We start from the raw sequence: 144,179 nt of genomic DNA, 5'->3' as shown, positions 1-144,179 counted from the left end.
TTGTAATACACTTCGTCAATAATTCCAATTTTTTTTTACATATTTCTTAACACAGTTTTCATACATAATTCATTCGACTTATACTATCAAATTCATTATCAAATAAAATCAATTTTCATAAATTCATCAACATTATAATTAAATTATTTTTACAGAATAATTAGCACACTTTCATACAAATTTCATTTAATTTATTCTATCAAATTTATTCATAAAATCACATTAAATTTATAATTTCACAAAACAACAACCATATACAAAATAAACAAACAAACAAAAAAAACACTAAATTTTTTACATTTCACAACAGTAAACATAATATGATATCAACAGTTAACAAAATATGACTCCACCTTCAATTAATCGACAGTTTGATCATTGTATTTTCATTTCGCTATCATTCTAAAACAAACGTTAAACAATAATAAATACTAACCTGAAGGATCCCATCTTTCACCATGTTTGATTAAAACTGATACGTAGTTGTCCATCACAACAAAATCAGGAATTTTCAAAAATAAAAAAAACTTCAATTACTCGTGTTGACACCCCATTTTGGACCTCCACATTATAAATTAATCATCGAACTTCTTCAATTTCAAACGATAAAATAATTAGTTTTATATAATTTCAAATAAATAAATAAATATATATATATATATAAAATAGTTCGTAAATTATTTTAAATAGATTTGCTACTTTGTGAGTTTTAAATAATATATATCTTTTATTAATATTCAAAAATCGCCTCAGAAAGGATTTTAGTTCCACTCAAATATTTGGTTAATTAGTTTAGGAGTTTATATTTTAAATAATTTAGTTTAAAATTAAGAAGCTCATTAATTAATTTGTACTAATTCATCTTATTTAAATTTTGGCCGAATTCACCAATTAAATTCAAATCGGCTAAGTTTTTAACTTCAATTGATTCTAATTATATTTCCTTACCCATCTTAAACCCATTTGAGATCAAGTTTTGGGCTATTTTCTCAATAATTTTCGGCCCAATTCCATTCCCAACCCACTTCCTTTTTCCACAATACCATGCAGTACATAACCCAACATTACACACATACAACAAAACCAATTACCCCTGGCCCACCTATATTTCCAATTCAATACAACAATACTTAGTAGTACGGACAACAATACCCAAAACAGTATCCCTGGTGTCTTCCCCATTCCAGACGCAACAAATTTGATCCCAACGATTCCCGCACCATTTCCAGCCAAGAACTGTCCTTGCAGTTGCAGGATCACGCCACATGGCTCACCAAGGACGTTGGAATCGATCCAAGACGTCCATCTCTCATTTTCTCTTTCGGAATGAGGCAAATTTCAGAGAAAATGGTGTTTGTCCGAATTAGTGAAAGGTTTGAATTTTGAAATGGGTCTTGAATTCGATTTTCATCCTTTTTCCCCCCCAAAATATTTCGAACCCTAGTAGTCTCCTATATATATTCTTCTCTTATTCATTGTAAAAGAGGGATTTTTTGGAGTCGAAATTTTGAGCGAAAATATAGAAAGCAACTTGAGTGGAGGTAGTTCGATAATACTCTTAAGGGAGGAAATCAACTCGTTCAGGGTCTTTGCATTTCTTTTTCTCCTCGTTGTCGTTCACTACTCTGTCACGAGTCCCTTGGAACTCGAGGGAACTATTGGGATATTCTTGCCCATATTTCTTTGCAGCTGTTTGAGTCCCGAAGTTGATGGTAAAGTCGTGGTTCTCACTGCTCGTCTAGTCTCAAATCGCTGCCCGAAAAGAGGTAAACCCCTCTTCGCTTATTGTTTTAGCTCATAATTCCCTCTATGATTTCGTTCATGTTCTAAACAAGAATAATGTTGAAATTGAAATGTCAGAATGATAATTTTGACACTTATCTCTGCCTAATGAATGCTAAATCACTTCTTTAATGTAAAGTTAGTTGTCGATTAAATCTTTATTGGTTGTGTAACATTGTTGTCGGTTAAACCGGAATGTCATCTCTAGTTACATGCCTAGATTTCTTTCGATTCGTGTCTCTATGTTTCATCATGAGTTGACTTTCTTCTCGTTTAAGTTGAAATTTCAGATTATGGTGTGTTTCAAATTGTATTCGTTTGAATGTTGGTATTCATAGACAATAAGTAGAGCTTCATTTATATGATGTTGGTTCATAGGTTGATTATTATTCTTCATGTGTTTAGGGTATGATCCCCGGACTGTTTCTAAATCATTTGCCCTCTCCCCTAAAATTATAAGAAGGATGAATTAATGATAATAGCTAGTGTCTTATTTATAAGATTTAAATTTGATCTTTTATGGGCTGTTTTCAATTCGANGAATAATAAGTAATTTTACTAAATAACACATTTAAATCAAATTAAATTTCACTAAGCAAGTTTATATTAATAAGTTTCACAAATTCAAATTTATGTCAAATAAAAGTAATACAAACTTGTGTATAATAATTTTAACATAACAATGTTAAATCTTTTTAAAATCCACATCAAATAAACATAACAAAATTTTTGTAGCATTTGTTTGGTGATTTATGTTGTTGTCGTCCAATCTTTTTATCCAAAGTGACATAAGCTCTCTGCATCAGGCTGAAACAATGAAAACATTATATATAATTAGATAAACATATATTGATACACATATATCTTCGTACATCTTGATAAAAAAGTATTAAAATTCAATTCATTTCAAAAGCAAAGCATATAAAGCTTTGATTTTACAAATAATTATAAAATTATGGATGAAAGAAATTTACTTTAATGTTCTCTCATACACACTAATAAAGTGAATAACAACAACTTCATGATTATTTCTACATAAGTTTACTAGGTTTATATTTTCCAAAATCATATAATGATGCTCCATTCGATTTAACACGTTGGTTCAAGTATTTCTCACTTCTCTTGATTTATAAGTTAGACTTTCCTCTTTGACCTTAGTTTTTTCTTTCATTTACCAAAAAGTAATCATAACTTCAACAATTTATCGTATTGAATAAGAAAATACATAATTTTAAAGTTATATTGATATCGATCACAATCTAATATGAAAAAATGTCCTTTAATTTGTAATAGTCGATCCAATCAAGAATAAAATGATTACGTGATTCTTAACTAAACAAAAATAAAATTATGATTTACCATAAATCAATCAATGATTGGGTATAAACGACTTTACGATGTAGTGAGAATTCAAACAAAATCTGAAATATGTAAAAAAAAAACATTGATTCAATAAGTTTAACAACTTTCAAAATATAAAATGATCAAATAATAATATGAGTTTTAATTCTAGTATGAATCATCAAACTCACGTAACACAAAAGTACCTTTATATTCAAATAATGAATTATTTTTCCTCTATTCCACTTTGCAAAGCCTACAATGAAAATAATAATTAGCAAAACTACATATAAAAAAATGAAGTAAGGAAGAGTGAAAGACAAAAGGAGAGAGGAGAGGGGAGGGTGTGTGTTTTACGTGGGAATTAATGGGTTAAGGGGAAAAAGAAATGAGTTAAGGAGAAAGAAAAAAAAGGTATTTGTGTGTTGTTTACGTGGGATTTAGGAATGGGTAGGAGGGGGTGGTTATTTGATTATGTTTGAATGATTTTAGGGGGAATTATAGTCTTATGTTTTTTTTTTTTTTATAAATTTTGGAGGGAGATGTATTAAAATTTTGATTGAGTTGGATCTAAATGAAAGATAAAAGAATTTTGTCCATAAAACAAGCTTTTATTTTTAATTTTTAATGATAAGTAATAACTATTAATTAAAATGTTTCACCCTCAACTAGTATTATAAAATCTTAAATAAAGTTAAAATACAAATACAAATAAATATATATAAATATTATTATTGACTTAGCTTTAAAAGTTATAAAATTTAAATTTTTGTGTTATGAGACAACAAAAATCACTAAATAATATAAATTAAAGTATTACTATATAAGATAAATGTCTAAGTGAAATTGCATATACTAAGTAAAAAAACATTCGAAGAGTATCTTAATATATAAAAGAAATAGAGGATAAAAAAATTACAATCAAGTTAAAATAAAAGAAGGAGAAGGATGTCTCGTGTGTGTATATATATAATAAAATTAACTTTCAACATTAAATGTTATATATTATATAATTTGAAAAAAATACTATATATTATATTATATTATATAAATTAATTTCTAAAAGTAACTAATCTACTAAATTTTTGGGGCTCGATAATCCCAATAAATAATATTAAATTGTGGCAATTTTCTAACCTTCTTAATAAAACCACCATAAAAAGATTTATATTGTGGGGGTTATAATAAAATGCCACAAAATGAATTATTAGTGGGACTTTTAAAAACTCCCACAAGTTAACCGCCAAAAAATGAGCATTTTTTGGTAATCCGCAAAATTTTTAATCTACCCTTGCCCCGCCTCACATAACAACTCTTTTCATTTTCAACCCGACCCACCCCGCCCCGCATAGACCCGCCCTGCATGAATCCGCCCTTTATAATTTTTTTAATATTTTCTTTTTCTAGTTATGTTTGATACTAAAAATAAATTCATTTTTTCATTAAGTTGTATTAATTTAATAGGATAGTGACTTAAAATTTTGTTTTTTAGAGGTGGGAAACATGTAAGAAATTGTATTATTTTTTATTGAACCATTTTCATTTATTATCTTGAATATTTTAGTAACTTTAATGAAATTATCTTAATAAATAATGTTATATCACTCTTATAACATGTAAAAAGTTAAAAATTAAGTTTGAACCCACATAAAATCACATATACCCGCAACCCCCGCCCCACATTAATTTTTAAAAATCCCACTTCAACCCACCCCGCATCCGACCCCGCTCCACACAACCTTAAACCCACCCCGCTTCACATAGCCTTAAACCCACCCCGCCCCGCCCCATTGCTATCCCTAATCACAGGTTAAATTTGACCAATAAATAGTTGATAACTTACTTATCATCACAGGTTAAATTTGACCAATAAAAAAATCTTTATAGAATCCATGTACCGATGCACGTAACTTTAAATTTTTTTGTATATGGTAAAATGTATGGACATCAGATTTAAATATTAAAGGTATTAGAGAAATTTAATTGCTTTTTAATTAATTTGTCTTCAACACACAATCTTACATGCTTGTTTTTTTTTTTCGTGAATCAAACGTATGAAAATTCTTTTTGATAATTAGAGATATTGAGATTTGAACTTTGTTGTCTACTCTAATATCATATTAAATTGTGTGATTGTCTTATCTAAAAGTTAAATTATAAGAAAAAATTATTTTTTTTACTTAATTATTTTTTTAACGATATAAAAGTATCACGTCGATGTAACCAAACTCAACTTTTGCCAAAAGTAAACACAATTTGCCTGATAATGCCTAGTTTAGGTGTGTGTCGTTTTGGTTCTACCTCTTGTTCCCTTACGAACTAAGTTATAGACTATAGTTCTAGCTAAAAAGCAATGGGTAAATGACAAGTATTATAATCAAATCGTTTCTAATAATGTTGTTCGAATATTCTTTTATCACAATATGTTATAGAAAATATACCGTATAACATACAATTGATAATTGAATCTAAAATAAATCTTAACTGTTTATTATTGTGATTTGAAAATTATTGTTATAAAGGATGAATATTATAGGAGAGAATTGATTATGTATATCTCAATATTTTCTAAAGCACTATTCACGTTTCATTAGTTTCATATTAAATTATGGATGTTATTGTTACTGCCCAAAAACTATTGAAATTTTATAATCAAAATTTTGTTGCAGTGTTAAGTGACATAAAAAGTGATCTCACTCTTGCTAGAAAATAAATCAAAAAGAGCATTCATTTTTTATTTATTTTTCTCTTTTGATAAAGTCAGTTAAAAAGATGATATAACCTAGAAAATAACATACGTATTCGAAACAAATTATTTGATTTTCAAAATCAAACAAGAAAGATATTTTTCAAAGAAAATTTCTAGAAGTTTCAAGCGTGGACGCAAAGAAAGGTTAGAAAAATAAAAGAGACAGAATCCGAATTTAAAATTTAATATTAGGTTCTAAATTATCAATACAAAAGTAGAACAAAAAACTAAATACTTTAATTAAGACAACAGATTAGTTCAACCAAATCTATAGCTGACACCCTATCTCCTCTCCTTAAAAGTAGTACAACCTCTACTTCAATTAAGACTTATAAGACTTACTTTCATTTTTATTTTATTTCAAAATAAATAACTTTTTTTTCTTGAAACTCAAAATCATTCTAATTTAAAAATTTTGTTTTATCTTTAACGGTCACATAAATATCACAACATATTTAAGACTATAAATTTTAAAAATATTGTACCAATCATACAAATCTATAATATATTTAAAATTTGAAATTTTTTTATTTGATTTTCGAATTCGATGCATGATTAAATATTATATATTATATTCACACTAATTGGAACGTTAGGAGTGGATAAGAGACAAGGACATGTCACACGTTCATGTACATATGCTTATGCGACCTAAAAAGCAAACCACCCTCGTGACAATGAAATATTGCTTTCTTAGATTTTAGTATTTGACTATTTGTTTGCCCAATGTTTGTTGCCAAATTTGGTCGCTTAGTTGGTGGGATACGGATCATAATTTGATTATAAATGCTATTATTTAATTTTAAGATTATGTTATGAATGGAAAAATAATTAAATAAAATATTTTAATTTACAAAATATCTTTATATAATTCATCCCACCAATTAAACGACACCTTAAAACAAAGAGAGTGAGATATATATATATTATCACTAGTAGTGGTGAGAAGAATTTGTACAATTTGATTACTAATACACTAATAAACTAACATTATAATTAGGCCTCATTTGTATGGACTTAATGAAAATATTAATTTTCATTATTCAGATCTTATTATTAAGTTTGTTTGTTTTTTATCGTCTGAATCTTAATCATTCATATCTTAATGTTTCAACCAGTTAATAAGGTCAATAGATTTGAATGATTAACATATGTAACCAGTCACTATGTAACATCATTGATATACCAATTTAAATATTTCTACAAAAATGGTGATTCACTAATTCCATTTATTCACTATTACAGCATCGTCCACCATTCTCAACCACCACCATTGTTATTCTTCATTATCAATTATATCTCACCATCATCAATCATCATCTTCAGTCACAATCACCATTAATGTCAATCACTATATATAGTTAGTTGTCACTATCACTAGTCATAATTTAAAATCATCGATCATCACTAACCATCGTTATCACAATAATACAAACCAACATTAGTCACCACATTATATATCGACAACCGTCATCATTATTCATTACCATCATTAGCTATCACTGTCATTTACAACAATTCATCAACCGTCACCGCAATTACCACCATCACTACTAGCTATCGTCAATATCCCACCGATATTAGCCAACGTCATCCCAATCGACATCCACAACTAATGGCGTTCAACTACACATGTAAATTTAATGTGTAGATTATCATTTGCAATATATAAGCCGACGAAGAGTTGAAATCGATTCCTTAGGAAATTGATGAATATAATTTACCTTATAATGTGATTTATCTCACTAGAGATTCGTATATTGACACAATTTGAGCATGAAAGTATATTTGGGGGGGGGGGGGGGGGAGTAACAATTTGAACACAATTTCATAGCGCGATTAATTGATCACAGTAACTTCACAATCGCAAATTTTCAAATAGAATTTTATCACAAGTGATTGGAGAGTCTTAGAAGTGTGCTAGTATGCTGTAAAACGAATTCAATTGAGTCATTATCAACTATCTCTTTACACTCTACTGATCTTCACAAGCAATATTAAAGATTTAAAGTTAATTGGAGTTTGCAACCTCAAATTCTAATGAAAACATAAAGAGACAATTGAACCCAAATTAGTTCAACATATATTAAGCAATTAAACAACATCTAATTGTAGATTAGTCATTCATACATTGCACACCCCAAATAATAGGGAGTTTAGCTACTCCTAGTAAAAGATAACAGATTTATACCAAAATTCTCAGTTATAGTAGCTACTTAAATTGAAATCTCAAGATTTGAATCTTCAAAACCTTCAATCACATGAATGTTTTTTCTAATCTCCAAGTACAAACTTATTCCCCCAGTAGTAAAGATTTTGCAAAAAGTTGTCTTTCTCTCACTTAAAAAAGTCATTTATACGTTCAGAAAATTCTTTATAAATTGTCCTTTTAGTCAACTTGGCGAACTGAATCGGGCTCGCCGAAGAGTTTGGCGCCAAAATATATCGCCACTCGGGCTTCACGACTATGGTTTTTCCTTCAGCCGACTGTTACTTTTGGTGACATACTTAACCTTCGCCAATTCATTTTGCGATACACCGACTGCTACCTTATGTCACCCAATCAGGGGCGGACCCACGTGGGTTCACCCGAACTTCCTTAGCAAAAATTACACTGTATATATAGGGTAAATTTTTTATATTTCTGTAGATATATATAGATTTTGAATCCCCTTAATGACAAGGAGAAACTGATAGTGCAATGACAAGTCCCCCTGAAATTTAGCTTCACATCACCAGTTTGAATCCTTGTGTTAGCGTTTTGTTTTTTCCTTTTTTAGTTTCAGTTCCATTTTTCACGTTTTTCTTAGTTTTTTTTTAAAATTTTAAAAAACGTGCTAAAAGTGTGGTTTTAAACCCAAAAGAATTCAAGGGTCTCATTTCTAAAGGCTTATTTACACGTTTATACTTTTATTTTTCTAACCCCCTGAACCAAAATCCTGGGTCTGCCACTGTGCCCAATAGAGATAGACTTAGGGGTTATGAACTGTGACTTTCAACGATGATTTTTCCACTCGGCGATATGCCGGATCACCTAGGCGATGCCCAGTGTAGCTTTTGCCTACTTCTTCAAATCGTTCGGCTTCGCTTTTGACTTTTTTAATCTCCGTATCGTCCTTATTCTCTCATAACTGAATATAAACACAATTTGATCAGACTAAGATATAAATGAGCATTGCGGATATTACTTTTGGTGGATTAGAAGCCTTAAATGAGCTTAAAATCCCCGACTCGTTAACCATCATATAATGTTATTTAAATAATTTATTGATAGATATTACTCTGTCTATTTTAATTTGTGAGTTTTGACTTGACACGAAATTTAAGAAAGCTAAGTAAAAAAGACTTTAAAAATTTTGTGGTCTTAAATTAAAGAAATGTGAAATGTATCAAAATGTCCTCTAATCTTTTAATTTTAAACATATCACGTGGAAAATTGGAATAAAAAAGTTATTGAAAAAGGAAAGAGACATTCCTCTTTTAAGCGAACTAAAAAAAGGAAGTATGAAAAAAAAAATGGATGGAGTGTTAGGTTCATTTAGCATTTTTTCGATATTATATTTATTTTTTAATATTTTTTTTACACACCCAGGTGTTAAAAGGAACAAATAATTTTAGTTATATACTCCGTATTCAAATTTTAACATATCTTCTGAACAATTTAGATGGATATTCAAATTCAACTAACTAAAACCTCAAAGCACATCTTAACACCAAATATATATTTTGATTTAGACATTTTAATCTTATTAAAAATAAATGAGGCCGTAGTCACACTATTGATCTACTCTCTATATCTTAAATTAGCATTCATTTAACTTAAAATCTTATATTGTCTGTGTACCACTCTTAAATCTTGATTTAATTAAAATTTATGTTTTATATACCATTGTGCTAAAAATATAACACTATCAAATCACCCAAAGCACATTTATTGTTAAATAACTTTTTTTCACTATTAGATTCCTAATTATAAAACTAAGAATATATATATATATATAACTTATAATATTCTTAAAAAATAAAATAAATTACCTCTCACACCAAGTCAAAAATGAATCGATAGTACAAAAATTCTTAATAATTAATAATCCTCCATTGGATCTCGTTCCTACTCTATGGACCTTGGTTTTCTATATATCAATAAAAAATAAAATAAATAAGGTCACAACCTTGTCTTGCGTAACTTTATGCATTGCACGAGGTGTATTTCAAATTTTAAGACAACATATGCAAAGTACCTAGGGGCCAGGATAATCTGATACACTAAAATTCGCATTATATGCGGAATTAAAAAATATAAAATTATAAAAATCTACTGTATACAATTTATTTTGAAAATAGCTAAATAAAATATATTTTTTTTATAGAATTTTAATTATAAATAATCAATGATGGAATCATGATTTAGCTAAATGATCAGAAAATTTGGCCAGAATTTGATCAGAAAATTTAAAAGTGTATAATATTTTTTTATTTTAAAATAAATTAATTTTTTTTTTCATTTTTTAATTAAAANATTTATTGTTAAATAACTTTTTTTCACTATTAGATTCCTAATTATAAAACTAAGAATATATATATATATATAACTTATAATATTCTTAAAAAATAAAATAAATCCCCTCTCACACCAAGTCAAAAATGAATCGATAGTACAAAAATTCTTAATAATTAATAATCCTCCATAGGATCTCGTTCCTACTCTATGGACCTTGGTTTTCTATATATCAATAAAAAATAAAATAAATAAGGTCACAACCTTGTCTTGCGTAACTTTATGCATTGTACGAGGTGTATTTCAAATTTTAAGACAACATATGCAAGTACCTAGGGGCCAGGATAATCTGATACACTAAAACTCGCATTATATGCGGAATTAAAAAATATAAAACTATAAAAATCTATTGTATACAATTTATTTTGAAAATAGCTAAACAAAATATATTTTTTTATAGAATTTTAATTATAAATAATCAATGATGGAATCATGATTTAGCTAAATGATCAGAAAATTAAAAAGTGTATAATATTTTTTTATTTTAAAATAAACTAATCTTTTTTCCATTTTTTAATTAAAAGGTATTAAAGTTAAAAAAGTAAAAATGTTCAAAAAAGTAAAATAACATAGATAAAATACCATTCTATCCAAATTCCGGCCAAAAGGATTTTTCCTATAACTATTTGTTAAACTGATTTTGGGTTAATTCTATTTAGTTAATTCAATTTTTGGTTCATATGATCATTAATTAAATCGAAATGAATTCAATTCAAAATTTCAATTTGTTTAGACATTTTATATACAAAGGTGTTGTAATTAAAAGAGATTGAGAAAGTGGATCTCCCTGCTTTAAACCTTGTAGAGTGAAAGAAATTTTTCATGAATAATTTCCCGAATCATCTACATGGATTGTGGTGTAATGGTGAGACTGCTCCACCCCCGAATGAATCCTAAAATGTGTGATTTGAATTTAATTGAGGCTTTAATATAGATTCTGAACACCGAATGTAAAAACAAAAAAGAATAATCTCCTAAATCGATATAATATTCTCAGTAATGAGCCTACCACTTATGAAACTAGATTGATTTTCTTTTACACTAGCTTAGATAATAACACATTATTCTAAAAGCCATAATTTCAGAAATAATCTTGTTGGAAAAGTTAGTAGGATCTGCTTTAGGAATTAAAAACTATGTGAGTGTGAAATACTACTTTGTTAGCCTTTTGTGCACAAAAATAATCAACACAATTTTGATGAATATAATTTGAAGTTGTATTTAAAATTAGAAAAATATTAAAAATTTATTTTAATTTCACTATATATATTTTTCTAAATTTATCAGAAATTTTTTAATTCTATAAAATCGACTTTATTTAAATTATATTGATGTTTTCTGGGAAAGTACATTCAAATAATCAAATATTATTTATAAAAATTTCAAACAAACACAATTTCATCTCAACTAAAATGCCAAGTATGGCAAAACTTATTTGTAATAATATAATAATTCGAATATGATATCTAATCTATAACGTTGTGTAATTATCTATTTTGAGAAATGTGAACAAAGATATCTTGCTAAATTGGAACAAAGATGATGAAAATTTTTTCTTCTAAATTGTTTGGTGTGAACATAAAACTTCGACTAAATTTAAATTCACGTTGAAAAATCATATTTCAAAAAAAAAATAAAATCTTAATAAAAGACAACTTCATATTTAATAAGGCTTGAGTCCAAAACTTCTAATAAAAAATGATTTTTTAAAATAATTTCAGTACAACCGACCTTATTGATTAGGCATTATAATTACCCCAACCTAAATACATGTCATGATTCTAGCATGTTACAAGTTGTTTGAATACTAATCATTATTGTAATCTTTTTCAAATACCATAATCCAATTAAGGATCATTGTACCTTTTCCAGCGTATTTTCCATTTTCATACTTGAATTATTATTTTTAATGCTTTAACAAATTGGCCCACCACCCATGCGGAAAGAAAGAAAAAAATTACTAAAATAAATAAATAAAATCACATATGAAAAAAATTTGTTGAGGGTATGAATCTTTTCCAATTTAAGAGAAAAAATCTTACAAAAGAATTCTCATAACATAATTTTGTTCGTATATTTTAAGAATAAATAATTAGTATATTTCGAATATAAACAATACAATAATAACAATTAACAATATCTAAGGTAGTTTCACAAGTAGGGTCTGAACCCTAAAGATAATAAAATTTACACAAATTTTATTTTGACCTTAGCGAGATAGATATGTTATTTACAATAGATTCTAGGAATCAAAAAATTCGAAATATAATTTGGAATAATAAAATAATTTAATCATGTTTTTACATATTAATACTTCATCCATTTCAGTTTATTTGTTCTACTATAACTTGCAACAAAATTTACAAAAAAAAATAAGATTTTTGAATCTCATGATCTATAAATAAAGATATGAGAATCTCTCTCGTTACTCAGGATTTCTCTCAATTGATCCGATGCGTCATAGATAGAATGGAGTGGGCTATACGCCGACCCATGTTAAAAACTTTCTTCTCTTATGAGATTTCGATTGAATAAACAATGGTTATTTCAAACACCGTCTACTATCCCACCAATTGATTAGTGGGTTCATGCCGCACAGAAATCGAGACGTATCAAAATACCCTTTTTAATATCGTGATTTTAAATATGTCAGATAAAAAATTGAACGTATTCTTTTTAAAACTGATTAAAACGATTTGAAATGAAAAAAATAAATATGAAGTATAATATATATATTTTTTTTTAAAAATTGAATAATTATTTTTGACCACCTTAAATTTATGCAAAAAAACATTGGATTTAAAGATAAATAAATAGTGAGGGGAGTCCCTACTCCGTAGGTCCAAAATCTAGCTTAAAATTGAAAAAAAAAATCATTTGGTGGAAAGACAACTAGTAAACCGAATAAATAAATAAAAATAAATTGGTGAGAGGAATTTTCGATACATATCGGAAAAGCCATTTTTGCCGTTCAACTTGGTTGTGGCGGCGGAGGATACGGCGGAGTTGGTGGTGCTACTGGTGGTCACCGGGGAAAATAGTTTACCCACCTGGGTTTCGCCGGAAACATGGCAGGAACTATCCGTGTTTGATCTGATCTGATTGTACCCATTTTTTGAGCTTTTTCTCATCATATATCGTCTTTTTTGCTACGTATTTCTCAGGTTTGTTTCTTCTATTTTAGACCCTTTTTGGTTTTTTTTTTTCAGATTAAGAAGTTTTCATTTCTACCGGAATTTCTTGAACTTTGCTAGAAATTGTGCAAAATTTAATGTTTAGCCTTGTTTTCTTCCCAACCACCTTCAATTTATCTCAGATCCGAGCTCCATTTATGTTTTTTGCTTAATTTTGGAGCTGAAGGTTGATTTCTGATAAAGTTTTTTTAAAAAAAAATATTCTTGAGCTTTGCTAGAAATTGTGCAAAATCTATTTGACTTTCTGGAGAATGGGAATTTTAAGTTGTTGGTGTATTATGTTGCTCAATTTTCAAACTGGGAACAGTTGATTTCTAATAAAGTTTTGATTTTTTTTTACAATTCTTGAACTGTGCTAGAAATTGTGCAAATATTAATATGCCTTTCTGGTGATGGGTATTCTAAAGTTTGGATGTGTTGTTATTGCTTAAATTTTGAAATGGGAATGGTTGATTCCTAATAAAGTTTTCATTTTATACAAATGCCTTCTTGTATATCCTTTTTAATTATTTTTTTCATCTCTAATGTAATGATTTGGACTCAAATAGAGTGAAATGGTTGGGGTGGGTTTGGAGAGTTGGAGGTCTATTGTGTGTGCTTGGGGTAGAAGTTTTGATGGTATTAAGTATTTTTTGCTTAAGTTCTTTTCTTTTGAAGAGGTGGAATGAGGATAAGGGATTGTAGTTAGTATGCACGTAGTATCTTATTCTCCTAATTTTCACTAATTGCCTGGTATTTCATTTGTTCGGTTTATCTTGCTATTTTGGTGCCGGTATATTTTTCTTTAATCATGCTTTGATTACAATTGTTTTGAGTCGAGGGTTTATCAGAAACAACCTCTTTGCCCCACAAAGGTAGGGATAAGGTCTGTGTACATCCTTCCCTCCCTAAACCCCACTTGTGGGTATGTTGTTTGTTGTTGATGATTGATTGACAGAGGCTTAACTATGTAGTGTCAGATCTGCTTGTTGGAAACAGTGTATATAGACAAAAATGGAATATTCTTGAAAGTTATTTTTCATAGGCAGGAACTTGGATCTTTGAACTAGCCAAAGCTCTTTTTAGTTTCATTGTTTCAAATGCTTTTTTGATTCTTCTAAATTCTTTGCCATCCCAATGTAGGATAGGCTAGTTGATGTGATCAATAGAGATGTCGTTCAAGAGCATTGTCCGCGAGCTGAAAGAAATGAAAGATGGGATAGGGAGTATATCAAGGAGGGGGGAAGTGGAGGGAAGGCATTGGCGAAACAGAACCCGAACACATATAGCCCCTGATGTGGTTCCTTTTGATCCCAATCAACAAGGCCAATGGGCAAATATACCACCAGAACTGCTTTTAGATATTGTCCGCAGGGTTGAAGAGAGTGAGACATCATTTCCTGCTCGGACAGCGGTAGTCTTTTGTGCATCTGTTTGTAAGTCATGGAGGGAAGTTACAAAAGAGATTGTCAAGACTCCTGAAGAATGTGGTAGGCTTACATTCCCCATTTCACTAAAGCAGGTAGATTCCTTAATCTGTTCGGTTATTAGCTTGTCTTCTTGCCAATCACCAAAAAAGAAGAAACTGAGACCTCTTTTTCACTTTCTGTTTTGTACCAGCCGGGTCCCCGTGAATCCCCAATTCATTGCTTTATCAAACGGGACAGAGCTAATTCAGTTTATCGCCTCTACTTTGGTTTGACTCCATGTAAGTCACACTTTGCTTTTCTTCTTGACACTTGCATTGGTTCATCTTTTGACAGTTTTATTATAGTATGAAGATGTTTTTCCATGATTGTGTTTCGTTGGTATCAACTTCAAGATCTACCTTGTGTATTTAGTCGATGAATGAGTTCCGTCGTAAGTTTCTATAAATTCTTCTTTGATGGAAGACTTATATTTAGGTTGGCGGAAGACACCCTTCAAGTTATATACACTGGACCACACCAGAACTGCCCAACTTTTTATTGATTCTTACTATTGTGGTTTAGAAAGGGGAGCCTTGGCGTAACTGGTAAAGTTGTTGCCATGTGATTAGGAGGTCATGGATTCAAACTATAGAAACAGTCTCTTGCAAAAATGCAGGATAAGACTGCGTATAATAGACTCTTGTGGTCCCGCCCTTCCCAGGACCCCACACACAGCGGGAGCTTAGTCCACCAAGCTGCCTTTTTTTTTTTTTAGTGTTTTGGTTTAATCGTTTGTCACTGAAAAGTACAATCTGATATGCTACTTCATGACAGCTGAGGATGAGAGCGATAAACTATTGCTGGCCGCCAAAAGGATCAGAAGGGCAACGAGCACAGACTTTGTAATTTCCTTGGTTTCAGACGATTTTNCGATGAATGAGTTCCGTCGTAAGTTTCTATAAATTCTTCTTTGATGGAAGACTTATACTTAGGTTGGCGGAAGACACCCTTCAAGTTATATACACTGGACCACACCAGAACTGCCCAACTTTTTATTGATTCTTACTATTGTGGTTTAGAAAGGGGAGCCTTGGCGTAACTGGTAAAGTTGTTGCCATGTGATTAGGAGGTCATGGGTTCAAATTATGGAAATAGTCTCTTGCAAAAATGCAGGATAAGACTACATATAATAGACTCTTGTGGTCCCGCCCTTCCCAGGACCCCGCACACAGCGGGAGCTTAGTCCACCAAGCTGCCCCCTTTTTTTTTTTTTAGTGTTTTGGTTTAATCTTTTGTCACTGAAAAGTACAATCTGATATGCTACTTCATGACAGCCGAGGATGAGAGCGATAAACTATTGCTGGCTGCCAAAAGGATCAGAAGGGCAACAAGCACAGACTTTGTAATTTCCTTGGTTTCAGACGGATTTTCTCGAGCTAGCAGTACGTATGTTGGAAAACTGAGGCAAGTTCCCTCGAACTGCTAATTTTTCTATAGCTAAACTATCACCGTCTGTCGTAATGTCAAAATACGGAAAGCTTTTATTTCATTCCATTTTGTTTTAATAACTTTCTTACAATTTGACCAGATCTAACTTCCTTGGAACCAAATTCACTATATATGATAACCAACTTCCAAGTGATGCAGCTATTCAACATCGTGGTAGACTTAGTAGACGATTCAGTCCAAAGCAAGTATCTCCGACAGTATCTGCGTGCAACTACAGTATAGCCACCGTTTCCTATGAACTCAATGTTCTCCGTACACGGGGACCTAGGAGAATGCATTGCGCTATGCATTCCATCCCTTTCTCCTCTATCCAAGAGGGAGGCAGTGCTCCAACGCCTACATCATTCCCACAATATTTTGACGAGAAGTCATCTCCCGCGTTAGTCCCTAGAGCAAAGGAGCCATCTGTAAATAGCAGCTCGACAGTGTCAGTGCCTTCTCGAGAGCCACTTGTGCTAAAAAACAAAGCCCCTCGATGGCATGAACAATTGCAGTGCTGGTGCCTAAACTTTAAAGGCAGAGTCACAGTGGCGTCCGTTAAAAACTTTCAGCTTGTTGCAGCAGTTGATCCATCTCACAATATACCAGCTGCAGTACAAGAAACAACAATTTTGCAATTTGGAAAAATTGGAAAAGATATCTTCACCATGGATTACTGCTACCCCCTCTCCGCATTCCAAGCTTTTGCAATCTGCTTGAGCAGCTTCGACACGAAACCAGCCTGTGAATGATTTCTTGCTCAGATTGTAACTCATGATATTTTTCGTTTCGTCTCGGGTTGCTGCATGATGTTATGAATTGATGTGTATTCTCTCTGAGAAGTTCTAAATGCAAGGCAAGATTTATTGATGAGAATATCATTATGTGCAAGTATGTAAACTAACAGTAGCTGCTGCTAAGATAGAAGCAGCATCTGTTGTGTAAGTTCTATGATTTAATAAATACTTTTGCTGGAAGATAAAGGACCCATTTGGCCATAAAAATTATTCACTTTTTTGCTTTTCGGGTGACAATTTAATCGAAAAATCAACGTTTGATCGTGAAAATTTCAAATCCAACCTAAAATGAAAAACAACCTATAGTCTGATTTTCAACTCTTTTTTTCAGCTTTGAAGTTGTAATACAACTGGATATATTAAATGGATGTCTGGTTCTTGTAGGTGTTTGATCCTGTAATTTGGGTTTTAAATTTGAAGTTTCGATTTAAAATCAGTATTTGTCTATAATATTTAAACAAAAATCTCAATTTTAGTTAGAAATTTTTATTTCAAATGTTAAGTTCTACTAAATGGTAGGATTCTAATTTGATTTTAAGTTAGTGATTTCTTATAATATGACTCATACATAAATTTATATTTTTGTAAATTCTTTTCATAATTTTAAAATTTTCAAAGGCAACCCATGCTCAACACATACACATTGGAACCTTAACATTTTTAGCACAGGCTTAAAAAAAAGGAAAAAATTGTTTAAATACATAACTTATTTTATCATATTTTTAAAAATTTTCTACCAATAAAAAATTACAAAAATTTCTACTTTCTCCTATTTTTGGATACATCACTATTACGCGATGCATCGAGACGCAATATATCGGGATATATGCGTCTTGTATCAATAAAGGTAATGTATCGGAACGTTGAACGATGTACCGGGACATATATGTCTTGTATCAGCAAAGGTAATGTATCGGGATGCGATGCATAGGATGTTAAGTGATGTATTCAAAAATTGGGACGCGAGGTATTGGGATATTGTGTGATGTATCTGAAATTGGGATGCGATATAGCAGGACATTGAATGATGTATCCGAAATCCTTAAATTTTAAGAAATTTTTATAATTTGAAAAAGAGTAGAGATAAAATGTAATTAACTCTTAATACTAAGAAATTTGCGTAAAATATACAACAAAAAATAATCACGTCTAGTCATAACCTTTTGTAGCAATTGTTAGTGTATATTAAATGTTAAACAAGTATATAATTAAGGGAAAACTATACAAATTAGGTCCAACCCAAACTATTTACCTTAGTAGACCCTGACCCAAACTATTTACACTCATACCCCCTTCCCCCATTGAAGTACAATTACACTTGATCAGTAGGGGATTTTGAATTCAAAGTACCATCGAACCCACAAAATTGCTACAACAACTCCCCACTTTGAATATATTAATCTCCATTACCCGATATATGCTTTCTTCTTTCATTCTTTGTCATTTTAAAGCTAAGAATTACTAATATCGAAACTTTTTTTGAATTTTATGCATCAATAATCTATGTATTTGCGTTGTAAGCAACGTACAAAAACTCGTTGGTGGGGTCATGCTCCTATCACTAATTCTTTGTTGGATGATGATGTAGGTGAAGAAGGGATCCAATGTGGGATCCTCCATGTTTTAAGTTGATTGGGGATGATTTACAGACTGGTGATGTTGGTAGTTTGATACCACTAGAGTATATATATACTTTGATCAAATCAAACATCAATTTAACTAGTTTTCATTGAATCACTATCTTTTCCTTCTTGATACCATTAATGTATATGTATATATACTCTGGTGGTATCAAATAGTGTTTTTAGTGAAGCACTATTTTTTTCTTTGATACCACCATTAATGTATATACATACTCTGATGGTATCAAACATTAGTTTAGCTAGTTTTCACTGAATCACTATCCTTTTCTCCTTGATACCATCAAAGTATATATATACTCTAATGGTATTAAGTAGTGTTTTCTATGAAGCACTGCTTTTTCTTCTTTGATACCAACAAAAGTAATTAAATATATACTCTGATGAAATCAAGCATCAATATAGTTAGTTTTCACTGAATCACTACATTTTCTTCCTTGATACCATCAGAGTATATATATACCTTGGTGGTATCAAACAATAACTAGCTAGTAGTGTTTGCACAGAATATAATGTTGTTGCACTGCTTTGATTAGTGTTTGTTTGTCAATGTAGATCTGTTGAACTTCAATCAATTATTGCTTGTTTTTGTCTATAATGATATTTTAACAGTCTACGTTCTCATGCTCAATTCAAATACACTTTGACACCCATATTATCCATAATTTTCAATGGTACAAATCCTTCAGAAAGTTAGTGGTGATTATATGAGTTTGGCAAAATTTATCTGGCTTTGACTTGAATCTTTTATTTATCTTAAAATTTTATTTGATATATATAAAATAAAATATTGTTACTATAATGGCAATCGATAATTACTGTTGACAATGATAGTGACAAAATATTACATTCACATGAATTTTAAAGTGAACTTAATGATGTTAAAGTTTTGTACAAGATCTAAATGATTTGTATCCATCAAGAGTTACGAAGTTTTTACAAAAAGAAAAAAGAAAAAAAAAAGAGTGAAATATATTTAATAAATTAAGATTTGAATAATTCGAATTTACATATTTATTAAGTGTAAATAAATAACACCCGTGTTCTATCAATTAAGTGTAAATAAATAACACCCACCTCAAACCTCTCCTTTGTTCTCTTTCCCTTACAGTTGCCTTGTCTATCATTGTTAACCTCCATTTAGAAAAATTAGAGATTTTAACATATATTATGAATGAATTTATCATTTTTATTTCTCTTTATGCCTTCTTTCTTATTTACATTTAAATTAATGGTGTTTTCTTAAAAGATTCATTTTTTTTATTTTGATTTCAATTTTTTTCGTTCGATTTGTGAGGAAGATGGGGTGTGTGTGGGGAGAGGTGAAGAGGGAGAGAGTAAATATTTGAATAATGATCTCCATTTTTTAAGGCAAAATAGATATAGATGGTCTCCATTTTTTCCGACAAAGAAAACAACATAATAATCTCCATTTTAACCTACAAAGAACTGGTGATCTCCATCTTTTTTCCTGGAAAAAAGAAGACGGAAGTAGACAATAATTAGATGATTTTTTTTTTAAAAAGGAAACTTGTGGGGAAAAAATGGTGATGGATTGTATTGAAGAAGTGGTTGCAGTTAGGGGTGTACAAAACCAAATCGAAAATCGAATCAAACCGCAAATCGAGAAAAAAAACCCGACTAGTGGTTGGTTTGACTTGGTTTGGTATTGGAAAAAAACCCGACTATATTTGGGTTGGGTTGGTTTTAACTAAAAATAACCAACCCGAGACCAAACCAACCCGACATTATATATATAATTTTAAAATTTTATTTTATACATAAAAATATTTACTTTGATATAATTTTTAAATATTTCTTATACTTTTTCATAGTTTTTTTCTTTTAATATATTATTGTTTCAAGTTTGAAACTTAGAATTCTAAATTGTTCAATAAAGATTATAGTCCACAGATATTGGTAATTATAATAAAGCTTAAATTAAAATTAAATTAATACTAAAGCAAAAAAAACAATCAATTAAACACTAAGAATGACAATAATATTGAATATTTGTTCTATGGTTTTACATTGGTTTATTCAAATACATAATCTAATTTTTAATTTCCTTTAATATTTAGTCATGTAACTAATACTTATTAAACTTATTTTAGCATGATTTAGTACTTTAAAATTATGATCATTTTCATTATGACTTGTTAATTTGCAATATTTGTTTTACGCGATTTCATTATAATTATTTTTTGTTGGATATTTTAGTATCATTACTCATATAATATTTTGTGTTATTTTCTTAAGAAACACCTTAGATAGTTGTATTTTGGTAGGACTAAAGAAATATTTGAAGTACAAGTAAATTATATGTTTGTATGAATACTTTTTCGGAAAAAACCCGAAAATTTGAAAAAACCCAAAGTTGAAAATCCCGAGTTTTATTGGTTTGGTTTATAGATTTAAAAATCTGACACATGATTTGGTTTGATAGTTGAAAAATCCGAACCAACTCGGCCATGTACAACCCTAGTTGCAGTAATGTGTGGTTTTGAAAGAGAGAAAGAAGGAAAATATTGTTATTATAAACATATTATATTATAAATAAATAAATAAATACATATTCATGAAATTTATAGAAAAAAAGTATTTTTGGTGGTTGTGTAATGATAGTTAATGGTGATTATATGAGTTTGGCAAAATTTATCTGGCTTTTTATTTGATATATATAAAATAAAATATTGTTAGTGTAATGACAGTCGATAATTACTGTTGACAAACATAGTGACAAAATATTACATTCACACGAATTTTAAAGTGAACTTAATGATGTTAAAATTTTGTACAAGATTTAAATGATTTGTATCCATCAAGGGTTTCTAAGTTTTTACAAAAATAAAAAAGACAAAAAAGAGTGAATATATTTTAAAAATTGATATTTGAATTATTCGAATTTACATATTTATTATGTGTAAATAAATAGCACCTATGTTCATCTATCAGTTGAGTACATAAAGAAATTAAACATGGATCTAAAGTAAAACGTAGAGCTCTAATTAAGAATAAAAAAATATATTATTTCAACGTGTCACAATTAGATTAGTTAAGCATTTTGTTGCACCATTTAATCTTAGAGAGAAAATAACAATAATGGTATGTTATGGTTAGCTTAGGTTTAAAATAGTTTCTTGAATATATATTTTTTAAAGTGATTTTAAGTTTTAAATTTGTTAAAAATAGCACTATTGATCTCCTCAAATATTCAATAAACTATAATTCTTAAATTTAATGAGAACTATGAAAGAAAAATAATTAACAAGATATATTAGAAAAAGATTCGTCAAATTTCAAAAATTACCCCAGGCACAAAAAATATATCAAAATATAAAAATTGCACTTGAAGAAGTTGCACCCTTCACCAAAAATAGATAATAAATAAAATAGAGTTTAAAAACGACACGTCCAACTATGAGATTTCTTCAACTTTTTATTGTTTTTAATAAAATTTTGAGTATATACTAGATTCATTAATATGAAACATTTTTCGATATTGGAAGAAGATTCATACAATCAAAATTTAACTAATTTGAGATTGAGACAATTGATTAACTAAACTTCCTTTCAAATAATAGGGATGACGACGAAGTAGAGAGTAGTGGAAAAGGAGATGAAGATTGATAATCTGACCTCCACCTGTCTCTCTCTTTTGTTTTTGGCTTTACGCATTTGTATGCAAAATTTATTGGCTTGGCGTTGAAGGGAGAAGCGTCCCCTACTAGAAGTTTCTCTATTTTCATAATTTGAATGACAAATTTATATTTAAGAATAGAGAGATTTTGTCTGTTCCATTGTGTTCCTTAGTGGTACATCTCAGACCTAACTCTAATATAGGTCATTAACACTAGCTAGTATGTGATTGTAAAGAGGACCCTGGGCCTTGTTGTTTAAGTCACCTAAAAGCCTAGTGGTATAGATCACAATAGCAATAATTTGTGAATGATTGGTACTAGACTTCAAGACAACTTGTTGGTTAGTCAAATGTGCAGCACTGAAGTTCTACAGGCCCTATCATAAAGGTCCAGTTGCTTATTACTATCGTCAGACCTCTCTATAATAGTTGTATTCTATAATACTAAACATTTTATTATAATAATTAGGCATGATACATAAACGTGGCCCTAGCTGACACCTCCTTTCTCCAACTTTGAATGTGTATAAGTAGACATTTAAACTATTATAAAGTTGAATAAGTAGACACACATATCCTATATGATATACAAATCATGTGAGATGCACGTGTCCTATATGGGAAATCGCGTGAGATAAACCATGTAGAATACACATGTTTACTTGTTCAACTTTATGATAGTTTAACAACCTATTTGTATCAGTTGCAATCAAGTTAAAAGGGCACATTTATATATTATATACTTAATAATTAAGTAGTATGTAAGATGGATTGTTCATGTTATATTATATTATTAAGTTTTCCTTTTATAATCAAATTTCATTATAGCATTTAAAAAATTAATGAGGACACATACCCACTACCAATCAATTGCCACTACCTTTCCTTATCTTGCCCTATTAATCTGTTTTCTTCCCCCTACACTGCTTAAAGGTTCCTAACTAAAGTTCGTTATGTTGTGTCCCACCTTGTCTTGGTGCTTTTATGGAGTCTTTATTGCTTATTATATCATTCTTGACTCCTTCCCCCATGTTCTCTTTGTAAGTTTGTTGGAAGTTTAAGATAATGGGCGTTAAAAATGAGTCCAACTATAGGTAAATTTGTCCATAACCTGTCCCGAAGGGTTCATGAAAATTTAAATTGAGTTCAATCTCAATCAATTTTAAGAGAATTTTCAATTGAGCCCAATTTAATCTCCAATTTCAATTCGTTTTAAGGCTCTTTATTTGCATTGATGTAATGTATATTCGTATATTGAAGGTATGAATTACTATCTATTTTATATCTTTTAGGATTTATCTATCCATTAGTAACTTCTTTTTTTAATTTCTCTTGAGTTGAAATTTAAGTTGTGTTTATTAAACTTAAATAACAATATATTAAAATTATTGAGATTAAGCGGGTCAAATTGAGCGGGTTAAGACTCAACCCGTTTTAAAGCCCATTTAAGCCCAAAATAAACTTGAGTGGGTCAGGACCCAACCCAATTTAATATCTCCAATTTCAACCCAACCCTCCCATTTGACGTACACCCCTAGTTTAAGATGATTCTAAGGGCGTGTTGAGAAGGTGATGTGACATCTCTTTATGGCCTCCATTTCAATTTTTCTTTTTTTTGTGGTTTTGTTGAGATTTTCTTTATTTAAATTAATTATATTATTGTAAAGGTAAATCACTTAATTATTACAAATTAATATTTTTTTAATGAAGAAACACTTGCAACTAAGACTCTTCACGTGCCAAATTATAAAAACTTTATAGCCAACAATAGTGCTTTATCTTTTTTCTCGAATTTAAATATATTTTCTCCTTTAATTTATTTAATACAATTAATTAACCCCACGTAGCTTATCAATTAATACAATTGATATGCTATATATTTATATCTTCTTTACCTATGTTTTCCCATCATATTTGCTTATATATTTTTATACCATCATAACTCATAACTCATCTACTTAATTTCCCCTATTAATAATTTATAATTCTCATAATTTTCAACTTTTCATAGTCATAACCATTAAATATTTAATGTAAAAGTTAAGACACCTTATGGTATTCCTTCATTTTTTCCCTATATAAATTCAATTTTTTATTTCTTAAGATTCAATTCAAAGTTATCATTTATTTTCACTATTATATTATTTCATGCTTTTGTTTGACTTGAATAACAAGAAGAAAATTCTTGAATAGTGAGTTTTGTGAAGTGGATATCGACAAGAGCTCACAATTATGTATTGATTTCATTTTCCTTCTATTTTTTTATGATTAAAGTTGTAATGATATATGTATTTTATTTTTTCTTTCTTTCCGTTTTTATGTGTTACTATGATGCCTCTTAAGTTTAATTTATATAGATTTATGATTGTTGTAAGTCTATAATTTCTTTTGATTCAAATAAGTATTTTAAAATGGAGTAGATCCTGAAGAAATATTACTTTCTTATGAATTTATCTCAATTATGATTGGAATTCGACTATAAGTACTAACCATGTTTAAATTTATAATTAATTTCCTTTTGCTCAAATCAGTAACTTAATTATGTTTTAAAGTTTGCTAACTACTAATCAAGTTTTAAAATTTATAACTGATTGTGTAAAAATAAATTTTAATGATTGAAATATATTTTTCATTTGATATTTATTATGTTCAAGTTCTTCGAACTATCAAGAATTATGGCGTGACATGAAAATTGATAAATATAAAGTAACGGGAGGGAGGGAGAGTGAGGTAATTCTAAAGAAATTATATGTGCACAACAAATATTATTTATTTTTATTTAGAATTGAGACATAAATGCGTAGGAGTTTTCACGGCTAAATCATTATTCTTTATTTGATGGTAATTATTACTCATTTTATATTAAAAGTATATTAATTGTCATTAACAAACTCAAAAACCTTATCCATTCTTTAATTTTCTTTTTACTTTGACAAATAGTATATTTATGTGATTTATTTTTAATTTTTTTTATACATTGTAAGAATAAATATTGTGTTCTTTCACTTTAAAAAAATAATAAATACATCACATGTAATTTTCTTACTTTTTTCTTTGTGGAATCAAATTGTATGTGTGTGCACATTTATAGAAAGATATTATTATTTTATTTTATATATTTTTTTTATGGAAGGAGAAATTCTTGAAAAATATTCACAAAATCCCAACTTAGATTTATATATATTAAATATAATATTAGCTATAGATAAATAAATTATCATATTTATAAACACCTCTTTCATATAATAATAATATTTAATAAATTATCTATTTTATATGATCGTGCGAAGCGCGGATGAATTCACTAGTTTGTATATAATCTAGATAGCTATATGATGGTGGGGTAGGAGTAGGGGTGGTGAGAATGGAGGCTAGGGGGAGAGCAAAAGATAAAGTATGTCGAAGGGTGGGGAGAATATAATAAATGTGAAATACTAGTTGTGAAACTTTTTTTCCCTACTTTCGCGAGAAAGTCATTTTTCTCATTTTTAAGGAACTTATTTTCGTAGAGAAAATGTTTACTAACAATTTTAACTGAGTGAACATGAGAAAATTGAAAAATATTTTGTGAATTTTTTTTCTTATTGTTACACTGGAAAGGGTTAAAATAGATTACATTCTTTTTAAAATAATGTTGATTTAAGTTTGTCACGAGAAGACACCCTATACCCTTGTTTCTCCAAATTATTAGCTCTTCATCATGCTTGTTGTTAGGACCGAAATAAGCAGGTGTAATGCGGAAGCTAGCAAAGCAAACCTCGAAAGACCACAAGTAAGAAGACAAATGAGAAACACACCAAAAGAGACAGATTTAACGTGGTTCGGTCAATCGACCTACGTCCACAAAGGAGATGAGCAATCCACTATAAATATGAGAGTACAAAATATAGAGAGAAACAACCTCAACCAATTCACTCGGAATACAAGGAGGTACACAAAATTCTCCTCCATAACCGCAACTCTCAAAACCCTAGGACTACATTGTGAATGCTAATTAAGTTAGAAGGAACAAGCCTATATTTATAGAGTCCTAAACCTTTCCTACAAGAAAAGGACTAATAAAATATTAAAACCTTTTCCTAAAAGAAAAACCTATTTATGATAAGAAATCAGGGCAAATAAACCCCAACACTTGTGTCATTTGTTCGAAAGTTGACTCATTGATTCGCCTCTTTCCAGATATGTTTAATAGAAACTTCATTAGTATTCAACAAAAATCTACCGTCTTCAATAATAGCCCTAAAAGGATGGTGTTGTATGTCCTCAATCTTAATTAATCAACTTTTTTTTTTTATCAAAGGGATTCCATATATATATATATATATATACTAAAAGTTTAGTTCAAGAGAGTATTGGACAATGATGACATGGTTAGAAGCTCTTCTGTTGGAGAGAAAACAAGCTTGGCTTGGTTCGATGACAAGTAGAAAATCAATTTCCTCTTATTGCACTATTAGTATATTTTTATCAAAGCATTTTAAATGATCAACACAAAGTTCAAAAAAGATAACAAAATCAATTTGTTATTACATCCAAATAAACAGTCCCAACTTTGGTTATACATGTGAACATATTCTTATATGCCCAATAAATGTACTAAAAGATGTGAAGAAAAATTGTACTTTAATAGCTAATTACTTCAAAAGAATTGTGGACTAGGCCATATATATAATTGCAATTTGCCATTCCTGCGCCTGCAAAAATCATTAACAAAATAATGTCAGAAAAAAATATGTTTCTTTTTTACATCAATTTAATTAGTCAAAACCAAAACCAACCTTCATTAAATAATTTGGTCTTTCTTTTACTACTGAAACCGTACACCAAAAAGGCATTGTAGATCAGTTTCAAGATTTGGTAGCTGTTGTAATGCCTGCAAATGAAACAATTCCACAAAATATGGCAAATCTTAGAGAATATTTTAAGCAAGAATTAAAAATAGAAAATGTTTTTAATTATATTATGTCTTCACACATCACCCTTATATGTTGGCCTGATTTTTAAATTGTGTGTGACTATCTCATCCGAGAAAAAGCTCTGTAAATAAATAATTCTTAGTTCTAACTTAGCCCTACAAGCTAGCTAAAAAAGAAGGAAGATTGTCTAAGCCATATAAAGAGTCCTGAGATCTCGCCCCTATCGTTAGATGTGGGACATTTCTTTTAACACCCCCTCACGCCCATACTCTTTCTAGACTGGAGTGTGCACAATTATGTACCGGGAGTGTATTCACAACCCACAGATCGGATTCAATGGTTCTGACTTTGATACCAGTTTGAAGAAATGAATTCTCGACCTACCCCAAAAACTAGCTCAAAGGAAGAATGATTGTCCAAGTCATATAAGGAGTCCCGAGATTTGTCCCGATATGACATGGGACATGTCTTTCAACAAACACATTATTAATTACTTAATTATATTATGTTTCAAACACAGAACAAAGGATCAAAGAAATTACCAGAACATTTGAAGAATCAAGAAAAGCTTCTGGGAAAGACATCAAACAATTTTCTCTTCTTTGTGGTAACATTTGTGTAACACCAATATTACTGTTTCCCAAAAATGTTGGATTAGGTAACTCCTTGGCAAATAAATTATCTGTGTTCATATTGGAAGTGGCAAGTTTGATGGAAAGAAACTCCACTTGTTTTTGAAGAGATTGAACATAATTGATGATTTCATCAAGCATTCCTGCTTTGCCAATCGCTCTGTTACAACCTGGTACTAAATCTTGTAAACATTTCATCTTCTTGCTTATTTTCTCCCTTCTTGCCTACAAAAATTGATTGATAAGAACTAATTAGCATGTTGCTTTCCGAATTAGCTAGGGTAGGCATATAAATTCACAATAGTTATCACTACAACAACTTAAAATACATTTATAAAGGGAATTCTTGTGCACTAAACGTTCTATGTTCAACCAGGGTCGAGGGAAGGGCCACACCTCAAAGGGGTATAATGTAAGCAACCTATCTTGACAAAACATCGATAGTTGATTTCAAAGTTCGAACATGTAACATATAGGTCACATAAAAACAACTTTATTGTAATGTAACATCTTGCATTCACCCAGAGTTCGGGGAAGGGTAGCATCCCAAAGCAGTGTAATGTAGTCAGACTATCCTGATACATTTCACGGCTTGAAACTATGGCCCATAAGGAGATAATTTTACTGTTGTTTCAAGATTCCAAGAGTTTAAAACATAAATACATAGGTAGTCACAACCACAACAACATAACACTAAAAAAGGCATCTCGATGGATGAAACATTCCACATTCACCCAAGATTCAGGGAAGAATCGCACATCCAAAGGGTGTAATATAAGCATTCTATTCTAATAGCAAGTACTAGTGACTGATTTCACAGTTCAAACTCATAATCCACGACAACTCAAGTTACAATGATGTAACAAGATAGAAACTATCAATGTAGTAAGAGACTTACTCTCTCAGCTAAGCTGTGGCTATCAGTAGCTTGGCCGCGACGAGCCCTGACATGAATAAAATCAGTATTTTTAGCCTCTAAATTCTCCTTTGAATTCTTCCCTTTTTCACTTTTCACTATCATCTCTGTCTGTACTTCCCCTGCTTCTCCATCATGTCTTTTAACTTTACATTCATCTTCTTCATTAAGCTGAAAAATGAACAAACAACATAGAAAATTAGGGCTCAAATTGCTAAGGCAAAAATAAGTCCAGTGATTTCTTTTCATCTGTTTAATTTGGATTGATTTGTCTGATAGTAACTCAACTAATAATTATTATTTCACGAAGTTATAATTTATTTTTATTTCAACGAATAAAAAATAAAGATAAAAACTATTAGTTGAGTGATAATCTGATACATGTGTTATTGGAAGGTAAATATCATATACATATGTTGTTGGTAGATAAATACTAGTAATTCTTTCGTTTCAATTTATGTGATGTTCTTTTCTTTTCTTTTTTTTTAAGCCACTCCTACAAAGAATACTATGATCTATATGTATTATTTATTTTAGATCATAAGCTTCAAAAGTCTGTTTTTATTTTTTAAACTTTCGTATTCAGTCAAACATTATCACATAAATTGAGATGCAAGAAATATCTACTTAGGTGGCCTAATTAAGGTGCGTGCAAACTGGAAAATCTTAGTAACTTAGTTGATTGACTATCTAAACTTTTCGCCTTAGATAGTGAGGTTTGATCTATCCCATTGTAGGTGCACGAAAGCGAGCTCGGACACAATCATTAGTAGAATAAAAGTAGAAAACAACATTTACAAACCTCTGATTTTCTCTTCTTGCTTGTCCAATTCCGCTTTTCACTTCCAAAATCAATTTGTGTGTCAATCTTGATGGGAAAATTCTGAAATTGACTGAATTCCATTGTATGTTCACTCATTAAACTATTGAGTTGAGCAAGATTTTGATTTGGCAAAGAATTAGAAGTTTGTTGTTGTTGGCATTGGTACAAATGTTCAAAAATAGCTCTTTGTCTTTCAAGAATGCTCATTTTGAAAAATGTTGGAACTGATATTTTTTTGTCAAATCAGAGTTTATGGTACTGTACTTCTAATCAGTGGAAGAGATTTATATAGATAATAGATAAAGTATAAGTTACTGTTTGGATATGGATGAAGGCAGAAGCGGATTCAGAATTAAAACGTGATGAGTTCAACGGTTAAGATTTGATATAATCGAATCAAGTGTAGTCTCTCTGTTCTAAATTGGGTGGATGTTTTTTAGCAGGGGTGGATTTATAGGCAAAAATAAGGGGCACATGAATCTGTGGTTTTGTGTAATTTAAATTACTTTTAAAAATAGAAATATATTATTTTTTTCAAAATAATAGACAAAAAAATATATCACATAAATTAAGATAAAAAAAAGAGTAATATTTTTAAGATTATGTGTTCATAATTTACTCCATCTATGTTATCACATTTGGGGCATATAACTGGACATGAAACTAAAAAGAAACCGAATAATTTCACAAATATTCTTAAATTATGTGATCTTAAACATAATATGACATTTCAATAATTATAAGAACTTGTTATTGAAACTTAATTGAGAAATTGAAAATTAACAAAAAGTTTGTAAATAGTGAAATATGTCTTTTCTTTTTTAACAACAATAGTAAAAAGAAGAATAAAAATATTTTATAAAGAATACTATAAATAAAATAACATTTATATATATTTTTTATTTATATAAATTCATATTTTACATCAAATATATTGAATTCACTTATACCGACTTCTAACTTCTAGATAAAGGGACAGGGAGAGAGAGGGACAGATGGGGGCCCAAAAATCAAAGCATATCAAGAATGTGTTGATAAGCTATGGTAGGGTTCAATGAGTGGACATCCAACTCCTCACTTAGTTCAAAAGCCATTATTATAAATGATATAATTAATATGTTTTCTTTGTTCAATAATATTTGTTTATTATTAATTTACACACTTTTTAAAAAATTATAAATAAAATGATAATTTTATTATATTACCCTTTAAATGTAATAGATACGATGTCTTGAAAAATGTAATAAAAAAATAACTATAATTAATGATAAAAATAAATTAAAAACTAAGTGTAAAATTATTCATTGATTTCATAAATCAACCAAAACAAACAAGACAAGCAAAATAAATCAACAATACGAGACACCAAATTTACGTGAAAACATCTTCGAAGTGAAGAGTAAAAACCACAAGATTCAAGCTTCACTATAATCAACAAGAATTACAAATGTGTTCTCTAAAATTACCAACAAAAAAGTGTCAAATAATGAGCAACAACAACTACAAGATAGAAAGAGAAAAGAAAGGAATAAAATCACCAAATACGCAGCTACTATACACAAAAAAAAATGGAGCTAATCATCCACTAATTGACCAGGTTAAAATGGTGTTCATCTTGACGGGTTCAATTCTAGCTGCAACCTATTTAACATCACTAAAGAATTTTGTTGGAGAAATTTTTCCAGAAAGATTCTCTGTGATGAGACATAGATTTAAAGGAGGAGATTTTAGTGAGCAAGATGCAAGTTGTGAAGATTATGTGAAGAAGGTGGAACAATTTATTTTGTCAGAAATTCAGGCCAAGGGAGAGATTTGTTGGGTATTCGCCATGAGGTTCTTAATATAATTGGGTTTTCCTTTTTCTAAAAGGAAAACACAAAGTCTTCATATTTGGCTAGTTCTTTTCTTGTAGGAAAATATTTATGACTATAAATAGAGGTTCATTCCTTCTAACTTAGTAGCATTCACAATGTAGTCCTGGGAGCTTTGAGAGTTCCGTGTAAGGGGATAAACGGTGAGACACAAGTGATACGTTATCACTTGTGTAAACTTCTTTTTGACTCATGCAAATAAAAAAGCGCTCTTACGCTCTAGTTTGATCGGGGGGTCGCAACTAAGATCAGAGGGATAAACTTTCGCACTATTGGAAGAAATATTTTATGTTCAGGGTTTCTCACTTGGTTTTTACTTTCTTTTTTACGAAAACAAGAGTGATTTGTGTGAGATTAATTCTCTCGTTATCTTTTACTCTTATATTTATATAGTGAATTGATCATCTCCTCTTGTGGATGTAGGTCTGTTGACTGGACCACGCTAAATTTTTGTGTCTTTTGGTATATTTCTTGTTTATTTTCTTACTCATGATCTTTCAAGATTTTCTTTGTTAGCCTCCGCATGACATTTAATTATTTCCAATCCTAAAATACTAAAGATAGCATGACAAAACATTATGAAAAGAAAAAAAAGTATCTACACCCAAATAATACTATAGTCGATGTACTAGAAATCAAAGAACAAGAACTACGAGAATAACCGCATTGGGATATGATCAATGCATCTTCTCATCACATGTCTGAACCATCTCAGGCTCTTCCCTCATCTTATCCTCCACCGAGGACACTTTTACATTGACCCAAGTATCATCATTTCTAATCTTATCTCCCTTAGTAAATCCACACATCCATTTCAATATTCTCATTTTCACAACTTTCATCTTCTAAACATGAAAATTTTTAACACTTCACCACAAATAACATAAATGATCTATCAGTATTATATAAAAATTGCATTTGTTTCAACGTGACACTTACTTATCACACATGACTTTGTAAAGAGATTACCCTCATTTTGTCTCTGCAAGGATAAAGAATAAGACAACAATGCTTTGCGTCCTTTATAGCATGTTGTCACCATCACAAAGTAAACAAAAATTGAAAGGACTCTAATTTTCACATACAATGTCATGTATGTATGTATGTGTGTGAGAAAATATTTTCATATTCAAAATAACCATCACTAACTGTGTGACTTTATCGTCAAAAATTATCTCATGACGATAAATATTTTTCCATCTTTGATAAGAATTTTATATTCGAATCTTGATTATGAAACCGCTTTTGATAAGATACACTTTATCCTTAATGAAAATTTTTCAATATGAATTCTGACTAGTTAAAATTTTAAAATGCATATCGAATACAAGGTAAAAACTAAAAAATAAAGAAGTAAGTTTACATACTAATTAGAAAAAAAGACAAAGTGAAAGCAGGGGCGGAGCCACCTTATACCAAGGGGGTTCATCCGAACTCCCTTCAGCGGAAAATTACATTAATTATACATGGTTAAAATGTTTTTTATGTATATATAGTAGATGTCGAACCCCCTTCGGCTACTTCGTTTGTCTATTTTTACAGATTTTGAAACCCTTTATTGAAAATCCTGGCTCCGCCACTGAGTGAAAGGCAGCTAGAGACAAACTTAGCCAAACAGTTGTCTCCCGTTTGGTGACTGAGACAACTCGTATCGAGTAGTGCTAGTATGGAAAATCATAAATAGAAGTGAGATTAGAAAGAAAAAAAAAACTCTAGTAATTAGATTCAAGATAATAAAACATAGTAAGAATAATCTTTTTAAAACAAAAAGCTAAAAAGGAAAATAAGGCAAATAAATTTAAATGAAGAAAGTAATATATCGACCTAATGAATTGGGGAAGTATAATAATTCTGAAATCATTATTCAATATAGAATATAGTATAAAAATAATACTATAATTTTAGCACAATGATTTGAAATTACTAATTTTAAAAAGGACTAAAATATCTCTTAATTTTGTGATTCAGAATTGATATATCCCTCGATAAAAAGATAATGTAGATATACTCTCGTTATCTAATAAATAGAGCATATTTATCATTTTCGTTAACAAATTAATATTTACTGAATTAAAAAAAAAAATTGGTTTCTAATCCCAAATTGTCATGTAGCTTTCAAATTTACCTCACTTATTTTTTTTTAGCCCTCCAGACTCGACCCTGACTTTAAAAAAAGAAAAAAAAAGTGGATGTGGTAAAATTTTGTATAGTCACTTACATTTATAAATTAAAAAAATTAATTTTAACTTTTTAACGTAGATAAAAAGGAAAATGAGCTAACTTTTCCAAGTAACGGAGAGCGACAAAGACAAAGGTTTGTTATTTAATTCAATAAATATGAGTTTGTTAATGAAAATGATAAATATGTGTTACTTGTTAGACTACGATGATAAATATATTGTATTTGTTTCACATCGAGAATATATATATATATAACTTTTTAACAAATAAATAATACATCAAATGTTACCTCTCATAAAATTATCTAGAATTTATTTCAATGTTATAATCTCTTTATCTGCCAACAAAACAAGCCCTAAATAGGATAAACCAACTTCAGAATGATTGAGAATGAGAAACCATAAACAACATGGTTAAGATTTAAATTAAAGCACATTATTTGAATAGATTTTTATCCCCTTCATATGGGTGTGCCCCCCACTTACCCACCCACCCTACCACCCCACCTTTTTTTAGTTCATCATGGCTCCACCTTCTTTACCTAATTAATCATCAAATCAATCAGTAATTCAGTTGGTTGATTACCTGAATTTATATTTATTTGATGAGGGTTCAAATTTTCATTTATTAGCAAGTCCTTTTCATTTCTCCCTTTTAAAAAAGTAATCAACCTAGCACAATATCATTTCGCAAACCCCACATCATTATCCAAATACAACATATATATATATATATATATATATATATATATATACACTAAATTTTTACAGATATTTATATTTTGATTGAATCAGTAAAAAAAAAAAAATAGAAATATTTTCATATGAAAATGAAAATATGTTTTCTATAATGCGTTTTTCTAGTAAATTGATTCGATGAAAATGAGATGGAAATTTATGTTTTATAAAATAAATTTTCTATTAATTTGTGATGAGAAAACCATTATTTATAGCGGTGATAATACATTTGAATTAATTGATTAAAATTGTTTGATAATGTATTTTATTAAAGTATTTGTGAGTATTAAAATTGCTTTTACTAATAAGTATTATGTGTTTGGATTTAATTAAGTGTACATTGAAATTGATAATAGCTTAATAAGTAGTATATATGTTTAATCAGGCGGTCGAAATTAACTTATTTTGAAAAGTATTTCTTATCAAAAGTGTTTAGTAATTTCGTTTATAGTTTGTGTCTGGCCAATATTTTCAAAAATTGATTTTAAGTGAAAAATTACGAAAAAAGGAAGTTATTTACTAATTATAATTTTGCAATGCATACATGATTTTTTGTATACGGGTAATCTTGTCCTAAAAATGATCAAAAATGTTATTTTTTGGCAGAGCCGTCAAAAAGGGCCGGCCCATCCCCATTCGGCCCAAGCCTCACAGGCCAAGGAATTTGAAGGGCTAAGGCGGGCCGGCCCTTCATTTGGAAGGGCCTGAAAATGTTTAACCCAACCCAACCTTAGAAGGGCCGAGGGCTGGGGCGGGCTAGCCCTTCTTTTTTCATTTTTCATTTTTGTTCTTTTCAAACTTATAGTTCTACAACATCAAGAAAATGAGAAGATTTTCAAATCAAATATGACAAACAATGGTGTTGTTTCAATAACACTAGCAAAAAGTTTAGTGTAATTAGCATGTATCTTGCATACAAAATATGCGAGCGAAGAAAGACAGTGACAAGCAAGATGGGAGGGAGGCGAGGGCGCGAGATTTGTCGATATATCCTAGACACATGCAAATCTACTTGGATAGAGTGTATCTAGAACAAATTAACCTAATTTTGAGTCCATATATTCCGAGATATATGTAACTGGACGTTCCACAATATGGTAAGATTCATAATATTACAACATAGCGTGTATTTAAGTAATTATATTATATACTTGAGAGATTATTGTAAGTTACTTAAATAAATAGTTTTGGCCCATGGGCTGACCCCAGCCCGGCCCTAATCAAGCTTCAAAGGCCAAGAGCTTATATGAGTCGGGCTTATAAGCTCTAGTTTTAAATTGACTTGAAAAATCATATTCCAACCCTACCCCAATAGCGGGTTGGGTTGGGCCGGCCCCATAGACTAAGCCCGTTTTGACGGCTCTAATTTTTTATGAAACTATACTTATCCATCTTACGTCATTGTTTCCTAAAAACTTAATCAAACACCTTCATTTCCTAAAATAAATACTTTAAATAAATAAGTATTTTTTATCTTTTGAAAAACTTGGCTAAGTAAGTTAGTGGTAGACTGGTAGTTGACATATTTGTTAAACAAAGATTTTTTCATGTCAAAAAATTTACAATATTCTTAAAGCTATTTAGAACATATAAAGTAAAAATATTTTTTGATTAAAGGTTACCGATGCAATACTAATAATCAGTAGCTGATTCGAGAGGACGATCAGTCACATGGAACTAAGACAACACCCAACATACTTTTATTTGAGGTGGCAATAGTGCGAAAATTTCCACAATAAATTATACTTTGTCTCAATTAATATTATACGTTAATTTAAAATTGCTATAAGACCTCATAAATTAACTTCAAATTATTAATCCTCTCGGAATCCAAATAACTCCCTTGCATCATGTTCTTTGATTAGTGGAGAAAATCTAGAGTACTCCTATATCCACTCAACTCTTATACTATGATTTTTGAAGGGATAAAGAATAAGTCTCCAAGCAAGTCAACCAATTGAATTCATTCATGCACCTTATCCACTTAAGAGTAGTAAAATATCCCTCTATTCACTTTTTCTTGTCACACTTTGACACATAATTATTAAGAAAATTATCATTGATATAGATATTTTATCAAACTATTCTATATTAAATGATGTCTTGAAAAATGATTTGAAAAATAAATATTTAATGCTGAGGGTAAAACATAGAAAAAACTTATTGATTTTTCTTGATATGTCAAAAGTAACAAGTGAAAATAAAAATATATTTTAGAAATAAATGACCAGTAAAAATAAACGGAAGAAATATTATTCTTGTTTAAAGATCTGGGGTGTGGAAAAGTCCAAAAGAGGAGGAATAAACTTTTCTTTTTGGGTAATTGAAATAATTTTGATGTGATATGAATGTTGAGAGATGCAATGTTTCCAATATTATTATAATCAATGATGATGTTTTTTCTTCTCTCTTTCTAGTTGGAAAGCCAAAATTTAGAACAAAGACAATGAACTAATTATATGATATGTTTTCTTTCCAAAAATGGCTACTAGTTAGTTAGTGTGTCCCTTCGAAAAAAGGAAGTAAAACCTTTTTTTTTTTTGCTTTTGGAGGAAGTGAGTTGAATAGGTGGAAGCTTGTGAATAACTCACCATTTCAAACTTTATTTTCTTTCCTAAATCCATTTCCCATATTCCTAAGTCATTAAATTGTTTGTATATCGAAAATCGAAAGATGTCAAATAAACTAAGATAAAAGAAGTATTAGGTATATATGGGAAGGAGCAATAATGGAATCTTGAAGTAATTGCAAAATTATTTATATGTGACTTATAGTTCATGAATTTTTGATCAATCGCGTGGAATCAATCACTGATGCATGCTTCTAATAGGTTATCCATATCATGCCCAAAAACAGATCCTAATGGCCTGCCAGGTGTTATAATTTTGAATCTCTTGAATATCAAACTAGAGATTAGCTTAATGGTTTAGTGCATTCAAAATTCACTTTAATTTGAGGTTCGAAATTCAAACTTCGAGTACTATATTTTTATTTATCACTTAGCAATCATCAAGTGTTGTGTATTTTTACTTTTAATTTTAAAATTGTTCGATTTGGTGTAAAGAGGAGCTCAAAGTACTATATATATTCAATTGCATCACATGATTTCATCATGGAGTATAAATATATGTGAAGAATTTGTAAAATTTTAACAAAAAATAAATTTTGAATCCATAATTTTTTATATGTATATAATTGATTCAATGATAAAACTTAAATTTTGATTTTGATTTCACCTCTAACATATGTTCATATTAAATTCTCAAAGAGTAAATTAGGCCCTACATTAATTATTCCTATCTAATATATGAGTGGACACCAACAAAAAAGTTGAGAACAACAGAAGGGCAACCATACTTGGTTGTCCTACAAATTAAACCAGTATCCAAAAGTTTCATAAAATTATAATCCTATTTGATTATGATTTCTCAATAAATTATATATACATATCAAATGAGTTTTTTTTTTTTTAGACAATCTAAGATTTGAATTTAAATTATTGAGTTTTATCGAATCTATAGCTAAAATTACATCTTTGCCCTTGAAAGTTGGGACCTATTCTCATTGAGTAAAGGCTTTACCCACCGACATGAGTTGTGGTGCACTGGTGGGACTGCTCCATCCTTAACCAGATGTTTCAGATTTTAAGTCATGGGTATGAAGAAAATCATAATAGGAGTGTCACCCCGAATGAGTCATGTAGTGCGTGATCTAAATTTAGTCGGAGCTCCAATACAGGCTCCGGACACCAGATGAAAAAAAAGCATTTACACTACTGCTCCAAACAGCTATGTTTGGGCCATACACACAAATGATCCATTGCACCTGAAAATCAATCTGAATATTACAATCTTCAAGTAGGCCTAATTGATTGTGCAAGTTAGTGTTCCAAACTTACTTGCGTAGAAGAGATGGCAATAGGACGGGACGGGTTTAGAGTGGGGCAACACATGCAGGGCAGATTTTATGCAGGGCGGACTGAAACAAAATGAGTCGAATTATTATCTTAAAGTTTTGAGTTGAATGCTTAGATTCTTTCGACATTCCATGAGCTGGTTTTTCTCAAACGTCAAATCCCTAAACCGAAAGAATAAAAAAGGCTAAAAATATAAGTACTTTTTTTCTTTGAAAATTTTAAATATTTTCTCAAAGCCAAGAAGTTTGGTTGCATCTAATGATCTAAGTAAACAATTTAAATGTAACATATTTGGGTAATTAATAAAGTATACTAATCTAAGTTGAGGACCTATCAGAAACAACTTACTCCATATAGGTAGATGTAAAGTCTGCATACATCTTATTGTCCTAACACACCAGAAAGGATTGGACATGTATCACTCCCTTCAGCAAACCATTTCTGAATCCGAAATCTTTCATACGTTTGTCCAGACGCAATTACAACAGGACCATACATCAATCACAAATAAAGACAACAACAACGACATACCCAATATAATCCCACAAGTCTGATCTGGGTAGGCTGGTAGGGTATAATGAATGCAGCCTTACCCCTACTTTGGGAAGGTAAAGAGGTTTCCAATCGACCCTCAGCTCAAAAGACAAGCATGTAAGGTAAATACAATAGCAAAGAAGAGAATAGTAGCAACGACAAATAATACAATTACTGAAACAAAAGAAATAATTGGTAATACTACAGTTGAATAATAAGATAGTAATAATAGCAATACTAAAAAGGGAACTAGACAACACTATACCTACTAACCCTCTACCCTAATCTTCGACCTCCATATTTTCCTATCTACAATCATGTCCTCGGTAAATTGCATCTAAGACATGTCTTCCTTATGAGTTTGCTCTGTCACAATTGATTTTCCATGCTTATTAAGGAGCTTAAGAAATATCGATAAGATCCTCCTTTTCGTTGTCTCACCCTCACCAACTCTATCCATCATCTCTTTTATGGATCGTTTTTCAATTGAAAGAGCTTTTAGAGATGTGATATGAAGCTTCCACATAGCAACTTGAATTGCCTCAAAGGCATATTCTTCAGCTGAATCTGTTGTGTTGACATACCGATGAAGTAATTCCTTTATAACCTTCCCTGCCTCCTCTTCAGATGGGTCCACGCTGAATATCGCACCCCTTAGTTCAGCAATCAGTTGTAAAATCTGCAGCCAGTATTTTTCATTAAAGTGGAATGCCACCAAGAAAATACAATAGATATGGAGATTAGTTGAAAATAATGTGCAGCCAAATGAGCATTACGGACTTTGTCATTTAGTTGAAAATTCTACTAAGTAGCATGCACCACGGGCTTGTATATTCACTTATAGAACTGAAACACATCAAGAATTATGCAATCAAGACCACCAGAAATAGAAAATATGCATAGATGAACCTCTCATAGGAATGTTTTCTGACTGACCTCCGCAGCCAGCGATACTGGAACCATATTTTGCACCTGGTTTAAGCTTTGCTCAAACATGTTTCTTGATTTCTTACATCGTGAGAGTATAGTATCTCCTGTGAATGCCTGGAAACGCAATATAGATTGTTGCTTAGTGACTGAAGATAATAGAGTATCTTCATTGTATGTTTATAATGTTTAGAAGTGTTACATTGGTCATGCAAACACTTAATTGTATAAACCAATGAATTGTGTTAGAAATGCTATGATATGAATGTGCCTCTACCATCCTACCCGTCGCACATAGTCTTAGACTCCCTTCCTTGACTAGCCTAAGCTGCTGGCCTCCATGGAAACATAAACAAGATAGCATTAAGAAAAAACCCTTGTATATTGATGGAAATTCCACCAGCATGTTAAGTTCTGTACTAGTTCAACTGACTAAGTTTCGGAGGAATGGGGTCAATGTAGCATTACATAAGAGATATATTTAACAAAAAAAAGTGAAGTATAGCTTATTTGGGAGGCAAATTTAACAAAAAAAACTCAACAAATAACTAGTTGGTTTAGCTTGTTCCAGAATGCATACCAAGTATAGCTTACTAGATTCACTGCAGTGCTGATGCAGTGTCTTAGCTTTGTCAATTTCACTGTTCAACCGACAAAGTACCTCTGTTCCGGAGCATCCAGGACGGACTGCTTCAATTTCAGGAAGTAATATCGAAACTCTAGTTACAAACTGAATTAGTTCCATGCACATTAGATGATGCACCTGTCATCATCATAACCAACAGGAGATATTAAGTTGATTTGCAAAAGGAAAATATCAGTTTAAAGCTTAAAGCAAATGGCACCATAATATGGGATAAATGACAAGGAAATATTCAAGAATTGACTGATACATCAGTGCATTTAGAAAACTAACAATGTTCAACTAAAAAAATCCCAGCCAGCAGAATTTTCCCAAGAGGCAAAAACCTTTTGGTTTTAATAATTTTTCTGTTCCCTCATGGAATTCTAACTACCATATATTTTAATACCGTGGTGTCTGGGCCAGCTTGTGTGTTCCTCGACTAATACCCATGGGCACATGTTACCTCCCTCCGACACATGTATTGGGTGACTCTGTCCACCAACGTTTGGAGCGATGAAAAGTGTTGAAATAAAGATGCAGAAACGATGAACAAAAGCCACACTTTTGGGAGAAATTTCCTCTTCCTTTTCTATTGTTCAATATTCACAATATCACCTTCATTACAATAATTCCTTCTCTTTCCTAATTGAACTACAACTATTCAATTACCATAATTATTACAATCACATAACTACCATAATACAATTTATCATAATATTTATTACTTTACTCTCCTCCCCCCCCCCCCCCCCCCCCCCCCCNNNNCCCCCCCCCCCCCCCCCCACCAAGGTGGAGCATGAGGATCCATATGCCCAATTTGCCAAGTAGATGTTCATATTGCGACCTTCCGGATACCTTTGTAAAAATATCAACCAACTGATCATTCGTGGAACATAGATTGAAGATATACGATCGGCCAACGGCTCATCTCGGGCATAGTGACAATTCACTTCAATTTGGTTTCATGTCAGGGTGTTCGACTACAGAAGACATACATCTCATAAGGAGAATGATGGAGCAGTATAGGGAGAAAGGAAGAGGAGCTTACATATGATGTTCATTGACCTAGAAAAAACTTACGATAGACCCTGGAGTCTAAAGGCTTCAGGTTGAGCAGGACTAACACAATATACTTGGAGTGTAAGTTCAGTGATGTAACTCAGGTGTCATAACTCAAATGTGGAAGTGAGGATTAATGCACAAGTCATATCAAACAAAGGAAGTTTGAAGTATCTGGGGTCATAGTTCAAGGAAATGGGAAGATCAATGATGATGTTACATATCATATTGTAGCGTGGTAAATGAAATTGAAAATCGCATCCAGTGTCTTATGTGATAAGAATGTACCATTAAGACTTAAAGGCAAATTTTATAAATTTGTCGTCGGGCAAGTTAAGTTGTATAGGGGGGAGTGTTGGCAGGTCAAGAACTTGAATGTTCAAAAATTAGGAGTTAAGGGAATGAGGATGTTGAGATGGATGTGAAGAAATACTATGAGAGATAGGATCAGGAACGAAGTTATTCGGCATAAGGTGGGAGTGACTTTCGTGTTGGACAAGATGACGTAGGGAGGCTAGATGGTTCGGACATGTGAAAAAGAAGATGCACAACTGCTCCAGTGAGGAGGTGTGAAAAGTTGGCTATAGTGGGTCTTGGGTAGACGTATTAGACAGACACTCATGCAGTTTACTAAGATCATGACCCAATATAGGAAGAAATAGAGGTAAAAAAAAACTAGGATGGAAGCTAGTAGGTAGTTGAGCGTTATCGAGCTCTCTTATCAGTATTGTTATTATTACTATATTATTTGATTTGGTATTACTTGTTGTTTTCATTGCTTCATTTACCGTATTATGTTTCCCCTAGCAAGTTTTTTCGTTGCTTTTACTACTTTCATTTTCATATTCCCTTTTTCAAACTGCTTTGAGACGTGTTACTTAAGCTGAGGGTCTATCGAAAACAACCCTTCTATCGCTATGAGGTAGGGGTAAGATCTACGTACACTCTACCCTCATTAGACCTCATTTGTGGGATTATTTTGGGTATGTTGTTAAATCTGTAACATAAAGGACATCTTTTAGCCATGTTGAATCATTCAGCATAAGGGAACCCTCTTTGGTGGCAATCGAGTTGCTTCCGTCCAGAAGTCCAATCGGACACTTTGGAATGTCCCGTTGATCACATAATCCTTCCGGATTACCTGTTATATGATTGGTGGCCCTAGTGTCAATGATCCAGTATTTATTTTCAGGTCTACCATCCATCTTGTCATTTGTATTCAATCTTTTAGCTTTCAACATCTCGATCACAGTTTTCCACTCCTCAAGGCTCAGTTCTGGTGGTTCCATCGGGCCTATGTTCATCAATCTTGTGTTCGGTCCTCTCCCATCTTTGGTCACTACAGCATTGGCGCGATAATTGGTTCTTCCTCGTCCAACGCCCAGACCACCTTTCTGCTACTATGGTTGACCTCTTCCTCTGCAACCTATTCTCTCTTCACATTTTGGGTTGTTTGAACATTATTCCGGGTAACCCGTGAGTCCTTAGCATATTCTTGCTTCATGTCCGAGTTGCTTTTTCTTTCTTTTTTTTTGAGAAAGTTCTTGTTCGAGTTTCTTACAATGTGAACATACCACTTTATTGTTTCTCCCTCACCTTGGTTCCAGTAAGTGTAGCCGACTTGTAGTGCAAACGCCATTGTTCCACTCCGATCATCTTTTCCACAGGCGACACCCGCTCTTCCTGCACCATCTTTGAATAGACAGTAAAGAAGACTGGACCTCACTGTTCCATAGGTTGTTTCATCCAATCCCATCAGAAAAAATATACCCTTTTTCTTCTTCTCTTTCGATCTCTAGAATTGCTCCCAGATTGCCTCCATTGGGACTCAAACCTAAGACCTCATAGTTCTCAACCCACTTCATTGAACCCTAAGCCACACCCAAGGGGCCATTCTAACTAAGGAATCATTTGATGTAAGGTATAAGATATAATAATCATAGGACTAAAATGCAGGACTATTTTATCCTTTTTTGGTTGGAGGTCTTAGGCAGTCCTGAGATTGTTTATCCCACAATTTATACCTTAGTGATGAGATATATAACTTATCCCGGGATGACTTATTCCCAACCAAACAACCCCTACTATTAGGGGTCGTTTGGTTTGAATACAAATTATGTTTGAATTAGTTATGATATGAAAAATTATGTTGGAATAAGTTATGATGTGATTAGTTTTACTAAGATTATTTTTATTGGTTGTTTGGTTTGTCATATTGAAATAATATGCATGGCATAATTTCTAATAATAACTTGTTTGTTTGCAAAAACGCCCTATAAGAACAAGTTGTTTGTTTATAAAGGAGGGTTTAAGGGGTACTTTTGTTATTTCACATTTTTATCCTAGAATAAGTTATCTCGGAATTAGTATTCCACCCACAAGTAGGGATAACTTATCTCGAAATTATTTTTCTTTATCTATCACACCAAACGACCCCTTAAAGTAAGACTTCTCATTACCCTCATTTTTTTCTCAATTTCTCACTCTTTGGGAATGTAAATAAGGAACTAGAAAACAGAGAAAAAGAGAGGAGGAACTTAGAACTCATAATACCTTAATAGCATGATGAGATGGAGGTGTCTCACTTACTTCAGCAGCATCAATCCACATGATAATTTCTGGTAAAAAGAACACAAAACTTAGTGTCACATTTGACATAGTACTAAATATTATCAAGAAGATGCAAATACAAAGGACAAGAGACTAAGAATTTCAAGAATGCTTACCTAGAGGAGAAAATACAAAAACCCTTTTCTTCTTAGGATGAAAAACAAACTTCCAACACTAAGCCCAACTCCACAATTCAGAAACTCATAAAATTCCCAGAAAAAAATTCAAAACTTGGGGTTCAAATAGAGATTTCTTTACATAAAAAGATCCAATTTTTCTCCTTATTTTTCAAATATAAGTCATTTCAAGAGAAACCCACAATCAAGAAACACATTCATTTGCATTTTGCTTTATGAAAGTTAAAGCACTCAGCCTCAGCGTTTAAAGTGTACAAATTCAAGGCATATAAAGTGAACTTTTGGATGGGTCCTATTTATAAAGTAGTTATTTTGGTCATGTTTAAATTCAGCGAAAACCACTCATTTGATACTTTTACGGTAGTAGAATCAATCTAAAGTTGTATAAGTTGTATGTTCGATGAAATTCAATAGGTTTTTACCTCAAATTCAAGGGCGAATTAAATGTACCGTATTTTATGACAGGAAATTTTCAGGATTCAAAATATGAAGAAGTAATTTAATATAATGAAAAGAGATTAAATATCTATTATATATACATAAAAATAATTTTAATCATATATAAATAATATAATTTTTCACCAAAAACTCGACTTGGCTTTGACATTGATGGTACTGGGTTTGAATTTGTGATAAATTATTTATGCATATTGGATTAAATATCTTAATACAAATAAAATTGGGAGCAAAGTAATTAAATTATGTCATATTCGTAAGCAAAACTATAGCTTTGTCACTATTCCTGCCCTTTGGTATCAATAAAAGGAAGTTTTATTGCATGAGTTTAATAGCTCATCTATCATAAGATTAATAATTCATTTATTTTAATTTATTTGTCTTTTTTTTTTTAAATTTATCTAAAAAGAATAATATTTTTTGACAATTTTTTAATTGTAACCTTTTATTTTGACATGTTTAAAATTATGACAGCAAAACATATTTCTATATATTATACATGTTTTAGATTAACTTGTAAGATTTAAAATCTTTTTTTATTTTTTAAAATTTTATATTAAAATTAAACAAACAATCGGAGAAGTAATATAATTGACCATTAATACCAAAAGAAGGCGAATGGAAGAAAGAGCATAGACTTTTTTATTTGCAAGTGTCTTTTCTCTGTTTTTCTTACTCACAGTCACACGTACCTTCCCAAAGTTTATTTTTATATATATATAAAAAAAATAAAAACATCTCTAGCTAGTTTGAATAAAAATCTTCCTACCCCTACTTTGTCTTTCAGTCGTACGTTCCTAGAAAATTATTTTTAGATATATTGGAAAAGGCTCAAAACTATTCTAAATTATTCGAAATGGCTTAAATTTATCTTTAAATTATATTTTGACTCAAAATTACTCTTTCCGTCAAACTATTGAGTCATACATATTCTTCTAATTAACAGAAGTATGATAAGTGCCACTTGAAAACCTTGACCGCACTGACGATATGAATCGCGTATGTGGAGGTGAGAGATGTTTGGCGCTTATGTGGCATCCATGTGGCACTTAACACACTTCTATTAATTAGAAGGAAGGGTAGGTATGGCTCAATAGTTTGATAGGAAGGGTAATTTTGAGCCGGAATATAGTTTAAGGGTAAATTTAAGCTATTTCGGATAGTTTAGTGGTAGTTTTGAGCATTTTCCGTAGATATATTGATACGGAGAATTTTAATAGCTTGATTGATTCAGTAATTAATTGACATAATATATAGATATGTTTTTAACTTAGTTTTAGCTTGTATTAATGTCCTTAATTTTGAATGTATACAAATAGGTACTTAAATTTGTATAAATTTAAATAAGTAGATATATGTGTCATATCTGGCGTTATATGTGTATTAAGTCACATAGAACGTGTGTTTATTTGTTCAAATTTGTACAAGTTTTAGTATTTATGTGTATGTATTCAAAGCTAAAGGGCATAGATGTCAGCTGAGGTCAAGTTAAAAGACATGTTTATCTATTATGCCCAATTTTTACATTGTTGGCGAGGATTGGATTCTCACCTTGTAATGTCCTTTATGTTTTCCCTTTTTCGATATGATATAATTTTATGTGATGTAATTTCTTTTTGAATCTTTTTTTAAAAGGCATAATAGATAAACGTGTATTTTAACTTAGTTTCAGTTTGCATCTATTTCCTCTAACTTTGGATGTGCACAAATAGACACTTAAGTTTGTATAAAATTGAATAAGTAGACATGTGTCCTATATGACGTCCTATATGGTCAATATGTCTCCTACGTGGTATTCTAAGTGTATTATGACATACACGTGTGTGTCTACTTGTTTAATTTTATACAAATTTAAGTTCATACTTGTGCACATCTAAAGTGAGAGAGTATAAATGTCAATTAAGACCAAATTAAATAGTGTGTATTTATTATAAAGATCAAGTTACATGACATGTTTATATATAGGAGCCTTTATTTGTAATAATAAAATAAAATAAAAATATTTATTTTTAATATTAATAAAATAATTTATAGTTAAACGTATGTCTATGTCTTGTTTTAGGTCATATTTTTTAAAAAATAATATATATGTATATATATATCCGATGTTTCATGTTAATTGAAACGGAGGAAGCACTATATATTAATGAGAATCTTGATCTTTCATTCATATGTAGCTGATAAAACACACAAAAGGATGACTTAATTAGGAGTGTGTTTAAAATATTAGTTTAAAAATATTTATATGTAATCTAGCAAAATACTGTGCAGATAAATGAAAAGCAGGAATTGAGGGTTTTGAGAGTGGTAGTCGCACGGGTTGGGAAGGTCAAGGCATAGGGTTGGGTGGATGGGGACGAGACAATATTTTTCTTCTTCTATATTTTTTAAAAAGGAAAATAGGAAATGAGACTATAATGTGGAGAATCGAACTCTTACCAATAAAGTTTAAAATGTCATTTATAAACTTGTTTTTCCAACTTCTATCAGAAAAGTCATTTTATTCATTTTAAGAAACTTGTTTTTTCAGGAAAAATATTTGACCAATCAAACATGAAAAAAAGTTTAAAATATTTTATAAAAATATAAAATATACCCTAAATGTGTGCTATTTAAGAGAGAGAAAAAAAGGAAAGAATATCCTCTCTACCCTTTCTTTGTATTATTTGATGATAGAAAGGAACTCTAATTTGAATGAGAATCCTCCTACCCTTCCTTTGTCTTTCACTCATTTCCAACTTTGTTTTCTCAAACAATATATAGTTGACTTATTAATCCTCTACTTGACTAATTAAATACTTTTTCAATATACAGCTCCAAATTTGCAAAATAAAATTAATTTAAATTCTCATTTTATCGATTAATTAGAAGTTTTATAACATAAGAAGGTTATGGAATATCTAAGACCAAATTACAAATTTTCTATTCTTTTTTAATCTTCTTGCCTATTCAAACTTTGTCACTTAAATTGAAATAAGTGGAGCAAGTTATATTACTAATAATTACTTTATTTGTCCTTATTTATGTGACATTTTTTTATTTTTTAGTCGGATCAAAAGTGAATACTTATATATTTCTATATTTAATAGGGGAAATACGCAAATAAGCAAACATATGCTAGTTAATTAGCTAAGTTATAGTTTGAATTAATTACCACTCGCAACCTCTTTTTAGCTAACATATACTCTCCTCTCTTCCTCTCTCTCACACATCTCTCCTCCTTTATACATATACAAAATATGCATATACATACAATTATGTGACATATATACAAATACAATTCGCTTCTCTACACTCTCCTCCCTCTCTCGCTCGCTTCTCTCCTCCCTCTCTCTATCTCGCTCGCCAGATATATAAATACATACTTATACCAGTTACATATATACAATTATCTTACATATATAATTCGACAGATATACAAATACAATTCACCTCTCTCCACTCTCTGTCCTCTCTCACTCGCCTCTCTCCTCCCTCTCCCAATTTCGCTTGCATCTCTCCTCCCTTTAACATGTAGCTACGAATTGTAATTAGCAAACTATAGTTATGGAGCCTAGTTTGAAGTCATTTTTAGTGGCTATTTGTGAAATTTCCCTATTTAATACTCCTCCGTTTAAAAAAGAATGATCTAGCTTGACTTAGCACGTAGTTTAAGAAAATAAAGGAAACTTTTCAATCTCGTGGTCCTAAATTAAAGTTATGTTACATATACCAAAATTTCCTTTATTTTTGCAGTCTTAAACATGTCACGTATTGGAAAGTTGAAATTAAAGTGTTGCAAAAAAAAAGAAATGTTTCATTCTTTTTTAAATAGACTAAAAAAGAAAGGGAAAACTACACAAACTGGACCCATACAACAAAGTATTTATTCAAATTGGACTCAATCCAATATATTTACCCTGATTGGACGCATTGCTCAAACTATTTACCCGAGTTTTCCTTATTTTATTTACTGAATCATTGCTTCTTTGATACCATCGGAGTATATAATATATATTTTAATGGTATCTATATACTCTGATTGTATCAAGCAGTAATTGAGCAGTCTTTTTACTTAACCACTGTCTCTTCCTCCTTGATACCATTAGAGTATATATATATATACTCTAATGGTATCAAGGAGTAATTCAGTAGTATTTTCACTGAAGTCTTTCTCTGTGATACCATTAGAGTATATATATATTTTGGTGGTATCAGGCAATAAACGTGAACTAATAGTTAAAAATAGGGGGGTATGAAAGTAAGGAATAATCACTTGTAAATAGTTTTTATTTTTGGGGTACAAGTATTTTTTTCCCCAAAAAAAATAGGTCTTTCTTTTTTAAATAGATGGAGTAATAATTTAACTTTTAAACTTCTCATAGTACTTTATAGAATAACAAATATCTCTTTAATTTTATTTTAGAAATTTTTTAAAAAGTTTTGGCTTCATATTCTTGTACCATTTTCTTTTACTTAGATACATAACATTTTTTTGTGGGCCATATATTTAGAAGTTAGCCAGTTTTTAAAAAATTTAAGCAGTGATCAAGATAATTTGTTTAGATACAATTTGCTTTCAGTTTCTAAGTTGACTAAAGAATTACAATGTTACTTATTTTTTCCTGACTTTTGTGCTTTTCATGATCTCTTTATTGGTATTTAGTGACAGAGTCAGAAATTTGACAAAAGATATACAAATTTTCTTCTCAATTGCATTAAGCCTGTGCAAAATTCAGTATACACTCATTACAACTAATATTTAACCTCTACACACCACATAATTTTTCGATGAAGGGCGTGCACCAGACCACCCTTCACTAAGGTGGCTCCACTCATCTATACATGTTTATTTACAAGAAATCAGCACACTACAGAGAGTTTTGAGCATCTATTTTTTACTTTTAGCAACAGAACCTTGTTTCGAAAATAACTTCCGGAGTAAGCCTGGTGCCTTTGAACTGGATTTTCGCTGAGTATAGTCGACGGTAGAGACTTTAGAAATGTCAACATCTGCAACTGAAGATTCTCCATTATTATTAAACAGGTTCAGTAACTTCAAAGCCATTGCCTTCCCATTGCTACTTCCGTTGGCATATATATTGGCGAGATCAGAAAAGACTCGTTCATCCGTGTGGATGACAAGCTTACAGTACTGAACGCATTGAGAGCACAAAGAGAGAAGGAGAGACACTGCATGCTCCTGATCCTCGAGACTATCACTGTCGAGTAGCTTCACAACTGAAGGAATGCATCCATCGGTCTCAGCTACGGAAGCTGTAGCAACTTCAGTGATACACAGATTTTTCAAAATAATAAGAGAGTCTCTTGCTAGAGCTGTATCTTCTAGAAAAGGGATCAACTTGGGAATGACATCTGAAAGTGTGATGAAGGAAACAATTCTGCTGTTTCCGGACAAGTTACATAATATTTTGATGGCTGGTTCGTGCAATTCCCTGTTCTGCAGGTCATCAAGCATCTTTAGAATGGGCGTCAGAGCACCCGAAGCCACAATTTTTTGTTGACAATATTGGTGGCAGGACGACACCTTCAATACAGAAAGGGCTTCTTTGGAAACCTCCGTTCCAAGAAATGATACCAGAAGTGCAAAAGTGTCGTCATTCAAATATGCCAAACTGCTCCTGATATGAAAGAACCCGTGTAGGATTAGTATGAGGAAACAAACACAACACTAAAAGAGCAAGAGAACCCAAAAACCAAACGAAACAGCAGACAAGTTGAGCTTGCATCATTAAACATTAAGCATGACTTTTTTCTTTGGGAGACGTTATGCTGGACTACTACTAAACATTCTAGTATCATATTCAAATTCTGAACCAGAATGCTTCTGAAAGGCCTTAACCAACTGGAACAAATTCATTTCACACTCTAGTAAGCTTTACCTTAAAAAGCGTAGAACCAATTTCACAAAAATTATAATACAAAGGGGGCGGGGTAAAGGTTTACCTGCATTTCTGCAGAACTGTTGATAATGATAGACATCCCAGTATTTGGGAATTTAGATCATTTAAATCATGTGCATCTTTCAGAAATCTAATCATAGCTGGAACAAAATCCTCGAATGACATCCAATTGCAAGCTTGATCATTATATTTGAAAATGTTACTAATTTTTCCGACCAAGATGCATTGTGACCCCCAAGAAAGTGAACTGAGCCTGGTTAAAGGATTCAGGTCCATATCTTGAAATTGAACTCTGTGAATACTGTCATTGCTTTCCTCTGAGATCGCATCGAAGTTGCTTAGTGTCTTAGCATAGGACACTCGACCAGCATCTGAAGATTCATGAGATAAATTGCTGAAGCTGGGAAGCAGTAGATTATTCATTGAGCTGCTCAAGCTAGCAATCGAATTAGAACGAGATTCCAACAAGTGAGCCCCTGAAGCCTCCATGCTGGGGTCGGGAACGCTAACTCCATGTGTTGCACTCCACCTTGATATTAGGTCCTTCATTGTGTGATTCGGGATCAAAGATAAGTTAGCCAATTTCCTTCTAGTTGTTGGACATGTATCATTACCTTCAGCAAACCATTTCAGAATCCGAAATCTTTCATATGTTCGGCCAGATGCAATTACAACAGGCTCATACATCAATCTCAAAGACAAAGGACATTTAAACTCATCCGGTGGTAGAGAGCTCCTCAGAATGTCCACTTCAGCATCATCAAGTTGACATCCCAAACGAGAGTTCGCTTCACATTGGTAAGAGTCTTCCTGCTGAAGAGAGCCATTCTCTGTTTGCTCTGTCACTATTGATTTTCCATGCTTATTAAGGAGCCTCAGAAATATTGATAAGATCCTCCTTTTTGATGTCTCACCCTCACCAACTCTATCCAGCAGTTTTTTTATGGATCCTTTCTCAATTGAAAGAGCTTTTAGAGATGTGATATGAAGCTTCCACATTGCAACTTGAATTGCCTCGAAGGCATGCTCTTCAGCTGAATCTGTTGTATTAACATATCGGCGAAGTAATTCCTTTAGAACCTTCCCTGCCTCCTCTTCAGATGGGTCCAAGCTGAATACCACACCCCTCAGTTTAGCGATCAGTTGTGAAATCTGCAGCCAGTTTTTTTCATTAAAGTGGATTGCCACAGGCCACCAAGAAAATGTAGTAGAAAAAAGAAAGGAAAAAAACACGGAAAAGACGATGAAACCTCATGGAGAAAAGAAAGCAAGAACATAGAGAAACAACATACATGGAAAAAAAAATACACTATGGATATGGAGAAATTAAATTCCATATAACATAATGCACAGCCAAATGAGCATTACGAACTTTGTCATTTAGTTGAAAAATCTACCAACTGGCATGCACCACAGGCTTGTATATACACTTATATAACTGAAACACATCAAGAATTATGCAATCAAGACCACAGGAATAGAAAATATGCATAGATGAACCTCTCAAGGGAATATTTTCTGACTGACCTCTGCAGCCAGCGATACTGGAACCTGATTTTGCACCTGGCTTAAGCTTTGCTTAAACAAGTTTCTTGATTTCTCACATCTTGAAAGTATAGAATCTCCTGTTAGCGCCTGAAAACACAATACAGATTGTTGTTCAGTGAATGAAGATAATAGACATAGAGTATCATCATAGTGCATTCATAATGTTTAGATGTACTATATTGGTATCATACATACACATAATTGCATAAACCGAAGAACTGTGTTAGAAGCAGGAATGACAATACTTTGAATGTGCCTCTAACATCCCACCCATCCCATATGGTTGTACACTCTTCCTTGGACTAGCCTAAGCTACTGGCCTCCAAGGAAACATAAACAAGATGACATCAAGAAAAAACCCGTGTATATTGATCTAGAATGGAAATTCCACCAGAATGTTAAGTTTTGTACCAGTTTACCTAACTAAATTTCTAAGAAATAGGGTCAATCTACCAATACCTGGGAGATATACTTTACAAAAACAGCCAAGATGAAATTAGTCGGCTGCACACAAAGTATAGCTTAGCTGGTAGATCTCCCATTATATTTGAGATATATTTAACAAAAACAGTTTAGTTAAATATTTGGAAGATAAATTTAACACAAACACTCAAACAAAACTGGTTGGCTTAGCTTGTTCCAGAATGCATACCAAGTATAGCTTACTAGATTCAGTGCAATGCTGACGCAGTGTCGTGGCTTTGTCAATTTCAATGTTCAAGCGGCAAAGTGCCTCTCTGCCGGAAGAGCATCCAGGACGGGCTGCTTCAATTGCAGGAAGTAATACTGAAACTCTAGTTATAAACTGAAATAGCTCCATGCACATTAGATGATGCACCTGTCGTCATCATAACCAGCAGAGATATTGACTTAATTTAGAAAAGGGAAATATAAGTTTAAGACTTACAGAAAACGGCACCGTGGTATGGGAGAAATGACAAGGAAATATCCATGAATTGGTCATTTGCATTTAGAAAACTAACAATATTTCAACGACAAAAACCCCTGCCAGCAGAATTTTCCAAAGAGGCAAGAATCTTTTGTTATAAATAATTTTTCAGTTCCCTTTATGGAATTCTAACTAGGACCATTTTTTTTTTACACTGTGGTGTCAGGGGACCTCCTATTCCTACCAGCACAGGTACTATGTAACTCTGTACACCAAGGTTTGGACAAATAGAGTAGTATTTTGCTGCCGGAAACTGAACCAGAGACCTTATGGTTCTCAACCCACTTCATTGACTCCTCGGCCACACCCTCGGGTGCCATTCTAACTAGGACTATTGAAATCTCCTAATACTGGGAAAAGCCTCTACCTTTAACTATGTAATTAACCAAGAACAGGGATTAATAACTACTTGTGCTAAGAAAAAGTCTGCTTTTAGAGTAAGCTCTCTCATTCCACTAACAGTATTAGGAGCAAAATTTAACCAATTTCTCACCCGTGGGGATGCAAAAATGGAACTAAAGCACAGAAAAAAAGAGAAGAGCTTAGCATCATATACCTTAATAGCACGATAAGACGATGGTGTCTCACTTACTTCAGCAGAATCACTCCACATGATAATTTCTGGTAAAATTGAGCAGAAAACTAAGTGTCAAATTTAACATAATACTATTTTTTTTATGATCAGTTAACATAGTAGTAATAAATACTATCAACAGCAAATGAATACAAAGTGAAAAAAGAGAAGTGATTGTCAGCTACAATCAAAAACAGAAGCCTTGAAATTACAATGATAGACAATTTTTTGGTAATAACAAAATCCTTCAACTGAATTTTTTTCTTTTTCCAATACTCTTCAAAGACAATCAGAACTGTTCATTTCTAAGAAATATAACCAAATCTTTATCCAATTACAAAGCTTTCCAGAGGTAGCAATTCCAAATATTGAAAGCAATGAATATAACAAAATGACCATCAAATTCAGAATTTTAAAAAAGTGAATATTTTCCATAGTTACCAAGAACTAAGCTGACAAAAATTTCAAGAATTCTCACCCCAGAGGAGAAAAATAAAGTACCCCTTCTCTGCTTAAGATGAAAAACAAACTTCAACACAGTTTATTCAACTCTTCAAAACTGAGCCAAACTCCACATTTGAGAACATGGGGTTAAAAGAGAGATTTCTCTACTTAAAAAGATTCAATTTTTTTGCTCACAGTTCAAATTTTATATAAGTCATTTCATCATTCACTTGGTGGGCATGAACAGAAACCCCAGAATCAAGAAACACATGGGCAAGAACAGAAACCCCACAAACAAGAAACACACGTATTTGCATTTTGCTATGTAACACATTCAGCTCAGCCTTTAATAAGCCTTCAAAGTACAAATCCAATTAAAAAAGACCAACACAAAATGCCAAAACTACACATATAACGACCTGTTCTGACATTGGTCCGTCAATGTGGTAACTTTATGGTCGTCGAAGACTTGAGACAAGAATATATAAGAAAAAAAATCTCACAATTTTTTAAAAAAAAGTTTCATATCTAAATTAATACGTCTCGCCTTTGAATTTTCATTTATGTGACTCTTTTTTTTTTGCTTGACATGTTTTTTATATATGGTTTCAATTTATATTTTCAGTTGGACTTGTTACATGTGTTAGTTATGTATTGCTATTTTTATCACAGTGAAATTATTTTCCATGTGGTAATTCCTGTGGCACTTCAAAAATAAAAGGAAGGAAAGAAAGAGGTGTAATACACACACCAACAAATATTATTTGAGGCGCGTTTTTCAAATTTATTAGCGATAATTTAAGAGTGTTTCTCATATTTTGAATAGCTTAGATATGAAACTTTTTTAAAAAATGAATCAGGTGTGTTTTTTACACTTCACTCTTATTTTTCTTTGAGCAAATGTATTGGAAAGAATATCTTCATCTATGACGATATAAAGGTAGGATACGCATACACTCTACTCTTTTTAGACTTCAATATTATATGGGCTTATTATCATTATTATTCTAATAAGGAAAAACTACGCGTATAAGCAAATATATACTAGTTAATTACTTAACATAGTTATAGTTTGTCTTAATTACAATTCACAACCTACTTTTAGCTATAATTACGCGGCTCAATTTTTTAGTTATGTATAATTCGCACATTTGTATAATTCCAAATTGTATAATATAATTTGTATAACTTTTGTATAATTCGAGATTTGTATAATATAATTTGTATAACTATTTACACTTCTGATGTTTGTAATTGTATAAAATCATTATTTCGAGTTTATACTAAAATAACTGAATTATATAAATGTACCCACGAATTATGCAAACTCGGCAGCTTAAACTGTAGCTACAGCCCGTAGATATGCAAACTATAGCTATGAGCATAATTAAGTTTATTATAGTGGCTATTTGCGAAAGTTCCTCTAATAATAATTCGAATTTTGAGAGTCAAATAATAAAAATTAATTATAATTTATTCATATGTCTTTTAAATATTTTAAATTTTGTTAAACTTTATAACTTATAATACCTTTCATGTATAAATTTTTTAAATTATATTAATTATTTTCAAAGTCTTAAAGACAAATACAATATTCAAATACTCCATCCCTTCATTTTACTTTTCTTTGTTTAACTTTACAAACTCATTAAAAAAAATTATTACCATACTATGCCTATTAATTGATGTTTTATTAGATTTTCAAGAATGGTTTGGAGAATATGACTAGTATTTAATGCTAAAGGTAAAATATGAGAAAAATAATTGTTTTCTCTTAATATGTCAAAAATAACAAATAAAAATGAAAATTTATTTTAGAAATAAATAACAATTTAAAAAAATTGAAAATAAGTGATTAAAATTTAAAAAAAATAAAAATTTAAAATTCAAACTACGTAATGAATATGACAGGAACAAAAGTAGCAGACTCTCTTGAATGTTTGGTCAACAACACTGTTGCTAGTGATTATATTTCCTTTTTGCATGGTTTAATATATTCGCATAAGAGGTGGTTAAATTTAAATTTGCATGATGTTTTTTTTTTATAAAGATAATTTTATATCTAAAATGTTCAAATAAACAATACTTATCATTTCAATATAATCTTTATTTGTTAATTTGTATAGTTGATATTTTTTACTTTTTTTACTTTATTATTTATTGTTATATAATTGACTAAAAAGAGAGCGCTATAAATTTTAAAGAACCTTATGCTATAACAAATTAACAAGTACCAATAAAAAATATTGACTAATCAGTATCTCTTTTTTAAAATGTGCTCCAAAACTCCACCAAATTTGAACTTGTGTCTCATGAATCTCGTAGACTCATTTATTAGGAAAGCACGCAGTTTCTAACAATTTTTATTTTTTATACTTAAGCTTCAAACTCAAATTTTTTAATTAAAAATAAAGAGATCATATTGACTGAATTACGACTTATATTAGTAGTATGTATATATTGATGTGATGTGTTTTTTTTTTGGGTTCAAAGATAGTGCTGTTGATAAACACAATGAGACTAATTGTGAGGGCCAAAAATAACAAACCCTTTTTTTGTGGAAAATTTTTTACAAGTATATTTCATCGATCCTTCTTTTATACTAGATATAGGACCCCATGCCAGCACGGGCCCAATATATATTATTTTTTTATTTTAATTTATGTCATATTATGGAATTTGAAAAGTTATTGAAATTTTTATATGATTTTAAAAATATTTTAAATTTTTAGCTATTGTGATTTGTATTACTTTTTTTTAACATAATTTTGAAAATAATATTTATTGCTCTGTTTGTTCTAATTTATGTGGCACACGCAGAATTTCAAATATTAACCATTTTTTATATGTCTCTTTAATATATTAAGTTTTTAATTATTGTATTTTATAGTACATTTTGAACCTAAATTTTTAATAATATATATGTTATTTGCCATGTGCCAATTTATGTGGCATTAATTGATAGATTTATTGGAGTCGAGAGATTTATTTTGTTAATTATTGTAATTTATAGTTTCTTTTTCGTCAATTTCAAACAATATATGTTGTTAATTGATAGAATACTTTTAATGTAATTTTTTTAAAAAAATATGTGTGACTCTCCATGTCCCAGTTTATGTGGCACATGTAAAGTTTTGACAATTAACCAAAATTTTAATACGTTTAAAAAAAAAAATTAAGTCGTTAAATTTTAAGTAATTTAAATTGTTGTATTATTTATTGCAATTTATAATGCTTTTAAAGTAGTTTAAATATTGTACTATTTATTATGATTTATAACACTTTTTTTTAAATTTATATCATATTATGGAATTTCAGAAGTTATTGAAATTTTTATATGATTTTAAAAATATTTTAAATTATTAGCTATTGTGATTTGTAGTACTTTTTTTTAACATAATTTTGAAAATAATATTTATTACTCTCTTTGTTCTAATTTATGTGGCAGATGCAGAATTTCAAATATTAACCCTTTTTTATATGTCTCTTTAATATATTAAGTTGTTAATTATTGTATTTTATAGTACATTTTGAACCTAATTTTTTAATAATATATGTTGTTTGCCATGTCCCAATTTATGTAGCATTAATTGATAGATTTGTTGGAGTCGAGAGATTTATTTTGTTAATTATTGTAATTTATAATTTGTTTTTCGTCAATTTCGTCTACTATTTTTTTTATTAATTATTGTAATTTATTGTTTCTTTTTCGTCAATTTCAAACAATATATGTTTATCATATAATCCATTTTATGTGGCACCAATAGAATTTAGAGAGTCAATTAAATTTTTTATATAAGTTTTAAATAATTAAGCTGTTAATTATTGTAATGTATAGTATTACTTATATTATTTTTAAATATATTTAAATATTATATGTTAGGTTTTTTATCCTAATTTATATGGCATTGATAGAATTTAAAGTGTCAAATAATTGTTAATTATTGTAATAGATAATATGGAGTATTTAAGTCATTTATAGTATAGTAATTAATATATAATATGTAGTATTTAAGTGTTATATTATGGAATTTGAGAAGTTATTGAAATTTTTATATGATTTTAAAAATATTTTAAATTCATAACTATATATTTCAATGTACAAGATTTTGATAAAATAAAATCTTTAAAGTTAAATTATAATGTTTTTGAAATTTAAATTATTAAAACATATATAATGATTTTATAGAAAAAATAATATCATATAAAATTAAATGAAAAGGATAATAAATTCAACTTTTACCATGATAAGGTTGAAAAATATTATTTAAGTGGAAGGAGGTGGGGCCCACTTATATATTTTATATAGTAAGTATTGGACATTTGTAATGATTTAATTGGAACAATGGTAGTAAATCCTAGACTCTTCTAATATATAGTAATATATAATAGTATGCTTTTAAAGTAGTTTAAATATTGTACTATTTATTATGATTTATAACACTTTTTTTAAAAATTTATGTCATATTATGGAATTTGAGAAGTTATTGAAATTTTTATATGATTTTAAAAATATTTTAAATTGTTAGCTATTGTGATTTGTAGTACTTTTTTTTAACATAATTTTGAAAGTAATATTTATTACTCTATTTGTTCTAATTTATGTGGCACATGCAGAATTTTAAATATTAACCCTTTTTTATGTCTCTTTAATATATTAAGTTGTTAATTATTGTATTTTTTAGTACATTTTGAACCTAATTTTTTAATACTATATGTTATTTGCCATGTCCCAATTTATGTGGCATTAATTGATAGATTTGTTGGAGTCGAGAGATTTATTTTGTTAATTATTGTAATTTATAGTTTCTTTTTCGTCAATTTCAAACAATATATGTTGTTAATTGATAGATTTTTTGGAGTGGACTATTTTTTTATTAATTATTGTAATTTATTGTTTCTTTTTCGTCAATTTCAAACAATATATGTTTATTATATAATCTATTTTATGTGGTACCAATAGAATTTAGAGAGTCAATTAAATTTTTTATATAAGTTTTAAATAATTAAGCTGTTAATTATTGTAATGTATAGTATTACTTATATTATTTTTAAATATATTTAAATATTATATGTTAGGTTTTTTATCCTAATTTATATGGCATTGATAGAATTTAAAGTGTCAAATAATTGTTAATTATTGTAATAGATAATATGGAGTATTTAAGTCATTTATAGTATAGTAATTAATAAATAATATGTAGTATTTAAGTGGAAGGTGGTGGGGCCCACTTATATAGTTTGATAAATATATTGGATATTAGTAGTGATTTATAGTATAGTAATTAATAATATATAATATGTAGTATTTAAGTGGAAGGTGGTGGGGCCCACTTATATATTTCATAAATATATTGGACATTAGTAGTGATCTTATTGGAACATTGATAGTCATTCCTAGACTCTTCTATAATATAGTAATATTTCTGTTAGGGAATGTTACTTGTGGGGAAAATAATAGTATACAAGTGGGAAGTATTTAATTAATTGAAAAGAATAATTTTTTACGAAGATTTAATCACGCCTTGTAATTTCATCTCTTATTTTCCCTTCTCTTGCTCTCAATTTTTTTTATGAAAAAACACAAAATCGATAAACATGATGCAACTATTAACGATTTAATATTCAAAATTTATTGTTTGTACTTATTTAATTTAGACTTTTTTTAACATTCATAATAGATTTTTTTTAACATATATATATATATATATATATATATATTACAGAGTTACGAACCTTTGAAGCAAATAATAAAGTAGCATTAATATTTTACGTTTTATGTGTAATTATGTGTTAATTTAAGTGTTGGTATTCCACCACCAAGACCTATGGACAATCTATATTCTATTTGTACTAATTTAAGTGTTGGTATACCACCAAGTCCAAATCACCAGATCACCCTAAAGGATAACAAATATTTGATATTTTAAAACGTTATTAAAATTCAAAGTTTCCGCGTTAAATAAATCTTATTCTCATGAGGAAGATTTCAAACCTCAAGTATCAACATCTTATATGGTCATTTTCTCTCCTTTTTTGACAAAGAAATAAGTCAATCAAGTAGAGCAAGTATTATATACTTCATTCATTCGTTTATTTTATTCGACATATTTTCATTTGACATAAAGTTTTTAAAAAAAATAATAATTATGTGATCGTAAATAAAAGATATGATAAATATATCAAATATTTTTTAACTTTGTGACTTTAAATATATCACGTGAAAACTGAAAAGAAAAATTATTTAGATGCAAAAAAATATTTTATTGAAATGGACTAAAAGAAATAGATCAAACAAAAACGAAGAAAGTATAATAAATTGACCAATCTCCTATTTTCCCCCCCTTTTTTTCCCTAGGTGAAGAAAAAACGATCTTTTAATTCTAATATTTGGTCTACTAAAGAATTGGCAAACAAAAGAAAATCTTGGTGGTAACTGCTTATTCCTTTATACATTGTATCATCATAATAGCTCATGTACCTGTTTAAACTAGTTCATGAAAGAGTTGGGTAATTTCTTTTTAAATAACATAGGTTTTAAATCAAGTTAAGGGTTTTTCATTATAATTATAGGGTGTTAGATTATGTTTTGATTATTTTCCGCATATCTTAATCGGTTTGGGGGTTGAAGGTTCTTCTATCTAGGTGTTTAGAGTAGGTGTCTGCACGATCCAGTGGGTTGGGTCGTGACATTTTCCTTCTTTTCTTTTAACAATAATTTTACCATGTAACTAGAGGCGGATCTAAGATTAGGAGTTTGGGGGTTCTAAATTTAGTATTCGAACCTACAACTCTAGCGTGGAAACTATTTCCACGACCCCTTCATTACCACTAAGCTATCAATCAGTATTGTTAGGGGTTCACGAGTTAATATACATATATTTATTTAATTTTCTAATATAAATACAGAAAATCTATGAAAAAGTCATTAAGTTTATCCGAACCTATGAACCCCCACCTAGCTCCGCGTTTGCATGTAACCTTATTTCTTCATAGTATTATATAAATTTACCCTTTAAATTATCGACATATGATATTATATAATGATGAAAATAATAAATTTTATTAAAATATTATATTTATCAAAGTAACACAAATAATATAATATAGTACACTATAAAACTATATATAACAAACAAACAACAGGTGTTTACCTTAACTACTTAGTCATTTTCTTTACTCATAAATTTGGTGGTGTTTAAAATATATCATGTCAATTCAATTCTAAAAAAAAACAAATCATGTCAATTCAACTTTGTTCATTGGTTGATTTTGGAATCTCTCAAGGTCAAAGTAATTTGATGTAATATATATATTATTTATTTTAAAAATTTAATTAACGTGAATTTATATCTCATGAGTCGTAGGACTCATTTTCTAGAAAATCATTTTCTAATAATTTTTGCTTTTCATATTCAAACTTCAAACTCCAAACTTTTAATTAAGAATGAAGAAATCATATTCACTCTGTTACGACTCTTATTAACATATTGATGTGATGTGTTTTTTGTTCAAGGATGTTGATATAATTAATGGGATGTTGATGAAGAAGACAATGAGACTAGTTATTGTGAGGGCCAAAAATAACAAGACTTTTTTTTTCGGAAAAAAATTACAAGTATATTTCATCGATCCTTCTTCTATATAGTATTTATATTTATTTTAGGGGATGTAACTCGTGGGGAAAAGAATAGTACACAAGTGGAAGTATATAACTAATTGAAAAGAATAATCTCACAAAAATTTAGTCACACATTGTAATTCTATCTCTTATTTTAGCTTCTCTGTTTCTCAATTTTTATGGAAAAAAACACAAAAACAATAAAATATAATATAATTTTTTTTTGTGAGATTATTCTTTTCTTTTCATCATACTTTGTAACTAATTCTAGGAGAAACGTTCAAACTTATTCATATTCTTTTATATTCTTTTCATCGATAAGAATTTATTAAATATATCCTAAATGAGAATTTATAACTTTAAAAATATATTAAGTTCAATGCTAAAAATCTAAAAGATTGAAACCATAAAATTTAAATTTGAAATTCGCTTCTACTCAAATTCTAAATGTATATTAAAAATGTCATTTAATGTGTATAAATATTTTTTCCATAATCTAATAAGCAAACAAAAAAAAAGTTGTGATTCAGAAAACCTAACAACAACGTACAATAAAATACCTAGTATAATTTCACGAGTGTGATTTGAAGAGGACAATGCATGCGTAGATCTTATCTTCCCACCATCATCACTACCTTAGAAGGCAAATAAGTTGTTTCTAATAGACCTCCGGCTAAAAATAAAATAAAATAATTGAAACGAAAAAGTAATGACAAAAAACTAATAGACATGAGAAATCATTCTTTCTTAAAAGAAATAATAACTAGAATAAAATAAGACTATAATTCGAGTATAAAAAACAATAAATAATAACAAATGGCAATACATTATAAGAGCAATGTTATAACTATCAGTATGAAATAATTATAAGCGAAACAACACTCAACTCCTTACTAAATTTCTACCTTAATTCATATTCTTAATAACTTTCTATTTAAGATCAAAAATAAAAAAAATAAAATTCTGAATCCACCTCAACTGTCTTCTTCCCGTCTCAGAGCATCACTTAAAAATAGTGGAATAAAGAAGATAAGCATATTATAATTTTCAGAGATCGATTCAATATTTAAACTATATGAATTTATATTTGAGATTCTAATTTCTATCATAGTTCATTTGATTTATTATATGTACTCAGAATTTATTAATTGTACTTATTTAATTTAGATTTTTTTTAAACATACATACAGATTACAGAGTTACGTACCTTTGAAGCAACTAATAAAGTAGCATTAATATTTACATTTTATAATTATGTGTTGATTTCACTATTTTGTATTCCACAACCAAGACGTATGTATGGACAATCTATATTCTATTTGTACGAAGACTTCATATTTTGAAATTAAACTTCATTAAAATTTGGTAATTTTAATGTAAATTATGTATATGTTGTTATGAGTTTACTTAATATATAAATAATTTATCAAAAATTAAATTTTAAAAAAATCATAAATTCGAATTTTCCACGTTAATTGAAGAATTACAGAGCAGAGGATTCAATCAAAGAAGAAGAACTTTTCTCTGTATTGAATGATAATCTGATACAATGCAAATAATGCCTACACTACTCTATTTATAGTGTATCTTAACTGTACAAGCTAGTTAGTCTAACGTAACTAGAGTTACCTTTAACTAACATTATAACAAACTTTTGTAACTAACATTTTGTAACTAACTTTACTGTTACATTGATCACAATGCGTAACTTTTGATTCTCATAGTCGTAACACCCCTTCTCAAGCTGATGGCTGAAAAATGTCTTTCATGCCCAGCTTGGACATAAGATGTAAGTGTGGAGCTTTCCATAAACCTTTTGTGAGCAGATCTGCCAGATGATCTTTTGTGGATACATGATGTGTCTGAATCATTTTTTAAGCAGTTTCTCTCTAACAAAATAACAATTAATATCAAAATGCTTAGTTCTCCCATGAAAGATAGGGTTGGTTGCAATCTGATTGCAGTCTTGCTGTCACAGAATAGATCAACTGGTTGCTTGATGGTTACTCCTAGTTCACTGTATAAGCCAATGAGCCAAGTAATTTCAGCTACTGCAGATCCCATACTCCTAAACTCAGCTTCTGCAGAACTTCTAGTAACTGTTTCTTGCTTCTTTGCCTTCCAAGATACAACAACATTTCCAAACTTCACTAAGTATCCAGTCACAAATCTTCTCATTTGTAAGCAAGTATCCCAATCAGAGTCACAGTAAGCAGTCAATTGATTAGAATCTTGTGAGGGCATAAACAAACCCAAGCCTGGAGCTGACTTGATGTATTTGACTACTCTAAGTGCAACTTCGAAACTTTTTAGGTGCATGCATATATTGACTTAGAATTTGTACTGCAAAGGAGATATCCACCCTAGTCATAGTTAGATACAACAGTCTCCCTACAAGCCTTTGATATCTACCAATATCTTCCAAAGGTTTGTCACTTGATGCAGTGTTTGCCTCTTGTACACGTGAGTCATATTCAATAAAGGTTAGTCTGAGGTTTGGATCCAGTGGAGTGTTGACTGGCTTGGCACTACTTAGACCCATTTCTGAGACAAGTTCCAAGGCATACTTGCGTTGGCTCATAATATAACCTTCTTTTGATCTGGCGAATTCAATTCCAAGGAAAAACTTCAAATCTCCTAGGTCTTTCATTTTGAATTTAAGTTTCAGATCATTCCTGGTCTTGTCAATCAGCTTCTTGCAGCTTCCAGTTATCAAAAGGTCATTAACTCTTTATTTTCACTTCTAGTAAATAGAGAATAGTCATATTGGCTTTGAACAAACCCCAGTTGAAGTAATGCCTCTGTTAGTTTAAGATTCCATTGCCTAGGTGCCTTCTTTAAACCATATAGTGACTTATGTAATTTGCAGACTTTACCAGACTCCCCCTGTCTGCAAAAGCTTGGAGGAACCACCATAAACACAGCCTCAAACAGGTCACCTTGGAGAAATGCATTATGGACATCCATTTGGAACACAAGCCAGTGTTTAGCAGAGACCACAGCTAGAACAGACCTCACAGTAACCATCTTAGCAACAGGGAGAAAGTTTCAGAATAATCCAAGTCTTCTTTCTGATTGAACCCTTTTGCAACAAGTCTAGCCTTGTATCTTTCAACAACACCAGATGCAAGATATTTCACCTTAAACACCCATTTACAACCAATTGAATGTTTATCAGGAGGAAGATCGGTGATAGACCATGTATGATTCTCTTCCAAGGTTTTGATCTCAGCCTGCATAGATGCGACCCACAAAGGATTGAGAGCAGCCTCATGGAAAGACTTAGGCTCAGGGATGTTGGAATATGCAGCTAAGGTTAAGCCATAAGGTGGAGACAGATGGTGATATCTGACATGATGGGATAAAGGGTAAAGACAAGTAGACTTAGGCTGAGTAGTAACATAGTCATGAAACCAAATTGGAGGTTTAGGATTTCTAGAGGATCTTCTGAAGGGAACAACTGCAGACATATCAGATGCAGAGGCAGGAGAAGAAAGAGAGTTAGATACTATAGAAGCTGGACAAGGAGAAGAAGGAGGAGTAACAATGGGAAGAACTGGAGTGGACTCAATAAAGGACTCTGTAAACTGAAAGTCAGGAAACAAATGAGGACATGAGGAAGTGGTTTGAGTAAAGGGAAATATGTCCTCTTTGAAAACTACATCTCTGGACACTAAGAACTCTTGAGTATGAAGAGAAAACAATTTGTACCCCTTTTGTAATGTAGAATACCCCAAGAACACAGTAGGGAAAACTCTTGGAGCAAACTTGTCAACCTTTCTGACTTCAGATGCAAAAGCAAGACACCCAAAGACTCGAAGATGATCAAGAGAAGGAGATTTAAGATAAAGCAACTCATAAGGTGTCTTGTTGTGTAAAACAAATGAAGGCAATCTGTTGATCAAATAGACACTAGTATGAGCACACTCACCCCAGAATTTAAGAGGCATGCTAGATTGAAACCTCAAGGCTCTAGCAATATCAAATATGTGCCTATGTTTCCTTTCAACAACCCCATTTTGTTGAGGGGTATATATGCACGAACTTTGGTGTAAAATACCTAGAGACTCCATGAGAGCAGTCATTTGGGAATTAAAAAATCACAGCCATTATCTGTCCTTAATATTTTGATTGAGGAAGAGAAAACATTCACAACCATAATAAGGAACTTTCTGAGTGCAATTATGACCTCAGATTTGGAGGGAAGCAATACTATCCAGGTATACCTTGAGTAGTCATCTACTAAGGTTAAAAAATACCTTTTATTATCATGAGTTGGAACTCTATAGGGACCCCATACATCAGTAGTAGAAGTAGCACTTAAAGAAAAAGATAGTCTTGATTGTTTAGCTAAGGGGCATACAGTACAAGGTGCATTAGTAGTAGGATGCAACTGTTGCAAAGAACCAAATTGTCTAAGAGTATTAAAAGGTATATGACCTAGGCGTTTATGCCATAATGATAGACTAATTCTAGATAAATGTAAAAAAGGTACATAACAAGACTTAGAAACTGCATTAGCTTGATCTTTAGGTGAACTCAATTCTGCTCCTTGAGAATGCAAATGACAGTCAGCAGTAATCACATATATGTCGTTCTCCAACTTGCCAATCCCCCTCACTTTCCCATTGGAAAGGTCTTGGAAAATACAGAAATTAGGATAGAACATAACACTGCATTTCAACTCCTTTGTTAGTCTAGGAACAGATAATATGTTGTATTGAAAAGCAGGAACATGAAGCACATTAGTGATCTCAGCCCCTCCTAAGATCTGAGATGAGCTAATATTACTAACTGGTGCAAGATTGCCACTAGGAAGATACACATTTCCTTCTTGAGACTCAGACAAGGTATTATAGTGATTGAGCATATGCAGACTATGAACCATATGTTTGGAAGCTCCTGAATCAACTATCTACTTGGAAGTAGGAAACAAACCTGATGTACCTAAGGTAGACACAAGAGCATCAGTGGTAGTCTTCCCATTTCCCTGATCTAGCAGTTGTAGGATCTGCATGTACTGCTGGTGGGAGAAATGAGGATGTTGTGGCAGTAAAGTTGCAGGAGGTTGAAACTGTTGATGCTGCAGGTTAGTCATAAATGCATGAGAGACACCAGTATTGCTAACACCTGATGGAGATCTGCCTGAGAGGCTACTAGGACCAGAACTAGTAGCGGCAAAACTAGATGTGCTAGTTGAACCAGGACTGATCTTCTTCTTACCTCTCCAGTCAGACGGATAACCATAAAGTTTGTAGCAGTGATCCCTTGTGTGACCTTTCCAATTACAGTAATCACAAAACAAGTGACTGTTAGATGGCTTCTTAGGTCTGGAAGTAGATCCGGTAGTACCAAGACCACTAGATCCCGATCCTCTGGAGCCTAAGTAGGTATGGTTACTGCTACTAAAGAAGGCTAGAGCCTCCTGTATAGATCCATGGTTAGAAGGCATCTCACAAACAGAATTTGCCTTACCAAGGATCATCTGACTCTCTTCTACAATCACTAGTGAGTAGGCTTTGTTCACACTGGGAACAAGATCCATCATAATAATTTGGCTGCTACATTGGTTATAAGACTCATTAAGACCTAGGAGAAACTGCATAAGCCTTAAATACTCAAAATGAATTGCATAAGTCTTTGAAACTGCACAGTCACACCCAGGACAGGGCATGAGAGAATCAAACTCCATCCAAAGCTCTTTAAGCCTGGAGAAATAGATGGAAACAAACAATATTCCTTGAGTGAGTATGGCAATCTTCTTATGTAGATAGAATATACACGATCCATCAACCTTATCAAACCTTTCCTTCAAATCATTCCAAACTTGCTGAGCACTATTAGCATAAACTATCCCATTGAGAAGTTCTCGACTAACAGAAATCATGATCCATGAAAGGACAATTGCATTGCATTTCTCCCATAGATTATGGAAGGAAGCTTGGAACTTATCTTTAGAACTAGATCCATCCACAAATCCTATTTTACCTTTGCCTAGCAGACCTATCTTCATAGACTTGCTCCACAAAGAATAGTTTTCAGATCCAGTTAATTGAGTAGAGACAAGTGAACTACCTGGAGTGTCACAAGCTTGAAGAAACAAAGGATGATGTGAATCAACTATAGCTTCTCTACCACCAGCTGAAGGAGTAAGAGTGTCAAGATTGGAGCCTTCACCTATCGTCATTGATGAAGATCTTCACTGAATCAGGAGCAACAAACAAAGTAAAAAAAATAGGATTGCTTCTAAGACAATGCAAACTCTGATGGAGAGCCTTTCGTGTGCACTGCAAGCAGAAGAGTTTAACAACCTAATTTGCGGAATACATCAAGAGAGCATCCATGGCTCTGATACCATAAAGAATTACAGAGCAGAGGATTCAATCAAAGAAGAAAAACTTTTCTCTGTATTGAATGATAATCTGATACAATGCAAATAATGTCTACACTACTCTATTTATAGTGTGTCTTAATTAATTGTACAAGCTAGTTAGTCTAACTTAACTAGAGTTACCTTTAACTAACATTATAGCAAACTTTTGTAACTAACATTTTGTAACTAACTTTACTGTTACATTGATCACCATGCGTAACTTTTGATTCTCATATTCATAACAAATCTTATTCTCATGAGGGAGATTCCAAACCTCAAGTATCATTATCTTATGGTCATTTAAAATATTTTTTATTCACGCGTACATTTCTAAGGTGGAAAAAAAAGTCTCTTAATACTACTCCTATCAAATTTTAGCATAATATTTGATAAATATTATTATATATATTAAATACAAATAAATAAATAAATCTTTTTTTTTTGAAAAAAAAAACATTTTCCTTACGCACCTCAATATCAACATCTTGTGGTCTTTCCTCTCCCTTCTTTTTTCAAGGAGGATAAGATAACATCATTGTTGTCAAAGCAATAAGTAAATCAACTATCACAAGATTATATTGATACTTTCTCAGTACCAAAATAAGTAGTATTATTTTAATTTTTTCATGTTTATTAAGAAAAATAATACAATAGAAAGTTATAGTTTATTGAGTTATTTCTTATTTAGATGTTTTTGGAGAATGAACACTATTAAAAAGAAGTATTTTTCAATAAGAGTATGATTAGAAACAACACTAATTATCATCTTGAACTTTTACAAGAATTGACCATGACTTATTTGGCTAAAGCTTATTTTTAATTTAAAAAAGAGTGTGTTTTTGAAGAGTGATAAGTTTAACCAAGTTTTCGGGTGAATAAGTGTTTTTAGAAGTAGCAGAAGTTGTTTTTCAGAAATTAAAAAAATAGTTTTTTTCTAAAAATACTTTTTTAATGAATATTTTTTTAAAAAATACACTTAAAATATTTATTAAAAGCTTGATTAAATACTAATTGTTGCTTAAAAGTGTTTTTATTTATATTAGGCAAACAAAAATTATTTTTTTTCCAAATATACTTTTTTTTTAAATGCATTTTTGAATATAAGTTAATTTTAGAAATTCGACCAATCAAACTGTTAATCATGAAAGAAAAGAAATGAAAAAAAAAGATAGGATATCTATCTGAAAGAGGCTCCTCTATATATATATATATTTTTTTTTATTTTTTTTTTGTTCACACTACATTCCCAAAGAAATGGTTATTGCTCGATGTCTTTTATTGATGTGCTATTTATTTTTGTTTGTTAGTATTAATCATGAAAGAAAAGAAATGGAAGAAAAAAGATAGGATATCTATCTGAAAGAGGCTCCTCTATATATATATATATTTATTTTTTTTGTTCACACTACATTTCCAAAGAAATGGTTATTGCTCGATGTCTTTTATTGATGTGCTATTTATTTTTGTTTGTTAGTATTAAGAAAAATGACATTTTAAAAAATATTTAAATAATAATAAATTTTCATGATGTTATTTTAGTGAGATTTTATTATAATTATTATAAGGAGCTAGATAAAGATAGTAGACTTGGCCAATATGTACGTACGAAATGACGACCTAATCAAATTTTTATTTTGCAAGAAATAAAATAGATTTCGAAACGTGGACAATATTAAGATGGAGGCTAAACATTAGATTAAATAATGATTTGGAATAAGTTTGATTCTGATGTCATGTTAAAAAAATGAGCATTATTTAATTCAATCTCTAAAACTAGCGTATGAGACGTGGAGATTTTTCAACTCGATAAAAGAATCCAAAATGTTTACGGGGAAAAACCTTATTTTGATTAATAGTTAAATTTGTAAAAAAGAGTTAAAGATAAGTTCTAAGGTCGATTCAAGTTCATTTTCTTTGTGATGAAAGATCAAGGTGATGAACAAATACACGAGTATAATCTATATATATTAAAAAGAAAAAAGAGTATACAAGTGAGCAAAAGGTTTAGAGTTTCTCCCATGAACTAGATTGAAAGCTCTTGTATTACCTTTTTGGATTTTCTTATACCTTCTATTCTTCTAAGAGGCTTTCTTATAGCCCATAAAAGTCAAATTGTCGCTTCAATGTGAAATGAATGCACATTCAGCACTGAAAAGATTATCTAGTAACACATGTACATGTCTACATAGTGATGGTTTGCCTGAAACTTAATTATTGGGGGCAGGCTGAAGCAAGACTCGAGATAATTGATTATTGATCTCTCTGAAAGTCATTATGAAGGTGTGTTTAATTGTAAGGTGACTTTTCCCAGGAAAGGTCCTATAGGAATCCTGATCTCGAGACAACTTTATATGGGCAAGTATTGAAGCGTCTCACATCGCATTGGGAATGATCCTTCCCAATCTCCCCGGGTTGTAAAAAACACTTTCTTATTCTTGATTTTACCATGTATCACGGTCTAATTTATTTGTTCCATTCTTAAGGCATGATTTTTACCCCATACACAAACTCCCTTCCCATAGCTCACATTGGACTCAACACAATCACTTCATTCTAGTTCTTTTAGATTATAAAATAATGCATCTCACCAAAGGCTATGGTGGAAATGATAAAATTTTTCTATCTTTAATCAGAGATTTCAAGTTTGAGCCTTGAATATAAAAAAATTATGTTAAAAAACAATTTTTTCTTTAATGAACCTTATAAAACACAAATTCATGCATATTACACGAAACTCCAATTGGATATTAAACATAGAACAGGAAGTAAAAAAAAATTAAATTATAATAAGTAATAATTTTAGTAGATAGTCTTTCTTAACCAATCTCCAGTTTTTCCTGGTACCAACAATAGCATATGTATATATATATATATATATATATATATATAGTATATTTCAACAAGTGAAGTATGAAAAAGTGAGATGTACGTCAACTTTATTCTACTTTGTGAGATAGAAATATTAATTGACAACGAATCAAAATATATTACTTAAAACTCATATTCCGAAGATATTTTTGTTTAAACTTATAGGCTTGTACTCTTGTCTTTTTATTAGATGCAAATCAAAATGAAACCCACAAATCAAAGATATCTAGAATAAATAATGACGCAATTGTAAAAAGTCAATTACTAGACTTCCTAACTTCTAAAGTGGGATTGGCAAAATTACAATTTAATGTCTTTAATTTGGACTATCAAATTTTACAAATATGTGCAAATTATATATATATATACACTACGATCATATTAGTAAACTAAATAACCTAATGATATATTTACATAAAATTTCCTGATTTATACCAAGTAATCATTTTCCATTTGGCTTTGCCTTCAGAAGTTAACCAAGTTTTAAAAAATTAAATCAATCATTAAGATATTTGTTTTAATTTTTAAACTCCAGTTTAAGTGCTTTGTTTAAAATTTCAACAGGGTCAACTTTTAAATAGAAGGCCATGAAGTGGTTATTTGTGTAAGAGTCAAGAGTACTATAGTCTCGTTAAGCCTGTATATCATACTTCTTGGGTCATTACATAAATTTATAAAAATAATAGGGTAATTTTTGCATATAGCCACTCAAAAATAATTTAATTATATTTAATAGCTATAGTTTGTTAATTACGATTCATAGCTACATGTTAGAGGGAGGAGAGAGACGAGCAAGAGAGGGGAGTGAGTGGAGATAGACGAATTATATTTGTCAAATAATTGTATATATGTAACTGGTATACATCTGGCGAGCGAGATTGGGAGAGGGAGGAGATATGTGAGCGAGAGACGACAGAGAGTGGAGAGAGACTAATTGTATTTGTATATCTTTCATATAATTATATATGTATATGCATAATTTGTATTTGTATATGTATAAAAGAGGAGAGAGGTGACGTAATTACAATTAAAATTAAGCTATGAGTCGTAATTAATTCAAACTATAGTTATATTAGCTAATTAACTAGTATATGTTTGCTTATCCGCATAATTTTCCCAAAATAATATTATTTCATGTTGCTATTTAATTTTTATTACATTTCAAAATTTTGTATAAAAATAACTTTTGATTTAAAATTTAGAGTTCAATTTTTGAAAAGAACGTGTATCAAAATTAAGGAGATTTAAGCGTGCTATTAATAAAATGAGCAGGGAAAAAGCGATTCAATCCTATGAGATAATTTAGGAAGATCATAGATAGGAGAAGTATGGAGTGATTAACTCGATTGATAAATATCATTTTCAAGACGATAAATTTTTAATATGATTAAAGTATTTAACATGTTTTATACAGTTAAATTAATTATTATAAAAAAAACTAAAATATACATAAAGGAATTTCAAATTCAAATCGAAAATGATTAGTACAAATATTTTATTAAAAATTGGGGGGATTCAATTAAAATATGATTAATTTCCATCTAAAAGACAATACTAATTTAATTTCTTTTTTATCTATTTTAAAATTTTATTGTTTTAACAGGAACCTTACCCACAAAAGAGAAAGTACCACTAACAGGTGACTCGACATACGTGGCAGAATCAGAGAACAACACGTTACACACACCATCCAAAATACTGCCACATGTCTCATTTAGCCCTTTTGAAAACCAACCGCCTCTTCTAATTTTTATTTTTTTTAAAAAAAAAAACCGCCCTTTTTATATCTTGCTTATTTCACTCCATTTCTTCATTACACAGTTGAGAAAAATTCCCCAAAATTTACTTTAATACTAACTAAAATTGTTTGAAATTACTAAGTATAGCTCTTTTTTTTGAGGATTCAGTTGTAGAAATGGAGAAGAGGAGAGTGTTGTTTGTACTATGGGTAGCGGGGATGATGATTATGTGTTCGTGTTGGATGGAGGAGGAAGCGGAGAATGCAAAGCGGAGAACGAATTTGGCTACCGGAGAGGTGAAAATTGAAGACGAAAAGGCTATGCATAGTGCTAAAGAGAAAGCAAATTCTTTGGGTGATTGGGCCTCTGCCAAATTCTCCCAGTAAGACAATCTCTCTGGTTTTTTATTTACTAGCTATAATATATACATGTCTAGCACGGATCACATATTTACTTTAATCTTTAGGTATCAACAAGATGCGAAAGAAGCAGCATCAGATGCTAAGGACACTAAAAGTTCTACCGCATACGGTAATGCGCTTCGCAGCATCTAAACATTTTGAAAGAGTAACTAATGATCAGTTTCGCTGGCAGGAACCGAAAGAGAGGCGGCTCAGAAGGTTAGTGGAATGGTAAACATGGCATCTGACGCGAAGAATGTTGCTTGCGAGAAGGCAAATCAAGCAATGGATGCAGCAGCTGAAATGGTTCATCGTGCCACAGAGAGAGGGAAACATAGTGCATTCAATGTATATGACTTTGCATCGGAGAAAGCAAGTATGACAACAACAAATCCAGTGAAATTTCTTACTTAGCTATGCTGTTCTTTGTAGTTGTATAATATTTTGTTGTGGACTTCCTGTTTGGCAGGTGATATCGATAATAAAGCGAAAGAGAGAGTTCATTATACTTATGACTCTGCCTCTGATGAGGCAGGCCGTGCAATGAACACGGCCTCTGACATGGCAGCCAATGCCAAAGAAGGAGCCAAACATAAAGCTTCCGAGGCCTATGATTTCGCTGCTAAGAAAGTGGATGATGGAATCAACACAGCTTCCCAAGTGGGCAGGGAAGTGAAGGATAAAGCTAGCCATGCCTATGGTTTTGCAGCAGGTCAAGCCATGGACAAGGTTTCAGACATGGTAGGTGAGGCCAAGGATCGCGCCAAAGACGCTTATAGATACACATCTGATAAGACGAATCAAGCAAAAGACATGGCTTCTAGTAGTGCAGCTAATGCAAAAGACACAGTGGAAGATAAAGCATCCGAGGCCAAGGATAGCGCCAACGATGCTTACAGCTACATATCCGATAAGTTGAATCAGGCCAAAGACATGGCATCTAGTAGTGCTGTTAATGCAAAAGACACGGTGGAAGGTAAAGTGTCGGATGCATACAACCAAACCATAACAATGACTACTGATAGAAGTACTATTGATGCAAAAGACTCGACTAGGGATGCGTTGGTCGAAGGGAAAGATAAAGTTGATGATAATTATGAAGATGCAAAATCGAAGGCTTATGAAACATATAAATCTGCAAAGGATACTATGAATGAGCAAGCCAAGGAAAAGTATGAAGATGCCAAAGAGAAGGCCTCAGATGCTGCTGGCAACCTTGGCCAAAAGATGAGAACTGCGAGTACAGAACTATGAGGAATCAGTAGTCACCTTTTACCTCTTCTGTTTTTTTTTTTCTGTATGTTCTTTGTTTATGATCAAACGTTATTTTTAGAAAACAGCTTAGCTAATCAAGAACTATATATGTGCTGTGTGCATTGTCTCTTTAACCACTAGGCCAAGCCCTGGCCAGATGCATTACCTTGATTTCTTCCCCTGCTTCTTTTTTACAACTTCATCAATGTACATTATACCTTTGCCTTCATAAACTTCAGGAGGTTTACAGCTCCTTACAGAAGCAGCAAATTGCTGTACCCTCTCCTCGTCAATCCCCACGCAGCATATGATATTTGGTTTGAAACAGAACACGCGAACTGCAGGTGGAACGGTCAGTTCAACCTCATGACTACAACCAAGCCTGAGGTATAAGAGACGGCCTTGAGATTCTGCTTTCGCCTTGTAACCAACCCCAACAATCTTGAGAAAGCGGAAAAAATTAGCTTCCATTGGTACTAAAGTTGTTATCGATCAGCTGAAATCTGAAATGAGATGTAATATGCAGAAAACTACATCAATAGAGTACAACGACTACTACAGCTCGTTTTCAAGCAAGTTGAGTTGTCGAGATAATCCTAATTGTCCATTTCACTCTATTTAAGCTCGTTATCGAAATCTAATAGAAATTGAGGAAACAGATTCCTATTTTCAGATTTTCTGCAAATCAATATGCGCCTCCAGTGAGGAAAAGGTACCTAATTCCTAAACATTCTCAAACGGAGAAGGCATCAACAGCTACAACGATCAGTGATATGGCCAATTATCTCTCACAGCAAATGCGAACCTCTAATAGATCAGCTCAATTAGACCGGCCATAAATGTTCCTGAGGCATTGGAAGGTTTACATTTGTGTTCTGAAAACTTGTTAAAGTCCGAAATACCATTCACCTCTTTCATCAGTAACACACCTAAGCGTGTGCCATAGTAATCCGATTCTTGTACTAGTGGGAGCCTGGAGGTAAGTACAATAACAAAATACGCACAAGCTCATCTAGACACCACTATTATCAAAAAAGCAAAACAATAAAGAGGCTTGCAGCAACCGCAACTATAAATTCAGCTAAATTTGGAATATTTGGAGCAAGTACCTATCTGTATGCATTTCCTCTTTAATAATTGGTAATCTTGGTAGAACAACAATATCTAATCACGCATGGTGTCTGGGAAGGGTAGGATGCACACAAATTTTATCTAGTGTCCTCCCTAAATAAAATTACTTTCGCTACCGATTCAGCCTTTACTGCTGCCTGTGCAGTTAGAGAGACTGTCTTCGATAAATCAGTTCAAAGACACACCTTATTCCTACCTTTGCAACCCTAGCTCAAAAGAGAAGTTATTCGAAACGGGGATTACAGGAATCAAATAAGAACCATATTCTTATGATAAATAGTTGTAATTTTTTTTTAGGGATAAGGTTCTGAAAAATATTCAATTTTGGTCGGATTTGCTGTTGTGATACTAAACTTTCATGAGAATCTATTACCTCTCTATACTATTTAATACGGTATTAAATAGTTTAGGGATGTAATAGTTGTGAAAGTTTAGTATCGCAACAACAAATTCGATCAAAGTTGAAGTATTTTTCAGACCATTATCCTTTTTTTTTTATAATAGAATCTTACATAAAATTGATTAATAGCAAATAATAATACATACATATTCCAAATAAAACGAACCCAAGGGGAAACTCACAATTTCGGATTTAGCCGCCGATGAAAAATGGAGAAAATGCCAAAGATAACAGTGAAGGGAGAGTGGAGTCAGTTTCCGCCGGAAATTTTGAATCTATCTGCTTGATTTTTGAAGGTTTGAGTTGAAATTAACAATTCGGAATTATCAGGACTCACATTAAAAGGTTGAATATCAAATTTAGAATTTGATTGAAAAATGCGTTGTTGAAATTTTGCACGGAAATTTATATTACGTGCCAAAATTATAAGAAGGCAGAAGTGTTTTAAAAGACAGGTGTGTGTGACGTGAGACGTTTTATATCGTATGAAATGAGACGTAAGATTCGAAATACAGATATGTAAGTCTTATGATTTTTATTTGAGAAAGTATTGACAATCAATAATGAAGAAAAAAAGTATTATAATTACTATTTGAGAAATATTACTACACCTATAATAAAAAATATGATTTAAAGCAAAACAGTTCAAAAAAAAAAAACGTCCGGAGCTTATATTTTTACTCCCAGGACTTATGTTTTTACGCTCGAATCTTATGCCTCAAATTCTAGGACTTGCGCCCTATGGAACTACGTCTTCAATTTGCATGCGTTTTTGGTACTCCCCACCCCGAGACTCATCTGAGACTCGCCCAAAAAAACGTTTTTGAAAACACTAGAAGGCGTAATACATAAATATACCTTTTAACTTTGCCTTACATTACATTTATGTCCTCCAATTTTGAATATGCATAAGTAAACACTTAAAGTTGTATAAAATTGAATAAATAGATACGCAGGTTCTACGTGACATTCTACATAGCAATTTGGGTCCTGCGTGGCATCCTATGTATATTATATTACGTATGACTCATATGTTTACTTGTTCAATTTTATTCAAATTTAAGTGTACTTGTAAACACTCAAAATTGAAGGACATAAATATAAAATGAGGTGAAGTTAAATGACATATCCATGTATTAGTTCTTGTTAAAATTTATGGCAAACTTCTAGAAATTGTCAAGATGTATGATAATCAAAATGATGAATTTTATCACTGAAAGGAATGATTAAGCTAGATTGGGTTCTAATGTTGAGGTTAAAAGTCCATATGGATCAATAAATTAATGCTGCTTTGATTAATTAGAAGACTCATTAGTTACGAATAAAATGACATCATTCCAATATAAGAGTGCATTTTTAATTAAAAGAAAGTGTTATGGGCAATTTTGATTCAATATACAAAGGAGGAGATTTCAGAATGATTTTCAATATGTTTAAGATATTTTAAACCTTTTCATATTTTTTTGTTTAAAATTATATGATTCAAAATTCGAAAGTATTCTTTATTTTTGTAAGAAAGAAAATTCAAATATACTATGGTACTTTAAAAAAAGGCTCATTTATCCGTTAAAAGTTTGATTCATCTATGCATTTTCATTTGAGAAAAGACTCATCCATACTATTGTTTATTAACTAGAAACACTTAAAATTTTGCAAAATTATTTTTTACACGTTGTCAATTATGATTCGGCTACGTCATTAATCAAATCATTTTAAAGGAAAAAAACTCAAATATGTCATTAAACTTTGAAAAAAGGTTCATCTATAGTCTATACCATCCGTTAAAAGTTTGACTCATCTGTGTCATTTTAGTTAACAAATAATGACATGGATAAGCCTTTTCTCATAAGAAAATGACATCAATGGGCGAAAATTTTAACGGATGACATAAATAAGTCTTATTTCAAAATTCAATGATGCATTTGAGCCATTTTGCCTTTTTTAAAATTTTATATCAAGTCAAAATAAAAAAATTAATTAAAACAAAAGTCTATTTAGAGGAGCTACTAGAGATGATACTGTAACACCTCGGTATTTGAAAGGGTTAAATTTAGAAAGAACTAATTTGGAAAGAGCCAAATCTGAAATTTTACAAGTTATGCTTAAGTTATGAGTTTTGTGTCAACTTCAAATGATCATAACTTTCGGTACATGATATGTTAGGTGGCCCATAAGATGTCAAATGAAAGGTCTTTGAATCATCTTTCCAACGCCACAGAATTTGCTAAGTTTCGAGTTCGAATGAGGGAGATATGCCCGTTTGAAGTTAGCATGTCCATTTAAGGAAAGTTACCCGAATTAGTGAGGGGTATTTTGGTCTTTTCCTTACCCTATCAGGTTTAAACGAATTTAGTAATATTTTTTGGGTCAAATCTGATTTGGGTCAGTTTTTATAATCCCAAATACGCTAGAGTTTTGAGAAGAGTTCAAGAAGAGGAAAAGAGGAGAAAAGAGGAAAGGTTTAAGGCGTTTGTCAAGATTCATGAGATTTGTCGAGGGATTTCACCAAATCGAGGTATGTAAGTTCATAGTGTTGGCTTTTTTCACCCACACGTCAAACATGATTTACATATTCAAATCCATCCATAAAGATTGAGTATATTTGAGTTCTTGATGAATTCTTGAAGTTTGTGATCTATTATTTAAGTATGAGGTTTCGTTGAGTTCTTGCGATGAGGATCTTGTGTTTGAGTATTGTTCTTGAGTAATTTAGAGTGAATTTTGTTGTAATTATGTTGGGTCTAAGAATCCATAAGAGTTTGAGGGAAATCGTTCGATTCTAAAGGAGTTAGATATGAATTTGAAGCAAGAAAATTCATCAAAGTCTGGGTAGGGGGTTGGGGAGCCACGACACTCAGTGCGCCCCAACTAGTGCTCTGTAGTTTGGGGCCTGGCACACCGCGCCACTCAGTGCGCCCCAACTACCTTCAGTAGTTCAAGGGCTGGACGCTACTCAGTGCGCTAGGGTCACCAAATCCCCTACCCTTCCGACCTTCTTTCTGTATGACTTCTCTCGAATCGTACCTATGTTTTCTACTTGATATCCACCCTCTAAACTACGTATAAACATCGAGAGATCATTCATAACATGAATCATAACCCTTGAATTCATAATTCAAATTCAAGATAGAGTTAAGAGTAAAGTCTTGAGAGTTCTTTCGAGTCTTTTTGAGAAGTCTTTTACAATTTTTTAAACTTGTTTTAAAGACTTGAGTACTTGAGTTGAGGAAGAGTAAAGTTGAGTTTCATTTTTTTCAAAATGAATATATGGAAACTAAATATTCCCAAGAGTAAATGTTTTTACATTTAAAATGAGGAGAAACACCGATTTTCAAAGGAGTTCATGAGGAGTTTTAAGTAACATCTCTTTTCAGAGAAATCTTTTGAGTAATAATCTCAAAGTTGAGGATGAGGAAATGTTTTTTAAAAAAACATATGAGCTAAGTTATATTTTGGGAGTAGTATTGAGCACTGATATGAGGGAGAGTTCAAACAACTCACAGCCCCATAAACCATGTATCCGACGAGGGTAGAAAGGGTCATACTTTTTAGACGACTCCTTATTGGTTTTTAATCATAGCTTAGTGGATCCACTTAGTTGAAGAGTTCTATACCCCGAGAAGGTATAGGACAGTTCTGGCAGCGTGGGCGAGACGTTGTATCATCACATAGCTCATAGTGATGGTTGTCAATTAGAGAATCTCCCAAATAGAGTTTATTTTGTATTTTTACATACAAATTGAGTTATATTGTATTTTTCAATACATTGAGTTGTTATCTACTATTTAAAACGATTTTCTTTATATCGCATTTTTGTTATTGCTTTTATATTGAAATGAGTTGGGATTGAGTTGAGACGAGGTAAGTTGTTTCTTCAGTTCCAGTTCAAGCTTATGTCATGTTTTAGATATCCCCTTACATGCTTGTACATTCCATGTACTGACGTCATTTGTCCTACATCTTTCATGATGCAGATACAGGTAACCATGATCATTAACCAGCGCTTCTTTGATCCAGTTGAGTTCCAGAGTTGTGTGGTGAGCCTCATTGCTTCCGGAGGATCCATTATTTATGTTTTATCATTTCAATTTTGTTATTAGGATGTTGTGGGTCTTGTCCTGACGCCCATCTCAGTTAGTAGAGGCTTCATAGATAGATAGACAATAGTTCTTGAGTTTTTTCATTTTCAGTTGTTAATGTTTTAAAGACTTGAGTTGCCTATTTCTGGCTTGTTGAATATTCTTATATATTTTGAGTTTAAGTATTTGAGACTTTTGAGTTAAAGCTTTCTTTTGAGTTCATTTATTGATGAGTAAGTCTTCCGCTGAGAGTTGAGCCAAGCGAAGAGTTCGCTCGGGGCGTGACAGATACAAACCTCTACTTAGATTAACTTATTATGAAGATAAATTTCGAGAGTAACTTTGCCTACAAAGTGTAGAAAACTAAGAAGCAAATATTTAATATATTTTATCCCTCCCAAAATTTAAATCTAGACCTTCAAAATTTGCACAAAGCAAGTGACCCATTATCACAGCTCACCAAACCTCATAGGTCACATATTAATTAATTTAAGAAGAGTTTGATTACCAAATTGAAATTAATTGTTTGTCATACTTATCTCTTAATTAGACTAAAAAAGGGGACTATGTGGGCATCTTATACTATATTAATCCACTATCTATATAATTTAATTAATGGATTATGATTATAAACAATTGGTGATTAAAATAAATACTAACTAAAGTTATCTTTACAAAAAGAAAATGTCAAAACTGATTCCTCATCTTTTTGGAGAAATAGATTTAAAATAATCTTTTAAAAATTATTTGATAAATTCAAATTCTCTAAGTTTGTCATAAAGTGATCATTTTCGATCTCTGTGTGATACTATCAAATTATGATTATTGAATTTAATCAAAACTGTAAAAATAAAAAATAAAATAATGGAAAATATATCATTTTTGTTCTCTTTTCAAAGTTATATGTAATTTTAGGTGTTAATTTTGTTAATTTTTATTTTGTCTGAGGTAATTTCTTATGATGTGATTACTGTGATTTTCACAAAATCTCTGTTCTTTTCTTTCATAATGCCAATTTAATGTAGCAATGAAACTCGATAAATATGTAAAAGAAACCAAATATGTTCACTTTTAACAAATTAAAAAAATAAAAACTATATAAATAGGAAGGAAATATTTTGAACCTACTACTATTGAATTCTCACATCGTTTGCGGATAAAAAAATAATCTTTAAAAATAAAATAAAAAATAAAATAAAATATATATATATTTAGGATTAGGGAAAAGAGAAATGGGAAAAGATTCACAGAGAATTGAACTCTTATCAAAGTTTAAATAGCCTAAACTATTAAGATTTCTTTCATTTCTTCATTGCTAAAGCATCATTTTTGTCTTTATATATACAAGTACTGTACTTACTATTTGGCAGCGTGTTACGTATAGTGGTCACTGACTCACTAGTCACCAGCAGACAACTTTATATAACTATAAAAATCGCCAGTTGTTTTAACGAGAAGCGAGACACACAGTCCGTGAACTTTGTGCGCAATTGGACCTAGATCCTTTTTTTATTTTAATTTGGTTAGCTCTTAAAATTTCCATAATTCAGATAATTACTACACATTCAAATTTAATCGTATTTTAATATGGACGAAGAACAATCGGAAAACAAAATATAAATGAAAAAAAATCTCGGACCATATATATTTAGAGCAGTAGAACGAGGGAGTGTATTTAGAGAAAAATTAGGCGAGATGACTTTGGGACTGATCAATGCAAATCCAGTGGTTCACGCTAAGAAGGAACGAATCGCTCGTGTTGATGATCTTCCTCACGCCGATGACGCTGTTGATCCTCTCGAAATTTATGATATCCTTTTCTTCTCTCTCCTATAATGCTTCAGCTAAATCGGAGTTCATAGCTGTAATTTCGACTCTGGTAGAAAATTTCTACTTATTTGAAGAAACTTAGCTATTTTTTTTCAGTTTTAGTATGTTGATTTGCTGAAATTTGGAGTTACTGTGTTTTTTTGTAGATTGTGAATTTCTCTCTCGATTTTTACAATTTTTTGCGATTTATCTGTGTTTTGAATGCTCAGTTAAATCGGAGTTCATTGCTGAAATTTTCTACCGGAGAAAATGAGTAAGAAAAAAAAAGGAGTAACTTAGCTATTTCAAATTTTAGTTTGTTGATAAAATTTGGAATTGCGATTTTTTGTAGTTCAAATGTTTGTGAATTTAATGTCATCCTCTTTGCTATTCCTGTGTGTGTGTGTGTGTGTTTTTTTTTTTTTTTGAATGTTTCAGCTAAATTGGAGTTCTAGCTGCAATTTCAAAATTACGTTGTTTTAGCTGAAGATTTCTACTGGAAAAATTGAGTAAGAACAGGAAGAAACTTAGGTATATCATTTGGTTTGTTCATATTTTGTTTTCCACTTTTTATTATTTACTAAAATTTGGAATTGCAATTTTTTGTAGTTTAAATGTTTGTGAATTTACTATGATCATTTTTTGCCATATCTCTGTTTTTTTTATTGGGTGAAATTTAGAGTTTGATTTTCTGTAATTTAATTGTTTGTTGAATCTACTGAGTCTGAAGTTGATGTGATCCTTGATTTAAAAATGGATACATTTTGTGAGGGATATAAGAGATCCGGAGCATCCATATTCTTTAGAGCAGCTGAGTGTACTCTCCGAGGAGTCCATAACTGTTGACGAGAAGCTTGGGCGCATTCTGTATGTTCATTGTGACCTTCGATTCTTATATTACCTTGTTTATTATAGATCCAAATAAAATATTGCTTGTTTATTCTTTTCGTTTCCAAATAAGGGAGGAAAAAGGACAGAAACGTGACGTGTTTTAGCCATATCTTGTTCGATTAACTGATTGGTGAGTCGTGTAAACTTATAGTTAGTCATATAAGTCATCTTCACTCTAGTCACGACAAAAACAACAACATACCCAGTGATCATCTTCTCTCTTGTCACTGTTGAAAATCCAGCGTATTTGTGTTGGAGTTAATTTTTTCGTGCTCACTGCTTAGAATTCATTTAATTGTTTTTTATTTCTGAATGCTGTGTTGCTTTCCTTATTAGTTGTCATGTTTTCTTCGTTGCTGTATTTTCTTTCTCATAACTACTTTGATTTGCTATACTTGAGCCGAGGGTCTTTTGAAAACAAACTCTCTTACTTTTGCGAGGCAGGGGTTACCTCCCCAGAACCCACCAGCGGGATTACAATGGGTATGTTGTTATTGTTGTATTGTTTAGAATTCATGAACAGTTTTGCCATGAAATGAGTCTGACTTCCAACTTTGTTGAGGTAACTATATTTATTTTTTTGGAGTTTCACCACCCTTATTTCACTCTACTAGCAATGTGATGTCATGTACTCCGAGTTATGCTTTAATTTACGCTTTGTGGAATTTGAATCTGATGAATAAATTCAATACAATTTTACCAGAATATACATCTTATGTCCAAAGATTTTGTGTTTACTAATGTGGAAACAGTTACCTGGTTCGTTATCTTGAGTTGACAATATCCTAGATTCGTGCAATTTCCTATAAGTTATGGTAAACAAATATGTTTCTGTGATTAGCGAAATAGGGCAGAAGAACCCCAAAAATACAAGATTAGAGCAAAATAGCTTCTAACTTTGTAAACTAGACTTGTGATTAAAAAGCTGTTTTCCCCCTTCTTTTTACAGCAAAATGAAGTTGTCTACTATGATCCTTTGCTATCTTTCACCGGTGAAAGGCGTTGATTGGGTGCTATATAAGATATTGTGTTGAGCCTTAATATTTCCATTTTGTTTAGCACTGTTTTCTTATGAGTCCATCCCTAAAAGATTGATACATCTCTATATTAGAAAACAAATAATTGTAACGAAAAGCTTTTATAGCCACATAAATGTAATGACATTTAAAAACAGCAAGTTTTAAAGTCTGCATATTTTCTTAAACTTCCTGTGGAGTCAAATTATTCCAAACAAACTGGAACAAAGGGAGTAGCGAACAAGTTACTCATAATTCCTTAACTCATGTTTCTTTTGCTTATTTATCTACGTTTTCTTAAAATTATTTGTAGGATAACTTTTACCCCAACCATCCAGCACTGTACCATGGCAACTGTCATTGGCCTCTGTTTGAGAGAGAAGTTGAAGAATTGCTTCCCTCCACATTTTAAGGTGGCGTTTCTTATCTCTGACTTGGATCGAACTAAGGTCGTGTTAGATTTTGGTTGTTCATAGTAGTCTATTGACTTAATTAATCTGAGTAAAGAATATCTAGTTTTAGACTTTTCCGAAACATCTCCCATATACTTAGCAGAGGACTCCTTGTTTTAACAAGTAAAGGAGTGTATGTATTCAAATGAGCAAGGTAAAATGGTGTATTATTAACTCGGAAAAAGCACATGGGTGTACTTTTACTTTTAAGGAGCATCCTGCAATAACTACTTGCAAGAATAACAAAGAAGGTGTAGTTTAAAAATCTCTTTTATTCCGATCTACGTATCTCAAAGTCTCACTTCCATGATTACAACAACAACATAATCAGTGTGGTCCTACAAAGTGGGGTCTAGGAAGGGTAGAGTACGCAAACCTTACTCCTACCTTAGAGGTACAGAGAGTTTGTTTCCGATGTTGTAACTTTCCTTGTAAAATCAAATGACATGTTAAGAAGCCAGCCGCCTCTTACAGATTTTACATCTGCGACATATATTTGCTATGCTGAGATTTTGAAGTTTGGAGAGAGTTAAAGAGGAGGAAATTAGACAGTGTGAAAAAAAAGGAGAGGGTGGGGGAGTGGGAAGAGAGACAGATATATGGTAAGGAGATCTATTCATAAAGTGCAACCTCAACTTTTCAAGTTTGTCTAATCAAAGTATATAAGATCTTAATTTGTGTAATAGCAGTTTTGATAACCTACTCAGATTTTTTCACATAATTGGAATGGTCATCTCTGAATAAAACAATGAGACCTTTTCAAAATAATAGATAGTATTGTTTCTTTAACTTTATAATATGATACATAAAACAAAACAAAACGGTGGATCATTGTGATAATGGTTGCTTTTGTTATCTATGTTCAAGCTCTCCTCAAACTATGTTCCCTATATTTGATGAGTTCCTGGAAGATAATTAAGATTGTGCTATCTAAAAATTGACTTCCACTGCTAAAGTGTGATGCACAACTTTTATATAATTGATTTTCTCTTAAGTCCTTATTTTTATTGTGTGACAGGTGGATATAAAAGTGTCTCCTGGATCTCATGCGGATGAAGAGTCAGGTAGAGTTAATTTTAGAGTAGCTATAATTTTATTTGTATAGGAAATGAAACTTTTAATTGCGGCATACATACAACATACAAGTCTTATGAGTTATGATCTTATAATGGACGTTGAGAAATATGTGTTAACTTCTCAACTGAGTTGAAAACACAGACTAGTGAGTCTGTTCACAATGACGCCACAAGGTCATGACAAGTTAACCTGCAAAATGCATCCAGTATTAGTTCTATTCTGGAGTAAATTTCACCACTGGTCATTCAGATTTGTGTTTAAGCATTTTGTATTACCATTGACTTGCAGTTAATAAGCAGTTGAATGATAAAGAACGGGTTGCTGCTGCCATGGAGAACCCAAATCTTCGCCAGCTTGTAGACGAGTGTCTCTATTCAAGTGAGCTTTAAACGAACTATGCCTTTCATTTCCTAACAAACTGTATAGTAGGTCAACTTGTCTTTTAACAAATGTCATCTGGACATGGATTTGTTTTACGAGATTTTATCACTCTTAATGCTAGGAGTAATATCTGTTTGATAGTGTTGATTAACATGAAGTGATTTATTCATCATTCATAGTACATGTCACGACATTAACATGAGTTCGACATATGGGGCATGTCTTGTTCTCATCAAACCAAGGAATAATACAAGCAGAATGAAACCTATGACCGCAAGCATTAAGTATCGTCACACCACATGTATCGTCTTGTTCAAATTCTATTAAGCAGATACAACAATCACTGACGTTTATGCCTACAATTCTTGGCTCGGACCTTGTTCCTTCTTCATCATCAAAAATATCAATCACTACTTCGATAGATGATTTTACCATTGGACATGGGGTTGCCTGAACTCTTTCTGTTGCCACAATGCCAGCTGGCGCGATTCGCGAGACATAGTTTGAATCTGGTAGTGATTTCTTACGAATATATATCGTTAACATTATGATCATATATAACAACAAGGCTAAGAAAATCAGAACAATATAAGGATTAATTGACATCATTTTAATAGTATTATTTTCGATGTGGATTAAAAATTTATATGAAAAACACTTAAAAAGAAGTGTCAAGCAAGGGTTCTGAATATAGGAAAAAGGGAAGGGAAGGGTTTATAATTAAAGTCTTGATTTAGAAACCTATTAGGATTGGGATTAGGATTAACCGATTGTAAAAAAGCATATGTCTTGAGTCTTTTTGGATTGGGAATTAAAAAAATTTAGGAAACTTTTTAGGAATAGGAGTTCCGACATATTAAGGAAAAGCATATAGTAAAATTATGTATTATTTTTTTTTCTAATAAAGTATTTTTATGTGTGATTTCATAAAAAAAATAGATTTAATTTTGTATGTGTATTTCTATGTCCTCTAACTTGACAAATTTTATAAAAGCTATCGCTTTTAAATTTTTTGTGGGATTATATAGGTATATTGTGTTAGTTATTAATTCACTTAGGTATGTTGTTGTAATCACTTTTTAATTCACTGCAGCTCAAAGTGTGAATAAATTTACTATATGGTTTAATTTATTTTTTTTTAAAAAAACATTTAACTTGCCTCCTACCTCATCTTGCTTTTGATTTTTTAAAAAACAGTTTCATCCCGCATAAAAAAGTTCTCCTAGCTAGTACACCACCCTGAATTATTAGTTCCCCATTGCACAATCTCTAATGGTGATATTTGTTTAACAAAAGAGGGCGGAAATTGAGAGGAGATTACGAGGTGATGAATCAAACTCTCTTCAACATAAAAATTCAAGTAACCAACCAACTGAATTACTAACATTACATTCTAAATGAATGATCTAGAATACTTTAATTTCCTATAGTTTACAAAAAATAATAATTCAAACATACGTGATTGAAATTTTGAAAATTATTACGATTAGATTTAGGAAAAACATCTCCTACTCACCCACCCGGCCCCTCCACTAAAAGAAAGAAGAATGAAAAAAAACTCATACACCTATTGTGTGAAAATTTCAAACTATTTCACTGGACTGTAAATCTTGATGATTATCGTCCTCCTTTAAATCATCGTCATCCCCAGCATATTGCAAAGGTGCATCACGAACATGAGTACGACACATAGGACATGTCTTATTTTCTTCTAACCAAGGCCTAATACAAGCATAATGAAACCTATGACAACAAATTGGAAAAATCAAAAACATCTCCCAATGCTTAATTTCTTCAATACAAATAGAACAGTCATTGTTTTTCCCTTTAATTGATGGAGTCGTTATTGCTTCATCTGAAATATCAATCACTACTTCAACAATAGATGTTGTTCTTTCTGTTGTCGATACAAATTCATCTTCATCATTAGGAAGCACGAATTCTTCTACATCGTTCGACCATGGTCGTTGTTTAACTCTATAACACAACAACATTTTCGTAAATTTGTAGAAAAATAACAAAATAAGAAAAAAGACTATTGCAATCACTACGTAATTAGTAATATTTCCCATTTTTTTGTTGTTGGGTGTATTGGTGTTGAATTGAAGGCTTTGTAGAAGGCACAATTAGAGGTTTAAATATATATAAGAGTTGTTAATTTAGAAACCTTATAGGAATGGGAGTAATTAGATATATAAACCATTTAGGAGTAGGATTAAGGAAATTAATGGATGTGCTAATTAATTAAGACGGAAAAGGTTTAGATATATTTGTAGTATAAGTTGTTTATTTTGGAAACCTTATAGTAATCGGAGTAACTAGATATAAAAACCTTTTAGGAGTAGAGGATTAACCCATTAAGGAAATTAAGTAGACGTTTGGCCATACGATACCATATCACGCTATGGTATCGTGAGAAGGAATCAGCGTTTGGACATGCGATTTTACGTTGATTCTATCTCATGATTCCATAGCATGAGATGTGATTTCATATTCTCCAAAAACCATGATATGGAATTATATAGTAATTCCATATCATGATTTGAGATATTTTTAATATAAAAATTGATCCACAAGTTCATATTTTGTTTAAACAATCCCACATTTATATCTACTAACCATTTATTTCATATGTAAATAAAATTTATAATCACATCATTACTTTTTAAAATTTATTATTCTCACCGACATAAAATTTATTATTCTCACCAACATATAGTCACTTTAACTCACACCAACCGATTGTTAAAGTGATGAAATATTTATGGTCTATGAACATGAAAATATAGTTGTGAATGATATTGACCAACAAATGGCTCAAAGTAACAATGTTGGTTCGTCTTCTCGGTCACATGATTGAGAAATGCAAGTTCAACGTGAGAAAATTGTCCGTATTATGTGGGAGGATTATATTAAAGACTAGCACACTACAATTTATGTTCATTTTGTAAAAAACTAAATTAAAGTTAGATGAAACAATTACTTAACTGGAGAACAAATAGCTTTGTAATAATTTATTATGAGTTTTTATAAATTTTTGTTTATTTGATAAGATTGAATAAACAATTGGGGTTATTTTAATAGTTTTACAACTTATGGAATTTTTATGTTTATGAGAAAATATACAACACAAAAATTTCATATCGCATGTCCAAACAAAACTTCAATTTCAACTCATGATCCCATATCATGATACCATATCATGATTCCGTATCATGATACCATATCGCATGGCCAAACGGGCTCTAATGATGAGCAGATTGCAAAAAGGTAGCGCTAAAGTTGGCATGAAATACTATACGTCAAAATAATCAAATATATATACACAAATTAATTACTTACAGAGAGAGCCCCTCAAAGTTGGCACGAAATATTAGTTTAACACTAAACTTTACTTCTGACCAATGATATCTCGTGCCAACTTTAAGGGACTATGCATTTTGGTCTTAACACAATTAAGTGAAAAACCAAACACACCATATGATATTCATAGTTAATTTTTGGGAAGAGAAGAAAAGGATGAGAAAAGGAATGCAAAACAAACTCCAAATAATAAAGTGATGTTTCCTATAGGTTAAAAAGGACACAGCCAAATTGCCGCCTAAAAATTAAAAAGGAACAAGATAACTATGTTTTAAAGAGTCGACTAAAATTGTATGCCAAATATTTACTAGAAATTTTCAATAATTGAGCTTCAATCTCCTTCTCATTTCTCAATCAACTTACATCCTTGTGTCATAATAAAACTCCACTATTACTAACAACATATTCTTATTAATTTTTATTTCATAAATCCAACAGAAAATTGGTGTTCAACAATTATTGAAGTTCGAAGCTTCAAAGTTTGGAAATCAAATTTTTGCATATAAGTTTTGTTTCGAGTGGATTTTGTTCCAAAAGGTCGATTACGAATTGAGGAGTCTAAATATGAAATGTTTGGGTGATTTAGTGTAGTTTTTTGAGGTATTGTTCGATGAATATGATGTTTGGATTCAAGAAAAAGACGAAGGCTATCTATTTTTGTAGAACAATGTATAAGATTATATAATTATAGGAATGGGAGTAATTAGATATAAGTTGTTTATTTTGGAAACCTTATAGTAATCGGAGTAACTAGATATAAAAACCTTTTAGGAGTAGAGGATTAACCCATTAAGGAAATTAATTAAAGCTTCAATATGTCACCTTTAGCTATCTTTAGTTTAGTGGCTTAACCCAAGTATCTTGCATTGCTCCCTTTTTTTACACGGACGGGGCTGATTCAACAAGACAAGGGGACTAAAGCAAAATCTAAGAGAGGGGTCCTAATATTTTGTTGTTTTCACTATATATATTTTTATTTAAAACCTACTTTTCTAGTTTTTTAACATGTGAAGTCATTAATTAGTTACTGTTGTATAATTGATTTGTTTTAATAATTCATTTTCAATTGATAATATAGTTAATCCATTCAATCAGCTCTTTTGAGACATTGTTGATCTTAAATAAGCTTTAATCAATTTGAAAACTTCTTTCGGCTTAGGCAATGGTTACATGAACTTTTAACATTATTCTAAAAGCAATATGTGTATTTGGAAAAGAATCAAGTCTTTTTATTTGATTGAATATTTTTATTAGATCATTATCTTCTACTTGTATTATTTCTTTTAACACTTATAAATCTAAACCATCAATATCATAATAACTATTATGTGTTAAAGAAAGTTCAAGATTAAGACAATGTCTTTTTTATATTCTCATCATCTAGTGATCTCAATTTGCCACTAAATAAGAAACCAGAAATATTTTCACATGCTTCAATTGGTTCAAATCTATTTTGAAGTGAAAAAATAACTTGATCTACTATCTATCTATCTATATATATAAAGTAATCAACTCTAATTTCAAGGGACTTAATGATTTCGTTATCAATATTGACCAAAAATCAATAGGGGCCCCAAGCAACGACTTTAGTGGCCTAGGGGTTAAGACAACCCAGTTAACACGGAGACCATTTTATCATCACCAAAAAATTGACCAAAGTTAACAATAAAATAGCACAAGGGAAAAGTTGAGTAGGATACAATACAAAAAGCCACATATACTATGCGCCAACATAATCAAATATGTTGAAATATGAGCTGATGATGAAGCAAAAAGAGTACAAGTTAAAGCTGTTAGGATTAATAAAGGGCAGATTAGTCTTGCCCAATTAGTTAGTTATAACTAACTCTTTGTTAGTAGGTTCTAGAAGTTAGTTACTCAATGTAATAGGAATGAGCTATAAATACTAGTCTTACACTGATGTATTACTTAGTCTTTGAACTCAAACAATGAGAGTTTCTCTTCTTCAATGTTATCTTCTTGTTAATGGAGTTTTTCTGTTAATTCTACTTGTTTTCATTTACGTTCATGGTATCAGAGCCATCCATAGCAATCTCTGCGGAAGGTGATTAGTACTTGAATCAAAGAATTGAGTATTCAATTCACAGGTTCATCAGTTTTTTAGTAGAATTGCAGATCTAAGCTACCAATTTATCAGTTTTTCCAGTAGAATTGCAGATCTAAGCTAGGATCTGTTATTCAAATTGTGTTGTTTGTCATTTGCTTTCGCGACTGTTGATTGATTGAAGCTTCAGAGATGGGAACGAACAGAGCAGCTGTAGATCTGGATCAAACACTCAACAATGGCCAGAATGAAAGTACATCAACACCAATTCATGTTGCATCTTTGTCTGGACAAGGTTCGATTATAATCATCCTATCTTCCTTAGTCTTGCTGATACTAGTGGAGTTAGCATTATTTCATTTCAATTGATTGGTGTTGAGAATTATACCCTATGGAATCGTTCCATTACTCTAGCACTACTAGGACGAAATAAGGTTGGGCTAGTAGATGGATCCTGCATGAAAGAGATGTTTGGTGAAGATTTGTGGGGACAATGGGAAATAGTTAATGCAATTGTACTTTCGTGGTTGATGAATTCAGTATCAAAGAGTCTGCTTAGTGGTATTGCTTTTGCATCTAGTGCTTTTCAAGTCTGGAATGATTTAAAAAAGAGATTTAACATGCTAGATGGATCTAGAACCTATAGTCTACATAAAGACATTGCCTCATTATATCAGGGTACTGATTCTGTGTCTGTGTACTACACAAAACTCAAAACACTATGGGATGAGTTTGAAGTTTTAGTTCCTGCTCCATGCTGTAACTGTGACAAGTCTAAAGGATTTGTTGCTCATTTGAATAGGCAGAGATTATATCAATTTTTTATGGGGTTAAATGAGTCTTATCATCAGGCAAGGAGCCAAATATTGATGATGAATCCCTTACCAACTACTAACCATGCATATGCTATGATAGTGGGGGATGAGTGCCAAAATGTTGTGGTTTCAGTCACTAACAGCATGGGATTAAACTCAGTTGGAGGAGACTATGTAGCTATGTTTTCTAAAACTGGTACTTCTTCAGGACCAAGTCAAAGATTAAAAAAGAATTCCATTTTGATATGTGATTTCTGTCATTGTAAGGGTCATAGTAAAGAATTTTGTTATAAGATAGTGGGATATCCACTAGACTTCAAGTCTAAAAGGAAGGTACAGGGGACTTCCTCAGACTCACACCATCAGCTAGCTCACTTCTCATATGGTATGAATACTAATGTTTCTGTTCCGGGATGGGAAAGGAAATCTGATACTACTCAGGTTACTGATGAAGTGATAGACAATTCCAAAGGGCCCAAAGCAATGAGTCAAGCTGAGATGAAGGTCAAACAACTTCTTAAGGGCTGCACGTTTACAAAGGAACAATATGATCATATCCTCACAAGTTTCCAGACCAAGAATTACTCTACTTCTTCAGACTGTTATCCTGCACATGCTGCTCACACTGCATGTAAAACTTTCTTTGTTTCTGAAAATAGTAAAGTGTGGATTGTAGATACTGGTGCAACAAACCACATGGTGTCTCAGTTAGATATGTTTATCAAAGGGCTTGTGATCAAGTTAGAGGTTCCTAAGAGTGTGTATTTGCCTAATGGAAACACTACACAGGTGACTCATGTTGGTTCTTGTGCTCTATTAGATAGAAGTATCATTTCCAATGTCTTCTATCTACCTGATGTCAGTGAGCAAACTAACAAAGGAACTTGGGTGCTCAGTCACTTTTTTTCCTAATTGTTGTGTTTTCCAGGAACTTTACAGTGGAAAGGTGAAGGAGATTGGTGAAGAAGAAGGATGTATGTATACTCAAAAACTTTTTGGTGGAAAAGAGGGATGTTTGTACACTGATAAGAAGGATACTGCACTGTCAGTTGCTCAAATTGCCTCAGAGATGGAGCTGTGGCATCAAAGACTAGGACATGTGTCCTCAGGAGTTCTTGCTAGGATGTTTGATATGAATAATCAAAGTATATGTAGAGTATCGAAGTGTCTAGTCTGTCCTTATGCTAAACAGACAAGACTTACTTTTCCTTCTAGTAACATAAAAAGTTCAAACATCTTTGATTTGATTCATGTTGACCTCTGGGGTCCTTATAGCAGAACTACTTTTGATGGAAATAAATACTTTCTTACAATAGTTGATGACTTCTCAAGGATGACCTGGATTTTTCTGCTAAAGCATAAATATGATGTGAGCCTGTCTATACAACTGTTACTAAGATTTGTTAAGACTCAGTTTGCTAAAACCATCAAAGTGATAAGGACTGATAATGGTACTAAGTTTGTGAATTCTGTGTGTGAGACTATGTTTAAGGAGATGGGAGTTATCCATCAGAGATCTTGTCCCTACACTCCTCAGCAGAATGGAGTGGTTGAAAGAAAGCACAGACACCTACCTGAGGTTACAAGGGCCTTAATATTTCAAGCAAAAATTCCTTTAAAGTACTGGGGACATTGTGTGCTAGCTGCATCACATATTATTAATAGATTACCTAGTAGTGTGCTTAACTTTCAAACTCCCTATGAGAAGCTATATGGTAGGAAACCATCATTATCACACTTCAGAACTATTGGTTGCTTATGTTTTGCAAAGGTTCTTCATGTACATGATAAGCTGATGCCCAGGTCTAAAACTACAGTTCATATGGGATATTCAGAAATACATAAGGGGTACATTCTATTTGACATTACTACTAGATCATTCTTTGTCAGTAGAGATGTCATATTTAGGGAAGATGTGTTTCCTTTTTCATAGACAGACATCACTGATAGCCAACCAGTATTTTTCGATAATCTACATTCTTCAGATTTCATCATTCAAGACCCTTCTCATCAGGCTCCTATTATGACTAATTGTAATGAAGATACAACTCTATCAGCTCCTCCTTGTTCAGACCCTGATTTAGAGGTACCTGATCCCTTGACCACTTCTCAGGCTACTGACATCATTGAGGAAACAGTCCATGAGGTTCCTGTGCAGGTTGTCCCAGCTGATACTAGAAGGTCCTCAAGAACTACATACAAACCTCTATGGCTGTAGGATTTTGTCTTTCTCAACATAAATAAGGATGTGAAGTATCCCTTATGCAACTACGTGTGCTATAGTCATCTCTCCCCTGCCTATCAATATTATATAACAGCTCCCTCATCTCTGAGAGAACCTTATACCTACTCAGATGCAGTTAAGGATCCTAGATGGGTTGATGCTATGCAAACTGAGATTCAAGCCTTAGAAGACAACCACACTTGGGAAATCATAGATTTACCCCAAGGAAAGAAGCCTATAGGCTGCAGGTGGATGTATAAGATCAAGTACAAATCTACAGGGGAAGTTGAGAGGTTTAAAGCTAGGTTGGTATAGTCAACAAGAGGGTATTGATTACAAGGAAACTTTCTCACCAGTTGTTAAGATGGTGACTGTGAGATCCATTGTTTCTCTTGCCTCTTCAAGACACTGGCATATTCATTAGATGGATGTTTTTAATGCTTTCTTGCAGGGTGACCTAGAGGATGAAATATATATGCAGCTTCCTCAAGGATTTGTCAGTCAAGGGGAAAAGGCGTGTAGACTGACAAAGTCACTGTATGGGCTCAAGCAAGATCCAAGGCAGTGGAATCACAAGCTGACTGAAGCTCTTGTTGCCCTTAAGTTCAAACAAAGCCAATATGATTAATCATTGTTCATCAACAAGTCAGAAGCTGGGATTTGTATTGTGCTAGTCTATGTGGATGATATGTTAATTACTGGCAGCAGTCTTGAATTAATAGAAGACACTAAACAGGTACTACAAAAGGCTTTCACGATAAAGGACCTAGGTGAACTAAAGTATTTCCTAGGCATTGAGTTTAGTAGATTAACAGATGGTATACTGATGCATCAAAGGAAGTATGCTCTGGAGCTTATAACTGAGGTTGGTATGACAGCAGCCAAGCCTGCAAGAACTCCTATTGATGTCAATGTTAAGTTAACATCAAGATAGTATGATGAGCAGGTAAAACTGAGAGATAATTCTGAGGATCCATTGGCAGATCAGACAATGTACCAAAAACTAATTGGGAATCTGTTGTATCTTAACATGACAAGGCCAGACATATCCTTTAGCACACAAACTTTGAGTCAATTTCTACAGCAACCAAAGAAGTCACTTATGGATGCTGCATTGAAAGTGGTGAGATACTTAAAAAAGGAACCTGGCAAAGGTCTATTGCTGGCTAGTTCCTCAGATGAACTAGTCACTACATTTTGTGATGCTGATTGGGCTTCATGTCCACTTACTAGAAGATCAGTTACAGGGTACATGGTCAAGATAGGCAAGTCATTAGTGTCATGGAAGGCAAAGAAGCAGATCACAGTGTCCAAAAGCTTAGTTGAAGCTGAATACATGAGCCTAGCATCTGCAGTCTCAGAGTTGGTGTGGTTACTTGGAATGTTGAAAGAGGTAGGAGCTGATATTAAACTACCAATGCAAGTATATAGTGACAGTAAAGCTGCCATACAAATTGCTGCAAATCCAGTGTATCATGAGAGGACAAAGCACATAGAAATAGACTGCCATTTCATAAGTGAGAGGTTATAACAAGACTTGATCAAAATAGACTATCTACCTACACAAGAGCAACCAGCAGACATTTTGACAAAAAGGTTGTCCAGGATACAACATAAACATCTAGTATCCAAGCTAGGTGTGTTGAATATCTTCATACCTCCTAGCTTAAAGGGGAGTGTTGAAATATGAGCTGATGATGAAGCAAGAAGAGTACAAGTTAAAGCTGTTAGGATTAATAAAGGGCAGATTAGTCTTTCCCAATTAGTTAGTTATAACTAACTCTTTGTTAGTAGGTTCTAGAATTTAGTTACTCAATGTAATAGGAATGAGCTATAAATACTAGTCTGACATTGATGTATTACTTGGTCTTTGAACTCAAACAATGAGAGTTTCTCTTCTTCTATGTTAGCTCCTTGTTAATGGAGTTTTTCTGTTAATTCTGCTTGTTTTCACTTACGTTCAAAATATACTCATGAAGCAATTACTTATAGAGAGAGCCCCTTAGCGTTGGCACGAAATGTTAGTTTGACACTAAACTTTGCTTCTGACCAATGATTGAGCTTCAATCTCCTTCTCGATCAACTTATCAAAAATACTTATTTTATAGAAATATTTTTCTAATATACTGTATAATGATATTACAAATAAAAATATCTAAATACAATTAAAATGACGAGATTGATACATTTTGAGTAGATGAAGTTTCAATCGAAATAAACGTGCATACGCCTCAAGAATTACGAGGCTCAAATTTTCAAATACGTAAAAAGATTTAAATTATACTCCCCCGTTTGAAATGAATTTTCGTATTTTGTATCTCGAGAATCAACTTGACTAATTTCAAACCTAAATTACATCATATTAACCCAACATTTTAGAATTAAATTTTAGATATTCAAATGTAATACAATATCATTATAGATTGTAATTTCTTCTCATATTAATTTTATGAAAAAATATATTTTGAAATGGTCAAATTCACTTAGTTAGATTTCAATTAACGAAATATGGCATAATTTGGGACAGAGACAGTCCATACCTATAACGCAATAAATAAGTGCAACTTACTGCCTTTTTTTTTTAATTGCATTTACCAAATTAAAATAATTATTCTGATTGTTCACCTTAGAAAATGGCTTGGGAGTTGGGATATTTAGAAGTAAGATTAAGAGCATGTTTAGTGGAATAAAACACTATAATTTAAGAGTGTATATATATATATGGTTTGACATATATATTAAGTGTAGTAGTCTAGACTTCATATGGTTTGACATAATAAAGTTGTTCAATACATAATCCTTTTTTAGTTTTAGATTTTCAAGTTCATACATTAGCTAGTTTATTTATAAAACTAAAATCGAATATGCATCTTTTGATATTATTATACGTTGATGATATGATAATAACTTTATTTTGAGATGATAAACTTGGTCCAAATTGAATGTTTCTTTATTTGGAAGTGGAAAAATCAGATCAAGACAATTTTATTTTTCAAAAAAGTTACGCATAGAATTTTAGAGCGTTTCGACATTGAGGAGTCAAAAGAAAAGACTACTTCAAGTTACCATTAATTTACAAAAACGTCCACAACCTACCACACTCTATTCTTCCAATTAGTTAATTCAACACTTAATTAATTAATTATCAGGCATTAGAATACTACTAAGTACTAATGATCTTTACTTAACCCACTTTTAAACAACATTGAGAGACACATTTTACCATATTGACAAACTTAGAACACATAAAAACAATAGTACCACTACCAAGTTTGGTTAACTTGGTTATAAAAAATAATCTCATATAGCTAATACAATATTTGATTAGTTGTATAAGAAAGAAAAAATCTATGCATAATTACTACATCGTATTTGGTTGATGATATTAAATAATATCATATTAGATTAAAATGTGATACATGTTAATAATTTTATGTCAGATAAAATGTAAAGAATACGAGTGATAATGATAGGTCAGAACTCCTTAAAGACAAATATATATGTCTTTAAGGTAATTTATACATACCATTAGTTGTATTAGTATTACATTGGTAAGTATTCCTACATTTTTATAAACTATATTATAGTTAACCCGTTGATTATTAATTGTGCACAATGTGTGCATAAATAATTTTGTTTGTTGTTCTTTTAATACTTTAGTTTGATATGTTTTATTTGAGCTAATGATCTATCGAAAACAGTCTTATCTTCACAAAGTAGGAATAAGGCTACGTACACATCACCCTCCGTAGATCCATCTTGTGAAATTACAGTACAGTGCATTGTTGTTGTTGTAAATAAATAATAATATCTACATTTATAATTCCCCCAACCAAATCACATCTTTAAAAAAAGGGAAAAGAAAAAAGTAAGTATATATTGGTCTAGAACCCTCTACTTTTTAATTATTTATTTAGTAAATTTCAATTAAAAAGAAGAAGAATAAGTACAGATACTACGTACCCTATTAAGTCAAAGATGCAAAAACACAAGGTACCTAGTCGTTGCCAACCACTTTAAACAACATAACAAAATAGTACTATAATGTATAGACACATATGTCGTAACTAACATCCTACATGACAATTTGTATCTTACGTAATGTCATATATGTATTATGTCATGTAGGACTCATGTATATATTTGTTCATTTTATACAAGTTTAACTGTCTATTTGTGCACATTCCAAGTTGAATGACATAAATGTGAAATAAGGTCAAGTTTAAAAGACACATTTATGCATTATGCCTTCTAGAAAAAAGAAGAAGAAATATAAGTATATTTTAATAAACTTGAAATCTTGCCTCAAACTCTTTAAATTTTAGAATTAAGGAGCCTTTTAAATGAAAAACAAATTATACATCTATTTTGCAAATTAAGTTTTCAAAGTATCCTTTTTGCCTAATCATATCCAAATACTATGTACCATATTAAGTCAAAGATGCAAAATATAAGCTACCTAGTTTGTTGCCAACCACTTTAAACAACATAACAAAATAATATATATTAAACCAATAAGCATAAAGGTGAGTAGCCAAACAAATCAAGAATTGTAACAATGGATTTGAACATGAAGCTAGAGAGAAAATCCTCAATAAGAAAGTTAGGAAGAAGCAAAAGCACACTATTAGCATCAGAGTTAATTAATATTCCTTGTGGAGATACTGATTATTATGAGAGAATTTCACAATCTATGAGACATGTTGAAATTATTGATGATGATGAGGCCATCCCAATAATAAGACATAAGTGGAAGAAGAAGAAAAATAAAGCATGGGTATTTCTCATGAAGGTGTTTTCTTTCAAGAAAATGAGAACAAGTGAAGAATGTCATGTTGTTGGGGAAAAGTCTATGGAAGTGGTGGATAAGATCATGAACAAGAAGAAGACGCAATCTTCCTCATGGTGAGATTAATAATCTTCTATCTTAGCACTCTTTTTTTTCACCCCTCCCTAGGAGCTCACACCAACTTTATGGTCGGAGGTGGATGGTGCTTGATTATCATTTGGCACTACTAGAAACAAAGGTTTTTTCCTGTGAATCAATAGAAAAATTGTGCTATAAAACATGATTTTTACATTCCATTAACCATACTTTCTTTTCTAACTGAAAAAGGCACGGTGAAAATCAGATTCTCATTAAAATACTGAGAATATCCATTAACCATATTTTCTTTTCTCACTAATTCAATTAAAATATCCGCTGGAATAGTCATTGAACATTTTTCACAGTGAGAAATTTCGATGGGAAAATAGTGATCTTTTAGTCATGTGAGCAACCTCCTCTTTGTCTTATTTTAATACCTTTTGGTTACAATCAGTTTCCCAATTTATATGGCACTTTCCGTTTCTAGAGAATTAAAACTTATAGTATATTTCTATAATTTTTGAATATCTAAATTTTGATTTAAAAAAATTATTGAATTGATCTAATCCTTAACTTTAAAGATTAGTCAAATTGATGCTCTATAAAAAGAGTAATAAACGAAAATGCACATCAAATTGATCAAATAAAATAATTGTACATTGAGTTGAAATTATGGTTTAGAACATATTTACAAAAAATTCAGCAATTTTAACATATAGATCATCAATAAATATTGAAACTTTATGTGTAGGGAAAGAGATGGTGAGATCACACAAAAGCCAGATGAAGTGTTGGTTGTGGAAAAGAAGAAAATAAGGCAGCCTACGTTTCTTCCTGATCCTTACAGACGATGGCCTGTTCAAGGATGGAGATATTGAAGATTAATTTTGATCTAAATCGACTATTCATCGTTCAAGAATTCTTGTTTAGATAGTTCGTATTCATAATGTTTTTGAATTTATTTTAATTTAGGTACTCCATTATTTCCTCTCTTTTTCATTAATGTTGTTTGGTCATCTCTTTTAATTTGTTTGAAATAAATATCTATCTTACAATATCTAATATAATCATCTAAATATAACACCCCTTAATAAAGCTTTTTCGATAAAGTATATATTTGTTGCAAATCACCTTAGAATATACATATTTAATGTATTTGTTAAGACAATTTCAATATTTAATGTATTTGTTAAGAAAATTTCAATATTTAGACCAAAACTAATAAATTCAATTGAACCCGAAGCATACATATCATCCCCTATTTTTGGGTCACAAATTAATAAAAAGATAATTTATGTGATTAATAACATAAAATAAGTACTTTTGATTAAAACCGTATTTACTTTGAAAATTAGTCAATTTAACACATAGGTTTCATCTCTCATTAGTTTTCCCAATCCCTACAAATTTTTTTAAAAATAATAAATATATAGTACTATAAATTATAGTAATATATAATACACTTATAAAATCAAAGTTGTGCAAGAGCTTGCAAAGCCAACACAAGAGAAAAAGAAACATGTTCACCCTCAAAAATACGCACTTGATAATACCTTATTCACAAATGATCTAACTTTATGAAGTATCGTGCTCCACTTAACTGATCGAAAAAGTCTGCAATAAGAGGCATAAGGTATTTGTTCTTGATAATCACTTTGTTCAGCATTCTATAATCGATACAAAACGTCAAAATATATATAACAATCTTTTTTTTTTCTTTTTTTCCGGTTAATTCGTGCATAATATTACAATTATCATATGCACATTAAAACTAATTAAATTAGTAGTAATTATATTTCATTAACTTCCTATGTAAATGTGTATATATATATAGGAACTTAACCATTCCATACTTGAGTCTCCTTTTTCTCAATAAAACAATGTTACTTTCAAACTCTTTAAAAATGTCACCTACATATACTGCGATAACATTTTTGCAGAGTCCGAACAACACCCCGATTCTTCCACCTTAAATCAAATTGATCATTTTGCTTGCTTGTGTGCTCCAGAATGATTATAATCACTGCTGAATTCACTGCTAGTATCAGAAGGATGGAGTCCATAATCACTTGTGTTACCATATTCACTACTATTCATATCTTGACTTGTCATCACCATTTGCCTAAATTTCACCATGTCAGCATTGTATGCACATGTGTCGTAGAGATCAGAGGTGGGCCCACTTGCACCGCCAAAATTAGCCGTGTTGTTCTTGCCAGCTTTTTCATTTAAGTCCTCCAAAGATGAATCGCCATCCAAGGCACGTAAAATCTGAATTATCATAATAATATGTATAAGCGCAAAATGTAACACTATAATATAACTAATTTCATGTATGGTCACTTAAACTTTACTCTCTATAACAATATAGTCATTAACTATATATCTTTTGTTTGTTACTAGCTCACTGAACAATAAAGTCATGATACTATTTTTCGTTACAGTAAAGTAATTGAATTATATATGTGTGTATTACTCGAAAAATACAAATGACGAGAAGGTCAAATTTTAGAAAATACAAATAATAAGTTTGGGGGGGGAGGCCAAAAGACATTGGGGCAAGAAATTTGACTTTCCAAAAATTCACATATAGTTTAGTTATTTTAATGTAACAAAAATGAATACTAATATGATTTTGTTGATAGTGGGGTACTTAAATTCAGTTACTTTAATGCGACGAACAAAATATTGTTGTAATATATAGAGTTTCGAGGACTTGCCTGGCTCATTTTAGGACGTCTTCTAGCAGAATGGCGAACGCTAGCAGCAGCACAAGCTACCATCCTTTGTAGCTCATCGGGATCATAGTTTCCTTCTAGTCGCGGGTCTACCAACTCATCGTAATTATTCTCTTCTAGTGCTTTCGTAAGGAAAGGTCTAGCCTGTTCATGAAGGACATGATACAAAATAATCCGTTACAATTTGAATAAAAGAATAAAATTTCATAAAAGGACATTTTTTGTAATAGAAATATAACTACCAAACCCTCATGTATAATAGAAAAGATGAATGTATATGTAGTGACAGAGTTGGAGTTCAAGTTACGAAGAAATTCATTTAATATATAATAATTATTAATATTATTTAGTATCACTAAACTATCTTTTTTAGAATTCGGAACGTATAAACTATAGATTCGGAATTCTAAGAATATATTAAAATGAAGAAAAAATTAAATTAATTACCCAATCTACTAGACTGTCATCCATGAGTTTATTGGTAGTATCCAAAGGTCTTCTTCCAGTTATAAGTTCCAATAACATAACTCCAAATGAAAATACATCTGACTTTTCTGATAATTTTCCACTTGATGCATATTCTGGAGCTAAGTACCTGTAATGTAACAAAATTTATTAGTAACTTTTATTGGGTTTTTATTATGAAAGGATTATGAAATAGATAAAATTACGTCTATTGTTCGTTTTGTCTTATATTAGTTGTTATTTTTCTGATCACAATTGTATCTAATATATCAACCTTGTATAAAGTGTATAAAAGATGTTTATACACAAATATAAGTTAAATTACATGTTTACATACAAAGTATGAATTACGCGGCGTAAATATTATCGGAAAATATAATTTTCTTACCCAAAAGTTCCCATAACACGAGTGGAGACATGAGTATTATTGTCTTCGGTAAGTTTAGCTAATCCAAAATCAGCCACCTAATAAACAAAAAAAAAAAAACATTATTGTAAATCTTTTTTTTTTTTAATTGGCATAATCAAAAAAAAATATACTTATACAAATGAAAGTTATAAAATGTCTCATTTTTACCATGGCTTCATAATTGTTATCAAGTAAAATGTTTGCACCCTTGATGTCACGATGGATAATTCGAGGATGACCTGCATATAAATAGTTTTGTAATTTTAACGTTATAAGAAATGAAATTTCAATTATTTAACGTGATGAAAGATAATTTTGTGATATTATTGTTATTATAGTGGATAAAATTTAGTTATTTTTCGTGAAATTAACTCGAGAGGGTAGAAAGGGAATTTTCATACAATCTTCATGGAGGTAAGCCAATCCCTTGGCTGATCCCAAAGCAATTTTAAGCCTAAGGCCCCAGTCCATAACAGGTCGACCTTTACCTGCAACCACACCACACAATTAATTTCAATTTTCACACTTAAATTGCTCAAAAATGTATTTCAACAATTAAATTTTTTTTTATATTAATTAGAAATTTTTTGAAATTTTGATATCAGAAAGTGTTATTTCACACCATTAACCAACATCGACTTATTCTCTCAGCAATCACTAATTAAATAACTTTGAGTGGATAAATAGTCAATACACTCGTTCTATTTCATTTCATATAACAGTATTTGACAGATAACAAAATCTTTTAAAAAAAAGAAGAAGACAAAGAAAAGAGACTTTAGCATGTCATTAAAACAAAAACAAAAAAAAGTTTCTAAATAAAACAAAAAATGTGTCACATCTACATATATATTCAACTATAGGTGTGAAAATTGTGTCTAGTACCTAGAAATAGCCACAAAAATATTAGTCCTCATAAATTATCTTCAAAATAAAATATTGTAGCTAAATAAATATACGTACCATGAAGGTGATACTCCAAAGTTCCATTTGAAACAAATTCATATACCAACATACGTTGTCCATCAGTAATGCAATATCCCACAAGTGAAACAAGATGTCTATGATGAACTCTACTAATAATTTCTACTTCAGCTTGAAACTCTCTCTCTCCTTGTCCGCTCCCGGACTTCAAACTCTTAACCGCGACTACACTTCCATCTGTCAAAACACCTTTATGCACGAATCCGAACCCTCCTTGACCCAACACATTTGCTTCCGAAAATCCACCCGTGGCGGTTGCCAAGTCAGCATAAGTGAATTGAATTTTTGATAGTCCACCATAATTAGGAGATGGTATTGTAGCTGGCCCTCCTCCAGGTACATGGCTTGAATAACCTGAGCTAAATTCACTGCTCGTATTCGCGGCTGGAGGAGGGGGTGGCGGGGTCCACCCGAGACCCGCTTCTTGAGGAGTTCCCATTACACCTGGTGGTGGAGCTAATGTAACAATGTGATCCGTATGAGGACTAGAATAATTGCCCGTATTGTAGTAAGGATCACCACCTACACTAATTCCCAATGATACTTAGTTGTATTGTACGATATATTTTACTTATATACATTGACGATATAAAACATCTTATTTAATTTCTATAGGTGTTACATACAACAAGACAACATCAATAAACCCTAATTTATAAAAAGATCTGACTTCATAGTTGAATAATTAAGGAAAATACAATGTAATACTCTTACAATAACGTTTAATTTCAAAGACGAATTCAAGATTTAATCTTGAAGGATATGTATATCTATGTCTAAATGAAAAGTTATTGATTCAGTTGAACTTGTGCCTAGCTAGCTATATAATCATTATGTGAAAATGGGAAATTGAGATAATAATTAGCATACCTTTTGGTGGATGTGCAGGATCGACATAGTATGGTTGTTTCTTCTTCTTTCTATTACATAATAGGCAGACAATGACAACGGCCAAAATTAATAGACCTGTCACAGATACTGCAGCTACTATTGCAACAGTTGAGGAAGATGATTGTTCATGTGGTGGCGAGTTATTGCTTCCTAAGGAACTAGGTGATTTATTCGATGATGCATCTCGTGAAGGTGGAGAAGTAGGTAACGCCTTTTCAGATGGAAATAGAGATGATTCTGGAGAAATGGGAGTGGGTGGAGAGAATGTAGATGATGGAGGAGAATTAGGTTCGTTAAAGGAGGTATTTTTGGAAGGAGAGGGTTTGGTGTTCGTGGTTGGTGGTGGGGATGATGATGAAGAGTTTGAGGAGGGTGGTGGTGATTGTGTATTAGGGTTGTCATTGTCATCAGAAGGAAAAGAATCAGATGATTTCGGCGATGGAGGAGAAAAAATTGTAGATGATGGAGGAGAGGGAGAAGATTCTGTAGGAGGTGGTGATGCAGGAGGAGGAGATGATTCGGATTTTGGTGGGGGTGATTGATTAGGGGATGGAGGAGGAGGAGATGAATCAGATTTCGGTGGTGGTGATGATTCAGGGGGTGGTGGTGAAGGAGAGTCAAATTTCGATGGTGGAGGTGAAGGTGAAGAAGAGTCAGATTTTGGTGGTGGAGGTGAAGAAGAGTCAGATTTTGGCGGTGGTGGAGAAGATTCAGGAGGAGAAGGAGGGGGAGAAGAGTCAGGAGGGGGCGAAGAAGAAGAAGGTGGAGTAGAAGATGAAGAATTTGAAGGAGAAGGAGAAGAAGGAGAATCTTCCATGTTTACCAAACGCTGACCTTCCGGACAAGATTGTGTGTGAAATCTACACGCAACTGCTGCCGGAAAATCACTTAATTGTTTGTCTCAACAATTCCTCAATTCCCCTAATACATTGCCATGCAAAGAAGAAAAAAAATTACCTTGCACACATCAACATGAAAGAAAAAATGTGACACAAATTATTCGCATGTAAAAGGTATTAACGAATTGAATTAAGTCAAGATCCTTCAAACATTACAATGCATATATACAATATGCATTAAGATTCATTGAAGGTTTGCCATATTCATTCGTTTTGAATTATATTGAAGTTCGTTAATGGAGTTTTTGTAGTAAAGAAATTAAAAAGGTAATAAAAATAGAAAACATGTACCTGAATGAATACCGAAAATGAAGGGTTCTCAAAGGGAGAGAGAAATTTTATTGGGACTAACAATGTGATTTTCCCTTCTTAGGGAGAAAGTCCCTTTCTCTCTTTCCTCTCACTCAAATTTTTGTGCTTTTAAACACCTCAAATTTGGAGGAGACCCAATTCTCTAATGACCTAACAATTGTCAATAGTTTTCTAGTTCGGCTAAGGGTATCATGTTTACTTGTAACTCTAGTTTATCCCTACTCCTGGTTGAAATCGACGTATATGAATCCAAAAAAAATAAACAACAAGTAAGAATTAGTATTAGTCTAACAAATAAAAATGACAAAAAGAATTTGTGTATTATATACATACGACATGATTAATATAATCTTTGTATAACTAATATATATAATATATGATTATGTATTAATCTTCTACTATTCGTATGAGGCAAGTAGAATTTAATATTGGATTCTGAATGATATATATATATATATATATATAGAGAGAGAGAGAGAGAAATATAAGTTTATATTATTGTATTATAATTATAAGGTATGTTCTATATCCTTAAAAACCTATGTCTTGCTAAATATAATTTCGATTGTTAAGTTATTTGAAGAGAAAAAAAAAAGAATGAACAGAACCCTGTCCCTTTGATTTTTTGCCTAGACAAATCAAGACCACATAACATTGGATAACAATTCAATGGCCTATACCAAAGTACCAAAACACAAACTCTAATTGGAACCAGTTTAATAGCTTATAATAATATCTACTTTACCAACAAACAAAAAAAGAGAAAAAGCACAAACTCAAAAGTAAAGTAAAAATGTTAAAAAGTACAACTCTTGTTCTATTTTTATTGTAAATTATAGCAACATGTAAAATTTCTCTAATACAAGTACACCATTAAAAAAAAAAAGTACCAAGTAAAAATTAATCTCCATTACAGACAACTAACTCAACATTCAATAGTTTTGATAGATGAACGACAACAGATGATATTGTATCAATAAAAAAGTACATATACAAATAACTTAATTTTGCGGAGAGAGAGATATATGTCCTTGATCTGAATCCCCAATACTTTCAAGGTGGAGTGTAAATTTATGAAAACTACAATAAACCATAGATACAAACTCATAATTTCTAAAAACACAATGACTGCATCGCTACAAACCTTAAAAATTAAACTCATATCTCGACGCGCCTGAGACTAATAAAATGTTAGCCAAAGCATTGATCGGTAGGGAGTGGGCCAGGAATGGAACCTTGTTCCAAGAATTGCAACCCAAAGACAACCAAAATGGCCAACAAGGACAAGTAAGACAACCCTTCAACAGCACCCAACAACCCAAAGGGTCCATTAGGCAAACCCGACCCGGTTTTGGACTTGGTATACAATGACCAACCCACAATACCCACCACAACTAAGTAACTTACACCTTCAATTGCTCCAATTGAACCAGCAGGTCCTGGTGGAAGCCCACATCCTGTTGTTTTTAGAGTGTAAAGTGACCATCCAATTACTGGTGTGGATATTAGTCCACCAGCTATGGCGATTTTTTCGATTGGGGTTGTTTGGTTAGACTTAGACATACATTGGATTTTGAGATGTGTTGATTTGGGATTGTAGGGCTGTTGTTTTTGTGATGGAAGAACACATTTCGGAGATGATGGAGATACAAAGAGCAACATTTTGAGTTCCTGATAAGAAAACGCAATCTAGTATTTGTATCGGACGTTGCAATATCCTCATTTTTTGCCTACTCATTTGTTTTTTTTTTTTTTTTTTGTGTGTTACTATTTTTTAAAAAAATAAAAATTAGGGATTTCATGATAATTACAAGTGCAAAACATCAAACGCTTACCACCAAATAATTGTACTTATATTTTAATTACATGATTTTCAAAAATTAAAATACTATGTTTTAATTAAAGTCGTGATTTTCAAAAATTAAAATACTACTCCCTCCATCCCATTTTATATGTCATCTCTTTCTATAAATAGTTGGTTCATAATACTTGTCATTTCATAAAATCAATGCATAAATTACCATATTGTTCCTTTTTTACCCTTGTAAATATACATTTGATCAACTTAAAAAAATTAAGTAAATGTTTCATGTTCATTAGCCAAATTAATTAATTCATATTCATTGATTGAAAACTTGAGTTCCAAAAAAATTATATAAGAATAAAATTATATCATTTCTTAATGCTACAAAATAAAAAAGGGACGGAGGAAGTATGTTTAAATTAAAGTCTGGAAATAATTGGTGCGGGGGGGGGGGGGGATACTAAAAGAGAGACGGAGAGAATATGAAATTTGCATTCATTTGAATTGAATAAATTAATACAAATCCAAGCGCACACGCTATACATGTCTTTGTAATTTTGCTTTAAAAATTGTACATAAACAAAGTGGAATCAATCCCATTAGAACGATCAACCAGCAATGCCATTGCGACTTCGTGAAGCTCACGCGCATTGGGTCACAAATTGGACCATTTATCAACCTTTCCTTGTAGCCCATTCTTCTCTTCCATCATTTTGGGCTTCCAAGCCCATACCCGACAACACAAACACTTCATGGCACCAATCCAAGTTGGTTAAAAACAGCATTTTTTTTTGCACAAAATAAGCAAGGAATTTTTTTCCTTTTTTGTTGGATTGGGACAGACAATTACTTTCTCTTTCTTTTTTTCTTTATATTAAATAGAAATATATTCTGTGCGTGCCAGTGGGCATGTCATCGCTCGTTCGCTCACACAGACACAATTAGCTGACTGACATCTGGCACCACCTGCAAGTTGCAAAAAATATTAGCTCGCTCTAATGTAAAGTAGGCTCATCATCATCTCAAGTCATAAAACGGTCACACTTAACAGAGACAACTATCCACAAAGCGGTTTTACAAAGCCAATTTAAAACTACTATCCCCCATAATAAAAGGCAGCAAAGCATTCCTTTTTAATTTAAGAAGAAAATAAAGAGTTTCTATCACCTACTACTATAGCAGAACTAGCCAAAGATTTTCCTTTCAAACTAGGATTCCCTCTTCATCAATAACTGTCATTAAGCAACGGCTACTGCACCCAAACCAAGAGCGCCAATATTTACTAACCACCTTTTGAACATTTTCTATATCATCCATCATCATCATCATCCTACACCTGAATTTCCCACCAAATCATCTTGTTACTATCCAACAAAGACATGCTCAAAAGTTAACTAACACCCATCAGCACTTTCAGATATTCTTGCTAACGGTGCTTGGATGACTTTGAATACTCTTCTTCTTCGTCGTCTTTGTCGTCCCCGCCATCATCATCCTCGTCACCTCTCTTCCTCTTCTGAGAGGAGGATGGTGGCTGCTCCTGAACTTCACCATCATCATCCTCTTCATCATCAACATCTTCCTCCAAATCCGCATCTTCATCCCCAATTACTGCCTCCACATCACTGCCTTCAGTATCATCTACTACAACCTGACCAACTGGTTGAACAAGGTAGCCATTCCCATTATCTTCTTCCTGCCATTTATAACAAAATCAGTAAACCTCCCTATTTACGATCATACCAAAAATAAAAGTAACTGCAAAATCCACAACACAACTTTTGACACACAACAAGATAATAATGATCACCCCAACTATGCCATAAAAAAAATACAGTTTTTTCCAAGAGGTGAATACAGAGTCAAACAAATACAAACTACAGCACCATAGAAAAACATCTAGGGAAGTAGAAGATCATTCATACATAACGACGACACTTGCGCCAAGGAATCACACAGAGAAGATCATAGCAGAAGCAAGAAGACAAAAATAACCAATACATGCAGAAAAAACAGAACAAAGGAACACAAGCAGTGGATTCAACAAGTCGAATTACCCATAGACTTCAGCAATGCAATTTGACAGATCCTTCCAGAAAAGAAACACAGTTTACAAATAGCAAAGAAGTGGAAAACAAGAAATTGAATTTTAACTTGGGATAATCACTTGATAAAAAAGGATGGCAAATACACATCACTTAAAGGTAAGATTCCCTATACGTTGGCAATTGACAGTCACCTTCTTGAAGAATGGGATAATGATGGCAAAAAAGAGAGAAATCAAAGAAAACAGTGTCAAAGCTTAATTTTTAGGACATCAACTTACAACCAACAAAAAGATAAAAGGACTAAAAACACCATAACCCTATCCTCTTTTCTTTAAATAAAGGAACTGGTACCGTATGCCAATAGGGGAAGACCAAAAAACAGATTCAGGGGAGTTGTTTCAAGCGAAGCTCAATGAGAATCAAGAGATAGTGCATAAAACAGCAAGCCATTCAGGTAGAAGGGGGGAAATAATAGCACAACAGCAACACCAAAGACATGGAAAATCACCTAAATTTTTTTCACTTTGAACCTCTTAACATTTGCTCCTCTAGTATAATAGCAAGCACAAAAATTGAAAAAGAACCCTCAAAACTCTCACCTAACAAATCACAATTTACTATTTGGGTAAGAAAACAAAATACAGTTACAATCTCGGCCAAAATCAGAGTTCCCGGTGGATATTAGACTGGCCACGCAGAATATAATCATATAACTAACGGAAGAGCATGTAGATAAAGCTGCAAGTATCATATAAATTATAAAACCGACACCATTCAACAATCTTCTTGCAAGTTTATTCATCTGTTAAAATCAATTAGCTAGTGACTCTAGTCAGTTTTCTAAACAAAATTATAGTTCAGGTGGACTAGGAATGATTAATCCTAGATGGGTACCTGCATCAGATATTTTGTAGAATACACAGCTTCAACCAGAATAATATATACTACACACCACCATAATCTAATAAATCAGCTTGGTTTTGAAGGTAACAGAATCAATCTGTACACCAAACTTCCAGGTTCAGAGTAACCTGAGGGCAGATCCCACCAACAAGTCAGCCAAAATTACTGGTATTTCCAAAAGCAATCAGTGTAACAAATTGATTAATCACTATGGAGTTCCAATACAATATGAACTCTAACAATTCTTTAGCAGTAGTAAGCAAATCAATCATGCATTTTAATAAAACTAATAACAAGAGAAACAACAAAGCTTAACACAAAATAACCAATTCACCCATCAGAAAAAGGAGTGCAGAATAAGTTATGCAACAAGCAAAAGACATTGAACAAAACAAGTTATGGCATGTGATACATTAAAATGAAACAAGAAATAACCAACTAAAAGAAGAGAAATTTTCACCTCATCTTCAGCATCCTCATCATCTTCAAAATCTCCATCCTCCTCAACACCTAGCTCTTCCTCCCCTGTCTCCCCATCATCATCCTCATCTGCATCATCTTCCCCATGTTCATGCCCATCAATCTCTCCTTCTGCACTATTCAACCTCCCAGTACTTTCGGGTTCAGCAAAATCCCCATCATCGTTATCAACTTCCTCTTCATCCTCATCCTCATCATCGTCGTCATCATCGTCCTCCACACCATCTTCATCCTCATCACTGTCTTCTATCTCATGAACCTCCACAACATCATCTTCATCTCCCTCTTCATCTATCTCCTCCACAAAGTCCTCATCTTCATCATCCTCATCCTCATCATCCTCCTCTCCATCAGAAGCTGCCTCTACTCTAAAACCATTTGAGTGACTGGAACCATCCCCTTTTGACCCATTAGTCACTCTAGTTATCTCTGTCTCCTCCTCATCAGCATCACTCTCTTCTTCATCCACATCTACGACTCCTTCACTCTCAACCCTATGTCCATTCGTCATTCTGAACGGACGATCCTCTCCATCAACTTCCCCGCTCCCTGGATCATCCTCTTCATCCTCCTCTTCATCTTCCTCCTCATCATCCGATTCAGGCCTCTCATTACCCTCTGCATCCATCTTATCCAAATACTTCAACGACCTAATCAAACCAAAAACCCTAGATCGATAATCCTTAACCCTCGTCACGGGACATTCATAGAGATCAAGCGAGACAAGCCTGAGTTCAGCGAAAGGCCGAAGATCATCGATATCCTGAATCCGGTTATTAGACAAATCAAGGTCCCTAAGAGAATTTAAACCAGCCTCTACAAGGAACTCAAGCCCTCCAGCAATTCTATTGTCCGATAAATTCAACTTCTGTAGATTCTGAAGCCTAGGAAACTGTTCAAGCGATGTAACACCGGTGTTTGCAATCGAAAGGTGCTCTAGATTCTGAAACCTTTCGAAAATAGACGGAGGAGCCAACTTACCATGAATACACTTCACCGCTCCGTCCAACGTTAGGGTTCTCACAGAACCAAAGTTTCTCTCGCCGTCTAACGCCGTCTCCACCGCTCTTTCCCAAATCTCGTCCATCAATCAGAACCACAACTCATATAAATACAAATTTTCAGAAAAACTACAGGACCACCAAAAACTATATCCCAGAGCCAAAACGTCGAAACTAAACAGCGTTAAAAGTTCAAAATACCTCAAACTTTCCCGGTATCTTCTTCGTCGGCGCCGGAAAATGCATATAAAACCTAATTTTTTTTCTCTCTCTCTAGTTTCTCTCTCTAACAAGTTTACAAACTATCGCTTGATATTGGGGGAGGCGAGTCGAGGAAACTCGAGGTCGAGTCAGGGTTGGGAGAAAAAGAGTAATTAGGGTTGAGTTAACTAACCAGAGTCATGGTTAATATGTGTTTGTTGAGAGGGTAATTTACCACCGCTGATTTTGAGAAACACGGATCGATGACGTGGATAAAAAATGAACGGCCGAGATTGCAGTACCGTGTGTTTCTTTATCAAAATGCTGAAGACTCGTTTTTTATTTTGTTATTGATAAGAACGGACACGTCACTATTGACGCTTGTATATCGGGGATGTATAAAAAATACCCTTATGTTTCTCTAATATCACGGAAATACCACTGGCCTTTGCACAAAAAGTTTTTTTTTTCTTTTTCTTGTTTCTTTCACATAGAAAAAGAACTCTTTCTTTTAATTTTTTTTTGCCTATATAAGTGAAAAAATTATTGCATACCTTTTATAACTGATGAATGATGATACTATAATTGTTATTTGTGCATGTCCATAACTACAGTAAAATTTACAATAATTATTTTCCATCTATGTAAGATAATACTTTCAGATAGGAAAATAGTAAGATATTGATAATAAATTAGAATTAAAATAACAAATAAATTATTAAAAATACTATATCATGGCAAGTCACTATTTTAAAAGAGATTTCAATTGAATAGAAATGCGGAAATAAAGAGAGCAAAAGTATGACTGTTCAATAAAAAATATAAATAAAGCAAGATTTCGATTAGGCACGTATCGAAGGAGCAAATTAAAGGAGGAGGTAGCAGCAACTTTAGCAGGAATGCGATGAAAGAAAGAGAGTAGAAGTATGACTTTTTCAGGAAAAATATGAATAAAATAAGATTTTGATCAGACACGTACCAAAGGAGCAAAAGAGGAGGTAGCAACAATATTAGCAAGAGCAGCAGGAAGCAAACAAAAGCGTGTTCTAGAATCAGGATTATAAATTTCACTCAAAACACGTGCGCTTATCACTTCAAACACGTGCACTTATAGCTGAAAGTTTTAAAAATTGTATAAATACCTAGAAAAATAAAAAGAGAAAGAAAACATTGAAAAAGAAGAGAGCAATTAGAAAACGTTGTTGAAGAAGAGGAAGAAGAGAGGAATTTCTTTATATTGACAAGAGAAATCTCAACAAGTATATATAGATAGATGATAATGTTTGAACAGTAAATGTCTTTTAATTCAGGAGAATATATATTGACTAACGTTAATTTAAGGAAACAAACCTAATTAATTCGGAAGAATAAATCTTGACTAAATTTAATTTCAAAGGAATGAACCTTGACTAACTTTAATTTTCAGAAAATAAACTTGGTTAATTCAAGAAAATAAATTTTTGACTTTACACTACCACTCATAAATAAAAATACCAGCAATCTCCCGTAAATTCAAAAAAAAATATAATTAAAATGTCACGATCCAACCCATCACCTACAATACAAGAACTCTTTCACCCAACTAAAATTAGGCAATGTGGAAAATAAACAAATTACTACAAAAAATCTTTTTAATACCTTTGAAAATTCATAAAAACATCAAACCTCACAGTGAGTACATATTTGTTCTCTTTGATTACCACAAGTCCCAGAAATGGCTAAAACCTAAAAGTAAAAGATTTTTGACTAGTTTAGATCAAGTCAACTTTAGTTGAAAAAAAAATTCCTTGTATGAATTTAACCATAATAAGAAAATCTTCTCCATGTAACTTTTAATATGTATTATAGTTAATATTTAATATCATTAAAATAATGATATAATAATTGTAGAAAAATGTGAAAAGATGATTTTGTCTAAAGCGAGTCTTGAGCAAAAGTTTAAATAAATATTTTATAGGACCTTCGTGTTTTCAATATAGTACTAGTTAAGTGTACGTGCTTTGCACATGTGTATCACGTTATTTAATAATAAATACACACACGCACGCACGCACGAAAAGACCAAAAGAGGAGGTAGCAACAACATTAGCAGGAAGCGAACAAAAGTGTGTTCTAGAATCAAGATTATAAACTCATTTCAAACACGTGCACTAATAGCTGAAAGTTTTAAAATTGTATAGATACCTAGAAAAATAAAAAGAAAAGAAAACTTTGAAAAAGAAGAGAGCAATTAGAAAACGTAGTTGAAGAAGAGGAAGAAGAGAGGAATTTCTCTATATTGACAAGAGAAATCTCAACACGTATATATAGATAGATGATAAAGTTTGAATAGTAAATGCCTTTTAATTCAGGAGAATATATATTGACCAACGTTAATTTCAGGGATCAAATCTAATTAATTCGGAAGAATAAATTTTGACTAAGTTTAATTTTAAAGAAATAGACCTTAACTAACTTTAATTTTCTGAAAATGAACTTGGTTAATTCGAGGAAATAAATTTTGACTTTACACTACCACTCATAAATAAAAATACCAACAATCTCCTGTAAATTCAAAGACATTGTAATTAAAATATCACGTTCCAACCCATCACCTACTTAAACACCTAGATACGAGAACCCTTTCACCCAATTAAAATTAGGCCAAGTGAAAAATAAACAAATTACGACAAAGAAAAATCTCTTTGATACCTATAAAAATTCAAAAAAACATCAAACCTCACAATGAGTACACATTTTTTCTCTTTGATAACCACAAGTCCCGAAAATGGCTATAACCTAGAAATGAAAGATTTTTGACTAATTTTTTTTAGATCAAGTCAAATTTTAGTTGGAAAAAAAATTTGTGGTATGAATTTAACAACCATAATAAGAATATCTTCTCCATATAATTTTTAATATATTAATTATAGTTAATATTTAATATCATTAAAATAATGATATAATAATTGTAGGAGAATGGGGAAAGACGATTTTATCTAAAGCGGAGTCTTTTAACGAAGAGCAAAAGTTTAAACAATATTTCTAAGGACAATAATACATCTTGAAAGCTCTTATTATCCCAGCATCACAAGGTTGAAATTAGTAAGATATAATGATTTTAATGTATTCATTGTACTTTATGTATAATTTTTTTAAAATGAGAAATCAATAAATATGATACATAAATTAGTAAGATACAATTATTTTGATATAACCTTCATTAAATCTCAAACCGTTCTTTAAATTAATAAATATTAATTTATCGATTAAATAATATCTCTATAAAATAATAACATTTCATGATCCTACCTATATTAATTTATAGATGTTTTACTGTATACATAAAATATGATTTATGTATAATATATTATTAAGTTAAAAAACTTTTCAAAATAACATAAACTTTTTTAAGAATATAATTTTTACCCAATTAAATATGGTTTAATGAAGGTATCTATAGGGTTAAGTCAAAAGTGTTCTAAGCTCGCATGAATGCTAATACGTTTAATAGGGTTAAAGTATATACAAGCAATAACTCTTGAAAGATAGTGATCTAACAATTTCCTATACAGTCTATTCCATACGAGAAATGGAAATGAGGGAACTATTCCCAAACGGGTCAAAATAGGACCTTAGACTGTGGATTGTATGTTCATTGGATATGCTACAAATAAATAGTAAAGCATGTCGATTTATGATTCATAAGTCTGAACCGTCGGATAGTCAAGTGAAGGGTCTAAACAACCTTGGAAAGAACCAAAGGAGAATGTACTTGATAAAGAGATTCAGAGGCGTAGTAAATGTCAATGGACAAATTACTTCCTTCGAGTTTGATTTTGTAAAATTTCTTCTTGAAAATGAATCTCATGTATTTGAAGAAGCTATGTCCTCTGTGGACTCATTCTTTTTGAAAAAAGATTGTCAATAATAAGATAGATTAAATCTTGAGCAACCATACTTGAGAGTTGGTTGATCTTCCTCCAGGAAATAAACCTTTGGGTTCAAAGAGGATCTACAAAAGGAAAAGAAAGTGTCACGACCCAAGCCTAGGGCCTAGACGTGACCGGCGAATGGGGAACCCGAAGGAACCCCAAACAAGCCTCATAGCGTATCATTACACGTCCTTGGTCGCGGAAGCAATTAAAATGACCATAAGCAATAAGCATAATCAAAGGGGGAAATCGGGACTAAGGGAGCAAGAGAAAAAAAGAAGAAATGGTACATAAATACCACAGATGAGTCAAGCTCAAGCATAATACACAACTTGTCCAACACCACCTCTAAACATAGGTACTTTAGCGGGGGCCAAGACAAACAACTGGGCTCACCCTCATAGTCAAAACATAACTAAAAGGAAAAGTCTTATACATAGCAAAAGATCATAAGCAACGTCCCCGGAATGGAGGACTCACCAATAACCTTGATAGAAAATCGTATTAGCCACGCGGAGGACGAGGGTCAAGCGGTGCTCCGGTCCCTACATGGTGACATCATGTAGGCATAGAGTATGCGTTAGTACGTTTGAATGTACTAAGTATATGGGATGCAATGCAATGCAACAAGGGATGGACATCATAGGCAAAATGCATAATCGTACCCGATAGATAGCATATTAATGAGATGATATGTATAATGATGCTTATATAAAAATCATATTTAGTAGGGCATAGTATATGTGTAGTGAGTGACCATCAATATAGTATTTCCAAGGCCTACCACCCCCTTGGAGAGGCGAAAGAGGTACAAACCCCTCAATGTGGTTACCCGGGCCTACCACCCCCCGAGCTAGGGACCAAGGTACAAACCCCTCGATATGGTTATACGGGCCTACTACCCCCCGTACTAGGCAACCAAGGTACAAACCCCTCGATACGGTTATACGGGCCTACTACCCCCCGTACTAGGCAACCAAGGTACCAACCCCTTGATACGGTTACCCGGGCCTACAACCCCCCGAGCTAGGCTTGGTCGACTCACACACTATATAGAGAAAATCATATACATGTATCCATTTCATCATCATTTCAATACTTATATAATCATCCGACTCATAGGACGTACATTGGACCTTCCATTTCATAAGAATTCTATAAATGGCATTTTATCAAACATATGGTGGGCTACTTGTTCATGTAAATAAAATCATGTGTTTCAAGAGTACTAAGTCCAACCAATTTCAAAATCCATATAAAACAGCCCACCAACAACATACATATATATATACATATATAACAACCTTCATAATTTGATCATGGAGGCATGAAAACCATAAACATCATATAATCATTCCATTTCATGATAATATACAAAAATAGACCATAATAGGATGTGTAGTAATAATTCCATAATTCAAGAGTTCATAAATGATCATAAGGACCCATAAACTTGAAGTAAAATAGAGGATAAATGGTTGGACTTGTGGAAAGGAAGGTTTCCACAATCAACCCACATACCTCAACTTTGGAGAATTCTTGATGAAGATTGGAATGGAGAATTGCTTGAGATTGAATCTTGAATCCGGAATTAAAGCTTGGGATCCTTGAATTTGGTTGATGATCTTGGTGGAATTTTTGGAGAGGGTTTAGAGAGAGTTTTTGGATGTTTTGAAGTTAAATGACTAAGTATGGATATGTCCCCTTTTTATAAAAACGTCCCAACACTTAGAAAAAAATTGAGGCGGGTGAACAGTGTTTTCGGCTACTGGAATTTGCATTTTCTGCCGGACAGGTTTTACGAAAATGGTCATAACTCCTTCATCCTAACTCGGAATGAGGTGAAACAAATTGCGTTGGAAAGCTAACTCACAGAGCTTTAATTTTGATAGTTTGAGCTCCTTCCAGTTCCTTGTGTGCTGAGAGATATGCCCCTTTAAAGTTGACCCTCAAAATCGCATTTTTTGCGATTTTCGAATTTTGATACGGTTGTTCTAAAATTCGGGTTAGACTCATTTCCCACTCAATTTGACCCCCTGAATAAGAATATGAAGTCGAATTTCCGAAATGATGCACGGATTTTGAGATATATGGAAATTACAATTTTAGGTGTTTTCGAAGCACATTTTCGGGCATTTTTGGGGTCGTTTCAATATCTCCCCCTTGGGAACATTCGTCCCCGAATGTCAAAGAAACGTACATGAGAAACACAAACATGGCAAATTCAGCCCACATAGGGATGCAACAATGCACTTACACCTCATTTCAAAAACTTCAACATAGTTGTAAAACCACAATGAACTTGTTAACTTAAACATGAATGTATGCAATGACATGGTGGCTGAACTTAAGACCTGAGATTTTATAAAGGGTTTAGATCAATACCTTAAGCTTGAGTGGAGTGGAAAAGATAAGGATATCGCCTTTGCATGTCCGCTTCGGCCTCCCAAGTAGCACTTTCAACTTGTTGATTTCTCCAAAGGACCTTAACGGAAGCCACATCTTTGTTTCTCAACCTCTTCACTTGTCTATCTAAAATCTGGACCGGAACCTCTTCATAGGTCAAATTATCTTCAACAACACCCACAACATCAAGAGGCACAATGGCATTCGGATCACCCACACACTTCCTCAACATAGACACATGAAATACCGGATGAACCAAATCCATTTCGCTAGGCAATTCCAACTCATAAGCTACCTTGCCAATTCTCCTCATCACCTTATAAGGACCCACGTATCTTGGGCTCAACTTGCCCTTCTTACCAAAACGAACCACACCCTTCATGGGTGACACCTTCAAATAGACCCAATCACCAACTTGGAATTCAAGAGCCCTTCTCCTCACATCGGCATAGGACTTTTGGCGACTTTGGGCCGTCTTCAACCTTTCTCTAATCATCCTAACCTTCTCAAGAGCCTCCATAACTAGATCTGGTCCTAACAAGGCCACCTCACCAACCTCAAACCACCCAACCGGTGATCTACAACGCCTCCCATAGAGAGCCTCAAAAGGAGCCATACCGATGCTAGAATGATAGCTATTGTTATAGGCAAACTCAATCAATGGAAGATGATCATCCCAACTACCCTTAAGCTCCAATACACAAGCCCTAAGCATATCCTCAAGTGTTTGGATAGTCCTTTCGGCTTGTCCATCCGTTTGCGGGTGAAAGGCCGTAGTAAGCTTAACTCTCGTACCTAGACCCCTTTGAAAGGACTTCCAAAAGTGTGAAGTAAATTGAGTACCACGGTCCGATATGATGGATAGAGGAATCCCATGCAACCTTACCAAGTCATGAATATATAACCTTGCATAATCTTCCGCCCCATATGTTGTCTTTACCGGTAGAAAATGAGCCGATTTTGTCATCCTATCAACCACCACCCAAATAGAATCAAAACCTTTTCTAGTCTTGGGTAAACCAACTACAAAATCCATATTAATTTCTTCCCACTTCCAAGTAGGAATCTCTATGTCTTGGGTTAGACCACCCGGCCTTTGATGTTCGGCCTTGACTTGTTGACAACTATGACAACCGGAGACGAATTTGGCAATGTCCTTCTTCATGCCTCCCCACCAATACACATCCCTCAAATCTCTATACATTTTGGTGGAACCGGGGTGAATGGAGTAGGAAGAATTATGAGCCTCCTCAAGAATTTTCTCCCTCAAACCATCAACACAAGGCACACACAACCTACCTTGGTACCTAAGGGCACCATCTCCCCCTTGGGAGAAAACTTCCACCTTGCCCTCTTTCACCAAGGCCTTCAATTCTAACAAGGAAGAGTCAAGATCTTGTTTTGCTATCACCTCATCAACCAAGGAAGACCTAGCACCATCAACAACGACCACACCACCATTACCAACCTCTTCCAACCTAACCCCCAACCTAGCCAACCGATGCACCTCCCTAGCCATTTCCCTATCACCAATATCAACATGAGCTAGGCTACCCATAGACACCCTACTCAAAGCATCCGCCACCACATTAGCTTTACCGGGATGATAATGCACACTCATATCATAATCTTTAAGAAATTCTAGCCACCTTCTTTGTCTCAAGTTGAGGTCTTTTTGGGTGAAGACATATTGGAGGCTCTTATGATCGGTGAACACATCAACATGTACCCCATACAAGTAATGACGCCAAATCTTTAAAGCAAACACCACCGCGGCTAATTCAAGGTCATGCGTAGGATAGTTCTTTTCATGCACTTTGAGTTGTCTAGACGCATAGGCTATCACCTTACCATTTTGCATTAGGACACAACCCAAGCCAACTCTAGAAGCATCACAATACACAACGAATCCCTCAAGCCCATCCGGTAGTGACAATATAGGAGCGGACACAAGTTTATCTTTCAAGGTTTGAAAACTCCTTTCACACTCGTCGGTCCACTCAAACTTAGCCTTCTTTTGTGTCAACTTAGTCATGGAAGAAGCAATAGAAGAAAACCCATTCACAAATCTCCGATAGTAACCCGCTAAGCCCAAGAAGCTCCTAATATCCGACGGGGTCAATGGCCTAGGCCAATTTCTAATCACATCGGTCTTCTTAGGATCTACCTTAATACCATCCCCCGACACCACATGACCTAGGAAGGCAACCTCCCTCAACCAAAATTCACACTTTTCATACTTGGCATACAACTTCTCCTCTCTCAATCTTTGCAACACAACCCTCAAGTGACCCATATGTTCTTCCTCGCTATGCGAATAGATTAAAATATCATCAATGAAGACCACAACAAAGGAATCAAGGTGGGGTTTAAAGATCCTATTCATTAGGTCCATGAAGATAGCCGGTGCATTGGTCAACCCAAAGGACATGACCACAAATTCATAATGCCCATACCTAGTCCGGAAGGCTGTCTTGGGAATGTCACACTCCCTCACCTTCACTTGATGATACCCGGACCGAAGATCAATCTTAGAGAAGTGGCTAGCCCCTTGCAATTGGTCGAACAAGTCATCAATCCTAGGAAGAGGATATTTATTCTTGATGGTGACCCTATTGAGTTGCCGGTAATCAATACACATCCTAAGGGACCCATCTTTCTTCTTCACAAACAACACCGGTGCACCCCATGGTGATTGGCTAGGCCTAATAAAACCCTTCTCCAACAAGTCCCTCAATTGTTCCTTCAACTCCTTTAACTCCGCCGGGGCCATACGATAAGGGGGGATAGAAATGGGTTGAGTATCGGGGAGGAGGTCTATGCCAAAATCTATTTCCCTTTCGGGAGGAACACCGGGAAGGTCATTAGGAAAGACATCAAGGAATTCATTTACGATCGGAACCGACTCTATAGGAAGGGTTTTGGACTCCACATCCCTAACCCTCACAAGGTGATAGAGACACCCCTTAGAGATCAACTTACGGGCTTTAATGCAAGAGATGAACCTACCCTTGACTACCACACTTTGGCTCTCCCACTCAAGAATGGGTTCACTTGGGAATTGGAACTTGACCCTACGGGTTCTACAATCAATGGAAGCATAGTATGCATGCAACCAATCCATCCCAAGAACAACATCAAAATCGACCATGTTCAACTCAACAAGATCACAAGGCAATATTTTATGCAAGATGCAAATAGGACAATTTCTATAGACCTTCCTAGCAACCATATATGCACCAATAGGAGTAGACACCTTATATGACTCATGCAACAAGTCGGGCTCAACATGAAACTTTTTGGCAACAAAGGGGGTGACAAAAGAAAGAGAGGCACCCGGATCAATTAATGCATATACATCAAAGTCAAAGATTTTCAACATACCGGTAACGACGTCGGGGACTTCATCGACCCCTTGCCTCCCATGCAAAGCATAAAATCGATTGTGCCTTGGGGCACCATCTTGTCGGCCCCCTCTCCCCAAAGGAACCGCATTGGCACCTTGTGGACGGACCTCCTTACCCTTGTTGCGATTTCGAGGACAATCCATTGCCTTGTGCCCCATTTCCCCACAACTATAGCAAGCACCGGTATTTCTCAAGCACGGGCCACCATGGCCCTTACCACACTTCGGACATACATCAATAGGACCCATACCCCTAACACCTTGGGCCCTTGGAACATCATTGGCAAACCCCTTATGGAGCGCATGAGAAGACCCTTGACCTTGATGAAACCGGCCTCCCGTTCTACTTTGGAACTTGCCCTCAAAACGGGCCCTCTTGGCCTCATGACCCCTCCTCTTCCTCAACTTCTCCTCCTCCATTTGTTCGGCATAGACCATCAAGCGGGACAAGTCCATGTCACTAATCAACATTGCGGACCGGCATTCTTCACTCACTAGGTCGGACACACCCATCACGAATTTGTTCATTCTAGACCGTGAGTCGGCAACCAAGTGTGGAGCATACCTTGAAAGTTGGTTAAACTTGAGGGCATACTCCCTCACACTCATAGACCCTTGTTTTAAATTCATGAACTCCACCAATTTGGCTTCCCTAAGCTCAAGAGGAAAGAATCGATTAAGGAAAGCCGTTTTGAACTCTTCCCAATGCACCACATAGTTTACCCCCTTCTCTTCCTTCCATTGGTTGTACCATATTTGGGCCACCCCTTTTAGTTGGTAGGCCGCCAACTCCGCCTTATCTTCTGACTTCACGCCCATGATAGCTAATATCTTGAGGACTTCATCAATGAACTCTTGAGGGTCTTCATTTAACTTAGACCCATAGAATTCCGGGGGATTCATCCGCACGAAGTCTCTCACCCGAGATGCCGGGGTAGGAGCCTGAGGGGTTTGGGCCCCGTGGTTGGCTTGATTAGCCATAGCTTGTGCAAATAAAGTAAGGGCATCCCGAAGATCCCCATTGGTCGGTTGTTCCTCGGGTGCGCGGGCTCGTCTTCCTCTTGTATTAGGCATGATCTAGCATAGCAAAGAACAACCGTTAGGAAAAAAAGAACTTAATTCAACTCTACCGCACGACTTAGAACATGAAGAAGGGAAACATTTCCTAAAACGTCTCATAGCCTCCTACTCATAATTGTGGTGCACAACACAACCATGAATCGGACTCTAATCAACGCGGTGTGTTGGACTCCGAGGATCTATCAACCTAGTGCTCTGATACCAAGTTTGTCACGACCCAAGCCTAGGGCCTAGACGTGACCGGCGAATGGGGAACCCGAAGGAACCCCAAACAAGCCTCATAGCGTATCTTACACATCATTGGTCGCGGAAGCAATTAAAATGACCATAAGCGATAAGCATAATCAAGGGGGAAATCGGGACTAAGGGAGCAAAAAAAAAAAAAGAAGAAATGATACATAAATACCATAGATGAATCAAGCTCAAACATAATACACAACTTGTCCAACACCACCTCTAAACATAGGTACTTTAGCGGGGGCCAAGACAAACAACTGGGCTCACCCTCATAGTCAAAACATAACTAAAAGGAAAAGTCTTATACATAGCAAAAGATCATAAGCAACGTCCCCGGAATGGAGGACTCACCAATAACCTTGATAGAAAATCGTATTAGCCACGCGGAGGACGAGGGTCAAGCGGTGCTCCGGTCCCTACATGGTGACATCATGTAGGCATAGAGTATGCGTTAGTACGTTTGAATGTACTAAGTATATGGGATGCAATGCAATGCAACAAGGGATGGACATCATAGGCAAAATGCATAATCGTACCCGATAGATAGCATATTAATGAGATGATATGTATAATGATGCTTATATAAAAATCATATTTAGTAGGGCATAGTATATGTGTAGTGAGTGACCATCAATATAGTATTTCCAAGGCCTACCACCCCCTTGGAGAGGCGAAAGAGGTACAAACCCCTCAATGTGGTTACCCGGGCCTACCACCCCCCGAGCTAGGGACCAAGGTACAAACCCCTCGATATGGTTATACGGGCCTACTACCCCCCGTACTAGGCAACCAAGGTACAAACCCCTCGATACGGTTATACGGGCCTACTACCCCCCGTACTAGGCAACCAAGGTACCAACCCCTTGATACGGTTACCCGGGCCTACAACCCCCCGAGCTAGGCTTGGTCGACTCACACACTATATAGAGAAAATCATATACATGTATCCATTTCATCATCATTTCAATACTTATATAATCATCCGACTCATAGGACGTACATTGGACCTTCCATTTCATAAGAATTCTATAAATGGCATTTTATCAAACATATGGTGGGCTACTTGTTCATGTAAATAAAATCATGTGTTTCAAGAGTACTAAGTCCAACCAATTTCAAAATCCATATAAAACAGCCCACCAACAACATACATATATATATACATATATAACAACCTTCATAATTTGATCATGGAGGCATGAAAACCATAAACATCATATAATCATTCCATTTCATGATAATATACAAAAATAGACCATAATAGGATGTGTAGTAATAATTCCATAATTCAAGAGTTCATAAATGATCATAAGGACCCATAAACTTGAAGTAAAATAGAGGATAAATGGTTGGACTTGTGGAAAGGAAGGTTTCCACAATCAACCCACATACCTCAACTTTGGAGAATTCTTGATGAAGATTGGAATGGAGAATTGCTTGAGATTGAATCTTGAATCCGGAATTAAAGCTTGGGATCCTTGAATTTGGTTGATGATCTTGGTGGAATTTTTGGAGAGGGTTTAGAGAGAGTTTTTGGATGTTTTGAAGTTAAATGACTAAGTATGGATATGTCCCCTTTTTATAAAAAAACGTCCCAACACTTAAAAAAAAAATTGAGGCGGGTGAACAGTGTTTTCGGCTACTGGAATTTGCATTTTCTGCCGGACAGGTTTTACGAAAATGGTCATAACTCCTTCATCCTAACTCGGAATGAGGTGAAACAAATTGCGTTGGAAAGCTAACTCACAGAGCTTTAATTTTGATAGTTTGAGCTCCTTCCAGTTCCTTGTGTGCTGAGAGATATACCCCTTTAAAGTTGACCCTCAAAATCGCATTTTTTGCGATTTTCGAATTTTGATACGGTTGTTCTAAAATTCGGGTTAGACTCATTTCCCACTCAATTTGACCCCCTGAATAAGAATATGAAGTCGAATTTCCGAAATGATGCACGGATTTTGAGATATATGGAAATTACAATTTTAGGTGTTTTCGAAGCACATTTTCGGGCATTTTTGGGTTCGTTTCAGAAAGTTGATGAAACAAAGCAAGACTTGTTGTCATAGGCTTTAAACAATAAGAAAGCCTTGATTATTTTGACACATAATAGTCACTAACTAGGATTACATCCATTCAAATGTTAATTGTGCTAGTTGCAGTATATGACTTTCAAATTTGTCAAAATGGATGTGAAAATATTTTTTTTTTAGATGGAGAATTGGAGGCAGAAATTTACATGGAACAACCTGAAGGCTTTATGGTTCCTGGTAAAGGAAAGAAAGTCTGTAAACTTGTTAAGTCACTTTGTGAACTAAAAACAAACGCCCAAATAATGACATGCGAAGTTTGACCAAACTATGTTGGCAAATGAATTCAAGATTAATAAATATGATAGATTTTTACATTAAAGACTCTTCAAATCACAAGGTGATTGTTTATTTTTAAGTTGATAACATGTTGATCATCAAAAGAGACATTTCTGACATAAATGCTACTAAGCCTATGCTAGAAAGTAACTTTGATATGAAAGACATTGAAGTTACTAATGTGATTGAAAAGTTACGTGAAGTATTTGAATTTGAATATTGTCAAGACTCCAATAAATGTGAGTTTTGTACTTCAAAAGAATGAAGGCAAAAGTGACTCACAATTGAATTATGCTAGAGTATTGAGAAGTATGATGTATATCATGAAGTGTACGTGATCAGATATAACATGTACTATTAGCAAACTGATTCAGTTCATGAGTAATCTTAATCAAACTTATTGGATGACAATGAAAAGATTTTTAGAGTATTTAAAACATACTTTAAAACTATGTTTTGCATTATAACTAATATTCAACAGTATTGGAAGAATATAGTGATGCAAATTGAATCACCAGGTCAAATGAAGTAAAATTCACGAGTGTATATGTATTTACTCTTGGTGGAGGAGTAGTCTCTTGAAAATCTTCCAAACAGAAATGTATCGATCACTCTACTATGAAATATGAGTTTATCACTCTAGATAAGGTCGATGAAGAAGTTGAATGACTTCGAAATTTCTTGAAATTTTTTTGGCCTAAACCTTTAGCTTCTAGTATGCATACATTGGTGAGAGTCAATTTGCAATAGGTAGAGCATGGAGCCTGATGTATAACGAAAAGTCTCGTCATATATGACGTAGACATAATATCGTTAGAGAACTACTCTCTAGTAGAATTATCATAATTGACTATGTAAAGTCAAAGGATAATGTGTCGGATCCACTTACAAAAGGCCTAACTAGAGATGGAGTTAATAGATTATCAAAGGGAATGAGACTATGACCGATGACAAGTCATTGTGGCGGTAACTCTACCTAGAATACTAGAGATCCCAAGATCTAGGTTCAAGGATATCAAACAAAGTTACTAATGACAGTTCAACATTGTCAAAATATTTTTTATGGTTCATTCTCATGATAAGACAATGTTCACTAACAAGGATAAAGGCATTAAGACTTTTTAATGGTTTCTAACTTTGATACAGGGTATATCAAATGGTGTATCTATGGGATAACATATTTAGAAATCACATATGTAAGTGTGAAATGTAAGACGCTTCAAGGAGAATCCGATAAGGCCAGTTCTCTACACACTTATAAACCAAGACGTGTTCATGACTGAAACAAACAAAACAATGAAAATCAAAAAATAGGTCAAGGGTTAATTGTGTGACTTATGTTTTCTAGGTATACACCAAAGCTCGACGGTTCAAATATATCAAATCTACCGTTAATTGAGTATATACGATATATGTTCACTATGAAAAGTTCAAAGGGAAACCCCCTTATTCAGATGCAATCAATCCTTACTTATGAATCACACAATTTTTCATGCATATGTTTTAACAATAGTCATTCTCTATTCATGTGGGGATTGTTGAGTTTTAAAGGTGTGGACATGAAATGAAAAGTTGTGACTCTCCTGAAGGGTTGACTTTGCCGAAGGGTTGTTACCTTTATGATATGTTGTGTTTTTTCTAAAGGGTTGTGATCATTTGAAATGTTGTGTCTTTTCCAAAGTGTTGTGACCTTTTTGAAATGTTGTCTTTTTTTTTCCTGAAGAGTTGTGACTTTACCCTTTGTTGGCTATAAATAAAGAGACTTTCTCTCATTTTTCTGCATTGAATTCTTCCCTTCTTCTGCATACATTTCTTACGAAACAAAATAAATCGATCGTGTGTGTGTGATTCATGGTTGTCATTTCTAGTTTGTTGAAATTATCGAAGTTTGAGGTACCTCTACTTCTTTAATGGTTAATCCGTTTTATTCTGGGAGGAATTAATCTTCAACTTCGGGTACTTAAGGAGATTAAATTTCTTAAGGACACACAGTGGGTTATGTGGACTCGGATAGTTCTTTGTTTTTTCTTTTCATCTTTTATTATTTCTGGTTTGCTAATCTGAATACAGAAGATAACAAGTTAAAATTTAAATTGTGGTTATAAAAGTTAAATATCAATATGTTAAAATTCTTGAGATTAAGACGATCAAATTGGGCGGGTCAAGACCCAGTACGTTTTTAGCCCATCTGAGCCTAAAGTAACCTTGGTGAGTCAGGACCCAACCCAATTGCTATTTCAATCTATCTTAATATAGTTAATTCCAACCCAACCGCCCATTTGACACCCCTACTAATCAATATTTACATATTTGGTGGTTTAACCCTTTAATTAAATACTAGATTAGCATAGCCCGTGCCAAGCACGGGCCCAATGCTAGACTAATAAATTGTCGTTCTAGTTAAGCTGAAGAAATTATTGTAAGGTTGTTCATGAATAATTGGAAATTGAAACTCAGACAAAAATGAATGAAGCAAAGAGTTTGGGGATTGTTACGGATTTTGTTCTAAAATTACACTACACCAATTGGTGCAAACAGAAGAGGTGCTGATCAAAACACTTCTTTTGAGTAAGGATGATCATCATTTATGCATATGCTATATAAATAAATAAATACCCTCAACATTTCAGCCAACAATAATATCATAGCAAAATCAAAAGAGGAGAACAAATTTGGATGTGAACAGGGAGAAATTTCTAATCCCTTTTCACCGACTTTGAGAATGAGTACTGTTGAGTACCACTTCCCTATTAGGTATAGATGTATATATAGAGTACTCATGTTCTATATAGAGAAGAAGAAGTATAGGTGGTTTAGAATATTATGATTACATGTGTTTTATGAAAAGAATAAATTAGTACAATTTAACTTGCTTCGACTTTTGAATTGAATCTCACACCTATGTAAAGCAAAGTTCATGTTGCACTGTAACAACCTTCACCTAGCTTGAACAGTCATAAGATTATTTTGTTGTCCAACAATTTATACAACTTTACATTTTATTACCTTGACAAAAGGTTCAGCAGTATGAAATCCAACTGCTAGTATAATTGGGATTTTGGGAATAATAAAATTTGGACTGAAGAAAAGAGTTCACATAAACTTTGTTAATGCGGCTAACACAAAGAAAACAGCTCCATTACATAGACAAACTTCAACGCCTGCGTCCGCAAAAGTTTTTGATTCAAGCTCATCTGTCCTAAAATTTACTGTAATTCAACTTCAATATTTCTCTTTCCATCCCTGTCCGATTGTGTGTAAGCACAATGAATCATGATGGACAAACATGAGTTCTTCCACATGCACCTTTTTATCGTTCTTTTGAGTGGTAATTATTTCTATTACTTGAAATTGTGAACAATATGAAACTTAATGTTTCCAAGCAAAGATATATTGAAGGAAAATAACTAATTACTGCTCAACACAATTATTGTTAAGTAGTCAAATAATGATAGAATCTCCAAGTGCAATAGAAGAAAATAAAAAAAAAAAGCCAGCATGGGTAATACAAGTATGTACATTTTCAAAATTCTCATGTCACTATATGAAGCTCAAAAGAACCGCACGTTATCGACATATATATCTTTCATGATAACAAAGATAAAGGAAAATGCTTTGAGATAATTTGGACTTCCACTATATGAAGTTCAAAAGAACAATACATTATTGACATATATATCTTTCATGATAACAAAGATAAAGGAGAATGATTGCAGATTTTTTGGACTTACTTCTTCTTGTCCCATCTCAGAGAGAGTTATAAAACATTGACTACTTCACTTTTAAGAGAAAGGTTTTCAACAAAAGAATGGTTTAAGTAACCTCATTTCAGTTTGTTACAAACTTATCCGAGCAATTAGTCTTAAAATGACTTCACCCCAAGTGTAGTCCAGTGGCTACTACTCACGTGCGCTTCACTTCTCTTTTTCATCAAAAGCAATATCTTCATTTCTAATGTTTTATCTTTACCATTCTTATAGTCATATAATTCTACTTGATTCACATACCAAAAAGAAAAAGTAGATCTCACATCGACGACACATATTATCAATGGATATATGATAGCATGCTACTTCAAACATATATATGGTTCTAAAATCCGCATGTCCTTCTCAAGTGTTACTTTATTTTTTTCATTAAGAGGAGGGCGAGCAACCTAAAATCTTCTAGTACATAATATTTCAACTTATTCTTTAGTTGGTCTTGTAATAAGCTTTCACACAAGTCCTAAGTTTTATGCCTTTCTTACTTTCTAAAAATTGGGAGGCAAAGCTAAAGTTAAAAAAACATATTATTACATAAAAATGATTATTGTTTTATAAAGAGTACATAAAAATAACTAATACACAGAATTTCAGTTTTACTCTCCTGCAAATCCCAAGAAAGCATAGTAGGCAATCAAGTATATCATTCCACGGATCGAAGGAAAAAAGTCATCAGTTTTTAAAGTTAAAACACAATAGAAAAAAATGCTAACTAGAAGACGAATTGCACGTCACATTTATTGTGGATTTGTAGGAAATTCATAGAAAGATCGAAAAGATTCAGATAATTTGTGCACATACAAAAATAAAAATACTCAAATTCAAAATGGATATGAGCCTAAAAGGCACATAAGATAAAAATCATGCAGAAACCAAATAGATGACAACTCTTATATAGATTAGTTAGCACCAATCAAACCAAAATTCTATGTTCAATTAAACGACATATTACTTACTAATATTGTCTAGTAATGTTAAATAATATACCTCTCAAATTGGTGAATAATATGCAAGGTGTAGAACTATTGTGTAAAAGAAAAAAAAATAGAAACGTGTTTAGTTACTTTAGGCATATCAAACACCTTTGCTACATCAATATAAATAGTTTTTTAGTAGCATATGCTCCCACACACCAGGAAAATAATTCATAAGAGGCATTTCAACAAACAATCAAATTCATGCAAGGAATTAACAAAGAAGCATGATGAAAGGAAAAACAAATATATGTATCATCCATTATAAAAATATTAAATGACACACTTCACTGAAAAGAAAAAAAGAAGAACTTATGAGGCCCTTGCAATGCGAGGGCTAGCACTCAATGGTTCGCAGTGAATTACAACATAAATTTAGTGCATTCAACTTTCAGGAACTTTCAAACAAAATATGACCGAGAATTAGCTAAACACTCACATGCAGTAACTTTGAATAGCCATTTCACAATTCGAGTCTATTGAGAACTCTTAGAGAAGTGTCAGTTAGAAATGCCAAATTTTAGCAGTAAAGAAGCAGTATGCAGAGCAATGCAAGAAAACACAAAGAATTTGAGTATGGAGAAGTGAAAGTGGAAAAAAAATGTTCATACAATCTAAGTTGTTCGACTCTTCACTTTTGGTACCGTACCCGTGTCGACACAATAAGGGTGTGGGTGTGGGATCCGTGTCTGATTTGGTCAATCGATTTTGGGTACTTTGACCAAAATCGATGGGGAAAGTATGGACAGTTTTTATGATTTCTGTATTCAATTTAAAAGCTAAGGTGAAATTGAAGAAAAGGGAATACCTTTTTATATCAAAATTTCTATGTCACTCCTTTTCCTTGAATTTCCTTCTAAGACTCTTCTCAAGTTCTCTACTTAATATCTCATAATTTGGGTTTATAACTCTATTTTTAGATAGTTTATAATTATTATTAGGCGTACATGAATCCATATCCACGAATCTTAAAAATTAGATCATGAAGAATCTGACCTCTGAATTTGCACCCGTATCGGACACCCGCACTCGAGTCCGAGCAACTTTGCATACTATGATACAAAAACAAATGTTGAATCCAACTCACTGAGCTTGGATTGAGCTTCTCTAATGGTGAACACACGATGCCATTGATGATCAACACAAAAGGAAAGAAGAGGATCTGCTTTTGTATTTCATAAACTGAGCTGATCAAATTACAATTAAACAATACAAACTATCTATTTATACAAATAAAGAGAAATTTCTAGAATAACTAACTACTGCTACAACTGGCACTAATAACAAACTATCTAACTAATTCTAATTCATAACTAAAATGTGTATAACTAACTTTGAGCAACTGAAGTTCTCAATAACCCCCCTCAAGTTGAAGGTGATGCAACCACTGCTAACTTGGATAATACATTTGAGTACTTAACTCTAGTGAGTGCTTTAGTGAGGATATCAACTAACTGTTGAGTGGTACCAACATGCTGTAGAGTGATGAGTCCTTCTTGAAGTTTGGTCCGGACAAAGTGACAATCTATCTCGATGTGTTTGGTGCATTCATGAAAAACAAGATTTCTTGCAATGTGTAATGCAGATTGACTATCACAAAATACATGAAATGGACTAGTGCTAGGAACAGTTAGTTCAACAAACAACCTTTGTAACCATACCAACTCACCAATTACCTTTCTAAGCGACATGTACTCTGCCTCAGCTGAAAATAGGGAAATAGTCTCATGTTTCTTGGATTCCCAGCTCACAGGGCTATCACCAAGTAGAACCACATATCCAGTAACAAACTTCCTAGAATCAGGGCAGGATGCCTAATTTGAATCGCAAAATGCTCTCACTGTGTAATCAGTTGTATTAGACATAAAAATACCCAAGGTGGGATCTTGCTTCAGATATCTCAACATGTGAAAGGCTGCCTGCAGGTGAGGCTCTCTAGGTGCATGCCAGTATCTAACCCTTATGGTATATCCATGTAAACTTCCTCTGGTAAGTCCCCATGAAGGAAATCATTATTGACATCTAGCTGGAAAATGTCCCAATGCTTTTTGGTTGCAGTGGAGAAATATTAATTACAAAAGACTGACTAGAATGTGTCAAATCCTCAGGGGCAATGTGACTGATGTGTGCAAAAAAAGTACAAAGGGAGAGTGAAATGGATTTGGGGGCAAGATAAATGTAATATTTTAGGTAAGTTGGTGTCTTGTGAACTCTGGTGGACTTCCTAGGAACAGGTGCAACTTCAGCAGAATTGGAAGAAGGATGTGTTAGACTAGTGATTCAACAGAACTAGATGTTATAGGTGATGTTGGTTGGTGAGCCCTTTGATCACATTGTTCAAGATTAGTATGACGTGATACAGGATCACACTGTGCAGGATTAGGATGAGGTGAAACAGGATCATGATATAATGAAGAAAAAGAAGGAACATCAGAATGGAAAAATGGAGATGTAGGAAAAACAGAAGTATCTTATGTCAAAGAAAAAAGAAATATTGTCTCATGAAACACCACATCCCTGGACACATCAATCTTTCTAATAGCTAGAGTTAGTACTCTGTACCCCTTTGTGTTAGGAGGATATCCTATGAAGACATGAGGACTAGTCTTAGATTCAAATTTGGTTCTTTGTATTATAGGTTTAGTAGGATACCATAGGAGACCAAAGTTTCTCATATGGGAATATGACGGTTTTAGTTGGTGTAATACTTCAACAGGACATTTATTATTCAAGGTATGTGAAGGTAGTCTGTTGATGATATAGGTGGCTGTTAGAATGCATTCACCCCAATACTTTATTGGCAATTTAGATTGAAAGATGAGTGCTCTGGCCGTTTCAAGGAGATATTTGTGTTTTCTTTCCACTACACCATTTTGTTGTGGTATGTGTGGGCAAGTTTTCTGGTGTATGATACCTTTGGATTGAAAAAAAAAATTGGCTTTAGTGTTTGAGAATTCTAATCAATTGTTTGATCTGATTATTTTTATTGAGGTTTGAAACTGGTTTTCAACCATAGAGATAAAATACTTGACTACAAGTAAGGCATTACTTTTACTGCTTAAGAGATGAGTCCATGTAGCCTTACTGTAATCATCTACTAAAGTGATGAAGTAGTTGAAGTTATTGTATGTCTTGGTGTGGTAGGGTCCCCATAGATTAGCGTGTAACAAATCAAAGCATTTGGCAGACTGTGTGGTTTTGGTGGGAAAGGGTAGCCTGGATTGCCTAGCCATGTGACAGATTGGACAAAAGAAAGGTTATTTGGTTGAGAACTTTACTGGTATTGAAGTTAACCCTCTCATCTTTACAAAGGGGACATGACCAAGTCTACAATGCCATAACAGGTCTGCAGCATTTGCATGAGATATAAGGGAAGTATGAGTGAAACATGAATCACTATTTTTATTAGCAACAATTGTATTTCTTACAACAGGATGAGTAAAACAAGAATCACTACCTTCAGCAGTAACAACAAAGTTTTCTATATCAAAACTAGGGGAACATGAATGGGAACTACGTGGATATTGTTTACATGGATATTGTGCTTTGTTTACATTGAGCACATGAGATGAAAGACAAGGAAAAGTGTGGTTCTTCTGTAGGCACTTTGAGCAGAGAAAGTATAGTCCATCATGTATCTTACCAATCTCCAGAGGCCTCTTCAGTAAAGGGCCCTACAGTAGAAAATTAGATTGTACTTGAAGGTAGGTATTAAAAGAACATTAGACAATGTGATCTCAGGGATTAGCCTCACTTCTCCAACTTGTGTTACCTTGACTCTATAACCATTAGGTAATCTAACAAGCATTGGATATAGTATGGTGATGATCTTAGTTAAATTGGTTTTATCAAAGGTTATGTGATGAGTACCCCCTGAGTCTAGGATCCAGGAATCAATTTTTGCTTTGAAACATCCACATGAAAGCTTATCAAAATCAACAGAGGAATTGCAAGCAATTATACCTGCAAAGTTGACAGATCCATTGTTGAACTGTGGCTCAGTAAATGCAGATCCATCCCCATGTTTCCTCCTTGAAACTGCTGCAACATTCTAACTAAATGGTGATATTGTTCCTGAGACAAGGCACTTGCAGGACCACTCTGAGTGCTAGATTCACCCTTTTCTAGCAGATCTCCATAAATATTTGTTGCAGTACCCTTACCTTTATGCCCTTTATACTGAGAATTGGAGGAATTAAAGTTTTGGTTCTGGTTGTACTGATTTCTTGGTGGATAGTTATTGTAAGGATGGTTATTAGGTCCTAAATTAACATTTGGCTTGCTAGGATACCCATAGATTTTGTAGCACTTGTCCTTTGTATGTCCAACTCTCTTACAATGATCACAGTATTAGTTTGGAAACTTTTTACACTTGAAGGACCCCAGAACTTCGTGAAGAACTAGAACTGACATTTAGGGAAGAGGAAGATTCTACAGAAGAGTGGTTGTTTGGCTTAAATTCTCTTTATTTTTATTCCTGGACCAAAAGAGCAAAAGCCTGTCCCATAAAGGGTAATGGATTCATCATCAACATGCTTCCTGGATGATGGTTAAACCTCATTGAGATCCATGAGGAATTGAATGAGTTGTCTGTCCTGCTCAGCCTTATGCATTGTGTCTTTAGCACCACATGTGCAAGTGCAACTACAAATACTTTTAGCACTTAGTGTGGTGAGTTCTTCCCAAAGCTTCTTCATTCTTATGTAGTAGGAGGTGATGTCCGGAGTGCCTTGATTGAGGTCGTTAATTCCCTTTTGAATCTAATACAACTTAGCCAGGGCCGACTCAACAACATTAGGGGCCTAAAGCGAAACTTAAGAGAGGGGCCCTAATATTTTTTCATCATATGTATTTTTATTTAAAATCTACTTTTCTAGCTATTTTAGATACGAAGTCATTAAGTACTGTTATAATCAATTTGATTTAATAATTTCTTTTCAAATGATAATATAGCTAACTCATTCAATCTCTCTTTAGACATTATTGATCTTAAAGAAGATTTAATAAATTTTAATTTTGAAAAAACTTCTTTCGGCTGAGGCAACGGTTACCAGATTTGTTAACATTATTCTATAAGCAATATGTGTATTTGGAAAGGAATCAAGTTTTTTTATTTGATTGAGTATTTTCATTAGATCACTATCTTCTACTTGTATTATTTCTCTTAACACTTTAATTCAAAAAATAAATCTAAATCATCAATACCACAATAAATATTACGTGTTAAAGAAAGTTCAAGGTTAAGACAATATTTTTTAAAATTCTCATCATCTAGTGATCTCAATATTTTACTACTAAATAAAAAATAAAAAATATTTTCATATGCTTCAATTGGTTCAAATCTTTTTTGAAGTGAAAAAATAGTTTGATCTACTCTACATATATAAAGTAATCAAGTCTAAAAGATTCTTCAAGGAACTTTTGTGATTTTGTTAGCCATATTTTCATTAAATTGTTTCTTACGAAATTTAGGTTTATATTCATCTCATATGCAATTTCCTTAGTAGAAATCATAACATTCATAATACATATAATTATTATTCTTAGAAAAATAACATATATAAGTAATTATATTTTTAAAAATGGGGCCCCAAGCGATAGCTTTAGTGGCCTAGGGGTTAAGACGGCCCTGAGCTTAGCCCCATTGGTTTGATCATATCGATCTTGTAACTCACTCCATAGCTCCAATGAATCAAACACGTACTCTACACTGTTTGCAATATCCTTGCTTAGGGAATTCAGTATCCAGGAGGTAACCATGGCATGACATCTCTGCCATTGACGATAATCAGGAGACTGTGGGCTTGGTTTCATACACTCTCTATTAATAAACCCTAATTTGTTCTTCAATGAGAGTGAACGCAGCACACTCCTCTTTCATGATCGTAAACCAACACCATCGAATGGTACATGGACAAACACTGAACCTGAGCTGTCAGAGGGGTGGATGTATAATGGGCTTCCAATATCGAAAGTGATGGGAGTTGGAACAGATGATGAAGACCCAGCAACTTGATCCACAACTTCAACCATAGTGAGAATCGAAACAATTGTTGAATTGAAAATGGAATTGGAGATGAACCGGACGAGTGAAGATGAAAATGAGTAGATATGAAACTGAGCAGAGAAAATAAAACCTCTATAGCGCTGATTAGTGAGCTTGGATTGAGCTTCTCTACTGGTGAACACACAATGCCATTGATGATCAACACAAAAGGAAAGAAGAGGAACTGCTTTTGTATTTTATAAACTGAGCTGATCAAATTACAATGAAACAATACAAGCTATCTATTTATACAAATAAAGAGAAAGTTCTAGAATAACTAACTACTGCTACAACTGGCACTAATAACAAACTATCTAACTAACTCTAATTCATAACTGAAATGTGTATAATTAACTTTGAGCAACTGAAGTTCTCAATAGACCGAGTGTAAACAAACTAGGAGAATCTCGTAGATATTATTCTCTCTTCCTTCATCCGAATTGGAAGCTTTCTCCATTATTCATGTTTTGCAAAAATCAGAGTTTATTAAAACTTTATGTTAGAAGCATAGCAATTTATTCTACAATCGTAAGTAGACTGACCTTTTACAACTCTTTTGATGACATGTATGGTTCAATTTTTCCTAAAGATTCTGATACAACACTTGTTGCTTCCTTATCTACGCTACTGGTGCCCCCAGATTCTTGAATTTTTTTATGTTCATAACTTAAAATCATGTCTTCTTTTATCTTTTCCCCATCATCACGTCAAAAAAAGTATGTGTTTTATTTTGCAGGTGCAAATTAAACCTAGAGATAACACTGAAAAATAGATACCAAGTGATGAAATGCAATGCTTGTAGGTAAATAGGATTTATGCGTATTGATGAATAAAATATAATCTGCAGTGGTAAATTTGTATATGCACAATCATAACCAGTGAGTCGAGCATAAACACAAAACAAATGCTCATATAATCTCTGTCTTAAGAGTGCACATACACACCCCTATATGTATGGCACTAGGAGAGGAGCTGCAACCTAATTAAAAGCTATATAAAATCTACAATAGATATTCAATATGGGTCTAATTGCATCTTTTTGACACCCTTCCTATAAAATCTATTACTTCATCAAAAGAAACATTGCAATAGATGTTTGATATTAGTCGTACCTAATTAATGTACAGCCGTAAAGTCTATATCTTCCTTTTCTTATAGCTTATTTTCTTACTTTTTCTTTTTTAATCAGGACTAATATTTGTACTGTGCTCCAGATTCTTGAAGAGAGATCCAAATGATAGATAAGAAACTCATCTAACATTTTTACTCTCTTCTCCTTTGTTTTCCAGACATGTAATACTGTCCACCAATTAGATTTGGCAGACACCTGACTATATGTCAGAAATTCCTCTGTAGTCTTCTATTGGTGCTAGTAATGGTAGAAAATACTGTTTTGAAAAGTGAAAAGCACAAACTATGACAACAACCATGGGACTTGGAAGCAAGAAATGAAGCTTGCACTGCTTTGAAGTGAAGAACACTATTTACAGAAAATTAAAAGCTACCAACATATATGAATTTAGTATATAAAATTGCAATAAGAATAACTAATTCAAACATCCATTGTACAATAATAGCAATTTCCACAGGGTACTTGCTACCTCCCACCACTACGGGTCACATCCAGCCTCCTCTCCACCTTTTTCACCACTCCATTCCATATCTCAAGTGCTTTGTATTTGCATCTAAAAGGAGACCCAAATAAGTAGAGGGTCTGAAGTCTCTAAGATGTAATCATCCCTTTCTTTTTGGTATAAGAGCTATGAATGAAGCATTGTTGGATTTGATCATGTGGCAATGTCGATGGAACTTGGAAGTGGTTGAGAACTCCCATATATATTACTTGCATGGGATGCACTTGTTGGAAAAGAGTAGTCAAATATCAAATAGGTGTGTACCTATGTATTTAAGCCTTTAATCATTTGTACTGTTTGACCATCATTTAGAAATGTGCTTAACCGCGTATTCTCTTTTGGGGGGACTTTAACTCTTCTTAAGTACTGCTTTTCCATCCAGAAAAACTCACTCACTCACTCACTGAATAACTACTTCGTAGATTCGTCACCTTTTCAAAGAGTAACCCGAGTTAACAAAGTCTCATTTATTGTAAATCCATCTCTAAAGATGAACTCTCACCCTTTCTAGTTCATGAGTACCAATAGCTCTAACTCTAAGCCTTTAAGCCTCTAAGAGACAAAGATCAGAAAAGATAGACCGTTCAGAGATATTAAACAAATAAAACAATGTAAAAATATCAAATATTTATTGCATCACCTTTTGACAGTATACACATGTGATGCTTAGCTTGGTTTAACGTAACTTTAAGGAAACTCCAAGAGCAACATTAGGAAACACAACAAGCTAAATTTCAGTTTACTAACATACCTGAGAATGTTGAGCACCAACTCCATCTGTGGCACCATTAGGACCCCTGAAGACGATGGGGACTGAGATCTGACCGGCATACATATAATTTGATTTTGCAGCATAATTGATAATATGGTCAATTGCCTGCATGAATTCCAAAATATTATACCTTCAATCAACATTCATAGGTATAAACCATAATCAAGAAAAACCTTTGAGAATTTCGCTCACAAAGCCTTTCAGTATTCTCATTGAATTCTTCTTAAGATAATTTAACACCTAAGAAATTGAGACAAAATAGTAATGAGTACACGTATCTGCAAAATCAATTAAAGGAAGAACAAACTCACAAGATTTCTGGTGAGCTTTACTTCATTTTCGTTCTTTCATGTAAGACCCATTTCATAGTGACGGATTCCTGTTAATTTTTCCCACTTTCCAAACCAAAAACACATAAAAAGTGAAAGATGAGTTTGAATTTGATAAATAAGAAATCAATATCTCAGGAAAAAAAAGAAGATTAAACCCAGAAACTGAAAGGAAAACTCTAGAAATTTAAATTAGAATGAAAATTACCTCTGATTTCGATAGTCAAATGTGAAATTTCATCACCAAAATTGATGCACCAGCTCGGGACTCGAATCACTCTTAATTTGCCATCAATTTCTAAAAGCCATCTTCTTCGCCAACAGTGAGTATCGGAGAATGAAAAATAGAAAAGTAGAACATGATGGAAAAGATGAAAACTTGACGTAAGAACCAAAGCAAAATAATGAAAAACCAGAGGAGGCAGGAGGACGTGTGTAGTACACGTGTTTATTTACCAGTGAATAGGGCACAATGGTGTGGTACAATTTTTAATGATATAGGTACAAATTTGTGGTGTTGTGTTGGTACTCCAACTTGTTGGCTTATATATAATGGTAATAAATATATGAGTGGTTGATCACATGTTAATAAAAAAAAATATGCATTAGTACATGTTTCAATTCAACTCCCAAAATATTGAGGCGGAAAACGATAACTAACCTCAATGGCAAAGACATTTAGATAAGTGCATGTTCATATCTCGAATGTGCAAAATATTACTTCTAATTTTATTTTTTTCATACATTTATAATAGGCATTTATTGAACATGATAGTGAAATTTGAAAAATATGATTACAATAGATCGATTTGACTCTCGTCCTCCTCTTTCTCTTCTTCTTTCTTCTCTTCCTTTCCTCGTCTTCTTCTTTCTCCTCTTTCTCCTCCTCCCCCTATTAATTTTTTGATTACTTTATTAAATATAATCAAATTTAAACTTTTGAAATTGTACATATATATTGATATCACTTAAGTATTTATGTCATTTGATTAATTTTTGGCAATTAATTTTCCAAATTCATGGAAGAATCACACTTTCGTTAAAATGTGCCATTTGTTACGTAAAATATTAATAAATTTTAATATAACACAATATTTATTTGAAATGATTACATGAGCGTCATTTCTCTTGATTATTAATTTATGACTTTGCAGGAAGTAAATATATAATTAAGGCATAATACATAAATATGATGCTTAACTTAGTTTCAACGGACTACTATGATCTTTAGTTTTGAATCTGTACAAGTAGACATTTAAACTTGTATAAAATTGAGTAGATAGACACATTCGCCGTACATGACAAATTTGTGTCCTACGTGACATCCTATGTGTGTTATGACACGTAGAACACATGTGTCTACTTATTTAATTTTATACAAATTTAAGTGTTTAATTGTACACAACCAAAATTGAAGGATATAAATAACAGTTAAAGCCTAGTTAAATAGCATATTTATATCTTATGCTTGAAATTAAAATAGAATTGTGCCACCACCATAAATAGCTTAACAACATTTGGCTTCTTATTTAGGAAAAACCACTAATATAGATTAATTTTAGGACTTCTCCGTTCAAACTCCAGTAAAAAAAGTTTGAAGTTTTTTTTTTTTTGGTTAAACTAAGGGTATTTTAATCAAAAATTTATTTTCACATAAAAAATAGTTAAACATTGAATTATTTTGAAATGCTTGATTAGCGATCCAAGAAATGAATACTTATTTTGCCTCTATTTATGTGACATAAGTAAAATTTCATAATTTTTAAAAATTTGATCACAAATTCAAACATAAATTTTTTAATTTTTCTGAAATAAAAAATATATTTAAAAATCACGTAAAAAATACTATAAATTACAATGCTCCTTCAATTCATTTTTATATGTCCACTTTGAGTTTTTTACACCCATTATAAAAATAATGAACATAAGCATTTTATCATCATACAATAAAATCTCACTAAATTAATACTCGGTTAATTAATAACCTCTCTAAAATAATATTTTCCTTCGGTCCCGACTTGCGCCAATGGAAAAAATCACCTATTTCGATAAAATAATATATTTTCAGAAGACCCATATATAGATATATGGTCCCATTAATATTATAAATTAATAATTCTTTAAAAGTACAAATATATCTAAAATAATTTAGTGAAATATGATTCTATTGTGTTCTGTTTTTTGTTAAAATTTAACTTTAGTTGAAGCTCATCTCTAACTTTTCTTATTGCATCAAAAAATTTCGGTGTTGCCTTTTTGAACTGCACCATAAAATCGTGAAGAGTTCTAAATGCGATAAGTGCTTCCTTACGCGTAATTGGTTCCAAAGGTATTGTATCATCTTCAACTTTATCATCAACATTATTTTTTTCAATTATATCCACAATTTCTTCTAAGCTCTAAACCTTTGAACATGTATCATTTTTACCCATCTAACGAGTTATAAATATCCATTTTATTACGGTAACCAAGATCACTAATCATGATTCATAAATGACGTTTTCACAAGTGGGTTTATTTAAATTCTCTGAGATTTCATCCCTCGAAACATTCTTTAAATTAATAAATATTAATTTATCGATAAAATAATATCTTTATAAAATAATAATATTTCATGATTCCACCTATATTAATTTAGTGAAATTTTATTGTACTCATATTAATTGATTTATAGTCTTATGTTTTAAAAAATAATTAGACATACAAGTACTAATTAATATTAAAACTTGATAATTTTATTTCAATATGTTAAAATTTTAAAGTGACAAGTAAATGAAAATTTACTTTTACTATAGTGAATAGAAAATAATTAATAACTTAAAATATTTTAGTAACGTATAAAATTCATATAAATTGAGACGGACGAGATTATTTGTCATGTTTCTCTCTATCTCCACGTAACAAACTCAACGTGCTTGGCTCGCAAATTCACGATCGCTTTCCTTTCCCGTAACTCAGATTCTCTCAATTTCTTTCTCTCTTCACATCGACTCAATTGTTCATTAAAATCTCAGTTTTCAAATAACAATCAAAATCTACAAATGAAGGACGATGAATCGATACCGGTATCTACACCGACGACGGCGTATTCATCGTTGAATACAAATTCAATACATTCGAAATCATTATATGATGCTACATTGTTCGGAAGAGGTCGGTACAAGTTTTGGGCATTGGCTGCTATTCTTTTGTTAGCATTTTGGTCAATGTTTACAGGTACTGTTTCACTCCGATGGTCTGCCGGAAACCTTAATAGTCTCTCCGATCTCTTCGATATTCCGAAATCAGATGATCTCGACGTCCTCGTATGTTTACTATGCTTATCCTTTTTTTTTTGTTTTGTAAATAAGTTGGATCCAGTATTGGTTAATTTTACTCCATTTTTCTTTAAATGTTTTTTGCATTTCGGTATTTCTAGATTCAAATTAGTTTTGTTCGAATTACCTCTGAAAATTAGTTAAGTTGACTATTAATAAGCTGGTAAAGTTGCTGATCAGGAGGTTACGAGTTCGAATTGTGAAAATAACCTCTTGCAGAAATGTAGAGTGAGATGGAGTCTTGTTCGATTTAGCTCCAAAAATTAGTTAATTTGTTTGTTAACAAGCTGGGAAAGTTGTTGTCATGTGATAAGGAGATTACAAGTTCAAATTGTGAAAATAACCTCTTGCAGAAATGCACGGTAAAAGATGGTGTACAATAGATCATTGTGGTCTAGTCCTTCCAGCTTAGTGCATCGGTTTTTTTTTTTTTTGACCATCAATAAGCTAAAAGTGTGTTGAATAAATTTGGATGGGGAGGGTTACATTGTGAGGGTGTTGATTGATTCTTTGAGAAAATCATAGTACTCTTTTTGCAGGAAATGGAAGACAGGGAGAAGTTGGTGAATCATATGTGGGATGTGTATACTAATAGTCCTCGGATCAGGCTGCTTAAGTTTTGGCAGGAGGCGTTTGAGGCGGCCTATGAGGAGTTAAACAGTGACGTTGCTGAAGTTCGAGAGGCTGCTATATCCGAGATATCTAAGATGTCTATCCGATTTGTTCATATTGATCTGCCACCTTTGCGTTCAATGGTTAGCTCTCTCTCTGTGTTTCAGTCCAGTTATATGGGTGCATATAGTTCACAGAAAGTTGATTCCTTAATTATGATTTCTGAGCATGCTACTTTTTTTTTTTGATGAAGTATTCTGAGCATGCTACTTTGAATAGTTAAAAACCTGAGAGCTGTTGTTGTATGCGGATATAACAAGTTTCTACAAGAATCAGTTTGTGAAAGATAACATCGATAACAATTAGATTTTGTAGGATCGTGAGTGCATAGAAGATTGAGCATTAGGTGCAAATACAAGTATCCAATGTAATATAGGTAACAATTTTCAAGGCTTAATTAGTAGATAGTTCAGGTTGCTGCATCTGCACTATTCTACCTTGTCTTGTGGGGCTGTTGGTGGAACTTGATCCATCATTGGATTATTACTATTAATTTGAACATTGATCTCAATTTGCCTCACAAATTAAACCTTGTCTTGAGCGTATAGACTTGTTATTTTCTTTATGAAGTAATGATGAACTTGTTATTTTATTTGTCCATCTACTTGGGATGCCTTCTTGTAAGGAAGAAAAGTGAATTTCCGAATTGTAAAGATTTTCCTCTAATCTAAATTTTATAATTTGGTGACTTTTCATGGCGATTAATCAAATTAATTTTTTTAATTGTTAAAATTAAATAATGTTACAATGAGTTAGTATTATATTTTGTTTGGGGTTAGTATGCTATTTAGAAGATTCAAATCTGCTATAAAGATAACATATAAATTCAAATTTGTAGATAATATTGTCTCTCTCTGAGTCTCTCTTAATTCAGCTTTCAAGATGACAAATTTTGCCACATAGAGAAAGATGTATATTTTTCAGGACATACCATAGGTGAAAGTCGATCAAAGTGAGAAGGTTCTTACA

At 32.5% G+C, this 144,179-nt stretch overlaps 14 protein-coding genes across 16 annotated transcripts in view; 5 read left to right on the top strand and 9 right to left on the bottom strand.

The window, feature by feature from the left end:
* Window positions 1-13,304: 13,304 nt before the first annotated feature.
* Window positions 13,305-17,461, top strand: LOC125860247 (tubby-like F-box protein 5). 2 transcript variants are annotated; one of them, XM_049540176.1, is made up of 5 exons: window positions 13,305-13,594; window positions 14,752-15,125; window positions 15,224-15,311; window positions 16,347-16,476; window positions 16,601-17,461. In XM_049540176.1, the coding sequence occupies exons 2-5, from the start codon at window positions 14,775-14,777 to the stop codon at window positions 17,250-17,252; spliced, it is 1,221 nt and encodes a 406-aa protein (XP_049396133.1). In that variant the 5' UTR covers window positions 13,305-13,594; window positions 14,752-14,774; the 3' UTR covers window positions 17,253-17,461. The 2 variants fall into 2 exon arrangements, with proteins under 2 accessions (XP_049396133.1, XP_049396132.1); XM_049540175.1 differs by having other exon boundaries at window positions 13,306-13,594; window positions 14,747-15,125.
* A 9,612-nt stretch (window positions 17,462-27,073) lies between these two features.
* On the bottom strand, window positions 27,074-30,278 carry LOC125860252 (transcription factor bHLH63-like). The gene is made up of 5 exons (XM_049540181.1): window positions 29,844-30,278; window positions 29,024-29,212; window positions 28,036-28,350; window positions 27,356-27,450; window positions 27,074-27,271 (listed from the first exon to the last, which is right to left on the bottom strand). Exons 1-4 carry the CDS (start codon window positions 30,069-30,071, stop codon window positions 27,385-27,387), a joined length of 798 nt encoding a protein of 265 aa, XP_049396138.1. The 5' UTR covers window positions 30,072-30,278; the 3' UTR covers window positions 27,074-27,271; window positions 27,356-27,384.
* Window positions 30,279-39,440: 9,162 nt separating this feature from the next.
* On the bottom strand, window positions 39,441-44,373 carry LOC125859137 (U-box domain-containing protein 5-like). The gene is made up of 4 exons (XM_049538853.1): window positions 44,268-44,373; window positions 40,611-40,793; window positions 40,040-40,147; window positions 39,441-39,782 (listed from the first exon to the last, which is right to left on the bottom strand). The coding sequence occupies exons 1-4, from the start codon at window positions 44,370-44,372 to the stop codon at window positions 39,441-39,443; spliced, it is 738 nt and encodes a 245-aa protein (XP_049394810.1). The 5' UTR covers window position 44,373.
* A 5,362-nt stretch (window positions 44,374-49,735) lies between these two features.
* Window positions 49,736-54,666, bottom strand: LOC125860240 (U-box domain-containing protein 5-like). Of its 2 annotated transcripts, none has more exons than XM_049540167.1 (6): window positions 54,333-54,666; window positions 53,874-53,938; window positions 53,021-53,206; window positions 52,348-52,455; window positions 50,864-51,972; window positions 49,736-50,538 (listed from the first exon to the last, which is right to left on the bottom strand). In XM_049540167.1, the coding sequence occupies exons 2-6, from the start codon at window positions 53,928-53,930 to the stop codon at window positions 49,788-49,790; spliced, it is 2,211 nt and encodes a 736-aa protein (XP_049396124.1). In that variant the 5' UTR covers window positions 53,931-53,938; window positions 54,333-54,666; the 3' UTR covers window positions 49,736-49,787. The 2 variants fall into 2 exon arrangements, with proteins under 2 accessions (XP_049396124.1, XP_049396125.1); XM_049540168.1 differs by having other exon boundaries at window positions 54,370-54,666.
* Window positions 54,667-73,095: 18,429 nt separating this feature from the next.
* LOC125860248 (uncharacterized) lies at window positions 73,096-74,637 on the top strand. The gene is made up of 4 exons (XM_049540177.1): window positions 73,096-73,318; window positions 73,403-73,467; window positions 73,531-73,713; window positions 73,807-74,637. The coding sequence occupies exons 1-4, from the start codon at window positions 73,113-73,115 to the stop codon at window positions 74,589-74,591; spliced, it is 1,239 nt and encodes a 412-aa protein (XP_049396134.1). The 5' UTR covers window positions 73,096-73,112; the 3' UTR covers window positions 74,592-74,637.
* A 116-nt stretch (window positions 74,638-74,753) lies between these two features.
* Window positions 74,754-76,432, bottom strand: LOC125860255 (60S ribosomal protein L6, mitochondrial-like). Its single transcript, XM_049540184.1, has 2 exons — window positions 76,305-76,432; window positions 74,754-75,094 (listed from the first exon to the last, which is right to left on the bottom strand). The coding sequence occupies exon 2, from the start codon at window positions 75,060-75,062 to the stop codon at window positions 74,754-74,756; it is 309 nt and encodes a 102-aa protein (XP_049396141.1). The 5' UTR covers window positions 75,063-75,094; window positions 76,305-76,432.
* A 5,416-nt stretch (window positions 76,433-81,848) lies between these two features.
* Window positions 81,849-85,950, top strand: LOC125860254 (protein AE7-like 1). Its single transcript, XM_049540183.1, has 5 exons — window positions 81,849-82,013; window positions 82,774-82,877; window positions 84,231-84,330; window positions 85,388-85,433; window positions 85,735-85,950. The coding sequence occupies exons 1-5, from the start codon at window positions 81,897-81,899 to the stop codon at window positions 85,833-85,835; spliced, it is 468 nt and encodes a 155-aa protein (XP_049396140.1). The 5' UTR covers window positions 81,849-81,896; the 3' UTR covers window positions 85,836-85,950.
* A 1,460-nt stretch (window positions 85,951-87,410) lies between these two features.
* LOC125859136 (E3 ubiquitin-protein ligase ATL4-like) lies at window positions 87,411-87,821 on the bottom strand. Its single transcript, XM_049538852.1, has one exon. It carries the CDS (start codon window positions 87,819-87,821, stop codon window positions 87,411-87,413), a length of 411 nt encoding a protein of 136 aa, XP_049394809.1.
* Window positions 87,822-98,824: 11,003 nt separating this feature from the next.
* On the top strand, window positions 98,825-100,164 carry LOC125860229 (uncharacterized). Its single transcript, XM_049540152.1, has 2 exons — window positions 98,825-99,199; window positions 99,913-100,164. The coding sequence occupies exons 1-2, from the start codon at window positions 98,853-98,855 to the stop codon at window positions 100,037-100,039; spliced, it is 474 nt and encodes a 157-aa protein (XP_049396109.1). The 5' UTR covers window positions 98,825-98,852; the 3' UTR covers window positions 100,040-100,164.
* An 850-nt stretch (window positions 100,165-101,014) lies between these two features.
* LOC125860870 (proline-rich receptor-like protein kinase PERK1) lies at window positions 101,015-105,963 on the bottom strand. The gene is made up of 9 exons (XM_049540902.1): window positions 105,839-105,963; window positions 104,628-105,569; window positions 103,737-104,279; window positions 103,175-103,261; window positions 102,942-103,012; window positions 102,753-102,829; window positions 102,347-102,494; window positions 101,882-102,043; window positions 101,015-101,432 (listed from the first exon to the last, which is right to left on the bottom strand). The coding sequence occupies exons 2-9, from the start codon at window positions 105,463-105,465 to the stop codon at window positions 101,145-101,147; spliced, it is 2,214 nt and encodes a 737-aa protein (XP_049396859.1). The 5' UTR covers window positions 105,466-105,569; window positions 105,839-105,963; the 3' UTR covers window positions 101,015-101,144.
* Window positions 105,964-106,909: 946 nt separating this feature from the next.
* On the bottom strand, window positions 106,910-107,522 carry LOC125859655 (uncharacterized). Its single transcript, XM_049539443.1, has one exon. It carries the CDS (start codon window positions 107,519-107,521, stop codon window positions 107,051-107,053), a length of 471 nt encoding a protein of 156 aa, XP_049395400.1. The 5' UTR covers window position 107,522; the 3' UTR covers window positions 106,910-107,050.
* Window positions 107,523-108,701: 1,179 nt separating this feature from the next.
* LOC125858142 (acidic leucine-rich nuclear phosphoprotein 32-related protein) lies at window positions 108,702-112,399 on the bottom strand. Its single transcript, XM_049537832.1, has 2 exons — window positions 111,075-112,399; window positions 108,702-109,359 (listed from the first exon to the last, which is right to left on the bottom strand). The coding sequence occupies exons 1-2, from the start codon at window positions 112,179-112,181 to the stop codon at window positions 109,090-109,092; spliced, it is 1,377 nt and encodes a 458-aa protein (XP_049393789.1). The 5' UTR covers window positions 112,182-112,399; the 3' UTR covers window positions 108,702-109,089.
* Window positions 112,400-116,518: 4,119 nt separating this feature from the next.
* On the bottom strand, window positions 116,519-124,880 carry LOC125859957 (uncharacterized). The gene is made up of 4 exons (XM_049539812.1): window positions 124,732-124,880; window positions 123,691-123,755; window positions 122,001-123,099; window positions 116,519-116,755 (listed from the first exon to the last, which is right to left on the bottom strand). The coding sequence occupies exons 3-4, from the start codon at window positions 123,094-123,096 to the stop codon at window positions 116,715-116,717; spliced, it is 1,137 nt and encodes a 378-aa protein (XP_049395769.1). The 5' UTR covers window positions 123,097-123,099; window positions 123,691-123,755; window positions 124,732-124,880; the 3' UTR covers window positions 116,519-116,714.
* Window positions 124,881-142,140: 17,260 nt separating this feature from the next.
* The window catches only part of LOC125859376 (uncharacterized), a 5,522-nt gene continuing 3,483 nt past the window's right edge, over window positions 142,141-144,179 (top strand). Inside the window, exons 1-2 of the mRNA XM_049539113.1 lie at window positions 142,141-142,526; window positions 143,078-143,293. Of these exons, the coding sequence (XP_049395070.1) occupies window positions 142,263-142,526; window positions 143,078-143,293 (480 nt within the window). The 5' untranslated portion in view covers window positions 142,141-142,262. The remainder of the gene's footprint in view (window positions 142,527-143,077; window positions 143,294-144,179) is intronic.

The sequence above is a fragment of the Solanum stenotomum genome, chromosome 3, assembly GCF_019186545.1.
Source record: "Solanum stenotomum isolate F172 chromosome 3, ASM1918654v1, whole genome shotgun sequence".
In the NCBI taxonomy this organism is placed as follows: Eukaryota; Viridiplantae; Streptophyta; class Magnoliopsida; order Solanales; family Solanaceae; genus Solanum; species Solanum stenotomum.
Note: the sequence above shows the minus strand (reverse complement) of the source record. Positions and strands in the feature narration are given on the sequence as shown.

Excerpts from the sequence above, each read along its gene's own strand:
- LOC125860255 (XM_049540184.1), bottom strand. The coding sequence starts at position 75,062 with ATGGAAGCTAATTTTTTCCGCTTTCTCAAGATTGTTGGGGTTGGTTAC.
- LOC125859957 (XM_049539812.1), bottom strand. The coding sequence starts at position 123,096 with ATGCCTAATACAAGAGGAAGACGAGCCCGCGCACCCGAGGAACAACCG. Across the intron at positions 116,756-122,000 it reads AGTCCCCGACGTCGTTACCG|GGACCGGAGCACCGCTTGAC; the intron begins GTATGTTGAAAA and ends GTCACCATGTAG.
- LOC125860247 (XM_049540176.1), top strand. The coding sequence starts at position 14,775 with ATGTCGTTCAAGAGCATTGTCCGCGAGCTGAAAGAAATGAAAGATGGG. Across the intron at positions 15,126-15,223 it reads TCCCCATTTCACTAAAGCAG|CCGGGTCCCCGTGAATCCCC; the intron begins GTAGATTCCTTA and ends GTTTTGTACCAG. Across the intron at positions 15,312-16,346 it reads CTACTTTGGTTTGACTCCAT|CCGAGGATGAGAGCGATAAA; the intron begins GTAAGTCACACT and ends ACTTCATGACAG.
- LOC125860870 (XM_049540902.1), bottom strand. The coding sequence starts at position 105,465 with ATGGAAGATTCTCCTTCTTCTCCTTCTCCTTCAAATTCTTCATCTTCT. Across the intron at positions 104,280-104,627 it reads TCCTGCACATCCACCAAAAG|GTGGTGATCCTTACTACAAT; the intron begins GTATGCTAATTA and ends GAATTAGTGTAG. Across the intron at positions 103,262-103,736 it reads TTTGGAGTATCACCTTCATG|GTAAAGGTCGACCTGTTATG; the intron begins GTACGTATATTT and ends GTGTGGTTGCAG.
- LOC125860252 (XM_049540181.1), bottom strand. The coding sequence starts at position 30,071 with ATGAGCATTCTTGAAAGACAAAGAGCTATTTTTGAACATTTGTACCAA. Across the intron at positions 29,213-29,843 it reads GCAAGAAGAGAAAATCAGAG|CTTAATGAAGAAGATGAATG; the intron begins GTTTGTAAATGT and ends TTCATTTTTCAG. Across the intron at positions 27,451-28,035 it reads TTGATTCTTCAAATGTTCTG|GCATTACAACAGCTACCAAA; the intron begins GTAATTTCTTTG and ends TTTCATTTGCAG.
- LOC125858142 (XM_049537832.1), bottom strand. The coding sequence starts at position 112,181 with ATGGACGAGATTTGGGAAAGAGCGGTGGAGACGGCGTTAGACGGCGAG. Across the intron at positions 109,360-111,074 it reads ATGAGGATGCTGAAGATGAG|GAAGAAGATAATGGGAATGG; the intron begins GTGAAAATTTCT and ends TATAAATGGCAG.
- LOC125859655 (XM_049539443.1), bottom strand. The coding sequence starts at position 107,521 with ATGTTGCTCTTTGTATCTCCATCATCTCCGAAATGTGTTCTTCCATCA.
- LOC125860240 (XM_049540167.1), bottom strand. The coding sequence starts at position 53,930 with ATGTGGAGTGATTCTGCTGAAGTAAGTGAGACACCATCGTCTTATCGT. Across the intron at positions 52,456-53,020 it reads AATCTAGTAAGCTATACTTG|GCGCTAACAGGAGATTCTAT; the intron begins GTATGCATTCTG and ends TTGTGTTTTCAG. Across the intron at positions 51,973-52,347 it reads CAGTATCGCTGGCTGCAGAG|ATTTCACAACTGATCGCTAA; the intron begins GTCAGTCAGAAA and ends AACTGGCTGCAG.
- LOC125860229 (XM_049540152.1), top strand. The coding sequence starts at position 98,853 with ATGGATTTGAACATGAAGCTAGAGAGAAAATCCTCAATAAGAAAGTTA. Across the intron at positions 99,200-99,912 it reads AAGACGCAATCTTCCTCATG|GGAAAGAGATGGTGAGATCA; the intron begins GTGAGATTAATA and ends CTTTATGTGTAG.
- LOC125859137 (XM_049538853.1), bottom strand. The coding sequence starts at position 44,372 with ATGTCAAATGTGACACTAAGTTTTGTGTTCTTTTTACCAGAAATTATC. Across the intron at positions 40,794-44,267 it reads CATCTCATCATGCTATTAAG|GTGCATCATCTAATGTGCAT; the intron begins GTATTATGAGTT and ends TGATGATGACAG. Across the intron at positions 40,148-40,610 it reads AATCTAGTAAGCTATACTTG|GCATTCACAGGAGATACTAT; the intron begins GTATGCATTCTG and ends TTGCGTTTCCAG.
- LOC125860254 (XM_049540183.1), top strand. The coding sequence starts at position 81,897 with ATGACTTTGGGACTGATCAATGCAAATCCAGTGGTTCACGCTAAGAAG. Across the intron at positions 82,878-84,230 it reads GAGAAGCTTGGGCGCATTCT|GATAACTTTTACCCCAACCA; the intron begins GTATGTTCATTG and ends AATTATTTGTAG. Across the intron at positions 84,331-85,387 it reads GCTTCCCTCCACATTTTAAG|GTGGATATAAAAGTGTCTCC; the intron begins GTGGCGTTTCTT and ends ATTGTGTGACAG.
- LOC125860248 (XM_049540177.1), top strand. The coding sequence starts at position 73,113 with ATGGAGAAGAGGAGAGTGTTGTTTGTACTATGGGTAGCGGGGATGATG. Across the intron at positions 73,319-73,402 it reads GCCTCTGCCAAATTCTCCCA|GTATCAACAAGATGCGAAAG; the intron begins GTAAGACAATCT and ends TTTAATCTTTAG. Across the intron at positions 73,468-73,530 it reads TAAAAGTTCTACCGCATACG|GAACCGAAAGAGAGGCGGCT; the intron begins GTAATGCGCTTC and ends TTTCGCTGGCAG.
- LOC125859136 (XM_049538852.1), bottom strand. The coding sequence starts at position 87,821 with ATGTTGTTGTGTTATAGAGTTAAACAACGACCATGGTCGAACGATGTA.